General features: G+C 42.2%; 5 protein-coding genes across 26 annotated transcripts; 4 read left to right on the forward strand and 1 right to left on the reverse strand.

Annotated features, from left to right (window-relative positions):
- Nucleotides 1-9,929: 9,929 nt before the first annotated feature.
- Nucleotides 9,930-17,588, reverse strand: idh3g (isocitrate dehydrogenase (NAD(+)) 3 non-catalytic subunit gamma). Of its 2 annotated transcripts, none has more exons than XM_056423021.1 (13): nt 17,508-17,588; nt 15,365-15,410; nt 14,976-15,004; nt 14,566-14,663; nt 14,361-14,476; nt 14,186-14,246; nt 13,888-14,020; nt 12,904-13,037; nt 12,684-12,786; nt 12,436-12,582; nt 11,390-11,484; nt 11,212-11,272; nt 9,930-10,856 (listed from the first exon to the last, which is right to left on the reverse strand). In XM_056423021.1, the coding sequence occupies exons 1-13, from the start codon at nt 17,586-17,588 to the stop codon at nt 10,755-10,757; spliced, it is 1,206 nt and encodes a 401-aa protein (XP_056278996.1). In that variant the 3' UTR covers nt 9,930-10,754. The 2 variants fall into 2 exon arrangements, with proteins under 2 accessions (XP_056278996.1, XP_056278997.1); XM_056423022.1 differs by having other exon boundaries at nt 14,976-14,987; nt 15,363-15,410.
- Nucleotides 17,589-17,841: 253 nt separating this feature from the next.
- Nucleotides 17,842-23,461, forward strand: fam3a (FAM3 metabolism regulating signaling molecule A). 2 transcript variants are annotated; one of them, XM_056423024.1, is made up of 10 exons: nt 17,842-18,133; nt 18,773-18,804; nt 18,899-19,006; nt 19,339-19,362; nt 19,449-19,575; nt 19,928-19,986; nt 20,069-20,119; nt 20,226-20,310; nt 21,375-21,501; nt 21,894-23,461. In XM_056423024.1, the coding sequence occupies exons 2-10, from the start codon at nt 18,792-18,794 to the stop codon at nt 21,990-21,992; spliced, it is 693 nt and encodes a 230-aa protein (XP_056278999.1). In that variant the 5' UTR covers nt 17,842-18,133; nt 18,773-18,791; the 3' UTR covers nt 21,993-23,461. The 2 variants fall into 2 exon arrangements, with proteins under 2 accessions (XP_056278999.1, XP_056278998.1); XM_056423023.1 differs by having other exon boundaries at nt 17,842-18,129.
- A 1,790-nt stretch (nt 23,462-25,251) lies between these two features.
- On the forward strand, nt 25,252-63,482 carry si:dkey-151g10.3 (serine/threonine-protein kinase WNK3). 8 transcript variants are annotated; one of them, XM_056422569.1, is made up of 25 exons: nt 25,252-25,781; nt 34,790-35,965; nt 43,513-43,685; nt 44,609-44,829; nt 45,816-45,973; nt 46,122-46,210; nt 46,339-46,558; nt 46,796-47,111; nt 47,222-47,337; nt 47,446-47,637; nt 48,520-51,747; nt 52,038-52,084; nt 53,076-53,211; nt 53,328-53,444; nt 53,542-53,643; nt 53,728-53,776; nt 53,890-54,042; nt 54,143-56,244; nt 56,439-56,685; nt 58,378-58,463; nt 58,559-58,893; nt 59,151-59,386; nt 59,470-59,565; nt 59,649-59,812; nt 60,084-63,482. In XM_056422569.1, exons 2-25 carry the CDS (start codon nt 35,276-35,278, stop codon nt 60,633-60,635), a joined length of 9,825 nt encoding a protein of 3,274 aa, XP_056278544.1. In that variant the 5' UTR covers nt 25,252-25,781; nt 34,790-35,275; the 3' UTR covers nt 60,636-63,482. The 8 variants fall into 8 exon arrangements, 6 of the variants coding, with proteins under 6 accessions (XP_056278544.1, XP_056278546.1, XP_056278548.1 ...); XM_056422571.1 differs by having other exon boundaries at nt 56,439-56,544; XM_056422573.1 differs by having other exon boundaries at nt 56,048-56,244.
- A 1,638-nt stretch (nt 63,483-65,120) lies between these two features.
- phf8 (PHD finger protein 8) lies at nt 65,121-75,165 on the forward strand. Of its 3 annotated transcripts, none has more exons than XM_056423375.1 (22): nt 65,121-65,388; nt 66,018-66,301; nt 66,510-66,595; nt 66,712-66,838; nt 67,041-67,201; nt 67,330-67,471; nt 67,681-67,867; nt 67,975-68,137; nt 68,414-68,501; nt 68,997-69,103; nt 69,203-69,294; nt 70,322-70,411; nt 70,561-70,842; nt 70,950-71,032; nt 71,120-71,289; nt 71,498-71,583; nt 72,076-72,194; nt 72,523-72,854; nt 72,961-73,056; nt 73,140-73,249; nt 73,367-73,727; nt 73,818-75,165. In XM_056423375.1, the coding sequence occupies exons 2-22, from the start codon at nt 66,204-66,206 to the stop codon at nt 73,904-73,906; spliced, it is 3,069 nt and encodes a 1,022-aa protein (XP_056279350.1). In that variant the 5' UTR covers nt 65,121-65,388; nt 66,018-66,203; the 3' UTR covers nt 73,907-75,165. The 3 variants fall into 3 exon arrangements, with proteins under 3 accessions (XP_056279350.1, XP_056279353.1, XP_056279352.1); XM_056423378.1 differs by lacking the exon at nt 65,121-65,388 and adding an exon at nt 65,418-65,940; XM_056423377.1 differs by lacking the exon at nt 65,121-65,388 and having other exon boundaries at nt 65,418-66,301.
- A 3,196-nt stretch (nt 75,166-78,361) lies between these two features.
- huwe1 (HECT, UBA and WWE domain containing E3 ubiquitin protein ligase 1) lies at nt 78,362-120,770 on the forward strand. Of its 11 annotated transcripts, none has more exons than XM_056422245.1 (81): nt 78,362-78,431; nt 83,540-83,590; nt 83,751-83,820; nt 85,435-85,533; nt 86,635-86,841; nt 86,951-87,103; nt 87,200-87,262; nt 87,414-87,491; nt 87,609-87,659; nt 87,748-87,916; nt 87,995-88,095; nt 88,316-88,466; nt 88,578-88,705; nt 88,801-88,941; nt 89,058-89,163; nt 89,300-89,407; nt 89,493-89,594; nt 90,067-90,147; nt 90,372-90,478; nt 91,113-91,290; nt 91,376-91,467; nt 91,551-91,771; nt 91,896-91,953; nt 92,414-92,590; nt 92,728-92,973; nt 93,133-93,266; nt 93,352-93,464; nt 93,553-93,735; nt 93,849-94,065; nt 94,172-94,294; nt 94,406-94,643; nt 95,640-95,990; nt 97,966-98,088; nt 98,677-98,772; nt 98,889-99,158; nt 100,092-100,244; nt 100,380-100,507; nt 100,629-100,710; nt 101,418-101,594; nt 101,705-102,256; nt 102,673-102,868; nt 103,113-103,280; nt 103,365-103,513; nt 103,599-103,665; nt 104,030-104,253; nt 104,332-104,543; nt 104,655-104,837; nt 105,252-105,424; nt 105,506-105,654; nt 106,056-106,131; nt 106,348-106,443; nt 106,562-106,689; nt 106,772-106,931; nt 107,519-107,747; nt 107,868-108,046; nt 108,136-108,225; nt 108,689-108,849; nt 108,967-109,009; nt 109,601-109,966; nt 110,151-110,361; nt 110,903-111,027; nt 111,112-111,332; nt 111,488-111,879; nt 112,032-112,668; nt 112,782-113,490; nt 113,603-113,694; nt 114,296-114,452; nt 114,729-114,861; nt 114,987-115,189; nt 115,287-115,513; nt 116,029-116,131; nt 117,000-117,149; nt 117,262-117,507; nt 117,591-117,708; nt 117,801-117,941; nt 118,033-118,320; nt 118,485-118,590; nt 118,765-118,882; nt 119,190-119,371; nt 119,617-119,807; nt 119,901-120,770. In XM_056422245.1, exons 3-81 carry the CDS (start codon nt 83,776-83,778, stop codon nt 120,001-120,003), a joined length of 13,704 nt encoding a protein of 4,567 aa, XP_056278220.1. In that variant the 5' UTR covers nt 78,362-78,431; nt 83,540-83,590; nt 83,751-83,775; the 3' UTR covers nt 120,004-120,770. The 11 variants fall into 11 exon arrangements, with proteins under 11 accessions (XP_056278220.1, XP_056278229.1, XP_056278228.1 ...); XM_056422254.1 differs by having other exon boundaries at nt 115,287-115,369; XM_056422253.1 differs by having other exon boundaries at nt 109,601-109,915.
- Nucleotides 120,771-131,844: the final 11,074 nt, after the last annotated feature.

Consider the following 131,844-nt stretch of genomic DNA (forward strand, 5'->3'; position numbering starts at 1 on the left):
TGCCTTAAAGATCTGTTTGGTTATGTAGTGGAAAACCTCTGACATGATAATAGACTGCAGGAAATGTCGGAAAAGTGAGGGGGGTGATTAAAAAGGAGGCAGGCAGACACACACACACACACTGACGACATACTCAAACAAATAGGCGCATTAAAAGAGGCTGAAGATGGTGTTCTTCTCCTGTTGCAGCCAATGAAACATTAAGAGTGTCAGTCACCATAGTGTGTTTGTGAGGTGTCAGGTAATGCCCTTTGCAGAGGCCCTCCTCACTTGTTAGTGTGTGTGTAGGTGTGTGTGTGCATGTGTGAACTTGAAGTAATGGGCCTGCATGTCCTCCAGTTTCTGTTTGTTTTATGAAACCCTCTCATGTGTAAAAGGAGTCTTAACACCTGATCAGCTTGACTAAGGGTGCTAATATAATAATCACTTTGTCTGATCACATCTAGAAACATATATGGCTGTTTTATTTCTGCGATAAACAAAGTAATGAAATCATGACTAACGGTTAGCTGGTAAGAAACTTTAGGTCCACATCAAACATGTCGTCGGATGGTGCCAATGTATATGTTGTAGTGTTTCTGGCAGTGTTCCCTATAGCTTTTCTAGGAACATGACAGTTCCCAGGGAGAGGAAACTGTGGAAACTGGGCAAGTTTGACCAGTCAGACCAAAAAAAGATCTTGAAGTATCAGGATACACCTCCTCTCAAGGGACCGAGGTGTCACCTCGACATCAGAGTTTGGGATGTTGGAAATAACTGCTTTGTGTCTTGCCGAGTGGCTTAACAAACTGTGCATGTGGCGAGTTTACTGTCAACCCATCATAGCAGCCCAAGCTGTCTCTTTCTCCATCAGGTACGGCTCAGTCTGGGCTTCTGTGTTTATGATGACTAGGCTGTGACAGGGCTGTAATGACGCCGTTTCAACGGGCCAAATGGGATGGCCTGTCAAGTTTTAGTAAACGACAGGGAATTAGTTGCTCTTTCGACAAAGTAAACCATCCTTGGGTGGTCCCCGATCTTCCTAGCTCTTCAGCGGATGTCCTGAGTACAATAGGTCATATAGAGAGTAACATAAACAACCCAGCCCAGCTCTTAGGGTCATTTAGCCATCATGCAGGCAATTAGCCTGAATAACTCCATAGTTATGAATACAAACCACGTCATTTGTCCTTAATGTTCAAAGATTGTAAATACCCTGAGGAAGAGCAAGATGTCCAAGCAAAACCAGAAAGTCTCGATTAACTTTTAATGGGAGTGTACAACACTGAATGGGTGTGAACAAGGGTAAAGAAAGAAAGACGTGAAGAGATATATTTAGAATGCAGTCTTATGTGTGTCCTCTGTGAGTTATTTAGTGGAGCAGATCAGGGATTAGGGCTGATTTCGGTATTGTATTTCTTTGGAAAATGAGCCGTGGGTGAAGGGAATGAAAAGGTGTTGGAGCCTGTCCTTTGTGACTGTCCTGACTCTGTCATCATATGCTCAGTTTCTCTTCTGCGTCTTTAATTCCACCTGCCTACCAGAAGGACTCCCTCCTTCCACAGGCTGCCTCTCTTTAAGCAAACTATTTCAAAACACCCTTTGGGGAAACACATGGACAGACACCTTCCTAGGACTCTTACCACAATTTGGTATCCTCGTTTAATGACTGATATTTTAGTGATGACACAGAAGGGGAGTATAAGAAGATGTGTGTTGGGCTGTTAGATGACATATATTCTGCACTGCTAAAGTTAGTGCAGGTGCTGACATATGGCTAAATAGATGAGAGCTTATCCTTTGTGAAGACTAAACATTCAACACTAATGCTTTCAAGAAAGTGCAACATATGGTAATTGCTTGGGGAATTACAGCATGAGGTCATAGCAAAATCTAGAAAATGGAGCCATATGTTGAACCCATACTCCAGGGCTATTCAACTTCAGTAGCAAGTGGGCCAAATAAGAAAATCACAACAAAATATTGATGAGTTGTTGTTGAAGAGGCCTGCCATACTCTATCTTCAGCTAGGTTCTGTGTATTGCTTTTCTAAGATACGGAAATATGATAGGAAGCCTTGGATAATGATGGTGGAGGAGCTTTGAAGTGGGCAAAGGGAAGGGGCCAGGCAGGTATGTGCATTTGAAGGGTTGCCGAAAGAAACATCAGTTCAGCAGCAGTGAAAGAATGTGATAAAAAAGTCCCGAACCTTTCTCCTCAGAGCCAATAATAGCTCAAGGATATGACTGTTAAAAATCATATACTTCAAAAGCCGGTCTCTTTATCCGCTCATAAAGCCTGTACAAGCGCAACATAGTGGTACTGCTACTACATCTGTTATTGCATCGTAATCCCTTCCAAAAGCAGGATTACGGTTGGTAATAAAAATATAAACACTGTGATCGTTTCGACTAAGAAACATATCCTAAGTGATAAAACCTAATGTCAGTACATCAGTTGAGAAGGGTAAAGTCAGAGACAGAGGCGGCTTAATACTTCATTCCGTCTGTACTTACCCAAAGACGTGATTGATTAGTTGACTATTCAAAGATGTCACCCCCCCCCCCCCCCCCCACTTCAAATGTCATTCTTCATTCAGAATCCAGATGCAGTTGCTGAAGAGCAATGCAGACAAGAATCCTGCAGAGCTGCCACGGTGAATGTAGATATATAATCAAAGCTGTGTTTTCTGCTGGATTTGCAGAAAGCTGTTTTCATCAAAACTCTTTAGAGATGCTTCATCTGAGGAGAGTGGGGAGAGCACTGCACACATTCAAAACAAGGGAGGGGGCCAATAGAGGAAATAATGTCAGGTTATATGAGACAGAAAAAAGGGAGAGACACAAGAGAAGCAGCTCAGGATTAGGGTTGGGTACCGGAAACCGGTGCCAATGTGGTACCGGTTCCAATACAACCGGTATTACCCGGACCGAAACGCAACGCACATTCCGGTGCTTCTTTCCGGTGCCTGAGCCGATTGAAATTGAAAAAAACTATTGTTGTGAACTTCTCTGGTGACTCCGCCCTGTCAGCAGGTTACGATAGCCTATCATATTTAACTTTGACAGCGGAGGCTGCGCCGTGTGTGACGGCGTGAACCCGTGTAGAGCACACCAGCGTCAGGCTCAGTGTTGCCAGGTCCGCGGTTTTCCCGCGGAATTGGGCTACTTTTGAAGTGTTGCCGCGGGTTGAATTTTTTGTCCGCTGGTTCGGGTAGACCTATTTTGCATGCAAATTACATGAATATCTTTAAATAAAAATCCATATTTTAAATGAAATAATGTATTTATACCCAAATCCTACCAAACTGACTCCAGATCAGCACATACACACATTTTATTTATGATAATATACTGTATCTAATTACACAAGGCCATTTTAGGACCTAGGTGAAATAACTGTTTAGGGAAAACTGCTTTTAATGCTGGCATACTAAACATTTGGTGTTACTTTGTAGATATTACAATACATTTGGCAATGATAGCAATGCTGTTGGACTTTAAAAGCAGTGTATATGGTTTGGAACGGGCATATTTTGAGTTCTGATATTGGGCTGGTTTTTGGGCTGGTTTTGATTGGCCATTAGGCTGGTTTTGTCACACAGACCTGGCAACCCTGGTCAGGCTGGGCGCGACGGGGAGACCGTCACCGGTCCCCCTGAACACGTGGAGACCGATTATGACGAGCAGCCTGAACTCAGATTAGTGCCGTATCGTTGATTGCAAGTCTTGCATTCATAAAGGTAGCCCAAGAAATAATAAATTAGCCATTATAACCATGTTTAAACTAGCTCGTAGCTCGCGCTAGCTATGAGCGTGACAGTCTGCTAGCAGATGTGTTGATGTACAGCGGTCCCGGCTGTATACCCGGTGTTACCGGGAATATAATGACGGAGGAATAAAGACCGTGGGGCATCACTTTGTTTCAGTGTAACTCTCGCTGTCAGAAGCTAAACTTTATTTGTCACGTGTCATCTTCAGTACCTCTGATTGGTTGTTCTCTTTGCCCATCAAAACAGTGACAGGATTAACCCTATAAGGTCTGCACATGACGATACATATCACATCATATAATGGAGAACATATATTGTGTATGTTAACAGTCTGATATCCGTTGTTTGTCAGTGCTCCATGATAACGGCTTCAACAGGGAATATGGCCGAAGAGGTTTTTAATGTCCTCATTGTGCGTTTAAAAAAAAAAGTATCGGTTCAGGCACCGTTTAGGCACCGGTATCGTTTTAAAAGTACCGGTTTAGCACCAGTATCGGAAAAAAACCAAACGATACCCATCCCTACTCAGGATTACATTTAAGTAACGCTGTTTAGTACAATATATGAATAATGGTACAGCAGGAAGGATTTCGATTAAAGTTATAGAAAAACTATTTTGTTGTTCTTATTTTGGGAGTTTTTGAAGGATTGCACATGTTTTTTTAGTATGAAATATTATTTACTCTAATAACATGTGCCTGGTAAAAGGGGGTCCCGGCCAGATTGAGGAGATGAATGCTCACAGTGCACAGAGCTGAGTCACTGGTCGTGGATGAGACTCAAGACATTTATTAGATTAAACCACTAGAGTGTTGCAAGCTTTGTTTTGGCAACCAAAAGAACACACTAGTTTTATTTTTCAACTGGCGAATACAGATCTGGAAAGTGGGGGGTTGCCGAGTTGTCAAAGTGCCAAGATGCTCCGATTTCAGGGGCGCAGAGTTGTGATGACATCAGGGCAGTGTAATGCGGGTTGTCATGAATGCAGCATGCTTGCCTTGATGTAATGTAACTCTGGCAGTGCCACCTGAACTCCCAGCCAGGGCACAGGCGGTAAAATATTTAATAGCATTAGAAAAAGATCGAGAGAGAGAAAAAGAGAGAGAAAGAGAGAGAGAGGGAACAGGGGGAATATTGGCAAGCATGGAAGAATGGTTCCAGATGGAACAAATGGCCGATCAATAGCTACTCAATCACTGCTTCACTTCTCCTTCCTCCCTTTCGTCCTCTCCAGTACACATCTGGCCAAAGTGCAGCAGTGACCTAACTGTTTCTGAGATGAGGGACAACACATCGACATTCTCAGAAGACCTAGCTAGCAACACAAAGTTCTATTTTATCATAAACACTATACCAAACAGATATAGCTCATAGGTTCTTTTCACTCTCACTATACGTCAAGAGGGTTTCAGTGCCAGAGAGGGGGAAACAGAGTGTGTGTAGGAAAAGTGAGCAAGACAGACGGGTTCTTATTCAGACACAATGCAATAAAGCACCCCATTTGTATGCCGACACCCTCATAACCCAACATTTAACCACACTGGACCGCACTCAGGGCCTTTTGGAGGGCTTCCTCGTGTCGCACAGGTGGGATGTAGTTTCTCTGCCTGGAGCTAAGAACATGGATCCAGTAAAATGATATGCAGATGTGAACATACATATATATATATATGAATATATACATTACTATTCAAATAGGAATAGCTGAGCAACCAAAACAGAAAACTGAAAAATAAAACTGTTCTTCACTTTTAGCAAAGCTGCGACGTTAACCACCTCATGCCCAAGGTTGTCACGTTAACTCTCAAGGTGTTAAAACCAGCCAGTGAAATGAATAACAGTGTGCAGGTTTTAATAAAAAGGCTGGCAGGAGTCACATGCTCTATTGCCTCCTTTCATTTAAAATAATAAGGTGTTGATGAAGTGTGTCAACAGCTAACTGCCCGGTTAACTCCTTGGTTATCAAACTATATCTGCTCAAATATCACACTGTTCTTCCTCCCAACCAAAACCTTTCAATCCTCAAGTAGCCCAATACCCCGACTCTTCTCCTTATCCTCTGGCAAAGTCTGAGCTCTCCCCCCCTCAGTCCTCTGCATGCAATCACCCTTGGCCTTCTTTACATCCATTTCTGCCAAGCAAACATCACCGCTGAACCCTCTCAACTGCTCGTTCATGGTTCTTCTCTCAGAGGCGCTGTCACTGCTGAGAAAGACACTGGACAGCCCAGTAAAGAGAAGACACACACAGAGAATCAAAAAACACACACAGCCAGGCCCAAGTAATGGAGAATAACTGCCCACTGACGTAGCTAAGCCATAGCTGTGGGGGGAAGCTGCATTAACAGGGAGCAGAGCGGGCTGACTGCATGCAGCTGTGCTCGGCAGAGCCTCAGCAGAGGCAAGTTGACTGATTACGATCACCTGCAATGCACTGTGGAGCGTAGCAGAGCTGCTGAACATGAGAGGAGGAGTCATGTTCACACGAAGTGGAAATTACACGTTGATCTCGTATTACACTGAGTGACCAGTAGTGTGTGTGTGTGTGTGTGAAACAGTGACAGAATCACAGAAGAAGGACATTGGAAATAATCAGGAGCAAGCTAGGCCAGATTGATGGCCAATGTTGATAACAGTATCATATCTCGTGGTTTGCTTGACCTTTCAGATTTTAATTTGTATTCCATTGAGCGTGATGTTTAATCTTCTTCCCATCTCCTTCATTCCTTACCAAGAGAAGGCAAGCAATAAAGGTTGACGTTGCAGGTGAAGGAGCATGGCAACATAAAAGACATCTCAGCTGGTGAAGCAGCCACCACCCACACATTTAGGAGCATGTCGGTATGCTATTAAGCTTTTCTGTAGTAATTACTATTATTTTCCACACTTAGGCCTGACATTACTTCCTCACCTCCTGTCATTCACACCTCTCACACAGGCTCACTCATACGTTCCTTCTGTCATCGTCTGGGGTTGTCAATCATGATATCAGCTGCTGTCATCAGCTGGTCACCAATCAAATAGCACAGCAGCACGCCTACATTGTTAGCCTATAATCTTGCGGCCTTCCCTTTTTAAATAAGATTCGGTCTCTGCCTTTAGTATGTTCATGCTGCTGTTAAACGAGCGCCCTTCTATCTCCCCATCAACACCTAGTCATCACAGATTTACCCACCTCATCAGCCCTCCAGTCTAGAACACTGGACAGCAGCCTGGGACATTTGTGAAACATTTAAGCGCCACTTTCACCCACATTTTAAAATAAATTATCACTTACATCTGGTGGTTTCTGGCCATGCAGATAGTTTGCTTTAATCCGTGCTGCAAAATGTTCATATGTCTGTCTGCATGTAAGCCTCCGCTAATTATTCGCCATTATTCTGGAAAATCATAACATGCTGGGAGTAGTTTTCATAGGAACTATTTAGACCTCTGGGATCGAGAGTATCAGGCAGGAACACTGTTTCTGGAAAGAAAAGCTGGTGTTGAATTTCCCAAATGTGATTTCTCAATACTGTCAGCACCACAAATGAAATTCCATATAGCTCAATTGTATCGGAATAGAGGCTCAAACCTCAGAGATAGATATCTATAAAACTAGGCACATTAAAACCAAAACTATCTGTATGGCTTGATAACATTTGGGTAATTTCTTGTGACAAAAACTACACTGCAGACCCCTTCACAGGTTTATACAAGGACTGAATGGTGGCCCGCACAGTTTGAAATGGCCGGTGATTTGTTGCAACATCTGTCTCTCTTCACAAAGGTCTGAACATCTGCCTCATGGGCCGGCTCCAGCAGAGGCTCAGAGGAGCTCAGCAGCTCAGAGGGGAGGGAGGGGGAGGCCGAGAGGTGACAGGGAGAGAGTGTGTAGTAATGTCCAGTGATGAGACGTGATGTCAGGTAAAATGAGGTAAACAGTGAATAGAAGACAGTGATAAAACACTTGCCCGGGGTGTTGAACCTCTTACAAAAAGTACAGCAAAAATGGATGATTTCTAAATCTCTGTAGAGGGAAGAACTGACATGAATGAAGAGGGAGTAATAGTTAACGACAGCCAATTGGCAGAGGCCAAAGTGCACACATAGTAATTCACTGCAATTTCCCAAGCTACACCATTGTATGACTGTTGACTCCCTAGGACAACTGAATCTGAAAAAAATCCTCACCACGAAGTATTTTTTCGCTCAATGTGCAACTACTTTAAACAGAGGAAACAGTGTGTAACTTTCTCACAGATTTAGACACATGATAAATTGGCAAGTGCCATTACAATGGGATTTGCCCTTGTTGACCGCATCAGAGAAAGAGAGGCGAGCTGGGACTATTTGTACAATAGATGTGAGCAGGAGGTCTCTGCTGAACCACAGAATATATCTGCTCCTCTTCCTGCAGCTGCTGGATAAGAGAGCCAGGGCAGTTTTTCTTATAATGACTGTGTGGTCAGAGTATTAAAAAGAAATTTGATTGAACAATAATTGACGGTTTTGTTTTACCAGGTGAAAATAATACATGGTTTAGTTTCATGCTAATTGAGACTAAGCCAACAATCTTTCACATTTGTCTTAGAAACGTGTAGTCTGGAGCCAAGAGTCTGATTCCTAGAAGTCACATTAAAAGAACCAGAAGATGTTTTAATACTGCCAATATGTGGATGATCCCTAGTAGTTCCCTACAGCTTGTTCAGATTCAGATTCAACTTTATTATCATTGCACAGAGTTCAGGTCCTGAGACAACGAAATGTTGGTTAGCATCTGACCAGGGAAGTGCAAAGAAAGCAGTATATACAGAAAAAAGTGCAATGCAGGTATTATATATATAGGGGGGGTGGGGGGGGCTGTCAACAACATGGTGCAGAGTTGAGGGTGTTGACCGCTGAGGGGGAAGAAACTGTTTCTGAGCCTGCTGGTCCTGGAATGGAGGTTCCTGTAGCGCCTCCCAGATGGAAGGAGGAAAGTCTGTGGCCGGGGCGACTGGGTCAGTGGTTAGGTCTTTCAATCAGGGGATTGGTGGTTCAATCCCCTCCCCAGTCGATGTGTCCTTGAGCAAGACACTAACCTCTGATTCCTCCCTGTAGTCCTCCCTGTAGCTGTGTCAACAGTGTATGATATTAACATAATTGTAAGTCGCTTTCGATAAAAGCATCAGCTAAAGGAAATGTAATGTAATGTGTGGGTTCCCTGACGATGCTGCGCGGCCTCCGCAGTTAGTGAGGTGCAGCGGTAGTTCACCAGAATCTGAGGAAACATGTGGATCTTCTTCAGTCTCTTCGGGAAGAAGAGACGCGGATGTGCCTTTTTGACCACGGCTGAAGTGTTGAGGGTCCTCGGAGAAGTGGACATCCAGAAACCTAAAGCTGGAGACACACTCAACCTCCGTTCAGTTGATGTGGCGGTGATCTTTCTGAAGTCCACAATAATCTCCTCGGTGTTGAGGGCAAGGTTGTTGTTGGCGCACCACAGCACCAGTTACCCGCCGACCACCGTTGTGTCGTGCAAACTTGATGATGGTGTGGGTACCATGTACAGTCGTCGGCGAACAGGGAGAAGAGGAGAGCCCTCAGGGTGAGGAGGTGTGATTACCCTAACCTCATCAAACTGGGTCTGTGAGGAAATCCAGTATCCAGCTGCAGAGGTGGATGATCTGAAGGCAGTGCCATGCGCCTTGTTCACACTGTCAGTGCAGTAATAACACAGAGTGATCCACATCATATATTGTGTATTGTTGTCCAGACAGTGTATGTAATGGAGCCACATGCATACAGCTGTGTACAATTTGCTCCAAGTTTGTTTTGTGGCAACTCTAGAAAGTAGTGTTGCCACCTAGTGGTGAAATGTAAATGTCATTCAATGTTGCGAGTAAGATGTTTATGGAGCGCGAAATTGTAAAACAAACGTAAGGATTAGTGAGCTTTATCTAATTTAAAGAAAAGTAATCTTTATTCCCAGCAGGAGGCCATTGAGCTTCTCTCTTTGAAGCTGAGGCAATGAATCAAGATAAATCCTAACTATGAAAAGTTCTTTTATAAAGGCGTTATACACTCATATATACATCTTACCTTCACGAAGGTTATAATGTTAAAGTGTGTGGATAGCTTAAACATCTACTTACTTTTTACCGTTAAAACTTATTTGAGATGTTTCATATTCAAACTTCAGTCAAAATAGATCACAATAAGGTAGTTTTTTTCTTTATTGATAATATTTGTGTTATACAGTATACATAACTGATCAAGGGGTTATTCAACCCATGTATAAATAAGTCATTTGATATCCAGCTTTAAGAACTCTTGCTTGGTTAAACTTAAAGACATGTCATATTTTTGTGACTTTCCTTAAATCAACATATTTTTTTAAAGTACAATTGATCTGATGTAAACACACAGGCCAGAACATTTATAACAGGCAACCCAATATTTAAGTTACAGTTTGAAAAAAAAAAGAAGTAAGGCTTTAAATGAACATAGCACATTGTTGTTGAATAAAAGGCTGTAACATAATCGGCATGCGGAAAGATTTTAATGATCCACAATGAAGAGTGCCGAGTTGAAAATGCATGGTCATATCAGGATACCATCTATAATAATTACCTGGGAACTGTAGTGTCATGTTCCTAGATAATATCTATTTCTGACCCCAACATGTGTCAGGCCACAGCAAGAGGCATTTTCATGTTTCATAACAATTTATCGGACCAGAGATTTTCAACTGAATAAACCGGATGAACTCTGGAAATATCGTTACAGGATTTATCAACTGATAGGAGTGATAATGGAATTTGATCAATTGTAAACCGTTTTTTAAGAAGTGTTGCGAAGGTCATTATTATATGTGAAACACACAGGTGTGGATAACAGGTTGTTTGTACAGTTATCGGTACGCTTTGTGCCCAACAAAAAATAGGAAACGTCCTGATGCCAGCAATAAGACTCAGCGCTATGGCAACAGACATGCATGGATAACCTGCTCAAACTCACACCTCTAATGTGGGAGTGTGTGTTTAAAGCTCAGATATGAGTGGCCCTTTACTCTGGATGATCCTCATGATGGACTGGACCACCTCTGACGTGGTGCCCTGACCCCCAATATCAACTGTGTGCAACTGCAAAACAAAAAAAACAGGAAATACGGTGACAAATTAATATATATTTTCTTTTTATAGCCACTGGATGCAAACCATTTCCCACTGGGTAAAAATGAAATAATCATAAGTATTATCACTTACAAATGGCCCTGGATGATAAGCAGATCAAGTGTTAATGAATGTCAACGCAACACTGTGTAAAACCAGAGGCCATACAGTGTAGCACTTCCTCAAAGCATTGGGACATTGAAAGAGAAGGATGCCGCCTTGTGCTGATGTATTGTGATGCCCACTGGGAAGCATGCAAGGCCTGCCACCAGGGTTGGCTTTGTGACAGGTGAGCGGAGAGGCCCGTCAGTGACCAAAGACTTACCCTGGTTTCATTCATAGTCGTGAGGATTGCATTTCGGATCATAGTTGCGTAGCCATAAAGCCTGGACAAATACAGGAGAAAGAATGATTATTTATTTACTGGTATAACCCAGTGAAAGAGCATCATATGGAACCACAGGAGGGTGAATATTAACATGATTTTATTTGGAAAGACTTACTTAAGGTGGTCCAGCATCATGCAGCTGGCGAGCAGCATGGCAGTGGGGTTAGCAATGTTCCTTTGAGCAATGCTCTTCCCTGTGTTCCTTGTGGCCTGAGAGACCCGAACAAAAAGGACAAGAAACAAAATCCGGAGTCAAATTATATCATATTTGAATAATAATATTTAAGATTTTTTTTAAATAACAGCGCGGACAGCCCCAGGGATTGGATGGTTAATTAAAAATATTGAATCCATTACAATTACCAATAACCTGTTATAAAATGTTGTCTGAAACCCAAATCCAAGTATCACAACATTAATTAACAACAGAAATAACTTTATGAATTTCCTTTTGAATCAACTCAAATATAGACAAGAGCTAACATATCACCATTATTGTGTACATAAAACTAAGCCTACATGATACCTCTCAGCTGTGAAAATGTCATCATTCATCATCCAAGGACTCTAATCTAGATACACTTTATACTATTTCATTTTTAGATTTTCATTATTATTGAAATTCTAAAATGTATTATGTCCTGCCCTGGAATTTGATGTTATTGTATTGTATATATGTAAACATGTTTGCTGTTGCTTCAACAAATATTATCTTATCTTTAATAATCTGGCACAATAGTGTAGCCAGATTTTAACTTGTTGCCAGATTTGAATATCAGCAAATTGAGTTAACCTAAAAGGAAATGTTCCAGTTTGTCCCGTTTCATGTTCGCTCATTTCCTACAAACATTCTCTTCACGCTAGAATGCTTCTCGGCAAAATGAATAATCTTGATGAACTGGAAAGTCCGCAAACCCTCCCGCTTTGTGATAAGTTCCACTGTGTTGTTGTTCTTCCTCTTTTCTACTTTACATAAAAAACAATGGGGAAACTCTCACCCAGCGAAACCACTAAAAGCTATTGTGGGAGACTTGTGTCGGGAGGTGCCATGTGTGCACATGGTAGTAAATCTTTATTCTCTAACTTTAATCCTTTTTCTGGATCTTAATTCCGTAATGTGTCAGCACGTGTCCCACCAACCATGAATTGACAAACACTCACCGTTTCAAAGACAGCGTAGTCACGGCCGTAGTTGGCCCCAGGCACGAGGCCAGGCCCTCCCACCAGGCCTGCACACACATTGCTCACCACGTTCCCGTACAGATTGGGCATCAGCATCACATCAAACTGCTGGGGGTTGGACACCAGCTAAAAACAGAGACAAACCAAGTAATGGGTGGATAATGTAGATATAGCAACAATCAGAAACTTTTCCAAACAAAGAGCCATGTCATTTTATCCTCGGTCACCTGCATGGTGGTGTTGTCCACAATCATGCTGTCAAATGAGATGTCTGGGTAATCAGACGCCACCTCCCTGCAACACTGCAGGAACAAGCCATCACCAAGCTTCCTGTTGGAGCAGAAAGGCAAAACTCAACGTTTCCAGCACCAAGAAATTCCCAATATCATGCAAGATTCAGGTGACCCGACAGTTCCGGCACAATACCTTTGCCTCAGAGTAACTCACATGATGTTAGCCTTGTGCACGGCGGTGACCCTTTTGCGACCTTTCTCCCTGGCCAGTCGGAAAGCATATTCGGCAATCCTGAGGGAGTTGGTCCTGGTGATGATCTTGAGACTCTCCACTACACCTGGTACACTCTAAAAGAAGACAGGAAGGGATGTTAATAATGTACTAACATTGTTATTGTGAAGTAGCATGTTTAAACTGACACGGATCCTTCTTCTGGGGAGAAGGTAACATCAGGTTGTACCTGCATATCGCTGATGTGAGCGAGTAGAGGTGGACACAAACATTTGAGGGCTCACGCAAATGGTCTATGAAGGAAACAGCATTCAATGTGGATCTGCCATGTCTTGGCAACACCAGTCTGTTTAAGGCAGGGTTTTATACACATGTTGAGCAATGGATTTCCATGACCAAACATTATATGAAATCTCAGTGTATCCATGATTATATACTGTAAAATATATGACACAAATGAATGAGAGACATTAGTTTGACTAATAGAATAAATACGTATACAAATGTTTATTCATTTAATCAAACTGCGTAAATGAACATATGAATATCCAGTAGTTACTGAGAATTCTTGTCACAAATTCAATAAAACCCACACAAATAAGGAAAGTAATACCAGCAACGCATCACCATTTGGCCAACAAGCAGAACATAAGTCTGCAGAAAAACAGATTTTTCTAAAAAAGACCCGATACGTAGCATCAATAAGAGTATTATTATATGTTACTAGTATAGGAGTATCGATAAAATCCAAATAATACCTGTCTCTTGCACAAATAATCAAGTATATTAGATTCATGTTTTTTTTCACTTCGTAAACAAATGCTTTACTTGTAATAGTACATGGGTAGTACCTCACTCCCAAAGAGAGGAAAGGAGTAAGACAGACAGATAGAGGTCAGAAGAAGTTTAAGGAGGGAGGAGAAGCATTTGTTTCAGGAAACAGTAGATTTGATAGAGTTGCTCTACCTCGTGCTCCAGGCTGCTGTACTCTCCCTCCGTGTTCTCCCTGATGATCATGATGTCAATGTTCTTGTGGCGAGTTTGAACTCCTGGGAGCGACTGGCAGTGCATCACATTGGCATACAGGTCTAAGCTTGTCCTGTTAATACACACATGGAACAAGAGAGAAAGATAGAGGTTGGTGGGGTCGGATGTCAGGGATAAACAATAGGCCAACTTACACAAAGCCAAAAATGATGGAAGAAATGTCAGACAAAAGAGAGCCTATATCAAGGTAAAAGAATATGTCATAAAGAACTCTCACCGGAGGAGATTATTTCTGGATTTGACAGATGGCGGCATGGTATGTTTGGTTTCTATGTTACCTATAAGGAGTTTACATAGTTACACATTAGTGTCACATTCTTATCATATAATACATGCTTCTCACAGCTGTGCTTTGCTTTCATGATCTGCATGTGACAGAAAGGTTTACTTGCCTTTGAGGGCAACCCTATTACGGCGAATGGCAGTGATGGCATCGTTAATATCATCCTCCGACTCCAGAGCAGAGTTGACGTGCACCACCTCAAAGTCCACCGGGACACAGCTGAACCTACAGCATGAAGAAAGAAAACCGAGGCTGAATCTGAGACCAGTCTGTACTTAACACTTTGAACCGGATTTAGTTTTGGTCTCGCCAACCTGAAAACCTCTCTGACATGATTAAGCAGCTCTGGGCCGATTCCATCTCCAGGTATGAGGGTCACAGTGTGTCTGCCTCCATACTTTGCAGGAGGGGGCTGCAAAATTAGCACGTCATACATTATTACCTGCCCTCCATTTGAAGAACAAAAACTGGTGGTTTTGCAAGTCTGAACCTAACTTCAAATCACCAAATACATGAAGAACAACGCGGTTACTAAACTTGAATGAGGATAGAATTACTATCCCAGATATATCATTATTTGACATGTGATGTTTCATGACAGAAGGTGTTCTAGTCATAGTAACAGATATGTTTCTACATCCCGCAGTACAATAATGAAATGTAATGTTCTGTTTTATTTATGAAGTGATGCATTGTGGGATAGTAAACCATGTCGGCTACTTACAATATCATCCCTCTGTTGTTGAAGAAAGACAGCAAGGAAAGCAGAAGGACAAAAGTTAGATAGAAGTAGTTTGATAGCCACGTAAAAGAGTACCAACGAGTAATGAGGTATTATAACCTCTCCTACACAAAGAGAACAGGTATTTAGCGGTGCCAGGTTACATTAAAACAGGTATTTATTAGTCCCAGGTTACATTAAAACAAACACAAGAAGCACCCCGCCTCTCCCAAGTTGGACCCAAAGCCATACAGCCCGGAAATAAATAGTTAAGAGTAGCAATGCTGCTCTTGTGTTGACATTGCATTCGCAAATAAATCACCACGTTGTTTACAAATCAGGTCGACTCATCCTGACAAGATTCAGACACACAGAGAGAATCTCACTTACACCATTTCCAGTCTTGTTCCTGTGACTTGTCAAAGTTGTTCCAAATACCTGAAATACAAAGCAGAGAGAGAGAGAGAGAGAGAGATTTTGGTTAGAGGCGGTTTGTAAATGCATTTTATTATCGCAGGGTTCAATGCAACCAACTCTATACCGGTGTTTCACCCCTACTGGTTTTCAAACCTACTGGTTTCCCTGCGCGTGCCTGCGTTGTGTTCTCTTAACATCTGCAGCGGGGCTCTGTCTCGCTCACCAGATTCGTCACACATTCACAAACATATATTGCTGGAGATCTTCAAGCCACCGTTCATATCCATTTCGGCGATTACGATTGTATAAGTGAGCAGCGCATCACAGCCACGGATGAAGAAATACATTTTAGAAAAAAGAAAAAGATCGCCCGACCTGTTTTCGATCTCTTTCACGCAAAAGGAGACTGCACTCAAAGACGCGCAGTCTGTGCGCTGCGCCACCAGATATTAGTTTCTGCTCAAGGAATTTATATATTGATCCATTAAGTCACATTTCTTATGTTTTCATGGGAACAGTTTGGTCGAAGGGATCTGAAACAACTGGTTACCTTGAGCGGATATGGACACTTTGAAACATGTTTAGCGATGCTTGTTCGCAACGCAACAACCACACAATACCGACGCATTTTGACAACTAATTGACTTTCGTGACGAGTATACAATGAAGATGGAACTGTGAAAATAAATTAGAAACATTGCGAACACTGAGCAAAAGGAAGAATGGAATACTAGTAATGTTCTATCTACAAAACAATGTAGAACATATTGTTGGAGCTCTTGAAGCCACATGTCACATCTATTTACAGTTGTGCAAGTAAGCACCACATCACACGTGACGAAACACATGTCGGAACGTATTTTTATGAAAGATCGCAACGACCTGGATTCGATCTCTGTCGAGCAAAAAAGATGATGTCCTCCTCATCGCTGGTGCTTCTGATTGCTCCACCAGGAAACACAAAAGTATAACACATTTAAAAAGCTATTCTTAATGTCACATCTCGTGTCCAGGGAACTGTTTGGTGTCAGGGATTTGAAACAACTAGTTGCCTCGGTCGTATATTAAAGCTTCCAAACATATTCAGCGATGCTTTTATAAATAATATTCAGACTTGCATACCATAATACAAAAATAATAACTTTATTTACATATCACACAAATTATTCACAGCCGTCAAAACTAAAATATAACACAACGGCCAAGATAGACAGTGAAAGAAAACATGCTGGACAGCAGAAGTCCAGTGTCTGCCACTTTTTCCATTTATACTGATGTCGCTAAGTTATTAATTGATTCTGATTACATGATTTGCAATTGGACGGCTTATTTTCAGATTTGAGGTCTGTGAAGCATTTGCTAAACTCGTGGAATATGTAAATAAAGTTTATCAAAACAATTTTTGTATTATGATAGTCTGAATATTATTTATAAAAGCATCGCTGAACAAGTCAATTAGTTGTTGTCAAAATGCGTCGGTATTGTTGCGTTGCGAACAAGCATCGCTAAACATGCTTCAAAGTGTAAATATCCGCTCAAGGTAACCAGTTGTTTCAGATCCCTTCGACCAAACTGTTCCCATGAAAACATAAGAAATGTGACTTAATGGATCAATATATAAATTACTTGAGCAGAAACTAATATCTTGTGGAGCAGCGCACAGACTGCGCGTCTTTGAGTGCAGTCAACTTTTGCGTGAAAGAGATCAAAACCAGGTCGGGCGATCTTTTTATTTTTATTTTTTCGAAAATGTATTTCTTCATCCGTGGCTGTGATGCACTGCTCACTTATACAATCGTAATCGCCGAAATGGATATGAACGGTGGCTTGAAGATCTCCAGCAATATGTTTGTGAATGTGTGACGAATCTGGTGAGCGAGACAGAGCCCCGCTGCAGATGTTAAGAGAACACAACGCACGCGTAGGGAAACCAGTAGGGGTGTAACACCGGCTGCTGTTGAAAAGCTGAAGTAGACCTCTATGTTGCCAATTCACTTTCAGCGGTGTATTGGCCATATGACCTTGTGTTAAAGCAGCAATATAACACGACTTTTATTCGGAGCCAGACAACAACAACGTTCACTACCGACGTGACTACAGCTACGTCGCTAGTCTTACTTTGACCGTTTGTCCAAGGCGTCCACCCCAGAAAGGATTAAAGATTTTGGACATTGACATCGCAGCAGTGTGGGCAGCCATCTTGACGTTCAATAACTGGGCGCGTGCACGATTAGGAGGCGTGCTCGCGCAATATTTACAATGTTTTTTTGTCAATGCAAATATTTAGAAATTCAAAGATATATTTATAGGTTTTGTGACAATATAAACAGGGACATACGTCTAATCACACATATGTTCAACGATAATAAAATATGTAATTCTTGGTAGACATACGAACATAAATCTGTGTCACGTGAACAACCCTGCGCAGACTCAGTGGGAACGAGCGATATGCGGAAGAAGCGACAGTTTATACTTTTTTTCCTCCATGCTTGTGAAGTACGAAGAGACGTTATACGACTTGTGTAAATGGTCGACTGGGGTTATTGATTACAGACCGTCTTCTCATTGAAAGCTGATTTACAGCAGAGGAGCCTCGATGAGGAAACAGCGTAAGAAATAACCCCAAGTCCCTTGTGGCGACAGCAACAGCTCCTCTCTGCCGGTTATTGAAGCGCTAGCGAAGCGGAGGGGGAAAGGGCAGTAACGGTTCTCGCCTGAAGCGTGCACAGTGGACACAGTAGGTACCAGCGGTCCTCACTTAAGTTCATAAAAGTGATCGATTATGTTGTCAAAGGAATTAGCATTTGCTGTTGCCATATGTTTGCGGACTGCGGCGGTCCTTTGGGTGTTCATGACACCCCTTCAAACGTGATCTCCGCAGAGCCATCTTGAAGAGCCACTGACACATACAAGCTTTAGGTTATGATGTCACACTGAACTTTATATGCAATTGACACACATTAATTTTATTGTCAATTTAAGGGTTGAATGTACCAGTTTGATAACGGAATACTTATCTTTTCCTTCAAGACTATATATTTGGTCAAACTCTTTTTAAAGTTGCATAAATGCATTACAATATACACATTGTATCTTTGACTTTTTTTCATGAAAAGGTTTAGAATTAAATCTGCCTTTTAATTTAATTTTATTGTTTATTTTTCCTCCTACTGCAATTATCCTCTACTTCATAAATATTTAATGTATAAAGGGTTCCTTTTATTTTCACTGTTTAAAGGTTCTGTCATGGCAAATGGAAACATTTTGATTATCAGTTTGTGACTCCCCAAAAACGAACTGTAAAAATAACCTCATCTTGCAAACTTGGAGGAAATTCAAACAACCGTAATGCAGCTTTTTCTTTGTGTGTGTCTCTTTAGGTCTATGAGCGGGTGAATCATGAGATTGACAGGTTGGTTGAAGTTGTATGTCTCGTCGACTCCAATGGGAACTTGTTGGTGGTAAGTTCATGTTCCTGAACTGGTGGGACCTGTTTCTCTTGGCAGCTCCCCTTAGAGCTGTGGCCGTGCTGCTGTTGGTGGGGCTCACCTGGCTCTTAGTAAACACGTTATTTGGAGGGGCGAGTGGATCATCTGTGCGACATTTCTTCAGTGGTAAGAGAAGTAGTTCTGAAATGATAACTTAATGGACAGGAAACGAGTTGAGGACAATGTATCACACTGAAATGACTAATGTCCTCCAGCTGCGTAGTGTAAACATTTAGGGAGTTGCTCTGTTTTGTGGAATTAATAATTGAGTATCTATCTGTACAGCAGTGACGAGCCTTTTTCCCAACTATTTTAGAGATTAAGCAACACTAAAGATAGATTGTGATGGTTTGATGTGTGTTTGATGAAGGTTTAGGGTATAAAATACAATATGATCAAGCAAAGCCTTTATGACATGAGATTAGTTCATTTGTATGTGAACATTTTGTGTTTTTCAGGTGCAAGCGAGAAACCAACAGTTGGTAAGTAAAAGAAACTGATTATATGATCTATGTTGTGGTTTAATCATATTTCTTATAACCATTGACTATTGTGTCGTATCTTTTAGCTGAAACCCGCCCTCGACGGTATAAATGTGGACTTTCAGCTCCCTGTCCCGCAAAACATCTGGCGTTCCGCTTGGTGTCTGGTGCGGCCAACGTCATCGGGCCCAAGATCTGCCTGGAGGACAAGATGTGAGATTCTTATTACTTTATTTCTATTTATCTATGTCTTTGTCTCCCCTGCTGTCTTTCTTCTTTTTTTTCTTCTTTTTTTTGGGTTTCACACACTGTTCTTTTTCCCCCCTGTGCTGTCATAACCAGGCCTCCAAGCCTGTCTGGGGAGCTGAATGCAAGTATTCTTTCAGTCGGTCTGTCCCCCATGCCTTTGTTTTTGTCTCTAGTCCTGGTTCTTCTTATATATGTTGTTGTTCCTCAAGTGCCAGGCAGTGTGTACATGTGTGTAGATGGATGTTTATGTACAAGACGAGTGTTCTCCTGAAGTGGCTCAGCTAGCTTTTCAATTATTTGTGTTTCTGTCTCAAAGGTTAATGAGCAGTGTGAAGAACAATGTTGGTAGAGGACTCAATATAGCTTTGGTGAATGGTAAGCGTGTCCTCATCATTGATATTTTAAGCTCTTTTTGATGGTGTTATAATAATATCTAACTGATATTTCTTTGCTCAAGGGGTGAATGGAGAGCTCTTGGATTCAAAGCCCTTTGATATGTGGGCAGGAGGTAAAAGAAACCAGACACTAACATAGGATACATATTTCACATCATAGGGCATGGTAATGACACGCTATAAACCACAGGACATGGCTCACCTGATGTTCCTTTGCAGATATTTCTGACCTGTTGAAGTTTCTCCGGCCGCTCCATGAAGGAACACTCGTGTTTGTGGCTTCCTTTGATGACGCAGCGACAAAGTAAGAGTCCATGAAGGGTAATCAGTTCCAGCCCAACACCCCTCTTTTTTTCCATTTAGATGCACCTCAAAGCAATTTGTCATATCAATTGAGATCAAGAGATAAATTGTCAGCTGAAGCGAAACGATTTTTCATGTTGCATGTTGTGTGGCAACGCTGCAGAGAAAAGCATTTGTAGAGCGCATTTACTTTGCGAAACATAAGTAGAAAGCAGCTGATGCATAACCGCTTATCTGCTCTCGCCATGCAAGCCAGATTTAACATTATATTCTCCACTATTGTTTAAAAATCCATATGTAATGAGCTAATTGGTACATTCTATATATGAAGTTTAACACCGTGAAAGAGCAACGCTCCAATTGTCCCTGGTGGCGGTGAGCGGGTGGCCGCATGGCTCCAGGCCTTGTTGAGTTCTGGTCTGACTGGTATCGGGGAAAGGTTAGCAGAGCTGTCAGACATTTAGGTTTCAAGACAAATGCCCTGTGGGGAAGGACGAGCCCCTGTGGTGCCACAAGGAATCAAGATTATATTTTGATAATTGCATTTTATTAATTAGTTCTTAGACACTCGATGCCTTTTGGCATAAACTCTCCATTATCTCAGGAAATCTTATGGCTTGAAAGCCTATCAGGCTTGTAAGTGGTTGAACTAGACAGATTAACTCTGAGACCATATTAAAGCCCAGGAGGAGCCCACTGAGCAGCGTGATTGGCCTGCATTTGATCTCAGTAAACTCAAACCGAGGTTAAGCACTTCATTTAAACCATAAACACTTTTGGTTCAGGGGAATGGAAAATTAACGTTCTCGTCTTCCCACCACTCAAAGTGCTTAACTCTACATCTTCACACACACACACACACACACACACATTCATATACTTATGGCAGGGGCTACCATGCAATTTGCCACCTGCCCATCACGCTCATTCACACACACTGACGCACCTATTGCACTATTTGGGGTTCAGTATCTTGCAAAAGGAAACTTCAACATGCAGACTGGGGGAGACGAACCCACGAAACACTCATGAACCTGCTACCTTATCCTCATATGCGGTTGACAGGATGAACGACGAGTCTCGACGACTGTTTGATGATCTTGGGAGCACAGCAGTGAAGGAGCTGGCCTTCAGGGACAGCTGGGTGTTTGTTGGAGCCAAGGGCATCGAGAACAAGAGTCCCTTTGAGCAGGTATGTTCCTCTCAATGCTCCTTTTGACGTGACACTAATTATGAATCCCCCTTGTGTCATTCCATATCAATTGTATTATGATACAGTAATACATTAAGGAGGGGATATGTACTAATATCATAAGAGATAGTTTTAATATGGGTGTGAGTGTACACTGTAGATAAGATATCTCAATAGACTTAATTCAACATTTTTCCATATTAAATATCAATTTCACCTGTAAATGTGATAACGCATGATAAATGTTCGTGCTCCTATCCTTGTACGGCGTTTTTAATATTTACCGTAACATGCAGTGAAAAAACCGTCTGTCGTGTAAACCTCGTTCCGGTCGGTGATCCCAGTCTGTATTGTTGACGTCAGATCTGTTTGCCCTTGGTTGCTCCCGTTAGCGTATGAAGAACAGTAAGAGCAGCAACAAGTATGAAGGCTGGCCTGAGTCTCTGGAGATGGATGGCTGTATTCCTCTGCGGCCACCCCTGGAAGGATAGCTCCGCCTGCTACTCGCTCGCACACAGTGCCGTCACACCGGAGGTGGCACCAGTGGCTCCAAATGAATGTTGAAAAAGACAGGAATGGCTGAATGACACAAATCTCCCACGATCTGGGCCACAAACGACATTTGATTTCCCCTCGTGGCAGGAGTTAACTACGGATATTTTTGGTAATTAATGTATTTAAGAATGCTGTAACTTGTTATAAAGGATCTGTGCATTAAGCTTTGTGAGCCATTTTTGAGCAGACATAATATTGTAGAAACAAGCAAATTGTTTCTGTCAGGTGACGAGAAACTTGATTGGCCAAATGTTTGATGACCAAAGTTGATCAGTGACTAGTGAATGAATGCAGCTGGAGTAGGTCTTCCAAAGCCTTTGTGGGAAATGGAAATGCTTCCTCTCTGCACGACTGTCTGTCTGAGGTGTCAATCTGCAGGCAAAATGCACACCTGACTGGAAACCTAATCCAAGTTTTGAGGTACAGTAATAGTTTAAATGTTGACCAAGCACCAGGTCTTTGGTAGTTTTTAATCCGTTGATATACTTTCACTGAACTTTGGGTAGTGACCGAAAGAACGAGGTCGCGAATACAAGCGGCCGAAATGAGTTTCCTCCGTAGGGTGGCCGGGCTCAGCCTTAGAGATAGGGTAAGGAGCTCGGACATCAGGGGGGAGCTTGGAGTCGAGCCGCTACTCCTTCGCATCGAAAGGAGTCAGCTGAGGTGGTTCGGGCATCTGATTCGGACGCCTCCTGGACGCCTCCCGTTAGAGGTTTTCCAGGCACGTCCAACTGAGAGGAGACCCCGGGGAAGACCCAGGACACGCTGGAGAGATTATATCTCCCGGCTGGCCTGGGAACGCCTCGGGATCCCCCAGAATGAGCTGGAAAGTGTCGCGGGCGAGAGGGAAGTCTGGGTCGACCTGCTGGGTCTGCTGCCCCCGCGACCCGACCCCGGAATAAGCGGATGAGGATGGATGGATGGATACTTTCACTGTGTGACACATATTGTTATGTCTAGTTTGTTTTAGCTGCCATTGCTTCCTTAGAACTTGATGCACTCAGTTATTGCTTACTCCATGTTTACATTTCATATTACTCTGATGAAACTATTTATTTGAATACTTTTAGAAAACACAAGTCATCGTGTAGGTTCAACATAACACTGCCCATGGATATAATGTTGTCTCAGGCCTGCAAGCAATCTTCCAACCCGAGTGCTTTGTTTAAAGATTCAACCTGTGTGGGTGGTTGTGTATGTTGTTTAGTGTATCTGTCTGATGACCTCTTGCCCGCCAAACAATGAAGGAAATATATATATACAAATACAATATTTTACTAGATTGTTAGATGTTAGTTCTTGTGGCCTTTGTTTTATGTTGCCTACGTGTAAAGATTTGTATACAAGGCCCCACCGTCAGTCTTTATAATGTGACAATAATTATGAATAAAACGCTTCGAATGTTTCTTGTGTTCGGTGATCTTCAGTAATGTGGCACTACTTAAATAAATGCACTAGAGGGCGACAAAGGTCGTTTTCTCGGGTCACTCGGTTTCCTCTGCTCAAGGCTTTTGTTTCACTCAGTTAATGTCCTGTTGGTAATAAACCCTGCGCACAGAATGAAGAACATTTGCGCTGTCAAGGTTAATAAAGTGGCATCGCAGAATCTTGTTTCACATTTAATCTGAGGGCTGTAACGTAATTAACAGAAACACGATCCCTTTTATGGTGCCATTTAGCTTTGTTCTGGCCCATTCAAGTGCTTTTTTTAAAGATCGTAATTTTGAGTTGCATATGTACAAATGAGTCATACCTGCAAACTTGTCACCTTTCGGCGAAATTCGCCGTTTTGAAATCAAAATAGGTCATCCACGTGAATAGTGTAGATCCGAAGAGTTTTTGTTTTGGGTAGGGGGGGGGGAATTGGACGGCCGGCGTTTATGAGATTGGAGTGAGGCACGGAGAACATGCGATGTGGTGATCTTCGCAATAACACATCTTTGATGGGACACGTCGAAGGAACAGACTCATGGAACAGAATCATGGAACAGACTCAAAGCTTAGCAGGGCACACAAGTTTTTTAAAAAAAGGAAGTTGGTTCATGAATGACTTTAACCATATAATATATAATGATAATGTAAAGTTGTTATTACTATTATTAGGGCCCGATCACTGAATTATTCAGAGGACCTTTTTTCTTTAAATGTTTGTTCTTATTATTGAGATTTGCAGTCAGAACAATCAAGACTGTAGTTATAAAAGCTTTGAGGTGTCATCAAACAACGTGCATGTGGTGTGGAGACAACAACTAAAAAGTCACCTGCACTTTTTTAGTGCTTCTATTCATTCAGAAACGTCCTGTTGAGCCCTAACTTCTCGAACTTGTTCGGGAGCCTCTTCTTGTTCAGGGTCTGACTGGTTCAAAACGATATGGTTGCACAACGCTATCTTCATCTGCAGTAAACAGGCAGCAGCTAGGTGAGCGCATCTCGTGGAGGAGGGGGGAGCTGGCTCATTAGCATTTAAAGGAACAGGCACTCAAAACGGGTTAATCTGTGGAGAGGTGTTTTTGACAGGGTAAAAAGGGTGCTGTTTGAAATGATTCTTGTGGTATTTTGACCAAAATATGTTCCAAATATTTCATTAAGACCCCAAGGAACCATATCAACTTGTGGAAAAATGGGCATAATATGGGTCCTTTAAAATAGAGGTACTGAATACGAAGTATTTTGTCTGAGGGTAATTTGTTTGAAGTTCTCCAATACATACACATAATTAATCGTGCTAGCTTAGACAATAGGATTCAGTGACACATAATAAACTGCAGTAGCTCAAATAGCTCTACCTGGACCAACTACAGTCAATGCTCCATGCACATTAATTCATCTTTAATACGAATCTAATAGTATGATAACCTATAGGAAATTGCTAGCATTGACTACTTCTACTTTTCTAAGTACATCACCTTATAATACTTCTGCAGTTGTACTCAAGTGTGATGTAGCAATGCAGGACTTTTTGCTTTTTACAGCGTTGTACTTCTTTTATTTACGGCTGCTGCCCTGAAAGCGAAGCTTACGAGGAGCATTTGAATGCAGCATTCAAGTCACATAACAAGCCGTTGACATAAACATGTAGCGCCACCGCCCTCTTGTGGCAGAGGGCGGTAACTGCTGCGCATGACCGTCCTCGGGACGATGAGAAGCCCGGTGCCAAATGAGAGCAGGCGGACAGAGGGCGCTCAGTGGGCTTTACACGCGAACCTGCCGAAGGCCGTTGGAGTCGTGCGTTGTAAATGATGTACATGAGTTACTGATATTATTCGGGTGTACATGAATGGCAGCCGCACAACTTGGAGCCGGTAAACCGAGCAGCAAGTGTGAACATCTTTAAACCAACATCTGAATTACACCAAGTGCTCTCTGCCCGGCGCGCGCAGACCGACCGAGGCTCGACGACTCTCGTGGGGATTTTCAAGCCGACAAACATCGCCGCGACGCTCATGAAACGTAAAGAGAGGAGGAAAAGACTAATGGAACCGCACATTTTTTTTCTAATGCTTTTTATGTAGATATATTTTTTCAGTGTGTGTAAAAAAATAATTGTAGGCAGAAAGCCCTCGTGTAAATCGTGTGTAATAACGTTTGTAAAAAAAAGAAAGAGCTAAAGGCACACTAAGAAATTGAGTTATCAGTGAGTGAGCTAGCTATCTGGGCTGAGCAGCTCGATCGCCTTTTAAAATTAAGATACCGCTGGAGGCGGCGAGCTACTACGTTGCATTCGGGTGAGTGATGTTTGTTTTTATTCATTTAAAATTCAAATGTGTAATATTTATGACTCCAAGACAATGGCCCCCAAATAAGCTATTATGATTGAGTTATGTCTGTCTGAGTAGCGCTCATTAGCCTATTTATCCTCTATGGCTGGTTATTGTGCTGATTACTATTACAATATGTACAACTCTCAAGTCAAGTGCAGACTGGCTGCCAGTCTCATCCGGAACATGGTGAGCGCAGGATTGTGCTGTAGAGGCCGGGAGGTTTGGGGACGTTTGATTTGTGTCAGCCTTCTCAGGCACTATGCGCTCGCGTCTCGTATGGTGACTGTACTTTGTGTCTCTCGCGGTGTGCATGGCGTTTCTAAAGTCAGCTGAGCTGCCCGGTAGCCAATGGCTGCTCATCATGGGACTCGCACATCCAGGCACCATGGTGTCGTATAGCGGACATTCAATGAGTTTGCCTTCAGAGCCAGTGACTACTACATGGGCTCTTTTCACTATACATATATATACACTACCGTTCAAAAGTTTGGGGTCACTTAGAAATGTCTTTATTTTTCAAAGAAAAGCACTGTTTTTTCAATAAAGATAACATTAATCAAAAATACACACGATACATTGTTAATGTGGTAAATGACTATTCTAGGTGGAAACGTCTGGTTTCTAATGAAATATCTCCAGAGGTGTATAGAGGCCCATTTCCATCAACTATCACTCCAGTGTTCTGATGGTACATTGTGTTTGCTAATCGCCTTAGAAGACTAATATCTGATTAGAAAACCCTTGTGCAATTATGTTAGCACAGCTGAAAAGTTATGCTGGTGATATAAGCTATACAACTGGCCTTCCTTTGAGCTTGAAGTTTGAAGAACAAAATTAATACTTCAAATATTAATCATTATTTCTAACCTTATCAATGTCTTGACTATATTTTCTATTCAATTTTCAATTCATTTGATAAATAAAAGTGAGTTTTCATGGAAGACACGAAATTGTCTGGATGACCCCAAACTTTTGAACGGTAGTATATATATATATATATATATATATATATATATATATATATATTATATATGGTGGTGTTCTACTCTAAACATAAGGGAGGATGCTTTCTCTCCTAATGCCCGTCAGCTGCTAAATTTGGAAAGCAACACTATGATGATAAAAGTTCAGAGTCAAAGAGGCTCCAGGAGTATTAAGCTACTTTAGTGACATGTAATCCCCATCCATCTTTGGCTGATTATGGAGCCTTTTGCTCACCTGGATTATAGGAATCCTTCGGTACGGGATGGTTGTTCCCGCTGAGGGGAAAGAAAGAGAACAAAAAGGAGGGTTAGATAACACACTCTGTCCGTCTCCCTCATTGAACAGTGCTCTGTGTGTGCTACCTACACTCTGCTCTCCCATGCTTGACCTGGATTGGACAAAAGTCCTTGTTGTGTTTCCAGCCTTGGGTTTTCCTAATGGGAAGAGAACAATTGTGTGTTTGATTCTAGTGGCCAGCATTAGATATTTGTCATCAGATTTGAAAAACCTTGCCCTGACTGAAGACGCTCAGGTAAGCAACATGTGCTGATGTGCATTACCCCGTTGTGTACATTTGCTCACATACACTTCAATGACTGCACTGGTGTTGGGTTTAGATTGCTTATTAAGATCTGTTCAGACATTAGTTAGCTTGTGGTTTAAAAATGAAGGGGTTTCTCTTCCCGGCCCGTGAGTATCGGGCCTGTCCTAAACATTGTAATTAATTGTAATTGTGCCGCATAATCACAGATTGAGCCGGGCAGCCGCCGATCTTTCAAAGCGAAAGCCGCACAGACAGTTGGCTCTTTGAAGGTCCTTGACAGAGATGTTTCCTGTTTGACTTCATGGCAGAAGTCATGCCTGTTAGAGATGTGGCCTGCTTTGTTTCTACCTGCCTGTGCGATTCACAGCTGAGCTGAGAGTTCAGATGAGAGCTGTGATCATCAGAGTTGCTGCTTGACACTTTGCCATTTGAATGTTGGCCAGCAGCTCTCAGACCTTGTGCTTCCTCTGCCTCGTCTCCCCGCATCACTCAGCCTCCATCTCCTCTTTAACATTCTGTTAGAATAAAACTGAATAGGAAAAGTACTAGAGAGTGTTGCATTAATTATGCGTTAAAAAAGTTATTGTTACAGGAAAGTATCGGTTTGGAGTTGATAGACAACACGGTGTAGTGCTGGTCCAGTACTCCGGCAACTAAATTGAACACATTTTTGTTCATATTTCTCTCATTTGCTAGTTTTTAGCTCATTCTTTACTCCTAAATATCAAAGCTCCCTCAGTCTAGTCATCAACAGAGGGCTGATATGCAAACTGTAGAAGCTGTCAGTTAAAGAGGGAACCATGTTTATAGTTCTGAAGGTACACTTTACACCTGACATACACCTGTACTCATTTGGTGATACTTAAAATAAGTTAGGAGTTTGCAAATAACTTATAAATAGTCTTTTCAATTTTGAAAACACAAAAGAAAGTTTTTAAATACACACGAATTTGGAATTTCAGAAAACAGGTCGAAGTGGACTGAATGAGTTCAGGAACAATGAGAAGATAGTAAGAAGAACATTAGGAAATCAGTCTCTCAGCGAGCTTGAAACCTTAAGACTGCAAATGACATTTTTTTTCTATCTTCAGTTAATCTGCTCAGAATTTTCTTCATTAATTGTTTGATGTAAACAACAACAACAAAAAAGGAAAAAAAAGATTGGTAAGTGTCTTTTTCCTTTGAAACATGATTCATGATATTGAATTATAGCCCGGCCTTCAGATTGATGTCCAACTAACATCCCGGAGCCAATATATTCTGTCACTGAAGGAAAACAAAGGAGCAAATACTTGAATTGAGAATATTCTGTTGATAGACACCATTCATCATTTAAACTGCAAAACTGTCTCTTTTCCTCTTTTTAAAATGTTCTTTTGCAATAAGCACATAGTAAGAGCTTTAAAGCAAATCAATTCTTCACTCTGCTCCCCCGGTCCTTGCCGTGTGACACTGGACATAACCACGGAAACTTTTCCTTTGCTAATGTAATCATCTCGTGGTTTAAACATTATCCGATCACTAAAAGCATTCCTCTCCCCTCCTCTCCCCTCCTCTCCCCTCCTCTCCTCTCCTCTCCAAAACTGTAGCTGCTATTGTCCCAGCAAAAATGTACACAAACATTGGCACATATTTTATTAGACAAAATCCCTATATCCCCCTTTTTGTCTGCGCCCCCCTCCCTTGTATCTCTCTCTTGTTCTCTTTCACACACACATTTTTCCCACCCCTTCTACTGGCCGGCCCCCCTGGCTCCATCCCTTCTTCCCTCTCTCTCTGTTTGAAACTCTGCTTTCTGCCGGCTCCCACAAACTACAATCCCTTCCTGTCCCCCTCGCCACTTTTTATTCACTCTTTTCATCTACACGCCCCCCTCAATTGCAAAAGCTGCACTGTCTACGTGTACACACACACACACACACACACACACACACACACACACATACCGTGCCTCTTCCTTTGTCTGCCTGCCTAATTTTCCAGCGGCAGTTTAGTTTCAGGGGATTAATGCGTGTAAGACTTTTAAAAGTGCAAGACACAAATAGGGTTGCAGTGTATATGTTATGTGTGTTATAGATTGTATAGGAGATGTGAGACTGTGTGCGCACGTTTTTGTTGTCTATGTGTAATAGAGAGTGTAGAGGGAATGTAGGGCGCCTTTCTTCTTCTTGTCTTTAAACTGAGCACAAACAACCAGAAGTTCCAGCAAAAACAAATGTGGCCTTCAGCAGGTTGGGTGAATCGAACAGAAATCACAGCTTTTTGTCGTCAAGCAAAGGCGTCACAATGATTTCCACTGGCCCGTTCAGAAAGGATGAGGTGGCTGCAGGTGCTCTCCCCATGCAGGAGCCTCACAGAAGCCTGGAGGGCAGGCAGGGTGCAGCACGTCAGACGCTTCCGTTCTCATGTCCTCAGAGCACAGCTGGATACACGACAACAGACAAAGATTGAGACGTGGGATGTGCGCTGCATGCAGGAGTCCCTTTGCTGCCGAAGAGAGACGTCACACATCAGCTGCGATGTTGGTTTCCTCATCTTCAACTTGGGTTTACCTTCTTGCCCACATGGGCCGTTGCTTGGTCATGTTCCTGCTGTCAGGAAATTCCTTTCCACATTCTTTCATTGAAAGGGGGACATGCGGTTCGGGTGCAATAGATGGCCTGCTTTTGATGTGTGTGTGTGTGTGTGTGTGTGTTTATGTCTGTGTATAAAAGATAAAAATAGTGTGAGAGGGACAGAGAGAGAAGAAGGAGTGAAACATAAAGTTTGTTCCAGCCTGCTGGTGTGTGTCTGCTATCTGTGTCTGTGTGTGTAGGTGTGTTTGTGTAAACTTGGCGGGTGAGAGACTGTGATGAGGTTGAACGTGTTTGATGTTCTGTGATAACTCTGACCGGTATGTGGCTTCCATGGGAACTCCTTCCCCTGAGGACATGAGCGAATAAGCTCCTGTTTAAAGGGCAACTTCCCTCTCTTTATCGCCTGTTGTTTTTCCCCCTTTATGTTCCTCACATCCTGTTGGCCTTTACCTTTTCCAACTCACTGTCCACTACAGTACGTCCTCACTGGGTTGCTTCAATCAGTATTTGATAGAAGATTAATACAATTTTGATAATTCATATTACTGCTTTTTTATACTGTAATTTTGAATTAAAGGCCTTTGGGCTTTCAGCTGTTGGTTTGACCAAAACAAATCAATTTGCATAAATCACCCCAAGCTCATGGAAATGTTATCATACATTGTTTGCTATTTTCTGACATGTAATTTATTAATCAAACAAAATATACAATATATATGTCATGAAAATAATCACAATACACAATAGGAACTGGTAAATACTTTTAGTTTCTGTCAAGGTAGCTAACACTGTAATATGTGTTGCTCTGCAGTACTAGACCCTCATGGTCCTAATGTCAGCACTGCTTTGTGTAAATACTACTTAAATATTTACGTAAATATTCACTTACAGGTTTTTCTAACATTGCAGTACCATTAGACAAGTATTTAGGTCATTGGTTGAGCGCAAAACACTTTCATCTCATTCAAACTTCCAGAAAATAAACTATAGAACAATGTACAGTATATACTGTTTCCTATTTCATAAAGCACTTAAAGTCTAATGTGACAATTTTATCAAATGGGTCAATTGATTACATAATAAAGTTTCTTGCAGTGTCCTTTAGCATGTGTCTGGGGAACGTAGCTGAACTGGAATTCCTCCTCAGGAGCCTCTTCTCAGATGGTCTAACTTCAGCCTATTGTGCTTTTCATTTGATTGACAGCCACTAGCATTGCATTTCAGACTCATTTGCTCTGAGCCTGGAGAGACAACCGGCCTGACGTGAGTGTTAATGGCCGCCTAATAAAAGGGATCAAAGCTGCTGTGAGCCACTTGATGAGCCCCCAGTGGTCACGGTGGCTTTGCTCATTAAAATTGCAGAAATAAAGTCCAGACTCGCTGCAATGACTTTGACCGAGTCCGTCTGCCAGTGAACGGCACATTTCAGGCGCCAAGTTAGACATGTGTGTAGGGATGAGAATTGATAAGATTTTAACGATTCCTGCTTGTCGATTCGATTCCTTATCGATTCTTTTATCGATTCTTATTGGGCAAGGGGTGAAAAAAAAGAGCACAAACGGGTTTATTTACATTAACTTTCTTTTATATAATTTTCGATAATGCTGCACACACCATATACAGTATGTATACATACACATTTACATTTTTTTAAATAACCAAAAACATTTATACATATTCCTCTTGAACTTAAAATAAAACTTAAATAACATAAATAAAATGTATTCTGTTTAATTTAACCCTTGTGTTGCCTTAGGGTCAATTTGACCCGAATCAATATTACACCCTCCCCCCGCCTTAGGATTAATTTGACCCCATTCAATGTTTAATGTCGGTGTTCTTTCGGTAGTCAACAAACAAACATAAAGTACCTCACACTTAAACTTGGAAAACAATATTAATTCTAATAATTTTCTGGAGGTTTTAATTGCTGGCATCAAATTGAACCCAAAGGGTAAAATATGTTAGTAAATATAAAGGTAACAGGAGGGTGAAACATTGAATCGGGTCAAAATGACCCTAAGGCAACACAAGGGTTAAACATGTTCCTAGAAATTACAGTGCTCCTTCCTTTTTTTTAAAGGGTATATGAACTGAGCTGCCAAAAATGAAACTAGCAGTGGCAAATACCAAGTGTGCAACCATCAATTGTATGGATCATCAACAATTCTTGTGCAGAAAAATAAGCATGTCTGCTTTCTCCGGGAGGATACGCGATCTCTCAGGAGTTATTGTCTCTCCAGCCGTGGAGAACACTCTCTCAGATGGGGTGGAGGATGAACACAAAGATATGAGGAGGTGTACAAGACGTGCTAGCTGTAGCCTGTGACCCAGACAGACTACCAGCCTCTGAACCGGTCTGACTCTGAACCTCATCATCTAAATTGGATGGCAATGGAGATTATTTATATTGTGAAAGCTGGTTTACACAATGAAACAAATGGCACTAACAAAATCGCTGAATTTGCTGAGCTGACATAAAGCCACATTAAGAGGGGAGGCAAACACGACCTCTGCCTCAATGTAGGGGGCTGAAAATGGAAGATTCTGTAGCTAAACTAGCGTAGCTATATGCTAAGTTTAATAATGGATTAAAAATCGATATGCTCAGTTTAATAATGGGTTAACACGATAACGCGAACGTTTGCTGATAACACACGCCCTCCGATAATTAACACCGTTACGATCAAACATTTCTCAAAACTGGACTTTCAATCCAAACGTGAAGTGATCAATAATGGGACCAATGCCGGAGCTCAAATGTATGCTTCAAACGAAGGGACAGAAGATAACTTGATCGACTACACACAATAAAGGCAAATGGCTTCACACAGTGAGTGGTTGTGATCACTTTGGAGGAGTTTACCTTGGACAGAAAGAGATGAAGCGCCGGCGTTAGCTGAGCTGCTGCATCGAACACATGACATTCCTGTCATTTAATTCCATGCTGTGTTCAAATGCTTCTTCATATTTGTTGTATTTCCTCCCTTCGACAAAATAGACTTTTTACACACGTTACAAGTGGCCTAGTTGTCATTTTGTCATAGGAAATAGAGCCAAACTTTAGAACGCTTCTGCCTAGTTGCCATGTTTGCTGCAGTCTGAAGAAGAAACTAAAAAAATTCGCGCATGCGCAACGCCACAGAGGACCGTTAGCAGAACCGTTAAAGAATTTGGCTGACGATCCCAAACAATCGGTTCACTGGGAACCGGTTCTAAAACAGAACCGGTTCTCGATGCCCATCCCTACATGTGTGGTCCTGGAGAGCTTCATACCTCAGAGTGCTGTAACCCAAGCCATGCAGTGGCCCTTGAAAGTCCCACGTGTTTAGTTGTAAACTAATATGCAATATAAGTTAATACCATGTTCCGGAGAGCATTTTTTACTTTCTATTTACCTCACCGGTACACGCCCAGGACAGAGACATTCCTTCAGAGCAGAGCAGCTTTTGTTGACTTGGTAACTTTAGGCTTTGTTGCATCTGTATTTGGCAGACCAACCTTGTCTCCTAGATATTGGCTCCAGAGTGACTTCAGTCTTGTAGACCTCTTGATGACACAGCTCTGAGGCAGCCACCCAGAGACCTGGCTGCCAGAGGGCAGAGGAGATACAGTACCGAGGGACAGATGGAGAGTGGAGGAGTGGAAATAAAGATGGCATCAGAAAGATGCCTACTAGTGTGGATACATACACACACACACACACACACACACACACACACACACACGCAAACAAAAAGTGTGAATGAGCATTGCATGGATATTGCCATGTCAGAGGAAACCTGCTGCATTCAGTTGCACCTCCTGCTGGCAGAGGATAACACGGATACAGATACAACTATCACCCCGCCTGGCTGTGCACTGAGTAATGCTGCCGGCTGATGTCTGTGCTGATGATCATTATATTATTGTATATTTATGAGCTCTTTGTTGCAGATGTGTGTAAGTCACTCCAGTACGACCGGCAATCCCTCCGCAGATTAATTATTCACACTCAACCGGCCCATAGTTCATCATCCAATATTTAATGGTTGGGATCACAGACTTCTAACTTTCTGTCGAACACAACTTCAGCCGCAAGACACTGATAAACATGCACTTGATGATTGATGAAGTCATGAGTCATTCTTGACCAGGCAAGCTGAATATTCTTGGAGGAGTCTTTGGTTAAGTGTCAACGTTTAGCCCAGAACAAAGATGAAGCTTTTCTTTGGCCGATTGAGCAGATTAAATGGTTGCTCTGCTTTATGGGTTTTGGGAGATTCTTCCCATGTACGGGTACAAACTGGGTGGCCAGAGTTCACGACTGAGTTTGATTAACATTACCAAATTAATTAACTCAGCTTACAGACAAGCGGCTGTGGAGAAATGCCATTTACAGACGTCTGTAATGAGTTGCATCTCGTATCTGACATTCGAACCAATTATGGAAATCTTCAAATCTACTCACATTAGGTTTTCTTTCATGTTAGTGAGCTCAATTGCTAAAAATACTTGAGCAGAAGTTTTACAGGCAACCCACAATTCATGCTGTCAAGATAAATTCCAGTACTCTTTGTATTAGCAGTGGATAGCTTTACAAGAAAGAGCTGCCACCACTCTTTAGTTCATTATTGCATATCTCATCTTATCCAGTGTACACATACTTTTACTCAGACTACTCTGACAGTTTTTCAACAGTTCTGTGAGGAACGTCTGAGAGTTTACTACTTCTGTGATGTTGGTCCGTTTTGTCCCTTTATTAAATGTATCTCATCAAACCAACAGAAACCCACTGACATTTTTCTCGTGAAAGTTAAATGTGATAAGACCATCACACTAATTCCTCTGGCTGAATATTAATCCAATGTTTTGTGTCTGTCTTGCAGGGTTTACTTGAAGATATTCAGCCAACAGTTTGGAGGAGAAACTCAGCAGCGTTCCCAACGGGCTTGAACAAACTCCTGGTTAAGTGTGTGTTTCTAAGAGCTGGGAGACGTGTGCTTTACTCTGATAAGTACTGCAAGTACGTGGATATAAAGTAAATGTAGGACATGGTGAGGAGGAAAGTGAGGATAGAAACGATTCTCTCACAGCTGTGGTCTCACCCTCCTGGAGAAAGGGGGCCAGAGAGTGGAGGATAAGTTGGCGATGTGACCAGTTTGAACAAGGGCGGCCTTCAGTCACCTGCAGCACTGGAAGAACAACCTGACGGGCGCGAAGGAGTGAGTGGGTAACCACCGAAAGAGAGAGAGGCGGGGACTGACGGAAGGAGTGAGTGGGTAACCACCGAAAGAGAGAGAGGCGGGGACTGACGGAGAAGCAAAGGTTTGGAGGAGGAGGAGGTCAAAGAGGTGTGGGAAAGTCCATTCCCCATGGCTACCGACTCAGGAGAGCCCACAGGCACCGAGGACTCCTCGGAGAAACCTGATGGAAAGAAGGGCAGGGCGGACCCACAGAGGGGAGACAGGACAAACAGCACCCCCTCGGACTTCATCTCCTCCCACACTCAGGAGAGGAAATCAACAGGAGGAGAGGATGGACGAATCCAAGGAGAAGGAGGCGAAGCCTGCCCGGACGGTGAGGAGAACCCAGTCAGTCCGATTTCCTTCTCCGCGCCCTCCTTACCAGCCGACACTGGCCAGAAACGACTGAGGAGGGAGAAGCGCTTCTTCAGGAAGAGTGTGGAGCTTTATGAGGAGGACAATGAGGTGGAGGTGACCCCAGAGGCGCCCCACAGTGCCCCTCACCTGGAGCTGCGCTCCTCAGACTCAGTCTTCACCAGCAGTGCCCAGCAGCCAGGGGCCGCTTCATCCTGCGCTGCCGTGGGCCATGACTCGTCCAGCCCGAGCTCCACCCAGGAGCCGGACGTACCTTCATCCGCATCCACCCAAAGGGGGAAGGAGAGGGAGCAGGAGGAGGAGGCAGAGATGAAGGCTGTGGCCACTTCTCCCGGAGGCAGGTTCCTCAAGTTTGACATTGAGCTGGGCAGAGGAGCCTTCAAGACTGTGTATAAAGGCCTGGACACAGAGACGTGGGTGGAGGTGGCTTGGTGTGAACTACAGGTAAGACGAACGTTTCACTTTCCGACACTTTCATCACACCATGATGCAAAATATTGAAAGTGTATCATTATATAATCTGCATTAGCAGACCAAATTAGCTGTACGATAGAATAAACCCCAAATAATCAGTGCACACCCCAGCATGTGTACACAACCCTGAAACCTGGAAATACTTGATATCCACAAATAATATTTCCAATTAGTGTGCATTAGAGAGCTGTCCATAATCTATTTATGGTGAATAGTATTAGATGTGTCCCCTGAGCTCTTCATCCAGGAATCTCAGCACGTTGTCTGCTTGCTATTCATACTGCAGACTGCAGTTCAGTGGAGACCGGGTGAGAAGGAGGAGCATCGCTTGGAGTTAAGTGACAGCAAAACATTGAAAGTGGAGACGTTGCCTTTTCTGGGACTATTATGAATAATAGAATCATGAGCTGTCAGTGCTTCTTCCTGCTGTGATAGTTTATCTTTCTAGAATCACAATGGTGTGCATTAGTCGTGACACTTAAGGTAAATAATAATATTAGGGATTCCATTAATAGTTTAGTGCAGTGCTTTATATCAGGTAAGGGACCCCACGACTCTTAAGAAAAGGCATCTTGAAAGATAAAGAAGATGTAAATTCACTCTTGTTAGTTACGAGAAAGATCTTTTTGAAGAAGCTGTAAGTTAACAAATATCCCAATATTTTGACCAAATTCCTGACTGCGAAGGCAAAACAACGAAGCTGTTGAGGCTAATTTGAACATGCTTGCGTAAAAGCGAGGGCTACAGTACATTTCATAGTCGACTCTTGTCTATTGTGTAATATAATGAAGTCTGAAATGGAAATAGTCACATGAAAGGGAAGCTTTGAATGGGATGCATTTTGTGATCACAGAGCAAATAGGAACATTGTATCAGATATACAGCAAACATTACTGTAAGGGACTCTTTGTCGCGCAGTGGGAGGAAAATAATGAACGTTTTTAAATGTCCAATACCAGAGCACTGTCAAAGTATTTACATGCTGTGGCCACCCGGTTGTATTATGGAGAGATGTAATGGGAAACATTGTTAGATGGTTTAAATTCAACATGTGGTGGGAGACAGACTCGTGGAGGAGAGAAGAAATGCGTCCCTCTGACTCTTGGCCCCACAATAGAGCAGTGTAATGATAAGCCACCCGATTTGACTGCAGGCTTTGTGTGAGAAAAGTCAGTCATGTGTTTGGTTTGGGACTAATTCCAAAAAAAGAGCCTGGACTAATCCTTTAGATCAAGCTCTGTTTGTTGGACTGGCAAACAGAAAGCATGCCCCAATCATTTTTTCTGGTTTCACTTCAACACCTAGTGAATCAGATTCACATCAGCAGTTCTGCTACTTCGTACATCATACTGCCACGGATCAAGATTCAAGATTCAAGATTCAAGATGTTTTATTTGTCACATACACACACAGGGTGTGCAGTGAAATGAAAGTGGCAATCATGTTCCGACTTGAAAACTTCATGTGTCACGCTTTTTCAAGAGATCTGCTCAGATGGCAGAGGTAGTCGGTTTCACCTCCATGAAAGAAAAGCACTGTTTATAGCCTTGGCTCAGGAGTGCGGGCATATCTGAGGTGGTAAAACAGTTTTTAAATGACAAGACAGCAGGCTGAAGCTGATTTGTGCACCAATATTGGATCTGCAAAAGTCTATTTTTAGATTTATTTTTTGTAAATCTCGTGAAAAAAAAAGTTGTTACTGGTTATATGTTCATTTAGCATTACTGGCATGACATCAGTCAGAAATTACTGAGACAATTAGAACCACTCATGCATATTTTACTGTCTAATTAAATGTATATCATACACAGATAGGAAGACAGCCAATTAGAGAAAAACAGACTGAGATTTAGACAAGTAGAAGTAGTAGGCAGAGTGATAAAGACAAGCGAGACACGGAAGATGATGGTCAGTGAGAGAGAGAGAGAGAGAGAGAGAGAGAGAAAGCGGGAGACGACGGGCCATGTAGAATTACCATGGCATCCCTCCCAGAGAGCAGTTGAGTAGCTAACAGTGAGCTACCACATGCAGGGAGACACATGCACACACACACACACGTACACATGCACACAGCACCCTGGTAACCCACCTATGGATTGAGTCAGTGTCACATTCACGGTAACATTCTCGTCACTCAGGTCACATGGTCCGTCCTATTTAGCCGACCTTACCAAAGCTTGTACACAGCTTCAATGACAGGTTAAATTTAGTGATACAATAGTGATCAGAATAGTAATGGTTAATAATATTATCGATATATATGTTGATGGATTGAATACACAGGACCATAGGACAAGGTACTTGTTTATCATGTCTTATGTTTGATTTACCCTGTTTAACTTTATACTGATTTATTACTTTAGGTGAGAACCTTGTATAAGCCCTTTGGCTTTCTTTTCTCACCTGCACTCATGTCTGTGTCTTTTTTTACAATTCAATTCAGTTTATTTGTATAGCCCAATTTCACAAATTACGAATTTGTCTCAGAGTGCTTTACAATCTGTACACATAGACATCCCTGTCCCAAAACCTCGCATCGGATCAGGAAAAACTCCCAAATAACCCTTCACGGGGAAAAAAGGAAAGAAACCTTCAGGAGAGCAACAGAGGAGGATCCCTCTCCAGGATGGACAGATGCAATTGATGTAATGTGTACAGAAGGACAGATTTAGAGTTAAAAACTTAAAATACATTCAATGAATATGACAGAGTGTATGAATAGTTCGTAGTAAGCATATTCCACGATGGAGACCTCCACGATCCATCAGGCAGATGGAGGTAAAGAGGAGGAGTGGGCGGAGTCTCAATATTTTAATAAGTTAATTCCAATTAAAGACACAGGTCCCAGTAGTCATTCAGAAGAGTCTGTCCAACGCCTCCAGTTTGAAGGCACTGGATGGGACAGAATGATCAACAGCCTGCACACGATGAGCCAATGTAATATTGAATGCTATATCAACGATGAGATGCAGCCTGGGAGCACCCCTTGCTCTACCTCTCCTGTGTCCACGTAGAGGGGACTGTCCAAATGCAGTTTGAAAGAGTGTGTCATTAAAGTTCCCACCATCTTTTCTCTGTCTTTCTCTGGGAATCCCACCTCTAAAAGGACAGAGCTCTACATCTCCCTTGCTACTGCTTTGGTTGTATATGTTTGCTGTCCGTGCCCCTAAGTGGATGTGTTTGTGTATGTCTTGTACATGTATTACATTTCTGTGTGCAAGCAGTTCCCCTCTGTCTGTCTGTGTCAACATATGCCACTGTATGTGTCTGCCTGTCACCCTCTTCCTCTCTCACGCTCCCTCCCTCCATCTATCACTTTGTTTATGAATGAGCGAGCATGCAGAGTGATCCAGGGAGTTAATTACAGTGGGTGCTCATAAGGCTGTAACAAAAACTCTGCACAGACAGCATAACTCGGGAGGCAGACACCAGACTGGTTCAACCCAGTCATCCCAACTGGTCCAGCTCAGCTCAACTGAGCTCAGCTACACTCACAGAACGGCAAACGTCAGAGCAGCATTCACGGCCATGCTTAAGTTGCCATGATAAAGATGATTACCACCTCAGATACTTGATTTAGCATGTATTGTTATTGAGCCTTTTGGATTCATGTCTGCAGATACATGCTACAATCACAGTTTCTTAGTGAAATGCTTATTAAGGCCATAAGAGCCTCATAGAGTTCAGCATGCAGCCCACAATGTAGACCCCTAGTTCATCTCCAGTCGATACCCCCTGTTTGGCAGTTGACATCATTATAAGCGAGCCTTTCAAAAGGTTGAGAGATCATCTCTGGTCGCCGCCTGCTGCTTACCTCGTGTTATCATTGATAGCTGTATTTCTAACCCTTGGTAAGAACAATCAATGTAGACTGGTTAAAGTTTTCAAAAGAACCATATAATTTGTAGAACAAATTTAATCATTACATTATTCTTTGGCCCAGTCTAACAAATAGCAGCAAAAGACAATATGGGGTTGGCTTGGTAAAGCAAGAACAGACTATTGATGGGTGACTAACATTAGGAATCAGATGGACTACAGCTGAACTGACGCATGGCTCAAATAGGGCGCCAACGCAAGTGACCCTCAGGCTACATGTTCATTACCTAACTCACAATGGAGATTACATTGCGACTGAATGTTAGAGCGATTACCACATACCCCAGGAATTAACTGTATATGCTAATCAAACAATCAATACATCTGAAGAACACGTGCTCAAATTATTATGACGTCATTTTGATCTCAGGCATTTGACAACAAAAGAGAAAAAGTCCACAAAAGAGAAGAACTCTGTGTCAGATTGTAAGATACATTATTAAGGTTACATTGATTTCCTTTATTACACCTTTTCACAACTCTCTATATGAGAAGCAGGATTCAGTACATATAGTACATATATATTCAGTACATGTAGAGAAAAAAGGCCTCCTGCAAACAAGTGGCCAGTGCAGCGCACAAATGCCTCGAGGTTAGTGAACTTGGCCGATTGGCTTCAGGTTCTAATCTGGCGTGTGGGCGAGCCTTTTTCCAACAATCTATCCTGTTAGTCTGAGCTGTTGAAGCTTTCAGTAATCTAATTGTAGCCACCCACCACCTTGGATTTTCAAATACTGACATGCTTTTTCCCACATTCAGAGCCATACACACTACATACATGCTCATCAATAATATTCATCTCCAGCAGAACTAATGTTCCCCTATGCGTTGACAGTGCCCTGAAGCAGCCCTTATTTATCAAGATAAGAATGTAACCAGAGAAGCCACTTCATCATCAGTCTGTATGATATCTGATATTCCTGCAGTGTTTGCCAAAATAGTTGTTTAAAAGCTCATATTTGCATTAATTATTCTAGCCTTTCATCATCTATCAAATGTGCCTTGTAAGCCATATCCTGTCCATATATGAGGCTTCTGAGGCTTGTGAAACTTCTAATGTTCTGTATTTGTTGAGACTGTACGAAGGGAGTTCCTGTATTGTCGAGGTGTTCTGATTTTGTAAAGTGATCCTGAAAGCCTGACTGCTAATTCTAGACAAAACAAAGGACAGACAAAGAAAATGACGCAATCTCAACAATAATGTAACATCATAATCTTCTTGGATTGCATCACGTTTTCACCACAAGGCAATGGACATCTTGTATGTGGCTCACATGGTACATATAGAGAGGAGAGAGAATATGTGCCCCTTACTGCTTGTTTAGATTTTAATTGCAGCACCCACGTGTATGTTTGTTTACCTTGTTTATTGGTATTCATTGTGATTTTATACTTTTTATATGGGGTGAGGCTTAAATTGTCTATGACAGCACCAAGACCTCCATGACACAGACAATAAAATATGAATTAAAAATTCTTATTGTATTGTATTGTAGTATTCCCTTAATTGCATCACATAAATCAGTGTGAATGAGGCCTCCTAGCAGCAGTACTTGTATTTGTGAGCGCTTGGCAATGGAAATAGGACTGCGACTTATTTATGTCACATTGCCTTTTTTCTAGAGATGTTTTAATTGTTGACATGCTTCTCTTTGTGTGAATATATGTGTGTGGGTGTGGGTAACTATAATAGGAAGAAGGTTGGTGTGTGTCTGTCTAGACACAATCTCGCCAACTGAACTCTTCGTGACCTTTGTTGACCTTAAGGCTGTCTGATGTCACACTCAGTGAGAGACACGACAGATGCTGAGGAGGCAGCAGACAGGACACGCGGCCAAACACTGAGCAAGACAGTGAGGCAGAGTGATGCTCTGACCAAAGAGTGAGACTGAGGACTCAGGCACCCAAACACAGTAGTCCCAGACGAAATAAAGCACTTGTAGATATGGCTAGAGCGGCTGTAGAGACCGACAGTATTGGGACCTAAGCATGGTTAGATAAACCTGCACACAGTCAGGTAAACACATAATTGCTTTACCCTTGTGTTGCCTTAGGGTCATTTTGACCCGAATCAATATTACACCCTCCCCCCGCCTTTGGGTCATTTTGACCCGATTCAATGTTTCACCCTCCTGTTACCTTTATATTTACTAACATATTTTACCCTTTGGGTTCAATTTGACGCCAGCAATTAAAACCTCCAGAAAATTATTAGAATTAATATTGTTTTCCAAGTTTAAGTGTGAGGCACTTTATGTTTGTTTGTTGACTACCGAAAGAACACCGACATTAAACATTGAATGGGGTCAAATTAATCCTAAGGCGGGGGGAGGGTGTAATATTGATTCGGGTCAAAATGACCCTAAGGCAACACAAGGGTTAAGCACGCATGCACATAATAACATGAGCTAGTTGGTGTTAAAGGAATGAGCACACAAAGGCTAACTTATTCTTAGCCATAATAGTACAATGAGGAACAGGGAGGTGTAGAGCAATTGCCTCCACCAGTACTTCCAGAAAAGGAGCCTGAACCAGAATAGACACAGAGAGGAAACGATGAACCACAGACACAGGAGGGAAGAGAACTAGAGGTACAACATCAGCGCATGCTGGAAAAGAAACAAACCCATATGATAAATATAAAAAGGTATTGGCAGAGAAACTGCATTACATGAACATGTATACACATCTAAACATCTGCAGGACAGCGTAGCGTGTCCCTTTCGGGAAATTTGTGGAGAGAAAAAAAAGCTCAACATCGATGGAATCGATCAGTAGAGCCAATGTTAGACTGACTTCTATTTATAGCTTTGTCTGTTTGTGACATGACAATGGCTGCCACCACTCGACTCCCTGACACACTGTCAGACACACTGTTTAATTTGTTCTTCTTTTCCTATACAGTATTTTGCTCTTTCATAAATGGTTAAAGATTGTGTGTTGTTACATACAAAAACATGACAATGGACTCTTGAAGTGTTTTCTTTCGATTTATACTTTTCAATATCATAAAGAAATGCTCTCACAGAGCAAGTCACAAGGTTAACAAAGGTCAAACATCTAAAATTCTTTGTTATTTGTACACATGAAAATAGTAGACACCAACAACAGTTGCTTGTGTAAAGTCGAAAAATACACAATGACATAGTAGGGCCAGTCACTATTTCCTGCACAGTAAAATGCTTTAATTGTGAGGATTATGTTTGAAGAATACAAAAGAATACACAAGCAATACTGATTTTTTAAACTGCAGAAGCGAACACCTTCTCTGCATAACATGCAAGAGTCTAACATCGTATAAACAACCGATGGACCAGTGTTCAACAGCGGGATGAGTCAATGGCTGTGTCTGTTCCTGTGGGATTCTGCCTGTGCCAGTGAATTGGATTTCTGCCACGTCCACTCCGGCCGCCATACTGGGGATGTGTGGCAGATGCAGCAGAAATGTGTTTTATATAGCCACTGGTTGGTTGGGTGTTGTCTCATGACACGCAACTCTGGATTGTTCGCACCATCTAGTGGCAGTAACAGTGTTTGCAGTTGTGGAATTGAGTGAGAGTATAGGAGTCATAACCTCTAAAGCTCTGGGGGAGCAAATGTTCACAGTCATGCCATATAACTTGTTCATCTCCTTTCAGGACCGCAAGCTGACCAAAGCAGAGCAGCAACGCTTCAAGGAGGAGGCCGAGATGCTGAAGGGGCTCCAGCACCCCAACATCGTACGCTTCTATGATTCCTGGGAGTCTGTGCTGCGTGGCAAGAAGTGCATCGTGCTGGTCACTGAACTCATGACTTCAGGAACACTCAAAACGTTAGCCCAACTTCCTCATTTCTATTATTCTTAACTCTATGACAGTCCACTATTTTTCTTCTTTGTCATGTCACCACACCCATTAAAGTAAATGTCACCCATAGGCAGCAACTCTGTACTGCAAATTGTTATAAATGAATGAAGCGCTTAGAATTACCAATAAAACAGCGCTGATGTACAATCAATCAATCAATCAAACTTTTATTACAGACTCAATGTCCAGATATTACAAAACATTAAAATATAATAAAATACATACAAAATCACAAGTAAAAAACAAACAAAGAACTGCATATGCTTTATAAATAGACAGCTGTACCAGTGTCTCCACAGCTGGTACTGGTAGTGTGTAGTGCTGAATTTTATGTTACAAAGTACAGTATGCATCATCATTTACATGTCGATGAAAGGCCTAGAAGAAATAAAGTAGTTTCTCTCACTTACATCATCTGTAGCAATTGTAGCTTCAGTGCAAAAACCATAGCTGTACACCTGCTGACTATGAGCACATGGTGTGGATATTTGCTTACTATAAAGACATGGTGCTCCTCAATCCTCTCCCAAAACAACAACAAGATAATCAACCTAAAGGCTTCTGCAAATGGACTGGTGTTCTTTTATTTTAGCAAGTTATACTGTGAATTTTTTTTTAAGAACCAACTTTGATTAATAGAGATTATGATTACAGTAAAATAATATTTCACTTATCTTCATGGTGAAGAAAATGAATCTGATCAATCTAAGTCATTATATAGAATTTAATATTCAAAGTGATTTAAGAGAAGTCCTGCTGTCATATCATTGGAATTCAAAAGTATTTATGGTAGTGTTTTGTTTCATGGGGATCATCTAGCTGTCCATCGGTGGCTTATTACAGTTTCTTTGGTTTTCACTTAACAATCCTGCTCTATCTCTCTGCACAGTTACTTGAAGCGCTTTAAAGTGATGAAACCCAAGGTCCTGAGAAGCTGGTGTCGGCAAATCCTGAAGGGCCTTCACTTCCTTCACACCAGGACTCCTCCAATACTCCACCGGGACCTTAAGTGTGACAACATCTTCATAACAGGCCCCACAGGCTCAGTCAAGATAGGTGACCTGGGACTGGCAACTCTTATGCGAACCTCCTTTGCCAAGAGTGTCATTGGTAAGCCTCATCAGTAGACCAAGTACCTCCACACTTCCTACGCAGGATAGAAAAGTTTCAGGGAATTCTTTTGTAATTTCTATGTCTATCTGTTTAAGTATGGAAAAAGGAAGAGTATATGGGAAACAAATTGTGTTTCCAGGCTATTGTTCCTATTCTGTTTTCTAAAATATATCCTTCTGAATTTGAAAAAATAAATGGCCCCCAGCGCAGCCAAAATGTATGCCACTTTGTGAGAGAGCACGGGCTCGAGCGAGCTTGATGTCATTGAAAAGAAGGTAAGAAGAATGGAAAGCAACGAAACGCACACCCCTCAGTGCAAGTTATTAGACCGTGTACCGCGTACCGTGTAGTAGGGCACTGACGTTTTCCAAGGGCTGATATGAATTTCCCTAATTCAAAGCCTGATTGGCTACGGATTCCAAATGGGAAAATAAATCGAGATGCAAACTTTGTGTGAAATCGTCTAACCTTTCCAACACGGAGGAGGCGGCCATATGCAAGGGTAGTCTTCGTCTTGAAGTATGGAATTTTTAAATAAAAAAACGTTTCCGTACCCTGTGATCTTCTGAGAGAAATGCCAAACATATAGAAGCTGCATCAGCAAACTGAGTCAGGGCCTTTATACTTTTCTCTGCATTCAGCACTGTTCATATTTCTACAGGGGTCATCAGCTGTTTGAAGGCATCGATTATTATTGATAGAGTCACTTTAATATCTATGTGAGTTGCACTTAACGCAAACAGAGAACACTGATGAGGTGTTGGCTCTGTAAACCAACTCAAGCAATGCACTGTGAGTAACATTTAGCTCCATAAGCAACTGCGGAAGCCAGAGCGATCACCAGAAAGATTGTTACAAATTCCTCCGTTGACTTTGGGGCATTAGTGCTCTGCAGACATTGTTATGTGACAGTAAATACAGATTGTAACAGTGACAGCTCTTCTGCTTATAACTCACTGTGAACTATAATCTGGTTTTAACAGGAACGCCAGAGTTCATGGCTCCAGAGATGTATGAGGAGCACTATGATGAGTCTGTGGATGTCTACGCCTTCGGGATGTGCATGCTAGAGATGGCCACTTCAGAATACCCCTACTCTGAGTGCCAAAATGCTGCTCAGATCTATCGCAAAGTCACAAGTGTGAGTCTCTTTGAATCTTATACAAACTCATTGCATTTGTGGTGATGACATGTGTAAACTTATTCTTTAATAATTTATTGAAGTGTGATCCAAACTCAATACATTCAATGATTAGATATCCCAGAACCTGATTCCATAATTTCTGCAGGGTATAAAGCCAGCCAGCTTTGATAAAGTGACTGATCCAGAAATCAAAGACATCATAGAAGCCTGCATTCGTCAGAACAAGAGTGAGAGGTGAGCAGGTCTAACTTTAATTACATAACATACTACATTGTCACAAGCTGAATTCCTGATCAGGATCATTAAATATGCTGATGCCTGTTTCATCATCCCTGCTCCTTTTGTTGTCTTTCCCTTGACAGACTTTCCATCCGAGACCTCCTGAACCATGCGTTCTTTGGGGAGGACACAGGGGTCCGGGTGGAGTTGGCAGAGGAGGACAGAGGCACCCAGGACTGTCTTGCTCTCCGGATTTGGGTTGAAGAGCCCAAGAAGCTTAAGGGGAAGCACAAAGACAACGAGGCCATCGAGTTCAGCTACGACCTGGAGAATGATAGCGCTGAGGAAGTGGCTCTAGAGATGGTGAGATACAGGTTCAATTTAGGCCAGAGTAGTCGAAAATGGTGTCCGTGGGAGGATCCAGTATGGGATAAGGTGGACCTGAAAGTTGCATTGATGCTTAAAAACTTGCATGAAGGTAATGAGGGAAATCCCTAATTTATCAGCCATTTCAAGGCACCTCAAGCTGACCTAGATTCCCTCAGCCTTCCTCTAGTCATTAATCTCTCTCTCTCTCTCTCTCTCTTCTCTCTCTCTCAGGTGAAGTCAGGATTCTTCCATGAGAGTGATGCCAAGGTGGTGGGAAAATCCATCCGCGACCGTGTAAATCTGATAAAAAAGTCACGGGAGCGTCGACAGCAGCAGCTCTTCCAGCAGCAAGGCGTCAAAGAAAAAAGAGACCCCACTCTCACCTCCTCCAACTTTCCTCATCCATCCTGCCCATCCTCACTGGGGCCAGGGGCAGCTGGACAGACTGGAGGAGAAGGAAGAGGGCAGGAGTCTGAGGAGCTGCCTGTAGTGGACCGGCATGTCAGGCAGCAACATATTTTCAGTGGAACAAACCTGAGTCTGCCAGGTAGAGTATGCCTCTTAATTATATATTTCATACAACAGTATTTTGTAAGAGTGGTACGCTATGAATTAATACGCTTTTACATTTCTTCTTTTTTTTAATCCACTTTGAAGGTGAGAGCATTGAGTGTGCCAGCTGTGAATCTTATGCAAGTGGACAGAGCCAGTTGTATTCCCAACAAGGGGAATCATACACCCGCTCCCAGAATACTCTCCCCCCTACGGCATCTGTACGTTTAGACGTTGTTTTCTTCACACCAAGCTGATGAATTGATCACTGTTTGAAATATTGGTCTTGATATATCACATTGTTTATTAACTATTTTCTTGCTCTTCAGAGTACTGGTGCATTGACTCAAATGCTCCCAATTGGTGAGAGTGGAAGTGTACCAAATGTGCCTATTGGTCAGAGCGTTAGTATGTCCAACATGTCCGTAGGCCAAAGTGGAGGAGGCCCTGTTGGTCAGACATATCTTCAGCCCAGTACCATGGTTCCACAGGTCTCAAGTATCCCACAACAATATTTTCAGGTGAAAATGATGATGAAACTAATTAGTATTCAAATGAAACCCATATATTTATACTGTGGCTACAACATGTATTATTATTTTCAATGTAAGTAAAGCTATGGTTCCAATACTTAATCAAATGTTGGGCTCTTTACTCTTTAATACCTATTTACCTAACCACAAATCATCCTGTTAATGGTCAAAGATAGACCATCTGATTGTATGTTGTACAGGGTTTCCCCCAGGGGATTAGTTAGTTGGTAATATGTAATGGTGAAATTACCTCTCAATTAACCCTTGTGTTGCCTTCGGGTCATTTTGACCCGATTCAATATTTAACCCTCCTGTCGCCTTCGGGTCAATTTGACCCGATTCAATGTTTAATGTCGGTGTTCTTTCGGGAGTCAACAAACAAACATAAAGTACCTCACACTTAAACTTGGAAAACAATATTAATTCTAATAATTTTCTGGAGATTTTAATAGCTGGGGTCATATTGACCTCAAGGGTAAAATATGTTAGTAAATATAAAGGTAACAGGAGGGTTAAACATTGAATCGGGTCATATTGACCCGAAGGCGACAGGAGGGTGAAACATTGAATCGGGTCAAATTGACCCGAAGGCAACACAAGGGTTAAACATACTGTATAGACTTGCCATGTGAAATTAATGTTTTACTTTATTAAATTGTACTAAATTCTTTGGACACATCTTTGCAGTCTATTTTCAGGTGAGGCAGCCTATCTGCGCCGTAAACCCATGTGGGAAACCCTGTTCTATAACATTAATTGTGTGGATAATTTATCCTCCCTGCCAAAGCTAATTCTTACCTAATTTTTTCACCACTTTCTTTTCCCTCTTCATTCAACATCAATCATCATTCTGTCATTACCACTGAGTAGTCACAAACATTCCCATCAGATTCATTTCAAACTGCCACCCCCCATGGGTCATTGGCCCCCTCACTGTCATACATACCTGTTACCCCACAAGCACCCATTAATGTTCTCACTACATCCATATCAGTCAATGATCCTGCTGGACTCGGGGGGACCATTGTGCCCCTCGCTCTGCAGACCCAACCCCCTGCCACTCCCATGCAGCTCACTGACATCATTCCCCAGGCAGCACCCCAGCAAACACAGCCTGTCATGACCCCTCAGCAGACTATTGTCCAACAACAACAGATAGGGATGGATCCCCAGAACACCACCTTTCAGCAGCAGCTGCAGCAGCAAATGGAGGCCCAGGCTGCTCTACTCGAACAACAACACGTTAATGCGACTCAGCCACCAACGGAACATCATCCACAGAGCCTTTCAGCTGTAGCTGTCCAGAAACATCAACATGAGCCTCAGCAGCAGATCTATGTACAGCAACCTGCTCCACCTGTTCACGCAACTCCTCAGCAGCAAGTAATACCTAGCCACACAGCGATGGAGCAGCGAGCGATGCCATTGCCACAGCAGGGGGAACAGACCATGATACAACCACAACTGCAACAACAGTTTCAGAAAACTCTGTTACAACAGCAACAAGCTTTATTGCTCGAGCAACATCAGACGTTCGTCCAGCAACAGCTTGATCAGCAGCAACAAAAAACCCTGCTTCAACAGCAGCAACAACAACAGGCCCAACTACAACAACAGCAACTGGAGCAGCAGCAAGCACTTATACATAAGCACTTGTTGGATCAACAACAGCAGCAATCTCTTATTCTACAGCTACAAGAAGAGCAGCAGCAACACCAAGGTCTAGTACCACAACAAGCAATTGTACAACATCAGTCAGAGCAGCAGCAACAGCAGCCTCCTTCACAGCAAAATCAGCCTAATCCGTTTTATCAACAAATTGTACAACACCAAAGTGGAATACAAACAGAACCAGAGAAGCAACAACAAAGTGAACAACAGCAGCAACAACTTGTATTACAGCAGCAACCCCAGCAGACTCAACAGCAAGCAGAACAATTGCCTCAGCAAGCCTTACTCCGACAAATGGAACAAGAACAGCAGCAAGCACTGACACAACAGCACCTGCAACAGCAAGCTGTTTTACAACAGCATCAGCTACAACAGAAAGCTCAGCTCCAGCAACAGCAACATGAGCAGCAACAAGTGCAACTCAAACAGCAGATCGAGCAGCAGCAGCAAGCCCTGTTGCAACAACAGTTTGAGCAACAGTGTCAGCAACAAGTCCTGTTACAACAACAACAAGCAGAGAGATTGCAGCAACAGGCTTTGATACAGCATCAGATTCTAGAGCAGCGGCAACAAGCAGCCATTATTCAACTTCAGCAAACTGAGAAGCAAGAGGCTGTCCCTATTCCCCAAAGTAACAGTAAGCAGCAGATTCAGCAGCAACCAACTGATGTGCAGCACACGAGCATCCCAAAACTAAACGCCACTCAGATTACACCTCATGTCGCTCTCACTCAGCATCAAGTGATGGATCAACAGCAGCAAGCAGCATTGATTCAGCAGCAGCAAGCATGTGTTGCCCAGCCGCAGCATCAAACCTCTGTCATGGAACCTCATATGCCAGCCGGCACTGAGCTGATTCAGCACCAAACTCAAAGATTATCACAGTCCCAGGTCCCCATGGCCATTCAGACTACGCACATCCCTGTTCAGACGTCTGCTGTTATCCCAGCTCAAGTCATTACCCAGCCAGGACAAAGTGAGAACCAGAACCAGTGCCCAGTCCAATTTATCGCCCAGTCCACAGGCCAAGTAGCTCAGGATCAAGTACCTCCTGCGGCAGTGATCCAGCAACAGACTCACGTCATCCAGACCCAGCAAATTCCTCAACAGACTAATTACCCAGCACCTGCCACACTCACACAGAGCCAGGTAACTGCTCCACCATTAATCCAGACTCAGCCACCTCATGGTCAGGGCCCAACTGTGGACATTCAGATGATGAGTCAGCAAAACCAAGGTCTAGTCCAGCCTCCAGCTGCATTTACCTCAATTCCCAATCAAATCCAACATGAGACTCTTCAGCCAAAGGCTCAAATGCCAGGACTCATGCAGACCCAGCTCCAGCAACAAACTCATGGCCAGTCACCAAGCCAGATGCATGCTCAGGCTACTGCTGTCCTTCTGACCCCTCAGTATGTCTCTCAGCCTACCCACCAAGCCATGCCATCTGTACAACAAGATGCAACTCATATTACACAACAGCCGCAGCAACAAGAGCCAGTTCTACAGTTTCATCAGATGATTATGTCTCCTGGCTCCGCTGAAGGTACTGGAACAACAACCGATAGTCTCAATTCTATAGTTGACCCTGCAAACTTTGTTGCGATTCCTCATCCTGTGCCGCAGGTGGGACACGACTATGTTCAAGCCCAAACAACACTACATCCAGTTGTTCAGCAGCACCCCCCAGGAGGCTCTGCTGGCCCTTCAGTCATTCAGTCCATCTCCCAGCCTCCTGTGCCTCAGTCTGCTGTGCAATACCAGCAACAGCTACAGAAGCTTTCTCAAACGCAGCAACCATTAGCTCCACCTCCTGCACAGGCCCAGTTACTCGCACAGCCCATCCAAACTCCCATCGAGCAACCTCTTCCAATGAAGCAGAATATGATTGCCCTTGACGAGGGTCAGCTGCTCTCACAATTTCCACCTGCTGCACATCTGATGACCGCTCCTTCTGCACAGGCAGTGGCAGGTGCCCCTCCGTCTCTGCAGCACCAGGCCAAGCAGATGCTGCCAGCTCACACACATTCACAAACCAGCATTCAGGGCCAAGCAAACTCCCAAATGCAGACACATGGTCAGATACAGGCTCATGCTCACACTGAGACACCTCTAGCTGAACAACCTGTGCTACCCCATGCTGTCTTCCCTGCACAACAAATGCCCCTCAGCCCGTCTCATACCTCATGTCCCCCAACATCGCTCCCATTTCTCCCATTCCTACCATCCCACTATCCTGCTGCTTTCCCTGTGCCAGAGCTGCCTCCATCTCCGCCAGCGGCCCAGGTAACCTTACCAGGGCAGGCCGACTTTATACCCACCACCCATCCACCTGTCACTGCTCTTCAATCGCTTGACTCTAACGCCCCCAAACTATCCCAAGCCTCGCTGCAAGACTGTGACCTTTCCCTGCTGGGCATTGCTCAGGTACAGGAAGAATGAAAGTGTGCTGTATTAATTATAAAATGTGTTGACAGAATGATTGAGAGTATTTAATTATATGAAAAGGCTTTAACTTTGTCTTTTTAATTTAAACTAACAATTGTTAAATGTTAAAACATCAGTATATGCATTACACAGTATATTTGTTATTAAATGCAATATCCATTATTACATTATAGCTTTACTTGCATCTGATCAGTTGCGAATGTTTGTTTTTGTGTGTCTTTTGTTCTTTATATCTGTGTATTTGTGAATGTTTTCATGTTACTCTTCAGGATGGTCTGTACCTGTCGAGTACAGAACGTCATTCTTCTTCATTAGGGTATGTCTGATATCGTTACTGTCTGACGTTAACTCTGTTTTCTCGATTATTCTGGTTGCATGTCCAATCACTCAGTATGTTCATTCGTCATGATACACACTATGAGAACTGATAAGGACAGGTTCGAAAAGCTTTCATTTGAAAGCAGCTTAAAAGGGCAAACACATTTAGATGTTCAGTCCAATTACACTGGACAAATATCAGAACATTTTAGTAGCTTGCTAATGCAAGTTCCAAGTCAGACTCACATAACTCTTAATTAATGAATGCCACATATTAATGAGAAAGTGCACATTTGTAATATTTGATCATTTGTCTAATCCCCACTTTAAAATTGCCATATAAGGCTGCCTGTTTTATTCACAAAAATATCAAATAACGCAATAGGAGGTTGTTTTTCAGTGTCAGTAGTTAGAGGTTCCAAACTTATACGAACATAGTACACTTAACAACAACACTTTATTAGAGCAGAGCTGCACTGTGACATAAATAAAGCGAGTTAGTTGCTTTACTGAAATATGTCAATACAAATCTGGAATAAATTCAATTAAATTATCAGTAAATTGGCATCACAGGATTATATGTCAAACTGAATATAGTTTTGCATTAAGACTGCATATGTTGCATATTTTATTGACTGAAAAAGGCATATTTAAACTCAAGTTAAAGGTAAAGTTAGCATTTTTTGCACTGTGGAGAAAAGCAGACCTGTGTTTGCACATGTAGGACTCACACGACATGTCTGGACCACAGAAGAGAAACTTAGTGCATACCACATATTCTTATAAATAACTTGAACCAGTTTGCAGGAGGAGTTCTTGCACGAGGCCTCATAGTGTAGTCTCTTCACACAAACCTGTATAATGCATTTACATTCATGTGTTTTGTGTTGTAAATGCACAGTATGCTGTTAACAAATCTATGTATTACATATGCACATTTCCAGAGACTTACAGACAATGCAGTTACACTACCACTTTATCACCCACAGGTCTGTTCCAGCTAATGGAGAGGAAACATTTCAGCTGTTAGCCAATGGGAAGTTTGAGAAATTAAAGACTCAAAGGAATGCTTCCTCTCAGAGGCCTGAGAAAATGTCACATCAGTTTCAACTGAGCATGCTCCAGGTGAAAAAAACTGCAACAAATAACCCCCTGTATTGCTAATCATGTGTACAAATAGATTTGTTGAAAATGACAACTATATAATGTGCATGTGTGCTGTCCCCCCCCCCCCCTCCCAGGTGTCAGGCAGTGGAGACAATATGGTGGAATGCCAGTTGGAAACCCATACCAACAAGATGGTGACATTTAAGTTTGACATCGAAGGGGATGCCCCAGAGGACATAGCAGACTACATGGTAGACTGCTCATTTCTTACCATTGTCTGAATTACTTTTTCAAAAGTAGTCATTCTACGCATAAATATATTTCTGTTTGGTTGCATTTTGTTTTTAGGTGGAGGAGGACTTTGTCCTTGATGTAGAGAAAGAGAAATTTGTTGAAGATCTTAGAGGCATAGTTAAGAAAGCTCACGAAATTCTTGAAACACATTCACAGGTAGATTGATTTCTATATTTCCATCTATAACCTTCTTTCCACTCTAAATTGTTCAATGGATTTAAATATGTATGTCTTTATTAGACTGGATCATCTGAACAGTTACATATGAGCACTTCCACTAGCTCTTCAGGTGAGTTATGGATATATTGTTTCTTTGTCACGTAAAAGTGTCATTACAGTATGCACAAATGCTGTACTTATTATATACTGTTATGTGTTGTAAAATGTCTTTATGGTTTTCAGTGGACTCAGTGCCCCATTCCTCTCCAGTGGGACGCTGGCGCTTCTTTATAAACCAGACCATCCACCATAGAGACTCTCTCTCGAGTCAGGGAGCAGGCACGCCACCCCCCACTGCAGAGAGCAGGATACCACAGTCTCCTAAAACAGAAAGAGGTAAGCTCTACTGATGTCCCTTTGAATGCTATGGCTTTTTAATATGACTGACATGACAGCATAACAGAAACTAACAATGTGTTCCTCTCTGCGGCTGTAGAAAGTGAAGGATCCCAGAGTCTGGAGTCCTTGACGGGCATGGCCTTTCCCCCCCGCCCCCCTCTTTCTGCCACCTCCCCTCCCGTTTCAATTGTCTCAGCCCCTGCCTCCATTGTCCCCTCAGCCATCTCTGCCCCAGCTCCTCACACCACTGTCTTTGAAAGCATCTCTGCGCCCGCCTCCACTCTCGAGGCCTCTGTCACTGCTTTAGGTGGTCTTGAACCGCCAGTCCTCACCTCAGCTTCTATTGACCAAATGCGCACTGTTCCCTCATCAATAGCAATACCTGCTGCTGCTAACTACCCCACATTGTCCACTGCTCCTAATGTTGTGTTTCCCACACCCACCACCATTCTCCCTGATGCCATCACACCTCCTGGAAGCACTGGTTGCTCCACTGCAGGTCAAAGTATAGGGGATACAGTGACAACTGCTCCAAGGTCATGTGGGCCTGCAGCGGCCCGGTCGTCAAGCTCTTTTCATTCCCCTCCTCTTGCTGCTGCCGTGACCTCTTCTGCACTTAGCACACTTGGCATGGAGCAGCAGCAGACTCTCACTCAGATGGACAAACTAGTCTCACAACAATCGAAACTACCGCAGCCACGACTACAGCCTGCATTACAGCAACAGGTACCAGTAGTTCAACAGCAACTGCAGGCAATGCAGCTTGAACAACAGGCACAGCAGATACAGCGGGAAACAACACAGCAACAACAGCAATCTCAACATCAAGTGTACCAAGAACAAATTCAGCTGCAACAGTCTCTCCAGCAGTTACAACATCAGCAGCTAATGCAACAACAAATACCAATTCAACAACAGATGACTGAGGTGCAGATGTTTTCTCAGACAGGTCATACAGAGTTGTTACAACAGTCTGTGCCTCTTCAGTCGTTTCTGCCACCAATATCCCGACAGCAGACCCCACAATCCATTCTTCAACAGCAAACACCACAGTACACCCCACAGTTACAGCAGATACCGCAGCAGGTTATCGCCCCCCAAGCTGCTGTCGTGCCTCAACATCAGACCCATATTGATCACCAGCAGCAGCAACAGCTAAACTTGCATCGTACGATACACTTACAGCAACAGCAAATGGTGCAACAGCAGTTACAGCAGCAGCACCATCAGTTGTTTATGGGGGCTGTGGCTTTAACACCAGATCAGAGCCAAATGCTGCCCATGTCAATTAGTCAACAGTTTCTTCAACAACAGGCACAGCTAAGTGGTCAACCTGTACCGCAACAGCAGATTCCACAACAAACCCAGAACCCTGCTGAGCTGGTACAACAACATATACAGTCACAGAAACAGCTGCAGCCCTCTGAGCAGCAACACGAGACGGTTATAGCCATGGACACACCTCAGAAGCAGCAGCAGCAGTTTCCGCTGCAGAAGCAGTCCTGTTTACAGATATCTGAATCAGAAATGTCCACGGGAGAGACAAGCTTCACAGAGGACACGTGCAGTTACTCCGCCCCTTTTCAACCTTCCTCTGACTCCTCGCTGCCACCTCTCCATATGGGCACCGCTGAAGCCACCGTACCCGCTCTCTCCCTCACAATGACACCATCCCCTGCTCAGCCTTCCTCTGTGGCCGAGTCAGACAGTGAAGGCCCCCCCAAAATTGAATTTGTAGACAACCGCATAAAGACTCTGGATGAAAAGCTGAGGAACTTGTTATATCAGGAGTATAGTAGCGGGGCAGCCCCGGCCGGGGGAGCTGCCTCTGGCCCTACATCGACTGCCTCCACATCAGTAGGAGACGAGTCATCTGAGCCACAGTCGCTCCACCACTCGTCTTTTCTCCCACCTGCCTCCTCTTCAGATACCTCCCCTCACTCATCTTCCTCCTCTTCCTCCCCCACCACCTCCCGCTCCTCTTCTACCTCCCCTGACCCAGAGAGAGATGGCACAGGAGGGAAAGCTTCCTCGGAACGGCCCAGCTTTGCGGAGATGGGCCCCGTGGAACAGCAGCCTTGCCCATCTCTCCACTTCTCCTCTGCTTCGTCCACCATGCCTACCTCTCACCTGCCTCCCAGTCAGGATGAATCGGCTGGGCTCCAGCGTCCACCTGTACCAGGAGAACCAACCATTCTTGTGAGTGAAAACCACGGATGACATTTTCGATTGTTTTTATAAATGTTCTCTTTCATTGTACTCATACTGAATTAACTTTTTTTTTTACAAGTTCATATTTCAGTGTATTGACGTATTATTTGTTGAGGTTACATATTTGTGTCTCTCCGTTTTGAACTACTCTATGCCATTTTTAATTGTCTTAACTGTTCTAGGCTGTACCCCCATACTCTGATACCAGTACCACTGGAGACGCATCATGGCCCCCCAATCAGCAACCGATCCCCCTCCGGCATGAACACCAGAAGCACAATGCAGGAGGTGGATATATTGGCCTAAACCTGACATGTCCTAGTATCAGAAATCCTGTTAGCAAGAAATCCTGGACTCTCAAATTCAAAAACTGGGCATGCAAACTGCGCCACTCCGCCAGCTTGTTCAAGAAGCCCAGAGTCCAGCAAGGTAGCGTCCTCTTAGAGAGAGAGAACGAAAGAGAGAGAATGGGTTGTTGGGGCATGGACTTAAATCTAATATCTAGTACTAGTTTAACGTAGTAAAATAACCTTCTTAACCATCTGGAATTAATACCTGTTAATGTCAAATAATTTTAATATTTACAGCTAATTAATCTTGTTTTTGTTTATTGTAATGTGCTAATATTCTCCATGCAGTGTAAGTGTTGACATCACAACATACATTATTGTTTTGTTTTCTTTGTTTCTTTTCTTAATTCCTTTTTACTTATTTTAATTTTCTTAGCAGCCTTTCCTTTTGCATGGGTGCTCACCTTGGGGCGAGAACAGAGGAGAGTGGACGAGGGTTGAAGAATGGCACAGTGTCATTCCAGTGCAGATGAGCTCTGGAGTAACGCCCAGCAGTGCCCGTGACCATGACATACCCCTTCATATGACACCCCCCTTTTTTCACAAAATTCATAAGCACAGCCAGCAGCAACCATCTCACCTCCACATGTCGGCTCAGTGTAGACAGCACCATGCAGCTCACGTCATATCACAAATAAGATAGATGCTAAACTATTATTATGTAATCAGTTCAGAACATATATACACTTTCTATGTCAGCTCCTACAGAATAGCATTGCTCCATGAGACTCAACTGTATCCCAAAGTTGTAGTTGATGCATTCATGAAGATTACTTTCTCAATTGAATTATCTGTATAACATTTTGAGATAATGATACAAGTCCTAATTTCTAGTAAATATTGGGCATATTACCCAGGATTTATGAGTTACTACTAGTGTGCATGGGTAGGCTTTTCATACAGCTAAGATGTATCTCACTGTTCAAAGTATTTCATTCATCTTGCATGCATTTGTGTTTCTATGTTTAATATGTATAGGTGTAGCTTAGATCCTTTGCTACAAGTTCACCTGCATGACCGTGTATGTTATGTTCTACCCAAGTTACTAATAATGGATTGTTATCTGTAAGTAACACCTACATCAGGCTCCATATGTCTATGTTGAGTTTAAATGATGCAGTGACTATCCATGGACTTACTTTGCTAATGTAGTAATCCCAAATATCAAACACACTGAACATTATCACTGTGGATCTTTGCTCGGATCTCTAAGTGATATTGGGCTTTGTTGTCTTGTATATGAAAGGGAATATATGGTGAGAATGAGAGAGTGGATGTGGGGGTGGGTGGGGGTACAGTGTTGTAAACATTCAACTGCCATTTCACACTGTGTTTTCTTTTAATTAATCTACTATCATTTTGTTTGTAATGAAACAAGCATTTACCACCCCGTCCCACACGCCCATTACACATCTCTTAAACATGATTTTTTTACATCCACAAAAAAACATGTATTCTTCATATTGTTTTGTTGTTTATAGTTTAAGAAAATGACGGCCACACAACTCAACATATAATTATACATTTCACATACCTGCATGCAAGTCATAACGTTGATGATGTGTGACATTGATGGGTGTGCCTTTGTGTTCGTGCCCCATGTCTCCATGTGCGTATGTGTCTCTGTCATACACATTTTCTGTGTCTTTGTGTGTGTGTGTGTGTGTGTGTCTACCTTGTCATGTATGTGCTCTTTATACTTGTGTCTCTGTGTTCCTGTCTCTGGGTCCGTGTCTCCCCTTTTTGTTTTTCATCGCTGTCTTTTTATCAGATGGAAGTTCCAGCAGTCAGACACTTAGAGAGGAGAAGGAGGCACCACAGCCAAATCCACTTCATTCAGACAAAGGACGATTTCGGGTAGGAGCCAAACTGCTGATTTGATCTTTGCTACTCAATTAGTCTGAATAGTCATTGCAGTCTGGACGGGCCAGTAATGCGTCCTCTGCCATCAGGTGACTCCAGTGACCCAGTCCTCCTCCCCGAAGGCTGCGCCATCAGGCCATGGTAGCACTCACAGGAAAGTGGGCCGCTTCTCTGTAACCCAGGCTGAGACCAAGAAAGAGCACGGGAAGACTGACAGCGCCCCGGTGTCTCCTAATTTGGAGAGGGAGAGGAGGAGATCTCGGGCGAAGGACGGAGAGAAAGATGAAAGTAAGAAGACCCCAGCATTGTTTCACATGCCTCGAGGTCATGGACACAGCCACTCACCCCTGGGCAGCAGCGATGATGATGAGTGTGAGCTGGATGATGAAGACCTGAGAAAAGAACTACACAAGCTCAGAAAGAAGTAAGTCAGTGAAGGGAAAGATTTAACATCATTATTTCAGAGTTCACAAGATATGTGTCTATTCATTAATTACATGTTCTCTCTCATGTCTCCATTAGTTGTTGTATCTTGGCTTTATAAGAAATGTGTAAAGTCTTTCTACCCTTTTTTGTTTTGCATATTCATTGCTATTTTTTTTCCATCCTCATTTTCAGTTCATGATTTTACTGAATCTTTCCCCACCTGCTGCTCTGTGTTTTGCATCTCTTCCTCTGCAGGCACATCAAAGAGGTGGTATCCCTTCAGTCCCACCAGAACAGAGAGCTGCAGGAGCTGTACGGTCAGCTTCGTTCCCTCAAAGACCAACGCTATAGTCTGCCTGTGTCTTTGTCCCGAACAACTCCTCTTCCCATGGGACCACCTGTGATGTCTCCTCGAAGGCCCAGGCCAGGCAAAATCAAACTCCGGCCCCGGCCTCACTCTCACATGGATAACAACGGAGTTACACACTCGGGTACACACTTTTATGAATGATTTCCCTTTCTATTCTTCTGTTGCTTGCTTTCTGTTTGAATGTTTCTTGTATCTCCCGTCTAGGGATTCAGCAGTCAAGTAGTTTCTCAGGTGGTGAACAGAGTAGACTGCTTCTATACTGCAACCAAGAGCACTGCACATCACTGCCTGCTAAAAGAGGTACCGTTTGTCATCAATATATCAGAACAACACATAATGTTGTGACAATCAGTGGTGTGATACGTGCCCTCCTTTTTCCACAGATCACAGTCCTCTTAGAAAAAGCACATTCACAGATGAACTGCACAAACTCGTTGATAATTGGACGAAGGATACGATGGGCCCCGCTCCGCCCAAGCCTTCGCTGAATCAAATTAAGCAGATTCAGCAGGTGCAGGAGTTGGGAGGCTGGAGTCAGCCGACTGAGGTAGGACTATGTAGCATGCCTTCACTTTTAATACTGTATGAATATGACCTTCAATATATGATCAGAGGGATAGTTAATGTGTTATCATACATACAGTGGAGAAGGTTTTGCTTTTCCAAAAGAAGCTAAACATTATTTAGTTGGTTCTAATGTGGAGTAGCAAAAAGATTTGGGCAGAAATAAAGAGACATTGTTCCGAGAGCCAACAGTACCAACACATTATTATTGCCCTGTAATATTCCCTCAATACTCATGACTATATTCCATACAGGTGGCTCCACCAGGTTGGTTTCCAGTGGCACCACTGAACCCCCAGGCCCCCCCAACCTCTTCCAGCTTGCCTGTGGCAGCCCCTTCCCAAGACACAGGTGGAGGAAGCCTGTCCACCCTGCACTCTCCAGGACCACAACCTCAAACGCACATGGCTCAAGTTCCACAGATGCAGCAAAGTTTACACCTCCATCAGTCTCTCCCCCTCCAGCAGATGACCTATCAGCAGTCCCCACTCCGCCAGCAGATACCGCAGCCCCAAATGCAAACACCCATACAGTCCCAATCTCCGTCACAGACTCAACCCATCACCCAACTGCCACCACCTCAAGTCCAACCACCACTGCCTTCCCAAATGCCCACATCTCTAGTGTCCACGGCCAGTGGCACAACTGCACCTACAGATAGCATTGCTGCTATCGGGGGGGCATTATGTTCATGTTCCTCACCCTCTTCAACCTCTTCCTCCTCTTGCTCTACTGCTGCTCTACCTTCCAGTGCCAAAATTCCCCCAACAGCCCCCACTTCTACACTTCCTCTGGGACAGAAATGAAACGGTGAAAAGGTGAACATCGAGGTCAATGTAAAGGTGCAAGAGATGAAAATACGAAGAGGATCAGGACGTAAAGCAGATTCCTTTGGAGTGCTTGTTCTGTGTATGCATGAGAGAGTTGAGACTGCAATGAATATATATAATACCAGTGTACTTTTGGATGAGATGGGAAGTGAATGCGAGAGATGATAGATTATAGTATGGACAGACAGGGGGTAACATGGAACACAGAGGCTGGGGTTTATGAATCATGATATGTTTGTGTGTTGAGATGTATACATTCTTAAATGTATGGTTGTGTGTTTATGAGTGTGAGTGTTCATGAAGTATCCAAGTACATATCCCTTGTGTCCTTTTACAGGAATTAACATTCACGTTTATGTTTTCAAATCTCCTCAATCTCTCCCTAAGCAGAGATAATAAGGACATACGTTTTGACAGTGTGTTTAATTTGTCAATGCTTACATTAAAAGGACTATCAATTTTAAAAGTGCAATTAGTAATGGTCAAAATTGATCAGCATGTATTGTATGGATGTGTCTGTAAGGCATAACATATTTTTGTAGAGGCACAATGAAAAACCAGAGACATAGAGGATCTTCTCATAACCATGACATGAAACTGAATGCCGACAGCACAAGGTGTTTCAATGGGCAACGAAAAGATCCAGACCACGTTAGTCGAGAAAGGTAAAGTTATCTACCACAATGCGACCAACCACACTCTTGCAGTGTTGTTCACTGGTACAGCATGTGCTTCATTTTTATTCTTTTATGTTTAACAATTGTAACATACTGAGTGATGGGATATAAATTCAGATCAATTAATGATATGATGGTACATTTAAATATGCCATCTGTATTCAGTGGATACCTGGATACACTCAGCCCAAGCATGCATTACCTCATGACTAACTTGCCAGACTGCAAACTGCTTGCACTTGCTGTAAATACATGAATCTCACATTTACTATTTGCACCAGTCATGAGTAAATGTGCTTTCAGTGCATTTGACATTTTTGCTTTCAGTTTGAGCTCTGCAATCAAGGTGTCATGCTAAGGGAGAAGATGAAAATTACATTTTTTTAAACTGCCAAGTTACTATTGTCTGGGGAGACCATATGAGTTACACCCATATTGCCTTTTGAATTGACTGCATTTGTTTGTGGGTGTGTGAGTGTATATATTTTTTCTGTGTGACAAAGCTTTGTGATAGTTGCATGGTATGAAATTGCATCCCTGTTTCTTTCATTCAAATGTGATTGTACCCAACCTAAAATGTGTAATATTTTGGGCTTGTTTCCTTGCTTGAGAGGTTAGGCCATATACTAGATGTAAGCCTGACATCGTTCTCAGAACCTCACTTGCCTATTTGCCAACTTTGTTTGGCGCTGGACAAATTCCTTGTTTCAATTGTGAACTATTTAGTCTCTGACCATAGGCTGTCAGTGTGAATGCATAAGTGTGGGCCATAATTGTGCTTTATGCACACTGCAAAAGGTTTACTCAAGTCAGAAATGTCCTATTCCTCTATTTCTATAACACTTAATTTGTAGATGCAGCGATACACAGAGTATTATATCAGCAGTGGATATATTACTGTACATTTTATTTGGTTATCAGTGCGATTAGCCAAACACACATTTGGCCAACAACAGTCAGGCGTTTTTTTTTGGCATAATAAATAGCCTGCAGTCAAAGCCACATTTGCGTTTTATTAATGATTACAAAACTATGTGCTACTGAAAACAACATATTGTTCTGGTTGATGAAGACTGCTTACATGGGAGTGAAACACATTTAAAACATGAATGTTTAATGAGGAAGAGTTTCTGCTAAAGGGTACGGTGGTTCAAAAATGACATAATATAGAATATAACACCATCTTTCTGTATTTTTCAAGACAACCCACTTTGTCACAGATATGTAGTTAATTATTAGTGAAGGTGAGATTCTGTGCTGTCATGTATGATACTAACATGTTGACTGCAAACTACAGCTTAATGATCATGATTCATGATGTGGAGCTGGCTTTGTCCTTGAAGTGTTACCAAAATGTTATCTAAAAGATAAAGAATATTTTTGTATTTTGAAATGGGGTTGTACAAATTGTCAAATTGTTTTTTTCATTATTATTAATCTGAGGTTATTTGAAACTAGAAAACACTGGTTTTCATCTGTGTTTACATGGGACTTCCCTATCTTGATATATCCTGAGTCCTGACAGGCCAGGGTCTTATAAGAATATAGTGAGAGATACATAACACACTTACACACGTCTTCCTATTAGGCTGCAGTTCAGATTTAATTTACTCACAAATGAATGCAACACAAATCCAGGGAGTCCCACAATGACATGACTGAGAACCAATGATAAAAGGACATTTGGGCAGAGTAACCTCTAAAAATAAAGTATGTTGCTGGTGATATAGCTTCTGTAAATTGCAACTAATTCAACCGTTGATTTTATTTATGTTTTGTAACTAATCAAAATAAATGATGTAAAACATCAAAGTAAATTGGTGTGTGGATTTTGTAACAATATTTAGCTTGACAAAACCGGATCCTGCAATTACTTCATTTATTTCCGTTATGGTTACTGTTGTTCAATCAGTTCATCCTCAACACAACAAGATGGAGACAGCTGTACAACATTCAAAGCCATATGCCAAAATACCACATGCCACATTCCCAACTATTAGGTGGCACATTAAACTTCATCAGACGTCCACATTACATACATTTTCAAATCCCCCAATATATATAATACAGGACTGTCTCAGAAAATTAGAATATTGTGATAAAGTTCTTTATTTTCTGTAATGCAATTAAAAAAACAAAAATGTCATGCATTCTGGATTCATTACAAATCAACTGAAATATTGCAAGCCTTTTATTCTTTTAATATTGCTGATTATGGCTTACAGCTTAAGAAAACTCAAATATCCTATCTCTAAATATTAGAATATCATGAAAAAGTATACTAGTAGGGTATTAAACAAATCACTTGAATCGTCTAATTAACTCGAAACACCTGCAAGGGTTTCCTGAGCCTTGAAAAACACTCAGCTTGGTTCAGTAAACTAAATCACAAGTATGGGGAAGACTGCTGATCTGACTGCTGTCCAGAGGACCATCATTGACACCCTCCATCAGGAGGGTAAGACACAAAAAGAAGTTTCTCAAAGAGCAAGCTGTTCACAGAGTGCAGTTTCAAAGCACATCCACAAAAAGTCTGTTGGAAGGGGGAAATGTGGCAGGAAACGCTGCACAACCAAGAGAGATGACCGCAGCCTTAACAGCATTGTGAAGAAGAGTCGCTTCCAGAATTTGGGGGAGCTTCAAAGACAGTGGACTGAAGCTGGAGTCCAGGTATCAAAAGCCACTGTTCACAGACGTGTCCGGCAAATGGGCTACAATAGCCGTATTCCCATGGTCAAGCCACTTCTGAACTCAAGACAACGGAAGAAGCGCCTGACTTGGGCTATGGAAAAGAAGCACTGGACAGTTGCAGAGTGGTCCAAAGTCCCCCAAATTCTGGAAGCGACTCTTCTTCACAATGCTGTTAAGGCTGCGGTCATCGCTCTTGGTTGTGCAGCGGTTCCTGCCACATTTCCCCCTTCCAACAGACTTTTTGTGGATGTGCTTTGAAACTGCACTCTGTGAACAGCTTGCTCTTTGAGAAACTTCTTTGTGTCTTACCTCCTGATGGAGGGTGTCAATGATGGTCCTCTGACAGCAGTCAGATCAGCAGTCTTCCCATACTTGTGATTTAGTTTACTGAACCAAGCTGAGTGTTTGTCAAGGCTCAGGAAACCCTTGCAGGTGTTTCGAAGTTAATTAGACAATTCAGTGATTTGTTTAATACCCTACTAGTATACTTTTTCATGATATTCTAATATTTAGAGATAGGATATTTGAGTTTTCTTAAGCTGTAAGCCATAATCAGCAATATTAAAAGAATAAAAGGCTTGCAATATTTCAGTTGATTTGTAATGAATCCAGAATGCATGACATTTTTGTTTTTTTAATTGCATTACAGAAAATAAAGAACTTTATCACAATATTCTAATTTTCTGAGACAGTCCTGTATATATAAAGTGTTGTTTTGACTGTAAATGGAATTTAAAGTTAAATAATGACATTCTTCAAAAATACATGAGGACTGATACCTTCAAAGTTTCTGTATTGACGGGAAAAAAGTCCTGGGATGAAAATTAAGTCAGGATCACGAGCATTTCTGAATGTACTTGCGTGTTGAATAATAAGTACGTTTACTGACATGTATTACAACATTACTATTACACAAACAGCGTTTGTTCACAGGTTACTGAACGCTTTGGTAGCCTATTTGATATGTGTCTGCAACTTTGTTGCCGCATAATCATTGCGCAACGTTTTTTCCTGAATGCAACTCCACATCTACCGTCTGCAACTTTATTGTTCTTTCAATAGCAGACAGCGACAAACGACCGTCTGACGCTGCAGCCTTTGAAATGGCGTTGATGTAGTTCAATACGCTGTTATTTTGTAGTTATTGTGCTCGTTTCGGTTGCTTCATATTTAAGTTTTATTGTTACGGGTGAATTTCTGGACCTGGCCTCTATATTTGGGCATTACGGAATTCATAAACAAAAATGTGGTAAAGCAAATTGTTTATAGTTTACGTTGCATAATAAGGCCGCAGCGACCCCCATGCTCGCGTAGGGATAACAACGGCTTTTGTACGTTTGGCCTGCCGCAGCTAGACTCCGGTGAGTTGCGAGCGTTAAATATCGATTAAGATAACTAACGACACTTCTTTGTTTGGCTTAAATTACTTAGCTTTGTTGGTGCATGCAGCGTTTCCTTGGAGGTGAAAAGCTAAATGAAGTGCACCATCTATCTTTTTTGTAAATTAAAGTTAACACATTCACACTCGCTTAGTTTAACTAACATCGGTAGCTGAGAGGAAGCTAACGTTAGCTGCTAGAGCTAACAGCTACCGTTAGCTTCCGAGCGACACAACATTCACAGCTTGTTTACAAACAGAGACAATGTTACGACGCTAGTTGGCTGCAGTTAACGAGCGTTAGTTAATAGACGCAACGTGTTTCTAATACAGGAGAGAAATAATAGAAGTGGTACCTCTTCTATAATATTCTACCGTTATATACAAAATGTAGAATAGTGCTACCATTATAATTATTGTTATTCGACCGAGACGACTTATTTAGTCAGCTAGCTAAGTTGACTGAGCATCTCAGGGGGCAGGAGTAGCTACTGTGTTTCAATGTGCTTACATTACGCACCAGTGAGCTTTTTATGTAAGTCAGTTGTGTTATGGAAGTGTCTTATGGCAAGCTATGACATATTTTGTTTCCCCTTTGTTACATTTCAACAGGTTTCCAAGTGAATCCCGGTGGACATGTGTATCAGTAAGGAGGATCTGGAAGTGAATTCAACTACAACCATAACATTAACGTGTCATAATTGATACATCATTTATAGTAGTCTGTTTAGAAGTCCTTCCCACCTGAGTTAGATTTTGACATTGGTTTCGAGCTTATTCCCCCCAAACACACTCAATATGGCATCGGTGCCAGTCTACTGCTTGTGTCGCCTGCCATATGATGTGACACGCTTTATGATCGAGTGTGACATCTGTCAAGACTGGTTCCATGGAAGGTAGGTCACTTTCAGATTGAACACTGCGTTGATCTTATTGTTGTCCCTGTGCAGTGAGATTTAAATACAATGTTGAGTCAATGATGATGTAGTTATATCTGTTGTCTTAGTTGTGTGTTTCCTGTGGGTATATCCAGTATTTGACCCATCACAGTTTTTTATCCTATCTACACATTCTTCTTTTGATACAATAATGTTTTCTGTGTAGCTGTGTTGGAGTTGAGGAGGACAAAGCAGCTGAGATTGACCTGTATCACTGCCCCAACTGCCAAGTCAGCCATGGGCCATCTGTCAGTAAGTTAGCATTACTTTACTATTTAGTATACCTTTCTGAAATTGTTATGATCTTATTGGTTTACTTTGACATAAAAACATGCTTTGATCAGTTTTATCTGCCTCTCTTTTCTTAGTGTGCAAACGCCGGGGAGGCAATAAGCAGATGGATGGTGCTGCTGCTCGAGCAAGAGATCCAAGTAGGCCCGTTAAGACAGGCAGCTCTCAGTTTGTTAGGGAGCTACGGAGCCGCACCTTCCCAGGGTGAGTCTCCTGCAAAGGTCAAGAGTTTGTTATTCACAAGTTTAAAGATTAATTTGTATCCTTATCCTCTGTTTCTGCTCTTATGTTGGATGGCGTGCCAATGTCGACCTTTAACATAATTGTTAAGCACTCAAATCTGAATATTTTCTTCCAGTGATTACAATCAAAACGTGTGCATGTGTTTGTTTGTGTTCTATGACAGTGCGGATGAAGTCTTGCTAAAGCCGTCTGGGGCCCAGCTGACAGTGGAGTTTCTTGAGGAGCATTCATTCAGTGTTCCTGTTATGGTGCTGAGGCGTGATGGCCTAGGCATGACCCTTCCTCCAGCATCATTTAGCGTCACTGATGTAGAGCACTACATCGGTAAAGTTTTGACTACTTAATTGAAACCCATCGATCTGCACTGATTTCTGACACGATTTTGAGGCTACTGTGTATTTGGGACATTCACATTTGTATTCTCAAATCTGTTTCTTTTTCTTTAATTACAGGTTCGGATAAACAGATTGACGTGATCGATGTGTCTCGCCAATGTGACCTGAAGATGCGTTTAGGAGACTTTGTTGAATACTACAACAGCCCCAACAGAGACAAAGTGCTCAATGTCATCAGCCTGGAGTTTTCTGAGACCAGGTACAGAAAAGATATACACTTTACTCACCGTTCAGTTCACCATTATGATGCTGTGCCTTGTTATGTGTGTATAATGTTTACTTCTCTATCTAATCAGCTGCTCTAACAAAGTGATAATTAATTGTTTAAGTGCAGTTGTGTTGTCACAGTTTAGAGTTGGATTGAAGTTGTGTTTTGAAGACGAAAGATAATTGCTGGACTTGTTTAAGGCTCTCGAACCTGGTGGAGACTCCAAAGATTGTGAGGAAACTATCATGGGTGGAAAACCTCTGGCCTGAAGAGTCTGTGTTTGAACGCCCTAACGTGCAGAAGTACTGCTTAATGGGAGTGAAAGACAGCTACACAGATTTCCACATTGACTTTGGAGGCACCTCAGTATGGTACCATGTCCTGAGGGTGAGAAGGAACATTATTTCAGTCCTGTTTGGGAAGTTTTAGTCCTTTTTTTCTTTTAAAGGAATTTGTATTTATTTTTAAGACCTTGTCTCTCCGTGTTTGTTCAGGGCGAGAAAATCTTCTACCTAATTTCCCCCACTGCAGCCAACTTGGCACTTTTTGAGCGGTGGAGTGCCTCATCTAACCAGAATGAGATGTTTTTTGGAGACCAAGTGGATATGTGTTACAAGTGCTCTCTCAAACAAGGAAACACCATGTTCATACCAACAGGTGAGCCATAATGCTTCCGTTTGTTTTGTTAGTTAATAATAATAATGTACACTTTATTGATCCCACAGTGGGGACACCCTTCTCTGCATTTGACCCATCCTTAGTTATTAAGGAGCAGTGGGCTGCAGTGAAGCACCCAGGGAGCAACTGGGGTTTAGTGTCTTGCTCAAGGACACTTCAACATGCAACTATGGGGAGAGCGGGGATCGAACCGGTTTTAATATAGTTGTGATAGTCTGACTCAAATATTGTTTCCATTTTTGTCATTTGTTTCAGGTTGGATTCATGCTGTGCTGACTCCAGTTGACTGCCTGGCGTTCGGAGGAAACTTCTTGCATAGTCTCAACATTGATATGCAGCTACGGTAAGTTTCCTCAGGACTGTTTCCATGCCAACTCCATGTAATCTTATTGTGCCCTTTTTTGAATTGCATGTTCTTTTGATGTTATTGACAATCTCACTAGTCTATAAGAGCAAGAAAAAGAGGGCGAGGGTGAGAAATCCAATTGAAACAACATTTTACTTGCTAATTGTTTCAATGTAGTTCCACACTTGGAGCAGAAAATTAACCAGGAAAGACCCACTTGGCAGATCCCTGCTGCACTGGAGACAGACAATTGGCATTTTGGTGTTTTCTGCCACAATCTTCCACATTAAACTTGAATTTGACTGATCTCTATGAATATTCCGATAAACTCAAACATAAATGCTCCAAAGAAACTTTTCGACCCTGGAACGACTGTTGTTGAATGTCGATGCTCACTTCTAGTTCATTAGGCTATTACTATTTCTAAATCTGCAAGTTTGTGGCAATAACAACTAATATCTGGCTTTTCCTGTGCTGTCTGTCCATTTTTAGGGCATATGAAATAGAGAAGAGATTGAGCACAGCAGACTTGTTCCGTTTTCCCAATTTTGAGACCGTGTGCTGGTATGTTGGAAAGCACCTTCTGGATACCTTCAGAGGTGAGGGAGTTCAATTAATTTCATAACATTCATGTCATGAACTACTTGAGTTGCCATGTCATTTTGATATCATTAACCCTGTGCTATACTGTCTCACAGGTTTGAGAGAAAACCGCAGACATCCTGCCACTTACCTGGTTCACGGAGCTAAGGCCTTGAACAATGCCTTCCGCATCTGGACCCGTAAAGAGGTTGGCAAAATCGTATTTAGGCCTTTCCTTTTTGAATATCACTCCTCGCTTCCCTCTTTTTCTCATTACTCAATTTAATAATAATAATAGTAATGTACACTTTATTGATCCCACACTAGGGAAATTCTTCTATGCATCTAACCAATCCTTAGTTACTAAGGAGCAGTGGGGTGCAGTGAAGCGCCCAGGGAGCAACTTCGACATGCAAAGAGCGGGGATCGAACCGGCTACCTTGTGGTTGCGGGATGACCACTTTCCCCTTGAGCTTCTCCATAACTAATTGTGAATTAAGCGTGCTCAAATTAGTTTTCATTTGCATCAGACTACATGGAAGTGCCAACATTATCATTAAATAAAATCATCTTTATGTTAATCATTAAATAGAAGTATAAGATTTGAAAAAGGGTTAATGCACATTTTTGCATTATTGAAACATTAAGTACGTTATTGCCATATTGGTGAATACACTAATTCACTTTCTGGCTGAAAATAAGAACATTATGCTCACACATATCTGTCCGTTAAATATGAAGCTACAGCTAGCAGCAGCTTAGGTTAGTTCAGCACAATTAATTTCTACCAAAACCCCCTAAAGCTCACAGATTTTTTTGTTTAATGATTACAGAAATGATTTGTTAGGGGTTTACAGGGGATTATGTTACTGACTGTTTCTTGACTGAGCAGTTGCCAGGCAATCAGCTCAGACCCCAGTTAATTACTTGGTATGGTTTTGAAATAATCTAGCATATAACTGTTTTTTTTACACAATTATGGTATAATGTGTTAATTTGTGATCTTTGGAGGTGTTGGGAGGCAGATTTCATTACCATTTGTCATTACCATTTCTCCAGCATTAGCTGTTTCATGTTTCCAGTCCAAGCTAACCAGCTGCTGGCTGTAACTTCAGTGAATGGATAAAAGAATGAAATTGAACTTCATTCAAAATGTCTTGTTTTGTGCACCATAATATTAGATGTAACTGCAAGATATTGTGTAAATTGAATTATCGTTGTCTTCCTAAACTCAGGCCTTAGCAGATCATGAAGTGGAGATTCCAGAAACCATCAATACTCAGACACTAGTGAAGGACCTGGCCAAAGAGATTCGTCTGGTTGAGGTACGTGGCCGAATAATTTAAAGTGTGTGCATGTTTTTAGTTTAGTTAAGATTTTTGTGAATATGTTTATAGAAATAATATTATAACATTTTAGCGTTTACTCACTAGACGGTTCTCTCTCTTTTTCTTTCTGTCTCTCTCGACATCAGGACATCTTCCAGCAAAACATTGGCCGCACTGGACCTCAGTTTCCTGGTTCGCCAATCTCTAAAGCTCCCCTGACCACCTCTCAGAATTCAGGACGCCCCCCTGGAAAAAAGAAAGCACTGAAGCCCAAGGAGATGATGGGGGGTCTCGGGCCTCCAGGAACTAAGAAGAAGGGTCAGAAGGGGCTACTTAAGGCAGAAGCAGGAGAACTTGACCTCATTGAGATCCACACCAAACATACACTCAAAAAATGTCAACATGGAAAGTCCAAAAACAAGAACAAGGTATGCCATTTTCAGACAGAAATATGTCCCCAAAGACTTGTCCAGCATTTATTTTGTTTGTGTGCTTCATTCTCATATTTTCTGATAATGTATATCTGTCTTTATAGCTGGAGTTGCCTTTAGATGAGTTTGAAGGGAAGCTAAAGAAAAGCAAACTGAAACTTGTCCTGACCAATGGAAAACTCCATGGGTAAGCTTTGCAGTCATTTTGTGTGTTTCTATTCCTTTTGTGATCTAATGGTCTTTTAAGGGGTTTGTTTCTAACCTGCTGTTTTAGTAAGAAGGTCAGCGGCAGTAATGGTGCAGGAAAGGCAGGGAAGTACAAACATCTTGCCATGGAGGGATCCAGTCTGTCTGACTTGGAATCCGAGGATGAGCTGCAGATTGACGAGACCCCTCCTCCACGACGCAAGCCTGCAGGACCTAGCAAGAAAAAGAAACTTAGTGGTGAGAATTAGACTTTCAACAAGAGTTTCATGAATGTTTAAATGAATATTGAAGGGGCATATATATTTTTGTATTCCTTCAAGTTTGAGAGATTAGAAAAAGCTATTTTAACAATTGGATTGTTTGCTAGATGTAGATCCTAATATTAAGTAGGATGTTTTAAAAGCTACCTTGCTACTGTTCCCTAACTGTTAAAATGGGCTTTCAGGTCTTCCGAGGAAGCTGCCCAGAGCCAAACCCTGCTCTGACCCCAATCGCATCAGGGAGCCAGGAGAGGTAGACTTTGACATTGAGGTGAGGTTTTTATGGATGCACCAATCAGGTCTTCTGTAGCAAGTTATGAATGCCATTGTTTAGCTGTCGTAGCCAGTATCAGTAAATCAGTCAGCCTTAATGACAAATGAAATTATTGATGTCACGCATTCCATCTCGAATGAATCTGTGATTGTGACTACATGATGGCTTTGAGTTTAAATTTGTTATGCATTTCATACCAAACATACAAGGTTCTACTTCCAAGCTCAGCATCTAGCAGATCACAGGTCATCACAAATGATGTTGTTGTTGTTTGCTTAAATTTACTTTACATTTTTCTATGAGTCAATATAATCTCTGCCCTAAAGTGGACTGCATAATTAATAACTCAGTTATACACTTTAGAAATGTGACAGGAATGTATCTACACGTTTATCCCCGTCCGTTTGATTATTATGACACATGTCGTGCATTTATCCACCAGAACTTTACAGCACTGGTTCAATACTAACAATATGCATGTGGCTTCAGGAGGATTACACCACAGATGAAGAAGCACTAGCTGCCCACGGGGTAAAGGGTGCAGGGGGAATTCTGGATTTATTGAAGGCCAGCAAGCAAGTGGCAGGCTTGGACTCTGCAACACTCAGGTCAGATCTCCTTGATCACAAGGGATTCTTTTGATTTTGTTGTACTCTCAAATATAGGAAGAGTCTGTGATGATATTTTATAAGTTTATTTGTGTTTAATGTGATATATTTAAAGCACACTTCCCTAAATGTTGGATACCTGCGACAAGCAATGCATTTGAAATATAAGCTGGAATAAATGTCTCTCTTTGTTGTTGCAAGAATTCAATAACCTTTTAAAATGTGCATAGTTCACATATTTCCAATGTCTCTGACACTGTGCTATGTTTATGAGGTTTTTTTTGAGATGCTGAGTGATTGCGATTGCTCAACTCTGTCCGTCTCTCAGCGAGGAAGCCCCAGCCTCTCCCAGTACTCGTGATGCCATACAGGGTATGCTGTCCATGGCCAACCCCCCTTCCTCGTCCTCATCTTCCTCCTCTTCATCTCCGTTATCCATTTCTGGAGGCCTAACAGAGGGATTGGGGGTGGTCAAGGAAAAGGGTGGCAAAGCAGTATGGGTGACTGGAGGTGTCAAAAAGACAAGAACTCCTGAGAAGAAACCTGTCATCCAGCGGCCTGGGAAACGGCCAATTAAACGGCCAGCCCGTCACCTTAGTGACGAGGACAGTCAAGATGAGCAAGAGGCTCTGGGAACCTGTTTTAAAGATTCAGACTATGGTGAGCGAACAATACACTCAATGACTAAAACCTGCTTCCGTCAGAGCACTAAAGTTGTTATTGGTCAAGCTGATGTTTAATTATGATATTCATTTTTTTGTTTAAGTTTACCCGTCCTTGGAGTCTGATGAGGAGGACCGTGCTAACAAGGCTAAGATGAAGCGGAAGAAAAACTGGGATGATACACCTTGGAGCCCGAAAGGTACCTAGCTTGAACATATTGGCAAGATAATGCCTTTTAGCTCTCTGAGAGTTGATCTCTTAAGAATGTGTTTTCATTTGTAGCCAGGGTGATGCCTACCCTACCGAAACAGGATCGACCAGCCAGGGAAGGGGCTAGAGTCGCAGCTGTAGAAACTGGTCTTGCCGCAGCTTCTGCAAAGCTAGCACAACAAGTGAGTTGGGAAACAAAGCTCATTGGTCTTGGAAGTATGTGCCCAGTGAATAATGAGTAGAGGCAACTTGCAATAAAAAAAGATAACTTTTTATTCTTTTTTTAAATTATGAACCAGGAGCAGCAAAAGCCTGCAAGACGAAAATATAAAAAAAAGCAGCGTCCTCCAGCTCCTGTAGCCCCTCCTCCCCCTGTTCAGACTGAGCCAGCCCCACCCTCACCAGCACCTGCTCCAGAGACTGCAGCAGACTTGAGCCCAGACAGGAGGATGGATTATTACTCTGCAAGTCTGTTGGACCATGAATACACTGCAGGTCCAGGACCATTTGGCCCTGGAGGCCCAAGAGGCAGTGGAGCTATGGCCCCTGGTGTATTCCTCACTGCACGCCGGCCTTCACTTTCTCCACAGAACAGCAGCTCTCAGTCTGGTTCATCCCCTGCAGCTTTAACCAGCCAAGGCACAACAGGAGTTCTTCAAGGTAAGCATAAATGTAAAGCATTAACAAAATAATATAATATCTGTGATGGCAAATTTTCTCATGTATTTTCCACTTTCACTTTTAATTTAGGGAAGCGTCCAAAGAAAGGACTTGCGACTGCAAAACAGAGACTTGGAAAGATTCTGAAAATTCATCGTAACGGCAAACTTCTCTTGTGAGAGATGTTGGAATAATGGCTGAAAACTTAAAAGTGGGAATAAATAAAAAGGCTTTAGTGAAGTAGGTCTTAAATAAATAGAGATAGTGATCTATATTTTGTACTCTGAATAAATGTTTACTGTTTTCAGCTGTTCTTGAACCTCACTATAGCTTGTCTTGTACACCATTTGCTCTGCCCATTTATCCATTTCTGTTAAAAAGGTGTTTCAAAGGCATATGTGTGACCCGTATACCATTAGACGTTGTCAATTGGAAATTGTGAGGCACATTTCAAAATCTAGGTGGACATGGATTTAACTAGCGTAATAAATTTACAAAACTCCATTTTTTTCATTTTTTTTTTTTGGGGTTCTACTTGAGTGAATACATTATACTGTCCATCATACATTTCAAAAAGTGAAGGAAAAACAATGCATTTCCTTGGTCTGGTAAAATGTAATGTCCGTTTTGCACCTCTTAAAACACTGTGTTTTCTACAATGATTACAGGATCCTAATCTCGAAAATTAAACAAAATGCAACATGTATTAGTTGTTTCTAAAGGATTTGTCAAAGAATGAACAACTCCTTCTCCATAAATTGTAGCTCTACACATGACGTTCTAAGCACTCAACTGATGCCAAGAGTAACATACAGCTCTATTTATTGTTATATTTATTTTAACAAGGCAGACTTTTGCCATCTCTCAGCTTGTGCATGGTATTCTTTACCACTTCATCGTCTTGGTCCCTACTATAATTATTTTCAACCACTTAATACCTGTAAAAAAAATAGTTTTCATTGCTTTTTTAACAATTGTCATTGTAAATATTTGTAAAATTTGTAATTTATATAGCTACATTGGAAGAGCAGAACAATGTTTTGCGATGAAGAGACATCATTTGTGCCCCAGGTTTTGGCAGCATTCTTGGGCCACATCTAGATCTTTACACGGAATGCACTGGTTCTAAAATGTCAGCAGACGTGTAGATTTAACTGTGTGAAGGTGCAGGATTTGAGTTGATATGTAAATATATGTTGTAATTTAATTTCTTTTTATAGTTCAAAACATTTGAAATCTTTCTTAACATACCTTGTAGATGATACATTGCTCTATTTAGAAAATATCTTGAAATAGTTTTTTAAAAATATTTGTACGCAGTAATTGTCTTGCTGCTTAGTTTGTCATGTTGTCTTGTCAGTGTAATAGTGGAAATGTTCTGAAAAAAAATGCCCTTGTTTAATTTCATCCATTTATTTTTAAATATTGTTGATATTCACTTTTGTGTTGGTGTGTACTGTGTCTTTTAAACATGGTGTTTAAATACGATCTGGAAAAGATAAAATATATATTGGGCCAAAAAAATATTTTCAGTTGATTTTATTTTAGGACTACTTTATCACCAAAAAAGTGATTTGGTTTGTCAAATGCATAGTTTTCAGTTTACTACCTACTAATACGATTGCTACTCTAATCTACTGATAACTTTATTTTAATTGCAATCACCAACAAGTAGTGTGATGGGAATCATTGGAATTAATACAAAAATAATGAAATCAAATGAAAGTACAATTTCATATAGTTAAGCCGCTTTAGATTTTGCTTGAATTAGTGGCTCCTACTAAATCTTTTTTTGGTTGTACACACGTTTTTTCCATTGCGCAACTTTCCCAGTACACATAAATAAAACGTAAATGCATTTGTTGAGTTTTGAATACACTTTAATATTGAACTGAATAAAATAAAAAATGTAATCCTAAATCTTGGAGAACTCTTGTGTGCCCATATAATCAGAAGGTTACGGTTAGAAATGCCAGTTAATAAGGCCGTATGCCCTCTTTTAAGCGAAGACCAACTGGGTTACAAGGGAGTGCCCTGGGTAAACGCAGCAGCAGGTATTCTCGCGAGATCCAAAATTGCTCTACCACCACTCTAGTGCAAGATGGAGAAGCAAATGTAACACGCATTCGAGGTGAGCAGAAATAATTATTCCTTTGTATTGCCGTGGGTTTTAGCTAACTGGTGGCAAACGTTCATCTTACCTAATAACTGCAGTCGATGTTTTACAACCGTCACTAAGATCTGAGACCACACAATTAGTGTATTTTACGGCGAAGCTACGGATACTCTGCTATGTAAACCGCCATTTTTAATTTAGCCATGATCCCACTGATAGAGCATTGTGCGGAGCGCTCACCGCTAGCTAGTTAGCTCGCGCAAAACCCGCAAACATAAATGCCACACGCATTTACATACTCGTGTTTACTGTGTGCGGCTATGTGCCGATGTGTACAAGTTAATGCCAAAGCGGTACCCCCCCGTTGAATGACTAACAGCTACTTCCTTTCCTCGGGAATGATGATTCAATTAACCGGTGAGAGTCTAAATGTGTTATCGGGTTTCATATTTGACTTTTCGTAATCTGCTAGCGTGAACGTTAGCCGTCAGAGCCGAAATGGAGGCGAACTAACGAACGTTAGCTGTTGGAGCTGAATATGTGCCGAAGTAACGAATGTTGGCTGTGAGAGCTGAAGTAACACCAAACTAGCTAACGCTAGCGAGCTAACGTCACCTAACTAACTGGCGTTAGCGGTTAACCTCGCCGATGTTCGCTCCACCATTGACTTGGTTGGCTAACCGTAACTGCGTAACGTTGGGTCGCCACTTAAAAATATACTGGCAGGCAATGCAGGTGGCTTTTACACGGTTACAACGGACATAACGTGTGTTTACTAGTGAGTGGTGAACGCGTTAGTGTGGCACCGTGCATTGTAGTGTGAGTTTAGTTAGTATAGCGAACTAATGGCACTCAACCTAAGGTGCTCTCCACGGCCGTTAACGTCACTGTATTGTCTAAAGCAGATGATCAAACCAGTTCACGACTTCAGTATTCACGTTAATGCAGCGTTATTGTTCGTGGATGTTAATTTATTAAGGGAGGTGTCGTACATTAAGAGATGAGAATCATCGCACTGTCAAATAAGGCTTACAGCCACTTTTGATTTGTCATTGTATGAAAGGGCAACGATATTTTCATTATAATCCCAAATTGTGAGATAGGAAAGAGGAAAAAAGACTTCAACTAACTATTATATACGGAGGATGAATTAAAGAGTCTCGTAGTCAGAGGAAACAAGCTGTTTCAAGTGGTGTGGTTCGGCAGCTGATACTTCTGTATCTTTCCAAATGGCAGCTGGGTGAACAGGTTGTGGCTGGGGAGGGTTTTTGTCTTTTAATATCCCTGTAGCTCTTAGCAAGCTCCTTTTCTCACCAATATTCCTGATGCTCAGCAGATTGGTTCTCATGATGTTCTGGGCATTTTTAATCACACGCTGTAGAGTCCTCCTGTGCCAGTTTGTTATGTTTGCAGTCAGGATGTTTTCCATTGCTCCTCATTAAAAGTTGACAAGAATGTTGCACAGGAATGTTGCCTTAAGTTTCCTTAAATACAGCTGCTTATGAGCTTTCTTCACCAGGGTGGAGATAACCATGTTGTTTCTGATGCTGATTCCGAGAAACTTAAACCTCAGCTCCATTGATATAGACAGGGGTGGGCATCTTTGCCTCTTTTTTCTGAAATCAACAATCAGCTCCTTGGGTTTTACTGCTGTAGGTATTTCTGAGGTTGTGGATTTTCTCTATACATGAAGTCTCATCGTTGTTTGAAATCCGACTAACGCTCGTGCGATCTGCAAACTTCACAACAGAGTTCTCTTCATGTTTGTGACGACTTGACAACAATAATGGACTTGTTGATAAGAGTCCTGCATACTCTATCGATTTATTCTGTAAACTATGACATTCGGTGACTGACGTTTATTAATTCATACCAGTCCTTTATCTTCTGCACACCAGAGGCTAACTTTAAAGCTCATGCAGCTGTAAAGCGGACCTGTAAATGTTTTGTCTGAAAATATATGACCATATACAGCAAATTTGGGACACCTTAATTCACTTGGTCATACTATACATGTTGTGATTTTAATTCTAGGTTTTAAAAGAAGATGGTTGCACACTTGTAGCCAAGATGCAATATACATATTTTAAAAATGTAGCAGCATATGTCAACCATCTTCAGGGTATTGAGGTGATTGTATTGGTCTTTTATGTTCCAGACAATTTAGTGATGTCCTACAATGCAGAATGCATGTTGTGTCAATTGAAACAGGCAGTAATTCATAAAGATACATGGAGACTAGTAAGATGTTCTTTCTCCGTCCTAACTAAGGCCTGTCGTACATGCATAGCATGTTGGAATTTGAAAGTGTCAATGGCGAAAAAGTCCAACAGTTGAAATACAGGTTCAGGTTTTAATTTAAACATCAGGAAGTATGGATAAACAGTATGTACATGATAACAAGACAATAATTTGAAGTTGTAATCAAACTCTGCTTCCTGCTGTTGGTAAAAGTGCCAATGATCTATCAAGCTGCTTATATTTATTATCATATCTGATTTGAGTGTTTGTGTTTCAGATAGTTATAAGGAACTGAAAAGCAAGCCACGGATGAGAATGGTGGAGCCATTGAACCAAAGCTGTTTCTGGTATGTACTGCTAGCTAATTTACTATATTGACTTAAACTGTTCTGCATTTATTTCAAATAGACTTGATATTGCATCAAATAAGATATTTTAAATTATAAAATTGAATCTAATTCCGAGACCACATTTATGTGGCGCAATTTAATTTTGCTCCCTGTATACATGACAATGTCCATTTTAAAAGCTGATACTGCAGCATTTTCTCAAGAACAAGGCAAACATTCCATGTAATGATCCATAGATGTTGTGAAGAGCTTCATTGGATGGGGTTCACATATTTTGTAATGCATCGTTAACTATAACGCCAGGAATCTTTGTCTCTATGTCCTTTGCATATCTTGAGAGCACTTCTATTCAAATCTACTTCACAATTAATTGGTGTATTGCTCGGGACCCAAAGAAGTTATTTAGTCAAATCTGGTGCAATTTAGACACACAACACATTCAGTATTAATAAACTTTGAATAAACAAGTGAACAGCGCTCTGTGTAGCGGTGGGGCTTCAGAGTCCAGGGTGTCCTCCTCACTGGGCAGACCCAGCTCAATGGGTGCTTTTTATGCTAACTTAAAGGTCTTATGGTATGGTCCATTGAAGGGAGAAGGACAGGGGAGGCTTCCAGAAGCTGAGTGAGGAAACACCGGTCTAGTCAATTCAGTTATTTGTATCGCCCAATTTCACAAATTACGAATTTGTCTCTCCTTTTGCAGAAGTCTTTTTGGCACATACAAGAGGTGTGACACACAGCTGGAATCTAAACCCAGACAGGACTCTACAAATACAGCAGCACAAATTAATGGACAGATAATGCAGCCTTGCCCCACAGCCTATTTAATTGACGGCAGCAAGGATGTGTCATTTTGTTCAAGGCTCAGTGCCTCAACTCCTCAAGTCATGAGCAGAGAGCCAACTGAAAGCAGAATCCAACCGTGATGGATTTCACTTGTGTGACCGCGAGTAAATTGCGACCTGGGTGTATTTTTTTTCCCTCGAGTAAGGCTGTATTTCCCAGATCTATGACTTGATACTAATTTATAACATTGATAAGTCATTCTGCACTTTATAACCTTGCCGGTTATGTCAAAAAAAGTGACTAATACACCTATTTCAAAATAACCTCTTAAGTGTATTTTTCACTCAGGTTCCTAACTGCGAGTAACTGACTTTGGTGTGCTTTTCAGGGGTGGAGTTTGTGATTAAAAATGTTTCTGTACTGGCAGTAGTAGAACAAAAATCAACTTGAAAATGAAACTTGAAAGGAAAATGTACTGTTCGATATAAATTATGTTACTATCAAGTGAAGAGTAAGAGGCAATTTCCCAACCAATGTCCTTTAATTTACTATACATCTGTTCAAGATCGATCTTTTAATTATAATATGATGCTTGATAGTTTAACAAATAATAATGCGTTGTATTTTAATTGTTATATTGTTCGAGTCAAATCTGCTAAGTAACCAGTACAATTTCTGTTAATGTAGAATTACACGGTTTTCCTCTGACGTAGAAGTACAGAAGACGATAGAAGGTCCTTTTGTAACTTATTCTGACTTGGAAGGAGTTTAAATGTATAACAATTCAATATTTTTCATATCTAAATATTACAAGTAGATGGTCCTTTTTAGTTGGGAGGCCCCAGACATTTGCTTACATTGCCCAATTGTAAAGTTGGCCCTTGGATTGTTGTGTCTTGGTAACCAGAATATATTTCACACGGGTTTCTAACCATGAGTATCTGTAACTTGGCTGTGTGGCGGAACTATTTAATGACTGGGACCTAAGAAAACACTGACGAGGGAAGTTGTTTGTTTGACGGTTCTTGAGAAAACTGCAAGCGGCAACACAACTTTTATTTTGCATACAAGTGAACAAAGTAAATGCAAATGTGAAATATCAACAAGTGTCTTTGAGAAGAAATTGGTGTAATAGCTGATGTATCATTTAGAAACAGTTGATGTATCATTTAGAAACAGTCTGCTAAAGGAAGATTGTATTATGTGTAGACAGAGGAACACTTAAATAACTTTCTTTTTGCTCCTGTAGTTCATCAGTCTGGATAAACATGGCCTATTTGACATGATTACCATATTCCATAAGATGTTAAATTTAGAGAGCAGCTTGCTTTACATACCTGAGATTTCAACACTGTTATTACGTGCTATACTGTAGAGCAGGAATTGTGCTGGAAATTGTGTCTGAGATTTGATGGAATTTACAACGCTAATAGTGCTAATATGTTAAATTAATTCATAACTTTTTTCACCATCATAGTGTCAAATAATGTTAACGTTAGGTTCTTGCAATACAAACCTCAATCATATTTGTGATTTAATCCTTTATTTACATTTTAGATGAAATATGAGTGATATGTGCCAATATTGCGCTTGTGTTCTTTAATATTTGTTTTAGATGGTTAATCCTGAAAGGGAAAACTATTTAGCTTCAGCAGCATTTATGCATGCATGTAAGCAATAAAAGAAATACACAAAAATAGAATAATATTAAGTGAACTAACAAAACAATCAAGTAAAGGTATAGCCAAATAAATAACAGCGCGACTATGTTATAGTTGAGTGATTGATTATATAATCGTATAGCAGAAATGATGTCCTTGTAACAGCAGAGCAGGATGAGTCTTGGAAGAAGTGCTCCACTGTCTCTGCAGTAAGTGGTGGAGAGGGTCGTCTGGGTTATCCAATATGGATAATCATTTCTTCAGTGACCTCCTCTCCACCACCTCCTCTCAACTGTCTAGTTCCCAGCCAGTGATGGAGCCAGCCTTCTGAACCAGTTTAAGTCTGTTGGTGAAGTTCATTTCACTGGCCACAACAGACTGGTATAACATCTTGCTGCACACATTGAAGGATCGAAGTTCCCATAATCATCTATCGAGTTTCCATGCAATAGCCGTTAAAATAAACAAGTGACAAACATTGCTTCTGTCATTAGCAATAATGCATTGACATATGACTTAAAATGACAATTTTGAATTGTGAAGAGGACCGATGTTGCGCTTGTATCTTCATGTAGATTAATCAGGCTTACTGAAGGATAATGAATAAAGCACCTTACTGTTAGTTGAGATTGGCAACATTGCTCTGGTACATATGACGATAACCTGAACAATAGTTATCTTCTGAACTAACTGAATAATAATTACCATTGTAGTTAATCTCTGCAATTTGCGATCTTTACTCGGCTGGCTTTAAAAAGAACGGTGCTGAATTGATTTTTGCTTCATAGTTAGCTAGTCTAGTCAGAGCAAAATGTGCTCCTGCTTTAGTAAAATATGGTCTCAAAATATTCGCTCTGCAATATTTATACATGTATACAGCAGCTGTGGTGATGCGTTGTTTCAAGACTTCAGCATTTTTGGTTCACCGTTCAATCAACAATACACGTGAGGTCGACAGTTGTGCACCTGATGATGGATTTCGATGAGAAATATTTTACAGAAGTAGTCGTATTCATAATATTTCTAGTGTGTTTACTGCGGATGTTGTCTTGGAGACCTGTGTTGATCCTAATTGTTAAAGATAAAAGATGACGCGTATGCGTTACACATAGGGCCGATTTACTTCTATTAACATGCACTGCATCGATAAACAGTGACCACTCATCCCCTGCCGGAACGTTATTCACTTTTTGCACACTACCCAGAGTCATGACTGTGCCAACAGCGAGTGCCTGTGTGCTATGGAAACAAGCGCGGATACTCTGAAAAATAATGCAACGGACGGATGGACATTTCTTGATAGAGTATGTAGCCGATAGTCAATTTGCCTGAACGAAAACTGAACACCAAACTCGCAGTGTCACGTTTGAGCCTTCCGGCAATGATTCAGCGAGTTATTATGCGTTTGTACTGGCTATTCAAGTAACGGCAGCTAGCTTGCTAGCTAGCGCGTGCTACGACTGTCTGGTCGTGGAGCCCCGGGCATGAGCCGGAACAGTCACGCTGCCTGGCTTCACGGTCTTGACACGCAACCGTTTTATTGTCGCTGTTCACCAAGTGGTGTTTACGGTTTATGTTTTACCTGAAGCCGGGGTGGTGCAGTAGTGGGGAGTGCGGGCTTCCTTTGCGGCCTACACAGCCCCGATCTAAATTAGTCAAGAGTCAGGTCAGGACAGCGTGGTGAATTAGTTAGATCTGAATTGACAGCTCTGGCACAGATGACTAACATTGCTTGATTTTTGGTGAGCTCCATCTTATATTTTACGTTGACAACACTTATGACTTGTTTGTGACTTGGCTGAGTGATGTGGTCGGGTAGTATTAAAATGCTTTGAAGTATTTTTAAAAAAAGGATCGTTTGCTAACGTCACCGGTAGCTTGCAGCTAACCTAGCTGGTCCCGGGCTAAAACTCCGTAGCAAACGTTAATGAGCGATGTCTTCGGTACATTGAGCGTCCCAATGTCTTGTTTCGCCATACGTACCGCAAGCCAGTCCATAAGCAAACCGATGTAGTCTGTGATCGTAGCTACAGTCAACATATGTGTAATGCCTTGTTAATAATGGGTAAATAACGTTATGATGTTAGCAAGGTTGACGTTAGCTTGTTGGCTATGTGGCTGTAACATAAACCTTTAAGTCACTCTAGTTGATGGGGAAGCAGCATACATCTGTTGCTTGAGATATCACTTGAATCGGAGTGTACAAGAAACGTTAGACACATGTTATATGACAAAGTAGGGCCCAGTCTGATTTAATTAACTTCGTGTGCTATGCTGCTAGTTAGCCACTAGCAATTGATCAGCCTTAGTCTGCTTTGTGATGTTCAGACCTTGGTAACTTAATCAAATGTTGTATCGTTAACTCATTTGTATTAATGAGTATGGATGTATTATTAATCAGTATTTTTTTTAAATCTGAAACGTATTTTTTCAGGAAAAACATATACCCACTACCCTTACTTATTAGTGGAGTGGCTTGTAAAAAGGTATAGATTGGAATTAACTGACTTCTATTTATATATGTATATAAAGAAAGGTGCATGCATAAATGCAGACAGAATCCTGTCTTGAGATAAATGAATTGTTTTAATTATTGTTCATGTTTTTAAAATTATGTACGACACTGGTTATAGTTTGATTTTGTTTATCATTTTACAGATAACGTGACTGGATCATGCTGTTAAGTGGGTATTGCCAAATTCATTCTCTGTAAGTACATTTTTTACAATTTACATTGTGTATACACCTAAAGCTAAATCTGTCTCATTGGTTTTAGATTTTGTTTTAATGTTAAAATACAATTGTGTAAAATGCATTCAAATTCAGCATTGCGTGGTGTTTTCTGATGTACGTGGAACTTTCTCACCAGGAGCAACAAATAGAGATTTTTGACAATGAAGGTAGACAGAAGCAAGTTGAAGAAAACTCCTACGGAGGCTGTGAGTATGATTTCATTAGAGTTGGGATACCCAAACTGGGCTTAACCATGACCAAATGTGATAGGAAACCATAATGTCACAATCCAAGGGATTTTCTAAATAACGAGAGAGCTTAGTAAAAGGTGTTGCATACTATGTATTGGAGGTTTGATATTTGCATTATCAGCAATAGATGCCGGTCACCTGCATCTCTTTATGTAACGAGGAACTGTTGCTGTTTATTATACTATTCCTCCTTTCCTCCTCGCAAAATGATATGCTGGCTAGTAGATCACTAGAGATGCACCAGTCAATTGGCTGCTGATTTGAAATTGGTGGTTTTCAGCTATGCCATGATCTGCGACTACCCGATTGGTTAACTAGTTCATATGTTTTGCTGGTAACATTTACACATGTCCAGCTGCCCCATGATCGCCACATAGCGACACGGACGGTAACGTCACAGCCAAACACACAATATATTATCGTTGTTAAAATTCCTCAGCCGAAGTGAAAAGTAAATTAAGGTTGCTGTTTTTCACAAATGCAAGTCCAAAATAAGATGGAGTACCAACCGTAAAACATTGGAACACCTAACTTAATTGGACACTTATTATATTGTAATTCTTTGCCATACTTGCTGCCAAGCGTAATCACGACACAGGTTCTCTTGCTAGCACAGTCCTGCTTATAACGGAGCTAAACAGTTATCGTTAATAAAGGTTGCATTGACTTGCACTTGACTCTGCAGTCCTGCTTCCAATCATAGTTCTTATAATCAGAATCAGCATGTGAGATTTTACTGAAAATTGCAATCTGTGCATCTTTACTGAAAACAAGGAGTAGGCAGTCAGTTGGCAACCTTGATGACAATAAGGTTGCACTTCCTATTGTTGCTTGACAATAAGTCATCGCAATGGTATGCATTTGAGGAAGAGCTGGATACTTTCCCTGTGGTTGGCATTAACGCAGCTCTTACACCTCAGATAATGTTAAATGACAACAAATTCTAAAACTGTAAAGACTGGGTTATTTTGACATTCATCAAGAACACTTGCAGGGACATGAGCTGAAGTGGAATAGTGACATGGAAACCCTTAGAACATTTATACTCTATGCAGGTTTGTCCTTGTACAAAACCGCTATTCTCAAAGTTCAGTTTTTTTCCTGCGTCCACTTCGTTAGAAAATGTTGGCTGTGCCATGATTGCCAAAAATCTCCCACCCAGAACCCCTTCAAAGCAATGTGTCTGATGGTGTAACATCGCTCTAGCCATGTGGACACTTGCGACCTTCCCAAATGCTGCATTCATTTATCTTGCGCCTCCTGGCTGTAATGCTGCCAGTATTATTAATCAGAAATTCTTGTTGGATTACAACTGTGTTGAGCCAACCATACAAGTGCAGTGACACATTTAAGGTTGGTCATAGTTAGGTACATCTTCATAAGTTCTACAAAATCACTGGTATTGCAAGTCAGCATTGTTCTTCCCTACTTTAAGTACACAGAGGAAATGCAGATTTGTATGTCACGGCATCGCTAATGTGGGTTATATTATGCTAGTAGAAAAGAAACCATTGGAAGTCCATTCACTCACTAGTGACTAACAATTTGATGCCTCTTCTGAACCAACAGCCTGCCGACTGCAGGATACTTATAGAGAAGCTCAAGGCATGCAGTGATGAGCAACTGCTGGTTGAACTGCAGCACATCAAGACCTGGAATATTGGCAAGGTAAGCCCCAAAGAACATGGAGAGGCACCATCCTTATTCTTTTCTTTGGGAACTCTGTCAGTTCCTAGTATTCAATGATTGTGTGACATATCAGACATAAAAGGTGTATTGCCGGAACTTGACAGGTATTGGGACATGTCTTGGACTGTCTACACTAAATTATAATTTCTTTGAAAATACTGCTTTCATGAAAACTACTCATTAGTTTTTCTAGATTGTTTTTGTGAAGACCTATGCCATAAATAGAAACACTGCCAAATCTCTCCTACACTGTTATCTTTTTAGTTGTTAAATAATAAAATGGCTCATGCAAGCAACACAGCTGAACAAATCATTATTTATCGTCACAACGTTGTCTGCCCAAATCTGCATAACTGTGGATTAATGTAATAAGTGGAATAATTATTTATTTGTGACTTATTGATTATACATGTTGAACACAAGTCATTATCATGCTGCCCTGCTCATCATTATTTGTAAGCTTGTACATCCTCTTAAAAGATGCATAGATAAATACAGACATTTATATTTATGAAAGATTAATAATCCGTTAAGATTTAAAATGAGAAGACCACAGGGAAAGTTAGTGCTTTAGTGGGAATGGAGTGCTACGAAATATATATATTTAACTGGTTTTATGTGGATGTACTGTACTCTTGGACTGCTTGCTCACCAGGATGCCTTGGTTGGTCAAACGGTAATTACTCCTGTTGGTATGATCATTTTCTACCAGAAAGCCTAAAAAGTTAAGAATTAGATGGGCAGATGACAAGAACAGGTATGTACAGAGTAGAAAAGCAAATATCAACAGCGCCCTGGCTAAAGAGTGTTTAACGTTTCTTGGAAGGCGGTTGTTAGCAGTTTTATATGGATGCTATTTCCACATGTAAAAACTTTTGACTGTAACCACTTGAGATAAAAACAACTACAATCCAAACAGGCCAACTATAAAAAATAAAATATGGTATCGGAACATGATCTAATCCAAATAATTGTTGTATATAGAAAGCAGTCACCTGTTTTTGTTTGAGGGAAAAAAAATGTTGCCACGTTTGACCTTTTTTAATGCATTGATTACTGAAGATTATTTATATTCGACAGTGTGAGCTCTACCACTGGGTGGATCTACTGGACCGCTTTGATGGCATCCTGTGTGATGCAGGCCAGACAGTGGAGAATATGTCATGGCTGCTGGTGTGTGACCGTCCTGATAATGGACAGCTCAAAGCCCTACTTTTGGCAGTGCTCAACTTCACAGCCCTGCTCATTGAGTATAGCTTTTCTAGGCACCTCTACAGCTCCATAGAGGTAGGCTTGAACCTGGTACACTCTGGACTACTACTCTGCTTTTCTGGAAAAAGTAAAGCAACTAACTAACTTTACCTTTTTCCATCCATCACTCCCACCCTCTTTACAGCACTTAACCACCTTGTTAGCGTCATGTGACATGCAAGTGGTCCTGTCTGTGCTGAACCTGCTCTACGTGTTCAGTAAACGCTCCAACTACATCACAAGACTGGGATCTGACAAAAGGACTCCTCTACTGGCCCGTTTGCAACACCTGGCTGAGGTCTAGTGAACGCCATTGTTTTCCTATTGCTGTGATTCCAGCTGCCCCTCAAGAGAAAAAACTGTATTGTGTTGTCTCTTTGTTCTGTTCTTGTAGAGCTGGGGAGGAAAGGAGAATGGCTTCGGTCTGGCTGAGTGCTGCAGGGATCTGCTTATGACGGTAAGACGTTACAGTGTGTTTTATACTTGTCTCTATCACCTACCTACAGCTATGTGACTATTGTTTTATGTTCATTTATAAAGACTGTCAAACAAGACTAATTGTCCACTATATGTAAACTATCATCCCTTACTTTGCTAACCCTGAACAGAAGTACCCGCCAAGTGCCACCACACTGCACTTTGAGTTTTACGCAGAACCGGGCCCGGAGGTAAAAGTAGAGAGGAAGGTAAAGACCCAGATATATATTTATATAATCATTATGTAATGTAAACAAATGTTATTTTTAAAATATTGTTTTGTTGACTAAACTTCTTCCCTCACCTTTCTGAACTTCTTTCCCTAGCAGACAAGTAGTAACACACTACACTATATTCACATCGAGCAGCTTGACAAGGTACAGTCAGATTAGAATTGTTTCATTCACAGTTGAGCAATAATAATACTTTGGGTTCTTCATCCAACGCATGTTCTGTGTCTTTTAGATTTCAGAGAGCCCATCTGAGATTATGCAGTCATTGACTGTGTTGTATAACATCCCTAAAGACAAGCAGACCTTGCTGTTCACACATATTCGACTGGCCCATGGTTTCTCAAATCACAAGAAGAGGTTGCAGGCCGTGCAGGCCCGACTGCATGCTATTTCTATCCTGGGTGAGTAGTAGCTTTCTCTCTAAAATAAATTGACAATGGCTTTTGTTCCAAGTTCTGATGTTTTCTCTTTCTTTGCAGTGTATTCAAATGCACTCCAAGAATCAGCCAACAGTATTCTGTATAATGGCTTGATAGAAGAGCTGGTTGATGTATTACAGATTACAGACAAACAGCTTGTGGTAAAGTATTTAACGTTTTCAGCTTGATTAACATGTCATGACACAACATTCCTAAACTACATTAGCAGAAGAGCTATATTTGTGAAATTACATTAATAGCTTTTGCTGCCATGTTCCTTTTAGATAATCTTAATGTGTACTCTACATTGTCACGGCAGAAGTTTCATGAAGTCCCTTTTCAACTTCAGTTTTCTGAAATGCTGGGTTTGATTTTGTTCAGGATATCAAAGCAGCGTCTTTGCGCACTTTAACTTCGATTGTCCATCTGGAGAGGACGCCCAAGCTTTCCAACATTATCGACTGCACCGGCACTGCCTCCTACCATGGCTTCTTGCCTGTGTTGGTGCGCAACTGCATACAAGCAATGATTGGTAAGAATGCAGCCACAACTTTTTGTATCAGTTTAGTGTGTAATTTACAAGATAGCGAGACATTTTAAATGAGAGCTTGTTTTTAACTTTTTTTTTCTTTTTTTTTTCTAGATCCTCTGATGGAACCCTACCCGCACCAGTTTGCCACTGCACTCTTCTCATTCCTCTACCACTTGGCTAGCTATGATGCTGGAGGGGAAGCCCTTGTGTCCTGTGGCATGATGGAAGCCCTCCTGAAGGTATATCCTGATCTTACCAATACGTCATTACCAATTGTGTTTTATTTTAATAAATATTTTAATTAAGTCTGCCTTTGTATTATCTTACTTTGTAGGTTATCAAGTTTCTAGGTGATGAGCAGGACCAGATCACCTTTGTGACGCGAGCAGTGCGTGTCGTGGACCTCATCACCAACCTTGACATGGCTGCCTTTCAGTCCAACAGCGGCCTTACCATTTTTATCTCCAGGCTAGAGGTTGGTTGTGCACTTTGCATTACTCATTCCTGACAAAGCAACGTTCAGTGAAAGTTTTGCCAAACCTCTGAACTCACTTGTTCTTTCCTTCATCACACTCTAAATCACGTTTGTAGCATGAGGTGGACCTGTCGAGGCAAGAGTGCCCTTTTGTCATCAAGCCAAAGATCCAGAGGCCGAGTGCAACCGTTGAGTCTGAAGACATGGACACAGACATGGAGAGTAAGTCACTCGCCTTCATGAATTAATATCCATTAATCAAGGCTGTAATTTAAATTCTTAGCTATTAGTCAATATCGCCAAATAAGAAATAATCACCTGGTTGTTGTGTTGATATAACAAAATTATGTATTTTCAGTGTCAGAGGTTGCCATGGAAAGCAGCCCTGGACCATCCACATCTTCTGGTTCTAGACCCGAAGTAGATCTCCGAGCACAGACCAGTGCTGCTAACACGCCACGTGCAGGTAAATGGCAAACACATAAAAAGGAATTTAAAAAACCTGTGTCACGATTGTACTCCGTCGTCACTATGACACTCTGTCTCTCTAGGTATGCAGTGTATACCCCAGAGGGCAGCGCTGTTAAAGTCGATGCTTAATTTCTTGAAGAAAGCAATCCAGGACCCTGCCTTTTCTGATGGTATCCGCCACGGTGAGTTATTGGCAATTCTTACTTGTTGGATACATTTGAGATCACGATTGTATTATTCTTGTTACCTTCGCATTGAAAATGCGGAAGGTTATGTTTTGATCGCCATTTATTTGTATGAGTGTTATTCGCGTAACAAAAAAAGTTGTAAACCGAATCGCATGAAATTTGGTGGGATGATTGGTTATTATCCGGGGACCATTTGATTAGACTTTGGGATCGATCGGGTCAAAGGTCAAGGTCATGAAAAGGTCAAAAGCTTCTTTTTACCATAGCACGGTCAATTGGTATCCAATTGGCATGAAACTAATGCCAAAATGTTCATAATTCAATGCCCAATCTTGTGATATGCGAAGGTATGCGCTCTACTGAGTGCCCATTCTAGTTTATACATGAGGTTAATATTGTTGCCTCAAGATTTCACGATGCAAATGTTGGTTGTTAATGTCTACGTGTATTCTCTTTTTCACACAAGTAATGGATGGGTCGTTGCCTACCTCACTCAAGCATATCATCAGTAATGCAGAGTATTATGGCCCTTCACTGTTCCTCTTGGGTGAGTTCACAGTAGCCCTTCAGAAAAGTCCTTTAAGCACTCTTCTGACTGAAAAGTGCTCTCACTTGACTATAGAGATCTCATTAAACTTTGTCAACTGGAGAATTAATTAAAATGTAATACAATTTCTATTTGTGCTGATTAAATGTTAAATATGTTATGAATAACATGATCTCCTTTTTCTTTTTTCCCCACCTGCTGTTGGCTGTCTTTTGGGTTTGTAGCAACGGAGGTTGTGACGGTGTTTGTGTTCCAGGAGCCATCCCTGCTCTCCTCCCTGCAGGATAATGGTCTCACTGATGTCATGCTACATGCCCTTCTCATCAAAGATGTGAGTTTTCAGCACTTCCTTGCGTGCTGCCTTTTTTCCTGATGCCTCTTTTTGTCTCCGACAGTTCAATACTATCAGTTTCATTATCGCAGCACCATTCCAAAATTAAATAATATGAAGTTGTTATCAGTATTTCAGAGATTGCTAAAGGAATTCACTAATAATTGCAGATATACATTTCAAATTATTATTATTATTTAAAATTGAGTTGCTCTGGATAATGGTTGACTTTCAGTGCAAACGGGTTGCCCTGCGTCAATAGATCAGGTTACAGACCTGTGGATTTATTAATTTAATTGAAACCATGATAAACTTTAGTCTCCAGATGCATCAAAAACATTCCATAATCCTCGTGTGCAGATGCTGAATTGGAAGAAATGTAGAAAACTCCATTCAAAGTGTTTATAGTAATGTTGCACGGTGTATCGATACTAAAAATGTTGATTTGCTATCTGCCGATATGGATCATCAATTAGAATTCTCTGCATAAAAACATGATACGGAATCAGTTTATTTTTGATCCCCTTTTTCACAACGCAGACCAGCACTGAAAATGGGGACAAGTTTGTGTTCAAATCTATTTTTTTCTTTCTTCTTACTGTTATTGCATGTTTTTCATTGTGTCTCTGTCCAGGTTCCTGCGACCCGTGAGGTGTTAGGTTCTCTTCCTAATGTGTTTAGTGCCCTATGCCTGAATGCAAGAGGCCTGCACTCCTTCGTTCAGTGCCAGCCGTTTGAGCGCCTTTTCAAAGTGCTTTTGTCCCCTGACTACCTGCCCGCCATGCGACGGCGACGCAGCTCAGACCCATTGGGTAAGTTGAACTGTATATGTTGATATTCAGGTCTTTGTCTATGGAACCTACTTGAGTGGATGACATGTTCTGTCTTTGGCTTCAGGTGACACTGCATCCAACTTGGGCAGTGCTGTGGATGAGCTCATGAGGCACCAACCCACTTTGAAGACTGATGCTACTACTGCCATTATTAAGGTAGCGTGTCTTCATTCACAAGCAATCTTTCTAGTCTTGCTACATGGTTTTGCAGGGTAATTCAAGCAAAATTTGTGTTTCAGTTATTGGAGGAGATCTGCAACCTAGGTCGCGCCCCTGAGTACATCTGCCAGAAACCATCAATCCAGAAATCAGACGGCACTGTAGCGGTGCCACCAGCTCGCTCCAGCCACGCTGCTGAAGAAGCTTCAAGTGAGGACGAAGAGGAAGAGGAGGCCCTTCACACATTCAGCCAGCAGCAGGGGGAACCAGAGAGCAACAGACAGTCAGTGCCACTTGAACTGTATGACGCTGAGTTCATTACACAGTAGAATAGAACCACTCTTTACAGACTTTGATTTTCTTCACGTCAATCAACTAGTTTTCAGATTTTGAATGTCGTCATTCTGATGTTTGGATTCTTGCAGGGTCGTGGGCACTGAGGAACGGATACCCATTCCTCTCATGGATTATATCCTGAATGTGGTGAGTGGGATTTACTTGACAGTTTTAGTGTTGTTATAGGCATGTTGTGAATTATTCCACGCTATAAAGCAGAGATCACCCAGGTTTTCTCACCTGATTTCATCAGACTATGGTGGGTGGACCTGGGACCTTATAGTTGGGTCAGAGCACCATGCTATCATAGAAGATTTGGCAGAATACTACAAAATACAAATAAGGCATAAGCCACTTTCACGTTCTGAGCTGTACTAGAGCTAGTCGCTGCGCACTGCTGCATTGGGTACACGCCTGAAGAGGACCAGCCCGCTATCCTATTGTGAAACCAGAATTATCTTTGGTTAGTTTTGAAATGGTGGTGATGCAAAATAGACGTTCGTGTGCCACGACAGTCAGGGTTATTAATTACTGTTATTATTGACACTGCTCAATTCATTTCACAGTTAAGTCACTAACTTGCGATGCACATGTTTTTTTTTTTTAGATGAAGTTTGTGGAATCTATTCTAAGCAACAACACCACAGATGACCACTGTCAGGAGTTTGTCAACCAGAAGGGTCTACTACCTCTGGTTTCTATTCTGGGTCTGCCCAACTTGCCTATAGACTTCCCCACGTCTGCTGCCTGCCAGGCTGTGGCTGGTGTCTGCAAGTCTATATTGGTGAGCACAAAAGAAAGATCACTGCTGTGACTTTTTGTTGTATTTTATCAATAACTATCTAAATCACGATATCCTGTGCAAGATGTAGCCAAAAGACTTTATTTAAGATGTGTTTTTTCTTAAATTCTCCCCGTTAGACTCTCTCTCATGAGCCTAAGGTACTCCAGGAGGGCCTGTGCCAACTAAACCGTATCCTGACGTCTCTGGAGCCACTTCATCGTCCAATTGAGGTGCCGGGTGGATCTGTGCTTCTCAGAGAACTGGCTAACGCGGGCCATGTCACCGACCCTACGTTGTCAGCCCGTGCCACACCACTGCTACATGCTCTTACTGCAGCGCATGCCTACATCCTCATGTTTGTCCATACTTGCAGAGTAGGACAGGTAAATATGGATGCATTTTCTTAATGAACAAAATGTAAATCCATTTTATAGGCCCTTATCACAAAACTACCATCAAAGCTAGTGTTTACTGTAAAATCATTCATGTTTAATTTTAGAATGGTCCAGTGCTCTAAATGTTTGTGTTCCCTTTCTAAACAGAGTGAGATCAGAGCTATCTCAGTCAACCAGTGGGGCTCCCAGCTGGGCTTGAGTGTTCTCAACAAGCTTAGTCAGCTCTACTGCTCTCTGGTATGGGAGAGCACTGTGCTTCTGTCCCTTTGCACGCCTAACAGGTGAATTACTTAGCCGTTACCCCCTTCTTCTTCTTTTTTTAAACTGTTTGACTAGCTGTAATCCTGTAACGCCTCTGCCCAACAGTCTGCCTCCAGGATGCGAGTTTGGCCAGGCCGACATGCAGAAACTGGTGCCCAAAGAGGAGAAGCCATCTGGCAGTACTGCAGCAACCACATCATCTGGCTCTAGGAGAACTGGTAATTCAACCATTTAACTTTGTTTACTAAAAAACATCATGTCCTTGGAGACCCTCCAAGCACTTCAATCTCCTCTACCTTTATCTAGCAGAGTCTGAAGCAGTGACTGTGGATTCAACTACTGGTGGACTGTTGGAAGGCATGGGTCTAGATGGGGACACCTTGGCTCCCATGGAGACGGACGAACCCACTGCAACAGACCCCAAGGCCAAGTCCAAACTTACCCCAGCTATGGCCACCCGCATAAAACAGATAAAACCACTACTCTCTGGTGAGCTCATTTCTTTGTCACAGTCACGTTTTTATATCTGTTCATAATTTGAACATATTTTTCAAAAACATGTCATAAATTGCCAGCTCAAACTAACCTTTGTGTCTTTTCAGCTTCATCTCGATTAGGTAGGGCTCTAGCTGAACTCTTTGGCCTGCTGGTGAAGCTGTGTGTGGGCTCCCCAGTGCGCCAACGCCGCTCCCACCATGCCACAAGCACAGGCACTACCCCCACGCCTGCTGCCCGGGCCACTGCCTCTGCCCTGACGAAGCTCCTCACCAAGGGTCTGAGTTGGCAGCCCCCACCCTACACACCCACCCCTCGTTTTAGGTAAGACCAGACTAACATTGCTTCCATTGTCACATGTGCTGTGTACACACAAGTGATATGTAGTGTTTTTATTATTTTTTTATTTATTCTTTTTTTTGTCTGGCAGGCTGACTTTCTTCATCTGCTCAGTGGGCTTCACATCCCCCATGCTGTTTGATGAGAGGAAGTACCCCTACCACCTTATGCTGCAAAAGTTCTTCTGCTCTGGGGGTCATGATGCCTTATTTGAGTACGTCTCTACATGGGCAGTGACATAATAAGAACAAAAACAGTATTTCATCTTAAAATCCATAATATATAACTTTCTATGTTAAACCAGAGTTGTATTGGTTGTCTGCAGGACATTTAACTGGGCCCTGTCAATGGGTGGGAAGGTGCCTGTATCTGAGGGTCTGGAGCATACTGATCTACCAGATGGGACAGGGGAGTTCCTGGATGCTTGGCTAATGCTGGTGGAGAAGATGGTGAACCCAAGCACTGTGCTTGACTCGCCCCATTCCTTGCCAGCCAAAATGCCTGGGGTCACACCCACCATGCCCCAGTTCAGTGCCCTTCGGTTCCTCATAGTCACCCAGAAGGTCAGTATCCCTTAGCTATAGAAATCAAGTGAGGCAATTGTTGCCTTCAGATAAATCTTTTGAGTTTGCCTTTTTTTGATGGGAAGTCAATAATACAATTATATCAGAGATTCTTCCCGGCTCTCTTAGCAAATATGATTGTCCTTTTTGCATTTCTGCATTGTATTACCATGTTCAGAGAACGACAAGTAACGGATAAGCAAAAAAGTTCCATGAAATATGCAACTTTTAATATTTCATAATTCCACATTAATAGGGCATTGACGACTGCTGCATTTTCAGTAGTCATTGACTACTACTCTAAAAAGTTGGAGGCATAAAACATATTTTTTCTCACACAATAACAACGATTACTTATTTTCAAAAAGGTTTAAAATACAAGCAGTGAAGAGGTCTTTCACAAATGAGCAGATTTGACTAGGAGATACTCTGACTGCACTAGCAGCGTGTTTGCCTTCATTCACTGATGAGGAAAGACACTGCTTCAATACAGAATTTATTGTGGGTGTTTAAAAAAAATTATATATTTTATGGGAAACAAAATGCAGGTGGCCAGGTGACTCAACCGGCAGTCTTCTCAGCTTTGTTCTGGTCACAGATGCCCTAGGCGGCTGCAGACATAAGTAGCACATTTAGGAAATGCATGTGGCGGAAACCAAACAAAATGTGTCATGGTCAGTCCACAAGGGCTGTTTTTACACTTTGTCTCAATGGTGCACTCAGCGTCTCCTCATCCCTCATTGTGTTCATTTGTAGAAAAAGGCCCCACGGCTTGCTTTGGAAAGCAATAGAGTTTTCATTATTGAGCCTTATTGATTATCATATTTTGTGTATATTATAATATAACTTCTTTCATTTGGACTTCCTGTGAACATGGAAAACATGCTCCTCAAACCCTGTTTTAATGCACCATACTTTCTCTCTTAATATGCATTTCCAAACTCTGGCTGAGAGTTGGAAGATTTGTTATTGTAACTCTATCTCTCCTTTATCAAGGCTGCATTCAGTTGCATCCGCAGTCTGTGGCACAGAAGGCCACTGAAGGTGTATGGAGGCAGGATGGCTGAATCGATGCTAGCCATCCTCTGCCACATACTGAGAGGGGAGCCTGTAATTCAGGAGCGCCTGACCAAGGAGAGAGAAGGGGCGGTGCGCCCCGATGACGAGCCGGCTTCCACTGTTTCTTTGGCACCCAGTGGGGCCCCTGGAGCATCTACAACAGGTGGAGAGGCCCCAGTAGCAACTGGAACAGCACCTGCTGTGCCGGCAACAGGAGGAGCAGCGGATGATTCAACCAATTCTACCCCACGCCGTGAGCCCCAGGTTAACCAGACCCAGCATACACAGGTATGTGGGAAAGCTGTCTTGCACTCGGGCACCTTCCGCTGTTGATCCTTTTTTCCACTGTTACTGTGAGGAACTTTAAACTGGTTGTGAAACAATCTCAATTTACTACTGATGACTATATGGCCTTCATAAGTAAACCGAGGTCATGGGCTATTTCTAAAAAGTTAATTTAAATGCGACGCAAAATCATATGGACGACCTAGATCCGGCTTCCCTGGCGCCTTTGACTGTTTAAAGGAGGAGAGCTCAGTATCGGGCATTCTCCTCCTCTCCCCAGGAGCAGAGGTTTGCCTCACTGCTCCCAGCTGGGAGCAAGGGGGAAACACAAGCCTGCATGGAGCAGACTATCAGATCCAGCTTTAGTAAAATGAGCGGTTTTCTAAAGGAATTCTGGTGCTGGGTACACAAGGAGTGCCAAAGTCGAGCCAAAATGAAAGTTCCTTGCAGTAGCTTTAATGATATACTGTTTGCAAACACTGTCATAATTAGGGATGGGTATCGTTATCAAGGCTAATCTTACCGGTTCTTGATTATTTGATGAAGGGAAAAGACAATTAATCATAATCTATTGCTTTATTGTTCATATGCAAACATATAGTCATTCTTGAGCAACAGCAGCTATGTTTAAATATCTCACTATTGTAGCCTGTAGTATTTCAATGCCACCGACAAATGTAAATAAATCCACAAATATATAAAATCAACCATATTATTGGCAGCAAAGGGATCAATTTAGTTCAACCATACAACTTCTCCCCTTTTTTTTAAAACTATGTATCAATAAACTCTGTATACTCTGACAGACTTATTAGTTGTTACCTAATTCCCTTTGACTCCACTGATAAGAAGGGGTGCAGGCCTTTGACAATAAACTGTCACATACATACATTTCACATTTATGTTCTGCTTGTTCGCCAAATGTTTTGATAAAATGATGGTATTACCCATCTTACTTCTAAGGGTTTTATTGCATTTGCATCTACTCAAGCAAAATGGATTTTTGTTCTCTTCACCATGATGTAATTCTCACTGTCACTCCTGCATCTTGGAAAAACGAGCACAGAGAAAGAAGTTTGCAACGCAGCGTCTTTGCACGGATATCTTTCTCCAGACTTAACGGTTCTGCTATCGGACCTTTTCAATACTTCGGGTATTTACTTCAGTATTATCGGTTTCGTGCTTCAAACTTGGTTTCGGGGGCATCCATAATCGTCATTGCTTTTTAGACAAAGAACAATGCAGTTTGACAACTTTTGCTGTTTACAGACTGTAGTTTGTTCCTGCAGCCTCATTATTATTGAGCTGTGCCACTGCTGCAGGAGGTTTTGACAGCACAGGTTAATAACTACACAATTGTATAGTGGCACTATCTGTATGGCCCTGCAAGTAACGCAATATGACAGATGTGCTTTATTTAACAGTCATCCTCCCCCAAATTATGTATGCACTGAATCCTGGGCCACCATTTGTTTTATAACAGGAAAGGTGCAGAGAGAGAGAGGGAGGCGCACACCGGTCTGCCAGCAGCAGCTCCAGCAGGTTTAAGAGGCTAGGGAGATTAGGAGATATTTTGAGAGGGCAGGAGTAAAGAATAGAGACCGGTTGGAGAAGTAGGACTGGAAAGGGTAATTTGAAGAGGCTTGAGATTTGTATTATTATTTTTGATGATCCAAACATCAAGATAGTATTGTGACGGAAGCAGTCATTTGTGATTTTATTCAAGAGACATTTTAAAGGTTGAAACTTGAGTGCACTCATTAGTCCAAAAATGAATGGAAGACGTGGAGTGAGTGGGAGAATGTTGTCTCGTCCTCCATAATGATAGCAAATTTCAAGTGTCTGACTTTACCTCACTATTTATGTTATTATTGTTTAGACCTTAAAATCCCCCCTTTATATTTGGCCTTCATTCTTGACACTGTCTGTTGACTCTTGTCAAATATGCTTCTTCACCTTTTTTCGTTTTTCATTTTAGCTGATGGATATGGGTTTCTCAAGAGAACATGCCATGGATGCCCTACTGAACACCAGCACCATGGAGCAGGCCACAGAGTACCTTCTAACTCACCCTCCTCCACTTCTTGGTGGAGCAGTAAGAGTAAGTCTTCCTTGAAAAACACGTACACTAATAAAAAATAAAAAGACTTTTCATACATGCCTTTTTTACATCGGCGGAAGAAAACCAAGTGAAAATAGAGTTTAGGTTTCCGAAGGGAAGAGCTCCTATGCTTTCATGGCTGGTAATGATTACAATAGGCCTAATTGATATATCCTTTTTCTGGATAGTCATTTCTGCCTCAAATAATTTGAATATCAGAACATTTCCTAATGCACTTGGAAATACATCGTATGTTTACCCCTCTTCTGTAGGCTACTTGTAGAGTTTGTCAAAGAGGACACTCTTTTGCAAGACGAGAAACAAATCAATCCTGTTGTTGTGTGACGGTATGAACAAAAATATGAAATTGATTAGAGAAACTATTTATCAAGCAACAGTCATTTCATTCGATGGCTCTTTTTTTTTATCCACGTCCAAAATGTTCTGGAATTGAAACATCTTGTGTGTTTGGCGGTTAGAGGTAGATCTCTCTAAATTGACATGCAATTTATTTGTGTGAATTATCTGCATTTGGTCTGAAAACAGTCAAATTTAGGCATCTGAAATTGTTCTCCTTGTTTGATCCAGGACCTGACTATGTCTGAAGAAGACCAGATGATGAGAGCCATTGCCATGTCACTTGGGCAAGAGGTCAGCATGGAGCAGCGATCTGATTCTCCTGAGGTAGGTCACCTTGACTGCTCAAATACCATGGAAAAAACATACAACTCTGAACTGTCTGTTTCTCAAAGAATCAAGTATCTGAGCGGCAGTTGAGAGTGTTTATGTGTCTGCATCAGGAAGCAGCACGTCGGCGTGAGGAAGAGGACAGGAGAGCCAGGGAGCGGGCAGAGGAAGAGGAGGTCCGTTGCTTGGAGCGCTTCATGGAGGCTGAGCCGCTGGACCCCAAGGAGCTGCATACATTCACTGACTCCATGCTGCCTGGCTGCTTCCACCTTCTTGATGAGCTGCCTGACACAGTTTACCGACTATGTGACCTTTTGATGACCGCCATTAAGAGGAGTGGCCCCGAGTACAGAGAGCTCATCCTCGGCCAGGTTGTCCACCAGGTCAGTGGATGAATGCAGGTGTACGTTGCGGTTCGCTCACTAGAGCCCACAATGCATGTACTGGTGGAAAAGATGTGTGATTGTCTTGCACAAAAGCTTGATTTGTTAAAGTCAGATGGCTGAGAGGACTACTCTATATTTTGAAATAGTCTTTCATGCTTATTGGTTGTAGAAAGTCCTCTTTACAAATAGATGTTATTTAGGATGACGGGTTATGTTTTCACATGGAGAATAAAATGCTGTACAATGGTTCAACCAGACTGGCAATCGAAAGGGCAGAACAAGACACACACTCCTCTAAACAAACAATAGTTAAATGGACACCGAAGAAATCCCTAATCGTTGGTAAAATAAACACATTTTAGCATTGAAATTGGTTGAAGAATTAAATGGCAACAATTTCATCTTTCAGTGTCAAGTGCACATGACGGCTTATAACAAGCTGGAATATGAATAGGTGTGTACAATATACATATAAAGTTAGTGGATGGCTTTACTGTATTTTAATTAGATCTCAGAATATCAGCTGAACATACCATGGACTAACAAATTAAAGTTCAAACCTTTTCAGTCAAAACACTTAGTAGACTGCAGAGTGCTCAAACACATGTGGCTACCCACAACTATGTAATGCCCAAATGCATGCATCGTTGTGGTTCAATAAAGATCTTGGTTAGGCTTACTTTTGATCAAAGGATTTAGGGAGATGTGGAAGATTAGTTTGTTGTTTACTTGAGTTAAGTGACATCTGACAGATGTGTTTTACAATTTGTCTTTTGTAATTTAATTGTTATGTGTTTCAGATTAAATGCTTTTTATAAGTACCTAACATGTCTCGAGTGCAAATGAAGCTTTGTAAGCCATTATGTATGTTTTTGTAATGTATTGCAAGTGAAGAAACTTTAAAAGTGTTTGTGTTCATGTCCTCTGTAGGTGTGGGAGGCGGCAGACGTGCTCATCAAGGCGGCTGAGCCCCTGACTACGAGCGACACAAAGACCGTGTCTGAGTGGACCAGACAGATGGCCACACTTCCCCAAGCCTCCAAGCTCGCAACACGAATTCTGCTGCTCACGTTGCTATTTGAGGTAACAGAAATGCACTCGATGACAGTTGTAAACTTGAAATCTTCACTTTTTTAGTAAATATATATATATGTTTTTCTCATTGTTGTCCATCTACACCTATCCCAAGCAAACATGTGTCTGTCTCTGTTTTGGTAGGAACTGAAGCTGTTGGGCGCCAGAGTAGTGGAGAACAGTGGGATTCTTGATCTGCTCATCAAGCTGCTTGAGGTTGTGCAGCCCTGTCTGCAAGCTGCTAAAGAACAGAAAGACATACAGACACCTAAGTGAGTTTTGCACAGCCCTACATGCTTATCTTTACTTGCAAATGTTACACCATCTCTTTACCTTAAATTTGTTGGTATTGTGAATTTGTATTCAATCAGAAAAAATGACTTTTTTCTGCAGATGGATCACACCAGTACTGTTGATCATTGACTTTTATGAGAAGATGGCAGTATCTTCAAAGCGCAGGGAACAAATGAACAAGGTACCAGTCGGCTTTATTAAACTGAACCACAATTAGAGATTAGAATTGTAATGTTATATTCTGAAGTAGATACGCAACAATATTAGTTACTACTACTATAAATTACTCCAATGCTACTTTGCAGATTCATATTCTCAATAATGCACCATAGTTTAGTAGTTTATTCATATTTTATATTATATAGCCTAATTATTAAGCTTCACTTTTACCAGCTGCAACATTAAAGTTAAGTCATTAACGCATTAATAATTCTAATCGAATACATTATTTTAAATGGGCCATACTACATAAAGAGTATACTTTTATATTTTTTTTACTTTAAGTATATTTTGATACCAGTACTTGAACTCATTCTTGTACTCAGTGCTCCAGTAGATAATGTAATCATAAATACATGGTTGTATAGATATGAATAGTGATGTGATTAAAAATAAATGTTAAAAGTCACACGCTATTTGAATTTAGATTTTATGGTCACATTTCATTTTTCCATTGAAACATTTGTTTCAGCACTGTGCTATGTTAGACTATGGCACTGGATCTAGAGGTCACTTCCCCCTTTTAGAAGAGAAATACTGTATTGACACAAACGCAACAACATTTTTAAAAGTCATTGAATTAGCATGTAACGATTACATTGTACGGTGTGTGTTGTATATTGAGTGCATCTTTTGTACAATTAATGGGTTCTCTTGACTCTTCTTTAGTATCTGCAACCAAATGGGAATAACTGGCGCTGGTTTGATGACCGCTCGGGCCGTTGGTGCAGTTACAGTGCATCAAACAACAGTACCATTGACTCTGCGTGGAGGGCTGGCGAGAGCAGTGTCCGCTTCACAGCTGGACGCCGGAGATACACTGTGCAGTTTAACACCATGGTGCAGGTATACACAAACACTTTCTCCACTGCTGGTGACCATATGGACTTTTTAGTTGGTTATGTTTGAGGTTGCTGGGTTTTGCTTGTTTGATTCAAAACCTTTCTGTTTGGCAGGTAAACGAAGAGACTGGCAACAGGAGGCCAGTGATGTTGACTGTCCAGAGAGTGCCTCGCATGCCTAAGCCTGCCAAGACTGGTAGCATTACTGACTCAGAGAGAGAAGAGGTAGACAAGAGCAAAGCGGAGGAAACCCAGACTGACCTGGACTCCGGAGCAGCAGTGGAGATGAGTGTTCCGAAGGATGATTCCAGTCAGCTGAAGGAGACCACGCCTGCACCTCCATCTTCCCTGGAGTCTGATAACTCTCAGGGCGCTGATATTGTTGTACAAGGCCTGACTGAGGACATGACCACCGTCCTTATTCGTGCCTGTGTCAGTATGATTAGTGTTCCTGTGGACCCAGACACACTCCACGCCACACTGCGTCTCTGTTTGCGTCTTACACGCAATCACCACTATGCCATGATGTTTGCTGAGCTGAAGAGCACACGGATGATTTTGGGACTGACTCAGATTTCCGGCTTCAATGGCTTTACCCCCCTTGTTACACTGCTGTTCAGACACATCATAGAAGATCCGGCCACACTGCGGCACACCATGGAGAAGGTCAGTCTAGTCTTATACTGTTTAGATCAGTGGTTCTCAACCTTGTTTCAGTGATGTACCCCCTGTTAAATATGTTTACAGCCAAGTATCCCCTAACCAGCACGATGCATTTTTGGTTTGAAAAATGATGTAATGCACAGCGCTGGGCCAACAGTGTTTGATTTAGAATATATCAAATTAAGTTCATGAACTTACATTTAGATTTAATTGAATATTTATTCAATAAATAATATTTGTAAAGGATATTTTTATGGATATTAAATTTAAATATATTTAGAAAAATCTCACGTACCCCCTGGAGTACCTTCCTGTACCCCTAATTATGAACACTGGTTTAGATAATATTTCTGAATAGTAGTATAATATATAATAAGTATCTTGATACCATTAACACATTCCTCAATCTTTTGTCATAGGTGGTGAGGTCCGCCGTAACCAGCGGTGCAGGTAGTACCACCTCAGGAGTGGTGTCAGGCAGCCTTGGGTCCAGAGAAATCAATTATATTCTTCGCGTCCTGGGCCCTGCTGCCTGCCGTAACCCTGAATGCTTCACTGAAACCGCCAGCAACTGTGTACGCATTGCTCTCCCTGCACCCCGGGGAGCTGGCACAGGTGAGTGTTTCTGAGTAGGTGTGAAAACTTGAAATAGAGTTAACATTAGTAGTACCCTACACTGTAATGCACTGGTGTCGTTATGGCCTTTCTAATGTTTTGTTTATGTATACAGACTGAAAACAACCTTCCTTTTGCAGAGGTCAATAAAGAATGAATCTGTAAATTGTATTGATGGATTTATTTAGCTTTCCAGTCATGTCTGAGTGTCGGGGTTAAACGAAATTCAATCATTTTCCTACAGCTTCTGATGATGAGTTTGAGAACCTTCGGATCAAGGGGCCCAATGCTGTGCAGCTGGTTAAGACCACTCCTCTGAAACTATCCCCCTTACCCCCTATCCCCGAAACTATCAAGGAAGTCATCTATGACATGCTCAATGCGCTGGCCGCCTACCATGCTCCTGAAGAACGTAAGACATGTTCATAAGATCCTGACGGCTGGAAATAGTAATTGGAGCGTTTCAGCTAAGTGTGTGTGTTAATGCGTGACACAGCTGAGCGTCCAGAAGAACGAGCAGCAGTGGTGCCTGGTGGACCAGACCTGTGCCAGATATTGCAGGATGTTGGGGATGACGTTTACCAGCAGTACAGACTCACCCGGCAGGGCAGCGACTTTGACTCCCAGTCTGCATTCCATATTAATGTGAGTATCGATGGCCACTTGTCTTGTATTACAACAAGAAATATGTCCTCTCCCCAGTTAAGAGAATCTTGTGGCTTCCTCTCAGGCTCAAGTGTTTTCTGCTGATGGAGTTGTGGCTGAGTCCTCGCAGTCTGGCACACCACAAGGAGAAGGTAAGTCTTAAAGTGTTTTCTTTAGGTTTCTTTCGTTTTTTTTATGTATGCAAGAATAGATACTGTCAACTCTCATCACATCGTTTGATTGTCTGAGTTGTTACGGTTTGTTTATGGTAATGCCCTATATGGCATGGTAACATGAATGCCAACAACCAGGTTGCAACATTTTTGTTTTGTTTATCCTGTTTGACTCGCCAACAATATAATACAAAATTGTCAACTACAATATCAATCGCCTTGCTCTGGCATTCATCATGGATACACTGGTCATTTACACAGTTATTTGAAGTCATGAGTAACTGCTAAATCCCATGTGGCACACTCTTACAAGCCCACTGTTTTTTTCTACTTTTGCTCTCAGCATCCACACCAGAAGAGATTCGTGAGGAAAAGAAAGAGCAGGAGGGAGAGAAGAGTACCAGCTCAGAGGAGGGTAAAGCAGCTAAGGTAAAGGCAAGCAAGCCTCTGATGCCTACCTCCACCATTCTGAGACTACTGGCTGAACTAGTGCGCTCCTACGTGGGCATCGCCACTCTAATCGCCTCCTACTGCTATACTGCTGGACAGTCCGAGCTTATTAAGGAGGTGGGTAAAGAACATCTCATAAGTTTTTCACACACAATTATTCATTCTTTACTTGCTTTAACCTCTTTATCCCAACAGGACTGTAGTGTTCTTGCCTTTGTGCTCGACCACTTACTGCCCCACACGCAGAATTTGGAGGACAAAGACACCCCAGCCTTGGCACGTCTCTTCCTAGCCAGCCTGGCAGCTGCCGGCACGGGCACTGATGCCCAGGTAGCCCTGGTCAATGAGGTGAAGGCTGCCCTTAGTAGAGCACTAGCAATGACAGAAGGTCCTGAGAAACATGCCAGGTAAATGGCAATTGAAAAAATATATAAACCAACATCATATTGATACTCTAACCCTGCTGAGCAAATGCGCACTCCCATTTTCACACTTCAGTTTTCACATCTTTTTCACAGGCTTCAGGCGGTGATGTGCATCATCAGCACCATCATGGAATCATGTCCCTCAACGTCCAGTTTCTATAGCACAGCAGCAGCCAAGACGCAACACAATGGCATGAACAATATCATACGGCTCTTTCTTAAGAAAGGACTGGTCAACGATTTGGCCCGTGTGCCTCACAGCTTGGATTTGTCCAGGTATATGATTAAACCATATTCATTAAAAAAAATTGAATTTAGATTGTAATAGACCAGGCCCCTGTCTTACAAAGTGTGATCTGCAGATTATTCAGTTTAACGGGGCATGTGGAATTTCGTAACAAATTAAAAGATACGTTTGTATTTAAAAAGCATTGTGTTGATCTGTAAGGTTTAACACATTTTTCTATTGCATTCTATTGCAGGGACAGAGCCGTTGGTAACCCTGGCTTTGCTGCTTTAATAGTGTTAATCTTAGTGAACAAATATCACAGGACACACTTGCTATTATAAAACGTTACTATATTTAACTATTCTATATAGGAATAAAGTTGGTCTTGCGAAAACTAATATTCCGTCGAAGAAATATATGCAAAATAACCACATAATCTTCCTTTCCATCATTTGGTTTAGTCCCAACATGGCCAACACAGTAAATGCTGCCTTGAAGCCTCTGGAGACTCTGTCTCGAATTGTTAACCAGCCAAGCAGTCTGTTTGGGGGAAAAGGAGGCTCCAGCAAAAACAAGGCTGAACATGACACTGTGGGCACTGCAAGGGACAGCAACAGCAACATCCAGGACCAAGGTATGCACGGCAGAGATGAGATGAGATACCGGTAACACTCTAGATCCAGTGATTCCCATTATGTCTGTTGCTGAATTGTAGCATCTATTCCAGGAGAGTCTGGTGAGGCAGAGCCAGTGGGCAACCACAGGGTCCAGGGAACAGACAACGACCTGATGGATGGAGAGACGGAGGGGGACACGGTGGTCATTGCTGGTCAGCCAGAGGTTCTCAGCACACAGGCTATGCAGGTGATTGACATTGTATTACAAATAATATTCAAGAAGTAACTTTCCACATTACCTCATTAGTAACACTTATTACCCAAAATGTGAGGTTGGTAGAGTGCACTCACCCAATTGCCCCTTGCGACAAAGAAAACAAAGCGGCATTTATTCACCTTTTATGACTAACTTAAGTGGATCATGAGATATTGAACATTTTAATTAATCTGCATATTGAGCAAGACACTGATCCACCAGTTGCTCCCCGGGTGCTTCACTGCTCCTTCAATAACTAAGGATGGGTCTAATGCAGAGACGAATTGACCTACTTTGGGATCAATAAAAGTGTATTATTGAGTTCTTCTGTGTTTTGTCCCTTTCTTCGATGTGAATGGCTGACATTTGTATTTCATTTCCTGTGCTTGCAGGTCGAAAATGAATTGGTGGATCTGATTGATGAGCTGCTGGAGAGGGATGCGGGCACTGTCAACAGCACAATAATAGGTATTAATTTGGATTAATGGATTTATATCTCAATTAATGGTTAACGGGCAAGAAAAAGGGAAAGTTGTCTGCACAACATCTAAACTCCAGTTACTGGACACAAAAGCATATCTTTACAGTCGAATATAAAGGGTTATTGCACACTGGCATCAAAGTTCTGTATTTCAGATAGGCAAGGAAACCCAGAGCTTATGTATCACTTGTTTGTTCTGTCAGTGGGACGCGGTGAAGATGAATCTCAAGAGGATGTTTTGATGGATGAGGCCCCCTCCAATATTAGCCAGGCATCCACGCTTCAGGCAAACCGGGAAGGTAAGCCATTGGCACGACAGAGCTCTGTGTGTATTATAATAAATAACAGTTGTTGCAACTGCTTTCACAAACTTCTTCTCAGTTTAAGATTTTTTTCTGTTTCTCTCTCTTTCATCAGACTCTATGAACATCCTGGAACCAGAGGATGAGGAGCACACACAAGAGGAAGATTCAAGTGGCAGCAATGATGATGAAGACAGCCAGGATGAAGAGGAAGAGGAGGAAGAAGAGGAGGAGGAGGATCAAGTATGGTTTGATGTAATGAGGTTCAGTAAACTTATTGATTTTTGCTTAAACTTGAGACTCATGGCTGCTACTTTTCCTGAAGGATGATGAAGAAGGAGATGAAGATGATGATGATGAAGGGTCAGAGATGGAGCTGGATGAGGACTTCCCTGACATTAATGCCGCACCGCACATCCGCTTCGAAAGGTTTGACAGGGATGATGACCTCATCATAGAGTTTGACAACATGTTCTCCAACAATGGTAAGCAGGACGATTTCTAAAAAAATACTGAGATCAAAGTAGATTTGTGTACGAATGTCCCAGCCCCCCAAACAATCTCAGTTTTGGATGAAGTTTATTACATTCCATTTAGCTGACTCTGTTATCCAAAGCGACTTACAATCATACACGTAGACACAGCTACAGGGAGCAATTCAGGGTTAAGTGGACACATTGACTAGGGCCGTGAGCGGGGATCGAACCGCCGATCTCTGACTGAAAGACGGACATGTTTACCGGTTTATCCTGATCATTCAATTTGGCTTATTTGTCCCTGAAATCTTCTCTTTTTGATCCCCTAATCAGAACTCCTTCATACGTATAAGAAAGCACATATTCCGCTTGATCGGGTTCCAACTAAACATAACGATGTTGGCTTCCTCTAAAGTAGCTTTTCTCACATCAGACAAAAGCTTGAGACATAACAACTTGGCTAATTACAAACGCACACAAAACAATTAAGCAGAAAATACATTTTCTTTAACTTTAATTTCATAAACATTTCTTGGGGTTGTGCCATAGCTGTCCCCCTAATGTCTGCCTACTGTTTTCTGTTGTTTTTCCATCAGCTGACATCCCTCCCTCCCCAGGCAACATCCCCAGCTCCCACCCACTGATGGTGCGCCATGCAGATCACGGTTCCCTCACCCTAGGTGTGGCAGGCACTAGCAGCCGCCTGGCACAGGGCATGGGTCGCAGCCAGCGAACACTGAGGCAGCTCACTGCCAACAGCGGACACACCATCCATGTCCACTACCCTGGCAACCGCCAGCCAAACCCTCCGCTCATCTTGCAAAGGTGAAAATATGTTTTTTTTCTTGTTTTCCACGCATAATTTTTGCAACATCTGTGACACCACTATTCTGTGTTTAAGTTATAATGCTAAAAAACCTGCTCCTCCTCTACTCCATTCTTTAGATTGTTGGGCCCCAGTGCTGCAGCAGACATTTTACAGCTGTCCAGCTCCCTGCCTCTGCAATCTCGTGGTCGGGCCCGCCTTTTGGTCGGAAATGAGGACGTGCACATCATCGCTCGTTCTGATGACGAGTTGTTGGATGACTTTTTCCACGAGCAGAGCAGCACTGGGGGACAAGCAGGTGAGAATCACTAAGTTATTGATATGTAATGGTGTTTTTTTTAGTATTGGCCTGAGTGCCTAACATGGTTGTTCCTTTTGTGTTTTTAGGTACCCTCTCTAGTATTCCGACTGCCTTGACCAGATGGACAGATGAGTGTAAAGTGCTGGATGCTGAGAGTATGCACGACTGTGTTGCAGGTAAGTTGGTCCTCAACTGGAGACAAATCTTCTCCTAAACAGTTTTTTTTCACAAAGTACGATAATGATGTGACAACATGTAGTGGATGGCTATTGGTGCTTTTAGAATTATTTTTTTTGCCATTTTTGAGATACTGATCAATATTAATTTGGATTTATGGGCCACATAGTTGATTATATTCACTGTTCATTTCAGTCTCATTTGTGGTGAATGGAATCTCAAAGGTGCAGGACACAGTCACCTTCACTTAGGTGACAATGCTGTCGGAAGCAAGGGGGGGATTAACAAAGAATAGGCGTGAATGATTTTATTTAATCGCATATTATAATTTCATTTCATCCCAATTTTAGACCAGTTAAAATGAATGCACCAGGCTTAAGCTAAAGTGGCATTGATTTGACTTGTTACCTTGTAAGCTATAGCCACAACAAAGGATGAATACTGACACCTGTCTGCTTTCAGTGGTGAAGGTGCCCATCCTGCAGCATCTGGAAAGTTTGCGAGATGAGGAACTGGAAGAGCGTAGAGAGAAGAGAAGGAAGCAGCTGGCTGAAGAGGAGGAGTCTAAGCAGAATGAGAGGAGGGCCTCTGGAGCAGAACAGGCCAGGGAACAGAGCCTTCAGGTTGGCAAAAACGTACATGTTTGGTGGTTCTGTAAGAGGAGGATTTTTCAAACCCTGAAGTGCTTAAATCTTTTGCAATTTGTGTTCACTTGTTTGATCGTTTACATTTTTCCACAGGGCTCTGGATTGGCGACAGTTAATGGTGCAGAGAACACTGCAGGTATTTACAATAACATAGATTGTGTTTTTGTCAATCTCTGTCGGGTATTGACACATCTCGGGGACGTGCACCCAGAGGCAAGCAGTCAGCAAAGCGTGCTACGGGATGAGGTAGTAGTTTGTATAGTTTTAGGATCACACCAGATCTGGGAGATAACTATACAGTCTACTGTCTTTCCTATGGTAATGCCATACCAGCTGGACAGCTCCATCTGCTGCAAGTAGCCCATTCTTAACCTGCAAATGGTTTCTGTCTTCCACATATTTACATATCATCTCTGGAAATGATAGCTGCATGTTATGTATATTGTATGCCCTGAATGTTCCTGCTGCAGGCTGTGCTGTGGTGAGGTAGTAAGTTGTGTTGTTGTTGGGGATCAGGATTGTGCACCCCCGTTCAGGAGATAACTATACAACTTACTGCCTTCCTCAGTGGAGGTCCTTGTCATCCATGTCAGAAAATGATCAGTAACTACTAATCGGCATGTTGTTAAACATTATTACATTAAGTTCAGATCAAAAGTATTTGCGACTCAAGAATGCATAAAAACTAAAAACTTGTCTTCACATAATTTTTCTCTGGATGTTGCAGAGGGTGAGCAGGCTCAGGGTGGTACGGTGTCCTGTCTGGACCCCCCCAGGGTCTCAGAGGGCTTCCTTACAGCGCCTCCATCCGGAGAGGTCACTCCCACCATACCTGCTTCTCATGAACAGACCTTAGTCTCCCTAGAGACTCCGATCAGTCAGCAGGTCCACCAGCCGATTACTGACCTGCTACTGGCAGAGTCACATGCAAGCTCACTGGCTGCTCTGGCAGGGGCAGGACTTCCACCGTTGTCGGCAGCTGACAGGCCAATAAGTGAAGCAGAGGCATCGCAGATGGAAATGTCCCCGGCACCCACAATCGGTGAGAGAGTCGGTGGTGGAGGAGGAGGAGCATTGGATGAAGGCAGGGAAGGTAGACTAACTTTGAAAATTCTCTTTATACAGACTGACCAACAGTAAGGACACATCTGTAATGCTTTTAGCTAGTGTGCTATTAGCTAGTATCTGTCAAAGGGTTTTCGGAACACTGAAATAAATTAACTAACGAATTGTGGAACAGTACATTGATTCGCCTTGCCCTCACTTTTTCCTCTCAGCCTCCTTAAGTCCAGACATCGTGCAGACCTCAGAGCTGGCAATAGTGGGTGTGTCACAACTGGAAGGGTCACCCATGGATACTAGCAGCCCTGCCTCTGCCACTCAGGAAGAAGCTGCTCCCAACCCTGCACAGACCACCCATCTGTCTCAGGAGCTCTCTGGCAGCGGGGAGAGTGGGCTGACTGACCGACAGACAGACGCAACGACTGGGTTAGTAGCAAAGTATCATCTCTTGCGGTATCATGTCTGGGTCGGCTGTAGCTCAGTGGGGAGAGTGGTCGTCCCATAACCCAAGGTACCTGGTCGATCCCCGCTCTCACCATAGTTGCATGTCGAAGTATCCTTGAGCAAGACACTGTACCTCTGTCGCTCCCTGGGTGAATCACTGCAGCCCACTGGTCCTTTAATAACTAAAGATGGGTCAAATGCAGAGAAGAATTTCACCACAGGGATCAATAAAGGATATATTATTATGTACCTTGTATCTCTTGACCAGATAACCATAACATTTTATAAAAACACATACCCTCTTTTAATAGCCAGTACTTGGAACTGCTGTTTCCGACAAGGGGGGGGGAGAAATCGAGTTGAAAGTCATAATTTTCCACCCTCTTATTTTGCAGCGTCATAAAAATGACACGCCCTGTTTTTAAGTTCTTTTTAATGTAGTGTTTTTATATTCTTTGTAATTTTCAAGATTAGGATGAGTAATTCGTCACACATAGTAATGATAGCATTTATATATTTACAGCTCTACTTCTGTCTCATCACCTGGGGAAACGATGCCCAGGAGTGATGGTGCTGATAGCCAGTCTCAGGCCATCCAGGAGGAGCCCCTCCCATCCACCAGCAATGAGGATGCGGATCCTTTTGCAGGTAAAATGAATTGCTCCCCTACTTTTTATGCAGTTTTTTATATTCTTATTGAAATATTACATCTCATTGTGTATTTTTTGCCAGGCATCAGTCTGCCAGAGGGTGTGGATCCTTCTTTTCTGGCGGCTCTTCCTGAAGACATCCGTCGAGAGGTGCTGCAAAACCAGCTTGGCATCAGACCACCCTCCCGCCCCCCAGCTGCCACAACCATGCCTTCCACTACAGCACCTGTACAGGGAGGACCAGGGGTTACAGAGGTCAGCCCTGAGTTCCTGGCAGCCTTGCCACCTGCCATCCAGGAGGAGGTAAGAGACTCCTCACTGAAATGGGATTGCAGACAACACAATGCTTACCTTTTTTAGATATGAAAATGTGGGAAACAATATGCATACTTGCCTAAGGAGTGAAAGAATTACAGATAATTATTTCTCCTAACTGGGATCATCATTTGTTGTCTTAGGTACTTGCCCAGCAACGGGCTGAGCAACAGCGCAGGGAGCTAGCCCAACAGCCCCCACAAGGAGACACTCCTTTAGATCCAGTCACCTTTATCCAGACACTGCCCTCAGAACTCCGGCGTAGTGTCCTGGAGGACATGGAAGACAGCGTGTTGGCTGTCATGCCCCCGGACATTGCTGCTGAAGCAGCTGCATTGCGTAGAGAGCAAGAGGCACGCCAGAGGCAACTGATGCATGAGCGGTTGTTTGGTCATAGCTCATCTTCAGCCCTATCAGCCATCTTGCGCTCACCAGCCTTCACCAGTCGGTTAGGGAGCAATCGTGGCGTCCAGTACACTCGACTTGCTGTGCAGAGAGGAGGCACATTTCAAATGGGTGGAGGAACAAACCACAGGTGAGAGGAGATTGTAATCTAATAGCCTTTTTTGAGAATTAAAATTTCTGAGCATTTTTGAAAATGAAATGCTATATGAGCGATGGCATTGCTAAAATCATACTGCACTGTTGACGGGTAGAAATTAATCATATGTTATTTTGTTTCCTCAGACCATCAAGTTCCAGCGTGGACTCCTTGTTGCGTCTCCGCGGTAGATTGCTGCTGGACCACGAGGCCTTGTCCTGCCTGCTGGTTTTGCTGTTTGTGGATGAACCGAAGCTCAACACCAGCCGTCTGCATCGTGTGCTCAGGAACCTCTGCTACCACTCTCAGACTCGTGGTTGGGTCATTCGGAGCCTGTTATCTATCCTCCAACGCAGCAGTGAGAGTGAGGTTTGCGTGGAGACCACACGTCTAGAAGACTCTCGTGGCAAAAGGAGCACCCAGGGAAGCTGTGGAGGAAAAGGGTCAACTACTTCCTCCCTCTCCTCTTCCTCCTCCTCCTTGGCGCTCCTGAACAGAGTGGAGTCTCGCAGCTCCAGCCAGCTTTCCTGGCTCTCTGTTTCTATGGATGCAGCCTTGGGCTGTCGGACAAACATTTTCCAGATTCAGCGAGCATCAGGTAGGAAGCACGCCGACCGGCACTCAGCTGGGGGTTCAACAGGATCTGGAACTTTGGCAGGAGTGGCAGGCTCTGCTGCAGGAGTCGGGTGTGCTGGAGGTGGAGGTTCCACTGTCCACATCCACCCACAAGCTGCTCCAGTGGTCTGTCGACATGTTTTGGACACACTCATTCAGCTAGCAAAGGTGAGAGTTCATCTATATCTGAGTCATCATTGATTGTATGTTACAATTGTAAATATTTTAAAGCCAATTAAACTCTAGTAATTGTCCTATTTATTTCATTTCTGTCTATGCAGGTGTTCCCCAGCCACTTCACTCAGCAGCGCTGCAAAGATATGTTGTCATCTTCGTCTGACCTGGACTCTCGTCTTTGTTCAATCACCTCTGTAGTAGGGGGTGGGGGCTCCAGAACAGGAACTCTAAGTAACCCCAGCTCCAATGCCTCCAACACCCAGAACTCCTTCGGCACCACTGCTGCTACTCTCCAGTCTCTAGGAATCTCTACTGATTTTTGGGACCTTCTGGTCAAGTTAGACAACATGAATGTGAGCCGCAAGGGCAAGGCCTCTATGAAGACCGTGCCTCTGGGTGGAGGTGCAGAGGCTGAGGGGGCTCAATTAAGCCTGGAGACCTCTCCTCTCGGCCAGCTGATGAACATGCTGTCCCACCCTGTCATCAGACGGAGCTCCTTGCTCACTGAAAAGCTGCTGCGTCTGCTCTCCCTCATATCCATTGCCCTGCCTGACAACAAGGCTACCGAGGTGCCCGCTGGACACCCAACCCCACAGGCTGCCGTCTCCAACACGGCATCTAGCTCGGGAGTCACAGCCCAAATCCCAACACAAGGCACAGTGTCAGCAGTCTCTATCCAGCCTACTGTGACAGTCTTAGGGGCCTCTGTGGGAGCTGTAGTCCAGGGTACATCCTCAGGGGCAAGTCTAGCAGCCTCCCAGACATCCTCTACAAGAATCTCTATACCCACGTCCACTGGAATAACCTCTACAGGTATGGTTCATTCAATCCAAAATAAGATGCTTCAATTATTTGAGATTTAACATTGTAACATTGATTTCAGTAGAAAATATTGATATATTTCTGGGCCATTTTGCCTTAACAGGAAAACTGAGGAGCACTACTAGCAGTACAGAGTGTGACAACAAGATGGCCTCCAGTGGACTCACAGAGAAACAGCTTCAGCTCTCTGTGGAGGTATGTGGGAAAGTCATCTCATCTATACTGTCATCATGGAATGTTTGGGAATTTCTGAAACTTCATGGAATATTTTAACTGCATCAATTATTCTGAGTAAGCATACATTGAGGGAATCTAATTTGAAAACAAAGGGATAAGCAAGTTTTAAGTTGGATTGTTACTCTGGGTTTGCACTTGTTTTGTATCTTTCAAGGTTAATAAGAAATAGGTGTATCACCTACAATTAAAGAAAAAGGGGTTTAAGATGTGCACTGATGTGGTTTCTTTGAAACCTTTTGGGAGGCTATTCAGAGTTGACAAACAACAGCTGTTTTTTTTAGCCTTGCAACCTGTACTTCTGCATAGTCTGTAGATAGATCCGTTAGTTCAGTCATCCAGTGTACATTATCTGTGCTGTCAGATGCCGTTTCTTTCCCCAATTGGACTGACACAAAAAGGCTCTTGCTTGGGTGCTTTTATAAATAACTATTGATAAGATCTTCTACTCCTTTTTGTTGTTTTCAACACTGGGTAGTTGATCTGTGTTTCTTACACCTTTTTTGCAATTTTATTGATAATCTCAAAGGTTTTTTCTAATAATTATTTTCCTCCTCACAAGGTGTTGACATCTCACTCATGCTCAGAGGAGGGTCTGGAGGATGCAGCCAACATTCTGCTGCAGTTATCTCGAGGAGATGGCGCCACCAGAGACACTGTGCTCAGACTGCTGCTCAGTGGAGCTAGACATCTTGGATACACTCTTTGCAAACAGATCGGTCAGTGCTGGTCAACTACACAGATGCGAGTTTTTGTGCTCCAACTTAAGCAAAACTTTTCTCTTAAAATACATTGTTAAAGGATATATGATTTTAGATTCTGTCAATGGTCACTGTAACTTTTAACCACGGCTCAAGAATTCATGTGCTAAGAATGACAATTTAAAACAAATCTAAAAGGATCAAATAATAACTTGAAGACACTTTGGACATCAATGTAAAGGGCAACTTTAATGGTTGAAAGAGGCATAAACCATAACAATTTCTATCTCTCAGGCACATTGCTGGCCGAACTTGTAGAATACAACTTGGAGCAGCAGAGACGGGCACAAGCGGATTCCCATTCCCCAGATGCCCCCCCTGAGGATTCCTCCATCTCAGGAACGCTCACGGGCATGATGTCTAACAGGTTAGCTCGTGATGGTTCTGGACTTTAGGTCTCCAGTGCTCTCTCTACTATCCGTTTTTGCATGAAAGTTAATTTGTCACATCTACAATCCTTTACCGTGTATGCGTTTGTTGGCTGGGGCACAGGTTTGACGGTTCGGAGAGCGTGGTCATTGTGACTGCACAGAAACGCACTCTCGGGGGACGTGAACTCCAGCTCCCCTGTATGAGCTCACTAACCTCCAAGACGTCAACGCAAAAGTTTTTCTTGCGAGTGCTGCAAGTCATTATTCAGCTCCGTGAGGACACACGGCGCGCAAACAAGAAAGCCAAACAGACAGGGCGACTAGGTAAGACGTTGTGTATATGCACAGTTATATGTATGCCTACAATATCCTGGCGATATAGCAAGCCAAACTACCTTCTCCTCCCTCTCCCAATGGTCAGGCTCCACTAGTCTAGGCTCAGCCAGCAGTATCCAGGCTGCCGTGCGTCAACTAGAGGCTGAGGCTGACGCCATCATCCAGATGGTGAGAGAGGGTCAGCGGGCACGTCGGCTCCAACAAGCTCCCCCACCCACTGCCTCTGTTGCTGCTGCGGCCGGATCGTCAGTGGTGGCCCCCCATGCCCCCACTGGTGCTGCTCCCCCTGCTGGCACGACTGCTGCTTCCACGGTTAGCATGGGCTGCACTGATGGCAGGCGTACTCTTACTCACACAATGCACATATTTACAGTAGGACACCATTTCAAAGCTGAAAGTTAAACTTCTTATGGCCTTTCGGTTATCTGTTTAATGCACAGTGACAGCTGCTGCCATGATGAACATTGGCGGCTCTATTGAAATAACACTTTTGAATAACTATCTGCAGCTTAAATCCTCTTCTTTGCATTGATATGTTCGACTGTTGAAATAATCCAAGTATAAATTGTGCTGCCTGCTCCAAACTGTTTGACCTGTTTCACTTATGTTTGCTGGCTGGCATGGCTTCATGCTTTTGGCCCGCCTTCATTCCGTACTCTGTTCCCCTCTCTCAGTAGATCATGGGAATGTCATTATGCATGGCAACATCAGTCAAGAATGTTTCTCTTAATAAAACGAAGCAAATGCCATTTTTATCGTTTATTCCATATTTTTCCCTGTTCATCCTGTGACTGTCTCTCTGGTCCTTCCTGGTTTGTTTTCTGTAGTCGGAACTACAGTCCATTTCAGAAGCCCAGGCTGCCCAGAGAGATGATTCTCCAATGGATGTAGACCAGCCGTCTCCTCTAGAGCAGGACCCTGCACCTCTGGGTAAAACTTGCTTGCCAACTGTTGGTGACAATTTAAAACACGTGCTGGTTTGCTGTTCTTTGTTTTGTCAGTAAATGACCTTCACATCCAGCGAGCACAATACGGCTACCCTTCTCTGATAGTAACAGTAATAACTCAAGTCATTTTAACTTTGATCAACTACAGCAGTGGTCACCAACCTTTTTGAGCCCAAGATCCCTGACCTCTGCCTTTGTGACAGGCAAGATCTACCTATTGAGGCGTTGAGAGAAAACAACTGTCCAGACTGGACTTACAACTTGAGGCTTTGTATTTGGCATGCGCAGGAGTAACTTGTTAATGCCGTAACATAAACATTTACACTAAGGCACAGGCATTTCAACATTTATTTATTAATTATTTAGTTGTATGTCTGTGTGCTTTGAACTTGTGTAATATGTGAAGTTATCAATAAAGGTCTTTCTGCATTTCCCCCTGCGCCCCACCTGTAGTACCACTGCCCCCCGCTAGAGGGGCACGCCCCACCTGTAGGACCACAGCGTAGTTCCCCTCTTTCCCCTCTTTCGGGGAGCACAGCTGAGAACGGCTGTGTAAGAGAACCCGTTTTCAGGCGGAGATCTTTTCTGACGTCGATCTTTCGCAGTCAGGAAGAAAACATTTCAGAAGACACTTAAAGAAATGTTTGGAATGAGGAACAATGTGTTTCTGAATTTATTTTCATTTTATTTTGGAGAGCGACAGGGAACGTCTCAAAGACCGACGGGTTGGCGACCACTGTACTAGTCTATAGAATATAGACTTATTCACCGACACTGAAACTATATTTTTTGGGCTGTATAAATGACAGCATAACAGGAGTGCATGATTCAATATTTAAATAATTTTCCAGATGAAGATGGAAACGGACAGTCAGAGAGTGAGGAGAGACTCCCAGACCTCCCACTGCTCAGCGATCAGCTGTTGTTGGATGAACTATGGGACATGCTCGGGGAGTGCCTGAAAGAGTTGGAGGAGTCTCATGACCAGCATGCCGTACTGGGTAAGTAGAAACCTTGTAAAAATGCATTACTGTATGCTGCATGTGATGTTGATAGGAGTATGGTTGAACTTTTTTTATTTTTTTTACAATACATTTTTCTTTGTTTGCCCAGTTCTCCAGCCGGCTGTGGAGGCCTTCTTCCTAGTCCATGCCACGGAGCGAGAAAGCAAACCTCCTATGAGGGACACCCGGGAGAGCCAGCTTTCTCATATCAAGGATGAGCTTCAACCGCTGTCGCCGGCACCACTCACACCTGCCACACCCTCATCCCTGGACCCGTTCTTTTCCAGGGAACCATCTAACATGCACATCTCTTCAAACCTGCCACCAGATACGCAGAAGTTCCTCCGTTTTGCCGGTAAGCCTAAAAGATTTAAGTAAGTTTGTTAAAGCGTTGCTCTGTTGCAGTGTCTTAACAGGACTCATTCTCTTTCCATGCAGAAACTCACCGCACAGTGCTTAACCAGATCCTGCGCCAGTCCACGAATCACTTGGCTGATGGGCCGTTTGCAGTACTGGTTGATTACATACGCATCCTGGACTTTGACGTTAAGAGGAAGTAAGGGACATTTTCTTACACTATCTAATAAACGGTTTTTAGAACGGATTCTTTCTTTTTTTTAGTTACTGACTTTCTGGCCATCTGTGCAGGTACTTCCGCCAGGAATTAGAGCGACTGGATGAAGGTCTTAGAAAGGAGGACATGGCTGTGCATGTGAGGAGAGATCACGTGTTTGAGGACTCCTACCGGGAGCTGCATCGCAAAAGCCCAGAGGACATGAAGAATAGGCTGTAAGACTCAATTGCCCCTCTATCCACCTGCGTGTCCTCTCAATTCAGAACCGCTCAGCCCGAGTCATACTCCGCTCTCTTTCCATTCCAGATACATTGTGTTTGAGGGGGAGGAGGGCCAGGATGCTGGTGGCCTGCTGAGGGAATGGTACATGATCATCTCCCGGGAGATGTTCAACCCCATGTACGCCCTGTTTCGCACTTCGCCAGGCGACCGTGTCACCTATACCATCAACCCCTCGTCCCACTGCAACCCCAACCACCTCAGTTACTTCAAGTTTGTGGGTCGTGTGGTGGCCAAGGCTGTCTACGATAACCGGTTACTGGAGTGCTACTTCACCCGCAGCTTCTACAAGCACATTCTGGGCAAGAGTGTCAGGTATTTTAGCCGCTGGCGATTACAACCTATCCTAATTGTTCAAGACGTGTTCCAACTACACTAACAAACCATGCCGCATTGATTGCTACACTAAACGGCATCGCAACCAGAGACTTTTTCTTGAGTATGTACATAATATGGATGTATTCCTGTGGTCTTGCCAGGTACACGGACATGGAGAGCGAGGACTACCCATTTTTCCAGGGTTTGGTGTACTTGTTGGAGAATAATGTGTCCACGATGGGCTATGAGCTGGCATTCAGCACAGAGGTTGGTGTCTGCTCACTTAAATTAGCTTTAAGTGACAAATTGGTTCTCATGCCATATCTTCTTAACTGTTGAAATTGTGATAGCGCCTCAGGGGTTTGAATCCCTAATGTGTAATGCTGAGGAGCAGTGAACTATTAAGATCAACGAGTGATTCTGAAAGCCTGCTCTGTCTAGGTCCAGGAGTTTGGAGTATGTGAAGTGAGAGACCTCAAGCCGAATGGCGCCAATATCTTGGTCACTGAGGAAAACAAGAAGGAGTATGTGCACCTGGTATGCCAGATGAAGATGACAGGTGAGATTGTGGTTCTTTTCATCATATGTTTTATTTTTCATAAGTAGAAGGGCTGTAATACCCAGTATTACAAACAAAAACAATGGGTTCATCCAAATGGGTTCATCTATATATTCATACAGATGAGATTTTTGATCTTCATGCTGTATGTATATAATTCTCACTGGTGCACAATAACACCACTAGGTGGCAGCACTCTGAACGGAGTATGAAGCTAAAGGTGTTTCTCTGTGGAAGATGGCTGATTTATCACATGCAGCACCCTACAGAAAGATCTCACTTAACATAACACATAATTTTTTATTAGGTGCGATCCGCAAGCAGCTGGCAGCCTTCCTTGAGGGATTCTACGAGATCATCCCCAAGAGGCTGATCTCCATCTTCACCGAGCAGGAACTGGAGCTGCTCATCTCTGGCTTGCCCACTATTGACATCGATGACTTAAAAGCCAACACTGAATATCACAAATACCAGTCCAGCTCCATCCAGGTATGGATGTGTATACATGTGTACTACATTATTTTATTGTCTTCACTTCTACATACTTTTGAAAGAACTTCAATTTATATATATATATTATACTTTTATATTGTTAATGTCAATACAGATTATGTACTCAGAATCTATAAAGCCACATTTGAATTGTAGAGACATTAATAACTGATGCGTTTCTTTTTTGTGTGAAAGTTTCTATTTATTAATTTGTGTATCTTTTTTTAAAATTCTGACTATAGATCCAGTGGTTCTGGAGGGCATTGCGTTCCTTTGACCAGGCAGACCGAGCCAAATTCCTACAGTTTGTCACCGGCACATCCAAGGTTCCCCTCCAGGGTTTTACTGCTCTGGAGGGCATGAACGGCATCCAGAAGTTCCAGATCCACCGTGATGATCGCTCCACTGACCGCCTACCATCTGCTCATACCTGGTAAACGCAGCAAAGCAAACATCATTTGAACAATATTGGAAGAAAAAAATAGTGAAAATGTAACATTGTTTTTTTCCTCTTTCTCACTCTCAGCTTTAACCAGCTGGACCTACCAGCTTATGAAAGCTACGAAAAGCTGAGACATATGCTGCTGTTGGCCATTCAGGAATGCTCGGAGGGATTCGGACTCGCCTAAACTATGAGACGCCTAACACACACACACACACACACACATGCATACAAACACTTGATTTAGATTTGCCTACTTCAGACACATTCACACTGATAACCTTTGAACGCACGCACACACACTATCATAGACATTACTGAATTACTTGTTGAACGGCCTAGACTTACTGGTTTCTATTCCATATAAAACAGATAAAACCAGCAAGAGAGATGGACTGTTTGACATCGAGTACAACACAGAGAGCCTCATGTTGACACAGTTGTGTCTCCCTTCCCAATTTAATGGCAAATGCAAGAGGATTCAGAGGATAAAACATGGACTAATATAAGAGACGTTTTCTTCATTTAGTTTGAGTTCTCTGTACAAAAGGTTTGGGAGTTTATGTTTAATCTTTTTTGTTCTCTGGCTGTGTAAAAAGAAAAAAGAGAATGTTGTTTGAAAAGGATGGTTATAAAACCTTTGGGGAAAAAAATGTTGGTTGTTGTTGCAAATTTGTGACCTCGCAAGCCTTGATGTGGAACATTTTTATCGGGGGGGGGGGGGGGGGGTGAACAACGAGAAGTTTTAGAGATTCACAAAAATGCACTTTTCAAAGTTTTGTGGCATTTTAGGGAAGGATGGTACAAAAAATGATGCGAGAACCTGAAGGAGATAAAAAAAGTACAAAAAGTTAACCATACATTCTAGAGTATTTTTGGCTAATAAACCGCTGACCCAGCCTTGAGCTTTTGAATCGGAGTGGAATAACTACATGAATAAATGCATAAAATTTCGTCCATTGTCTCTTTTAATAGTGTTTTAATCATTACTTGAAGTGAATTAATTTCATCAAAATTGAACGTTAATTGTACAATTTTATTATCAGACAATTTAAATAGAAATATTTAGTATTTTGATCGTCAGTTTATGAAGCGAGTCTTCAAAGATTCTGACAATTTAAATCCTTTCCGCAGTTTTCGCTGACATTGTTCCATCTGTGAATCAAACTGTCTTATGACTAAATCCACCAAGTACATAAACGCCATCTTTATGTACTTGATGGATGAAATCCTGCCTCACATTTATTCTGCGCTGTCCGAAGCCTTTAGGAGTAAACAATGAGTTGGCGCATAAAGGAGCTCATTGCAGCCGGGCTCACACAATAGTCATACTGTCACACGGCGTCAGTATTGACGGACTGAATATAAGAAATGACAAACTGACTTGAATTTCATCGTATGACTTTAAAATGTTCACAGCAGACATATTGGCATGTCCTCGCAGGAAAAGCACAACGTAATTGACCCAAAGAAACAACAGTACCTAGTTCCAGCTAGTGTCTTGGTATTATTGTGCTTCTATATTTTTCTCCTATGCAATCAAAATGTCAAGTCTATTTATTGCCTTGGTTTGGTTCAGATGAAGACTAAAAATGAACTTTTTGATTTGCCTCAGTTTTCAAATCAAAGGCTGGAGCGGTTTGGTGGGAGTCACCTTGTGTGATTCTCCTACACTCCATCCCGGGGTGGGGTTCGGAGAGCCTATCATTTAACACACGCACCGTGTCTCAATGGCTGCGTGACAAAAGCAGCCTTAACTCAGATTATATATGTATGTATATATATAATTATATATACATACACATATAATGGGCTGTCTCTAATAGACCCCTGGCAACACATGAAGGCTGACTATGATTGGAAAAAAAGATCTAACAAAGACCAGCCCTCCAAATCTCAACCTGGGGCTGGAAGCAGTGCAACCAAGAGGAAAGCTATGAAATAAAGAGTATAACTCTTACTCTGGGGAATAATTTAATACTTTTTTTAGGGGTTGGGGGGAACAAATTTTGAAATTTTTTGGGGTTTTTTGGGGGGAAAATTTTAAAAAAATTTTTAAAATTTTGTTGAAAAGGTTTTTTTTAAAAATTTTAGGAATTTTTTAAAAAAAGGGGGGGTAAAATGAAAGTTGTAAAATTTGGGGATTTTTAAAAAAAAATTTTATTTTTCCCCCTTTTTTTTTTTGGGGGAATTTTTTCAAAAAAAAAATTTTTTCATTTAAATTTTTTTAGAACAAAAACGTTTCCCCCCCCCTTTTGGTTTTTTGGGAAAAAAAACTTTCCCCCTTTTTTTTTTTAAAAAAATTTTAATCCTTTTCCAATTTTCCCCAAATGAGGGCTTGGTTTTCCCCCCAAAAATTCCTTTTTTCCCCCTTAAATTTAAAGGGGGAAACCGAAAAATTTTAAAATTTTTTGGGGAGGGCCCCGGGAAAACGAAACACGAAAACCCTAACAAACTAAAAATTTTTTAAAAAAAGGAGGGCCCAAAAGGGGGGGGAAAAGGAAATTTTTGGGGAATGGGAAAAAAAGGAAATTGGGGCCCAAAAAAAAAAATTTTTTAAAGGGGGAAACCCCCGGGTTTTGGGGGGCCCCGGGTCCCCGGGGTTTGTTTTTTTCCCAAGGAGGAGTTTTCCCTTTTTTAAAAAACCCCCGAACGTTTTAGCTTTTTTCCCCCCCGGGTTTTTGGGTTTTTTTTAAAAAGGGCCAAAGGAAAAGGGGGGTTTGGTTTTGGATTTTTTAAAAGAGGGGGTTTGGAAAAAACCCCTCCCTTTCCCCTTTCATGTTTTGGGGGGTTTTTTAGAAAAGTCCCCTGGGGGGGGGCCCCAAAAAAACCTACTGAAAAAAAAAAAGGGGGGAAAAAAAAACCCCGAAATTTGTAAAAAACTTTTTTTTTTTTTGGGGGAAAACCCCCCTTGGGTCCCCCCCCCGGGGTTTAAAGGGGTTGTGGGATTTTGGGAAAGCCAAATCCTCTTGATGCTAGGGGCATGGGTTTTCCCAAGCTTTTTTTTTGGCTGGTGAAACTTTTAAAAAAATTACTGTTTAAAATTTGAAGAAATTTGAATACGGCCCAAGGAAAACTTTGGCAATGAAGAAATGTTTTCGGAAAAGGAAAGGGATTTTAAAGGACTTTATTAAAAAGATTTATTTTTAAGAAAAATGAGTGGAAAAAAAACCCCCTTTTTAAAATTTTAAAGAATAAAATAGTTTAAAGGGAAATTTAAAGGGTCCTTTTCAAATGAAACCCGGTAGTTCAGAATTTATTCCCCTTTGTGATGAAATAATCCCCCCCCCGGGTCAGTTTTTTTTAAATGTTGATAGAGAGCCTGTTAATCCTTAGGGGGGGGAAGGGGGGGAAGGTGGGTTTGGGGAATCTTTTCCTGGGTGGCGTTCCGGCACCCATTTTAAATAACATTACAAAAATAAGAAACTTTCCAAAACTAAGGAGATTTTCAAGGGAAATTTAATTAAAAATGAAAGCTGCGGGAAGGGGGTCAAAAGTTGGAACCCCCGGGAATACTTCCGCTGATTCCTTTCCAACTGTTCCCAAAGGTATGAAAAAAAAACGTTTGTTAAATTTCCAAAACTGTACCCGGTTTTTTACCTTTGGTATCCTTAATTTGTGATTTTGTGAGGTCCCCTACCTCTCTGTGGACCCTTAACCTGGTTGCGTGGGGCTTTTTCTGATGGGACAGTTTCCCCCGGTAGGGGGCTGTAAAGGCTGAGGGCCCGGGGGCATGGGTGAGAGGGTTTTGCACGGTATGTTGGAGTTTAACCGATAAAGCTCCCCAAATAATAGGCCGGGAACTGACTAAGGCGAGTAGGGAAATATTGCCTCAGCCAAAATAATATAAAACTATTTTATCCACCAAATAAAAGTTAAAAAAAACGGTAAACAAACATAACTAATTTCTTTTCCCCTGATGGGGGGGGGTGGGGTGGTAATTGATTATATACTTTTTGGTCAGCCAAACCCCCTAAACATTTAATGGGGTTCTAATAAAAAAAATTTGGAATTAAAAGGTTTTTGGGGAAGGAAACGAAGAGGGTTTTAAAGTTTTTAATTTAATAAGATAAAGAGATTAATGAAGTGGGAGGGGATTTAACCCTTGCAAATCTCACCCTTTTGCTTTTTTCCGACCCGAAAAATAATTAAAGGGAAAAAGAATTTAGTTTTTCAGGCTTATTTAAGTTCTTAGGGGGTTTTTTTACAGGCGGAATTGTCATTTGTCCTTTTCCTTTTTTTTTAAAATTTTAAAAAACTATCCCGGACTTAATTGAAATAGTGATTTTCCCCCCCTTTTTTTTTTAAAATTTTGAGAAGGAAACCCCATGGCACCCCTTTTTACCCAGGTGAGGGTTGGGGGTTTTTTTCTGTGTGTTTTTCATCCCCCTTGATTACCGCTCGACCTTGGGAAGGGGCCGGAGGAACCGGGAACCATGCAAATTGTATTTCCATGAAAATTGAAATGAAATTTTAAATTTTTCTTTTAAATAAACCCCAAATAGTTTCAAAAAACATTTGAAAAAATCTTTTTTCTGTTTCCTTCCTCTTAAAAAATTTTAAATTAAATTTCAAAGTGTTGTTTTGTTTAAATTTTCATTGGGGGCATTTAAACGGAAGTTTCAGATTTTTTTTGGGATATAAATTAACCCCTGAAATTATTTTAGGTGGTTAATTTTTAATGATCAGCTAAGAGGGCTAAAATTTCGTGATTTTTGAAACATGCGTTTTTGTTTTTCATAGAGGGACAACGGTAATTTTTTTGGGGGGCATTTGGTGGATTGTAGGTTTTCAGGTTCAATTAGGAAAATTTAATTTTATCTTTTTTTTTAAACATAAGTAATTATAACATTGAAAATTAAAGAATTTAATTACTACTTTTTTTTCTTTTTAATGAATTCCAAATCTCGTAAGGGTTTTAACATTAAAAAAATTCAATTCATTTATTTTCCACAATGGCATACAAATAGGGATTTTAATTAAATTCTTCAATTATCACAAATCCAAAAACCTCATCGAATAAAAATTTCCGAAAAAAATTTTAAAGGCCTACCCGGCCTCGGGTTGGGATTTTTTTTAAGGGAAAATTTAGAAATGGTTATGAAGGGTATGGGGGGCCATCTGCGGGGAAAGCAAATAATCTTTCTTCTTAAAATGTGGGGCCCTTGGGCCCTTAAATTTTTCTTTCTTAACACAACAGCCTAAGGGTCCCCCGGGGCCAAGGGTTTTTTTCCTACACGCCGGGGTTTTTCCCTTTTTTTCAAAAATTTCACCGAGCTTTTTTTTTTTATTTGTTGGCGCCCTTTTTTTTTTTGGGGCCCCCCTTTTAAACCAAAAATAATTTTTTTTCCCTTGCCCATTTAATTTTGTTAGGTAGCGTGTGGAATTGAAATTTTGGGTTTTTTTAAAATTTTCTTTGCAAATTTGTCTTTCTAATGAGGGAAAATGATGCAATGCTAGAGAAGGTCAAAAGGGTACATCAAGCATTCTTCATTATTGTATCGCTCCATACCAAATTAGAATTTGTCGAGGGCTTTACATGTAAATGCATTGTCCATTGTCTCTGGTTAAAATAAGTGTTTCTAATATTAGCTTCAGAAGTAACAAAGGGGTTTCATCAAATTGAACGTTAATGTAACAATTTTATATAGACATTATGAATATTTAGTATTTTATGCGTCACTTCATGAAGCTCTTTATGATTCTGACAATATTAAATCTTTCCGTTTTTCTGCATTGTTCATTTTAAGCAACTCCTAGACTTATCTCACCATACATAAACGCATTTTATTATTTAAAAACCGAACATATTATTCCCTCGTTGTCAAGCATTTAGGAGTAAAAATGAGTTCAATAAAGAGACAGACCATGTGTAGACATTTCCACAAAACAAGTAGTCATACTTCCACTACGCTGCAGTTGACCGACTGCAATGTAAGAAATACAGCGGGATTAATTGCATCATGACTTTAAAGTTAAGCTGACTTTGGCTTTTCTTTTCTATAAACACAACTTTGAGAAGACATAAGTCATTTTGCTATTTTCTTGTATTATTTTGTGTTCTATATTGTTTCTGTATGCTCAAAATGTACAAGTGTCCTCTTCTATTCCTGTGGAATTGTTCAGTAACTTGAACTTTTCTCTTGCCTCAATTCCAACTGCTTGATCACTTGTGCTGATTTCCCAACACTCCTTTTCCTCTGGTTAAGCCTGATCATTGTCCACGCACCGTGTCTCAATCTGCTGACATATTTCCATTAAAACCAATTAATTGTCATCTATTGCTTTTACATACATATAATGGCTGTCAATAGATCAATACATTGAGTAAGTTGAAAAAAATCACTGCCACTCCAAATCTCAAGCGGAAGCAGTGCAACCAAGAGGAAAGCTAAAATAAGAGTATCTTTATGAGAGCTATTTAAACATAGGCGGTATGTTTAAAAATTGACTATGTTTAGGCACAGATGAGCTTGCTTGACGGCCCCCATAAGGCCGTGATGGGATCTCCTGCTACTGAATGAGGATAAATTCCCATCTAGACTGATCGTTTTATATTTATATCTTGAGTTGTAATTGAGCTTTTTTACAAAAGTATTTTACACTCTTTTTTTGCTCTCAAACAATCTGGCATTTGTAGCCTACACAATTTGTAACAACAACAAAAATAACCTTGTTTCTTTTGTGTTCAAACTTCAAAAATGAAAAAAGGCTTCTTCCTCAGACAGCTAAGTCTTGTGGTTGACCGGTCAGTCGAATTCTGAGCATTGTTAACCCCCACTGTGCAAAGAAGTTGCATCTGTTCAGGGTGTTTCGGAGACCATTACTTATTCCAACATTACGAAAAACCTCGATAGCTTCACATCTCCACCCATACACCCTTGTCCAATGTCCAACCCGGGACAGATATGCTAGAGAGGTTCATGACATTTATGTTCGCTTTCTCTCATTCCAGGCTTCCTGATTGTGTTCACCTGTCATCACACCTGTCTCCTATGCTCATCAGTGTCAGCCCGCCTGATTGGTCCCACCTGTGTCTTGTTACCATGTGCTTAAATTCCCTGTCTCCCAGTGTTCCTTGTCAGTTCGTCTGGTCTTTTGCCATGATCAGGTCGGGTTATGTTGTGCTCTTGAAAAGTTTTGATCCCTCACTACGTGAGCGCTTTCATTTTGTTCACGGCAGAACCGAAAATAAAGTACTTACAAATACTTTATCTCTGTCTCCCGGTCGTGCAATTGGGTCCTACTTCCTAAGTGTCTGAGATCGTAACAGAACGAGACTGACCACATTATGGACCCAGCCGACCCAAGAACGCTTCACGCCGCTCTGTCGGTACAGGCGTGACGATTTTTCATCACGAGGAAAAACTGGACAAAGTCAGCCGGAAATACAAGAGCTGAGAGGACGCCAGGCGGGGTTCAGGAAGAATTATCTACACAGATGCAACAACTGGTTGCCCAAATGAATAATTTTTCACTCAACAGACTGCTCCTCGGTGGCGTCATCCACAGCTGAGAATTTGCCTGTCAATACTCCAGCTGACGACCCAGGTCAGGCTGTTTCCTCCCGTTACGGCTGGCTCTTCCGAGAGATTTTCCGAGACTCTTCATTGCAGAGCCTTTCTGGTACAGTGTGATCTGCATTTTCAACACAACCCAGCAGCTTTTTATCTGAGCATGGTAAAGTGGCGTTTATTGTGTCTCATTTAACGGAAGAGCTGCAGCCTGGGCTACTGCAGAATGGTCTAGAGACACCGAACTATGTTACTCATTGGCCGATTTCATAGAGACTATGAGGCGCATTTTGACCACTCATCGCTTTACGGAGGCCAGCAGAAGACTGTTTCAAATCGTCAGCTCAACCGTCAGGTGGTTGATTATGCCATCGAGTTTCGTACAGCAGCAGCGGACAGCGGATGGAATGTTCCGGCTCTTCGTGACGCCTTCATGACAGGACTTTCGAACCGATAAAGGACCAGCTGGCTCCACTGGAGACACCCGATCTGGAATCCCTCATCGCTGTGGCCATCCGGATCGATAACCGTCTTCGGAAAGAGAGGGAGCGTCGACACAACCGAGATGTTATTCCCAGCTTCCAGAATTCGCCTCGGAGGGTCGCGCCAGCGGAGGATTTCCAGCTCATGTTACGGACCATCAGAGGACTACACTTCGAATGACTCGGTGAACCCATGCAGCTTGGAAGAACCAGGCTTTCTCTGGAGAGGCAGCGCCGTCTACGGGAGGTTGCTGTTTCTACTGCGGCCAGCCGGGTCATCAACTCGCTTCATGCCCGGAAAAGATCGTGCTCACCAGTCAAAAGGAGGGCGCTGGTGAGCAAGTTTCCAGACTTCCTCCTCGACCTGTTACTCAGGTAGACATTTGTATTAACAATCAGACCATTGACCAGGGTGTGTTAATAGACTCAGGGGCTGACGAAAGCCTTATAGACTGGGGCCTAGTCAAACAGCTAAAAATAAAACTGTCCGCTATCTCATCCTGTTAGTGCCAGTGCCTTAGATGGCCGCTTGTTGTTCACAGTTACCCATTGCACTGAGCCCATACGGATTACTATAAATAAGGACCATACCGAGCATGCAATTTCATATTTTTGAGTCGACTCAGCACCCGATTATTTTGGGGTTTCCTTGGCTGAAGATCCACAATCCTCACATAGACTGGCCTTCAGGGAAAGTTAAGGAATGGGAGAGGATTGTAAGGGCAGGTGTAAACTTACAACCTGTTAATGCACCAACAGACTCTAGTAGGATCATTATAGATCACCCTGACTATCCTGATCTACACAAGGTACCTTCCTGTTACCATGATTTAAAGAAGCGTTTAACAAGTCTAAAGCCTTGTCGCTACCTCCTCACCGAGATTTTGCCTCTCCCATTGATCTCTTACTGGGATCCCCCATTCCCAATGGGAGACTTTACTCGATTTCGAGACCTGAGAGAACAGCAATGGATGAATACATCTCCTCTTCACTCAAATCAGGGATTATCCGTCCTTCATCGTCTCCAGCCGAGCGGATTCTTTTTGTGGAAAGAAAGACGGGTCTCTGAGACCTGCATAGACTACAGTCCACTAAATGACATTACGGTGAAGAACCGCTATCCTCTGCCACTCATGTCATCTGCTTTTGAACTGCTTCAAACGGCCAAGATATTCACCAAGTTGGATTTAAGAAATGCATATCACTTGGTTAGAATAAAACAAGGGATGAGTGGAAGACTGGATTCAACACTCAGAATGGTCACTATGAGCACTTGGTAATGCCTTCTGGACTGTGCAATGCACCCGGCTTGTTTTCAAGCTTTTGTGAATGAGGTTTTGCGGAATTCTTGAATATTTCAGTGTTTGTGTATCTGGATGACATACTGATTTTCTCCCAGACGCTAAATCTCATGTTAACCATGTCCGCCAAGTTTTGCAGAAACTACTGGATAATCAGCTATATGTCAAGGCAGAGAAGTGCGAGTTCCACACAGAAGAGGTGTCTTTCTTAGGATACATAGTCTCACCTAATCATATCCAAATGGATCCTGCGAAAGTCAGTGCAGTATCCCAGTGGCCCACACCAGACTCCAGGAAAAAGGTTCAGCAGTTCCTAGGATTTGCTAACTTCTATAGGAAGTTTATTAGAATTTCAGTTCTGTTGCTGCTCCTCTGCATGTTCTGACTTCTCCTAAGGTTCCTTCAAGTGGACCCCCAGGCGGATCTTGCTTTCAAACTTCTCAGAGATAGATTCACATCAGCTCCCATACTCACCATTCCAGATCCCCAGCGCCAGTTTATGGTCGAGGTGGATGCTTCCAATGAGGGAATTGGAGGTACTGTCTCAACGTTCTGCAGAAGACAACAAGATGCATCCATGTGCTTACCTGTCGCGGAAGTTGACAACGGCAGAGCGGAATTATGACGTGGGAAACAAGGAATTGTTAGCTGTAAAGCTGCCCTCGAGGAATGGAGACACTGGCTAGAGGGTGCAGAGCAACCGTTTTAGTCTGGACAGATCACAAGAATCTAGAATATATAAGAAAGGCTAGCGTCTCAACTCCCGTCAGGCCAGGTGGACACTTTTCTTTAGTAGATTCAACTTCACACTCTCTTTCGTCCCGGTCTCAGAATCAAAAACCCGATGCTTTGTCTCGCCTTTACGATCCCGAACCACTTGCGGTGAGCCCAAGACCATCCTTCCACTTAACCGGTGATCGGAGCCTTTTCCTGGCAAGTGGAGTCAGACGTTAAAGAGGCAAATGTCATGAATCCAGCGCCTAGCGAGTGTCCCAACAATCTGCTGTTTGTTCCTGAGGCTCTTCACTCCAGGTCATCCACTGGGCTCACTCATCTGTGCTTTCGTGCCATCCGGGAGTAGCAAGAACAATGTTCAGGATTCAACAACGTTTCTGGTGGCCATCCATGAAGAAAAATGTGGCTGTGAATGTAGCTCCTTGTCCGGTGTGTGCGTGTAATAAGACCTCATCTCAAGTTAAGATGGGCTTGCTCCAGCCGCTGCCGATTCCCCATCGTCCTTGGTCACACATTTCGATGGATTTTGTGACAGGATTTCCCTCATCCAGAGGCAAGACTACGGTTCTAACAGTGGTTGATCGATTTTCAAAGATGGCTCACTTCATCCCATTGACCAAGCTTCCTCTGCCAAAGTCACCGCAGAGGTCATGATGAATCACGTATTCAGGATCCATGGATTCCCTAATGACATTGTTTCCGACAGGGGTCCACAATTCATTTCCGCCTTCTGGAAAGAGTTTTGTCGACTCATAGGTGCCACCGTCAGCCTGTCATCAGGATATCACCCTCAGTCAAATGGACAGTCGGGCGTCTGAACCAAGAACTAGAGACTACGCTCGTTGTCTCGTCTCCCGAACCAGACCACCTGGAGTGACCACCTCACATGGGTCGAGGTTGCCACAATACCCTTCCCACGGCGGCCACAGGTCTCTCTCCATTCCATTGTGTCAATGGTTTCCAGCCTCCACTTTTCCCTAACAACGAGGAAGAGGTGATGGTTCCATCGGCACATGCCATGATCAGACGTTGTCGCAGAGTTTGGGCTGGTGCTCGCCAGTCTCTTCTCCAGTTCAGCTCGGATGAAGGCTGTTGCGGACGTTCATCGCAGGGTCGCTCCCTCCTACAGTCCAGGCCAAAAGGTTTGGCTCTCTACCAAAGACTTACCACCCATGTCGCCTCAAAGAAACTGGCTCCGAGATTTGTGGGTCCGCTCCCAGTGTCCAGAGTCATCAACCCGGCCGTCGCTTGCAACTCCCAGGACCTTGAGAGTGCACCCAACGTTTCACGTTAGTAAAATCAAGCCGGTGTGAGCACACTTGTTCCGCCTCCAAGCCCCTCCACCGCCCCCAGTTCTTTGAAGGGGTGACGTTTACAAGGTCCGTAAGCTACTGGAGGTCCGTAATAGGGGGAGGGGCAAGCAATTCCTGGTAGACTGGAAGGGTTACGGTCCTGAGGCTAGAAGCTGGATAGCTGCTTCATTTATCGTAGACAAGACTCTTATCCACGACTTTTACAATCAGCCTGGGCCATCAGGAGTTGGCCCTAGAGGGGGGGGTACTGTTGTGCACCGACAGATATGCTAGAGAGGTTCATGACATTTATGTTCGCTTTCTCTCATTCCAGGCTTCCTGATTGTGTTCACCTGTCATCACACCTGTCTCCTATGCTCATCAGTGTCAGCCCGCCCTGATTGGTCCCACCTGTGTCTTGTTACCATGTGCTTAAATTCCCCTGTCTCCCAGTGTTCCTTGTCAGTTCGTCTGGTCTTTTGCCATGATCAGGTCGGGTTAGGTTGTGCTCTTGAAAAGTTTTTGATCCCTCACTACGTGAGCGCTTTCATTTTGTTCACGGCAGAACCGAAAAATAAAGTACTTACAAATACTTTATCTCTGTCTCCCGGGTCGTGCAATTGGGTCCTACTTCCTAAGTGTCTGAGATCGTAACAATACTCCCGCAGCATCTCGACCTCGTCCTCCAGACCCGTCTCCCAGTC

This window comes from Pseudoliparis swirei, chromosome 9 (assembly GCF_029220125.1).
Source record: "Pseudoliparis swirei isolate HS2019 ecotype Mariana Trench chromosome 9, NWPU_hadal_v1, whole genome shotgun sequence".
NCBI classification, from domain to species: Eukaryota; Metazoa; Chordata; class Actinopteri; order Perciformes; family Liparidae; genus Pseudoliparis; species Pseudoliparis swirei.

Excerpts from the sequence above, each read along its gene's own strand:
- idh3g (XM_056423021.1), bottom strand. The coding sequence starts at position 17,588 with ATGGCTGCCCACACTGCTGCGATGTCAATGTCCAAAATCTTTAATCCT. Across the intron at positions 14,021-14,185 it reads TCCAGAAATAATCTCCTCCG|GACAAGCTTAGACCTGTATG; the intron begins GTGAGAGTTCTT and ends GTGTATTAACAG. Across the intron at positions 11,485-12,435 it reads ACTACGCTGTCTTTGAAACG|GCCACAAGGAACACAGGGAA; the intron begins GTGAGTGTTTGT and ends CGGGTCTCTCAG.
- fam3a (XM_056423024.1), top strand. Across the intron at positions 19,363-19,448 it reads AAGCGAGAAACCAACAGTTG|CTGAAACCCGCCCTCGACGG; the intron begins GTAAGTAAAAGA and ends CGTATCTTTTAG. Across the intron at positions 21,502-21,893 it reads ACAAGAGTCCCTTTGAGCAG|CGTATGAAGAACAGTAAGAG; the intron begins GTATGTTCCTCT and ends TGCTCCCGTTAG.
- si:dkey-151g10.3 (XM_056422569.1), top strand. The coding sequence starts at position 35,276 with ATGGCTACCGACTCAGGAGAGCCCACAGGCACCGAGGACTCCTCGGAG. Across the intron at positions 53,644-53,727 it reads TTCTTGAAACACATTCACAG|ACTGGATCATCTGAACAGTT; the intron begins GTAGATTGATTT and ends TGTCTTTATTAG. Across the intron at positions 56,245-56,438 it reads CAGGAGAACCAACCATTCTT|GCTGTACCCCCATACTCTGA; the intron begins GTGAGTGAAAAC and ends TAACTGTTCTAG.
- phf8 (XM_056423375.1), top strand. The coding sequence starts at position 66,204 with ATGGCATCGGTGCCAGTCTACTGCTTGTGTCGCCTGCCATATGATGTG. Across the intron at positions 66,302-66,509 it reads CAAGACTGGTTCCATGGAAG|CTGTGTTGGAGTTGAGGAGG; the intron begins GTAGGTCACTTT and ends TTTTCTGTGTAG. Across the intron at positions 66,596-66,711 it reads CAGCCATGGGCCATCTGTCA|TGTGCAAACGCCGGGGAGGC; the intron begins GTAAGTTAGCAT and ends CTCTTTTCTTAG.
- huwe1 (XM_056422245.1), top strand. The coding sequence starts at position 83,776 with ATGAAGGTAGACAGAAGCAAGTTGAAGAAAACTCCTACGGAGGCT. Across the intron at positions 108,850-108,966 it reads CCAGGGAACAGAGCCTTCAG|GGCTCTGGATTGGCGACAGT; the intron begins GTTGGCAAAAAC and ends ATTTTTCCACAG. Across the intron at positions 118,883-119,189 it reads ATGCCAGATGAAGATGACAG|GTGCGATCCGCAAGCAGCTG; the intron begins GTGAGATTGTGG and ends ATTTTTTATTAG.